Source organism: Dermacentor albipictus, chromosome 7, assembly GCF_038994185.2.
Source record: "Dermacentor albipictus isolate Rhodes 1998 colony chromosome 7, USDA_Dalb.pri_finalv2, whole genome shotgun sequence".
NCBI classification, from domain to species: domain Eukaryota; kingdom Metazoa; phylum Arthropoda; class Arachnida; order Ixodida; family Ixodidae; genus Dermacentor; species Dermacentor albipictus.
Window position 1 is genome coordinate 61,269,416 of NC_091827.1, and position 144,179 is coordinate 61,413,594.

At 47.5% G+C, this 144,179-nt stretch overlaps 3 protein-coding genes, 1 long non-coding RNA gene and 1 pseudogene across 8 annotated transcripts in view; 3 read left to right on the forward strand and 2 right to left on the reverse strand.

Moving 5' to 3' along the window:
* Positions 1 to 6,672: 6,672 nt before the first annotated feature.
* LOC135904727 (ipis-1-like) lies at positions 6,673 to 23,061 on the reverse strand. The gene is made up of 2 exons (XM_065435663.2): positions 22,905 to 23,061; positions 6,673 to 7,888 (listed from the first exon to the last, which is right to left on the reverse strand). The coding sequence occupies exon 2, from the start codon at positions 7,873 to 7,875 to the stop codon at positions 6,742 to 6,744; it is 1,134 nt and encodes a 377-aa protein (XP_065291735.2). The 5' UTR covers positions 7,876 to 7,888; positions 22,905 to 23,061; the 3' UTR covers positions 6,673 to 6,741.
* A 14,925-nt stretch (positions 23,062 to 37,986) lies between these two features.
* Positions 37,987 to 99,321, forward strand: LOC135904729 (uncharacterized). Of its 5 annotated transcripts, XM_070522301.1 has the most exons (11): positions 37,987 to 38,082; positions 39,129 to 39,186; positions 47,331 to 47,369; positions 51,810 to 51,824; positions 71,150 to 71,719; positions 73,613 to 73,829; positions 75,602 to 75,749; positions 81,145 to 81,393; positions 92,517 to 92,702; positions 98,932 to 99,042; positions 99,101 to 99,321. In XM_070522301.1, the coding sequence occupies exons 2-11, from the start codon at positions 39,183 to 39,185 to the stop codon at positions 99,254 to 99,256; spliced, it is 1,695 nt and encodes a 564-aa protein (XP_070378402.1). In that variant the 5' UTR covers positions 37,987 to 38,082; positions 39,129 to 39,182; the 3' UTR covers positions 99,257 to 99,321. The 5 variants fall into 5 exon arrangements, with proteins under 5 accessions (XP_070378402.1, XP_070378403.1, XP_070378404.1 ...); XM_070522299.1 differs by lacking the exons at positions 37,987 to 38,082; positions 39,129 to 39,186; positions 47,331 to 47,369; positions 51,810 to 51,824 and adding exons at positions 63,021 to 63,844; positions 64,522 to 64,613; XM_070522302.1 differs by lacking the exons at positions 37,987 to 38,082; positions 39,129 to 39,186; positions 47,331 to 47,369; ... (1 more) ...; positions 98,932 to 99,042; positions 99,101 to 99,321 and adding exons at positions 63,016 to 63,844; positions 64,522 to 64,613; positions 98,241 to 98,350.
* On the reverse strand, positions 77,460 to 79,592 carry LOC135904783 (uncharacterized; annotated as a pseudogene).
* Positions 99,322 to 118,402: 19,081 nt separating the features above from the next.
* LOC135904784 (uncharacterized) lies at positions 118,403 to 133,602 on the forward strand. The gene is made up of 5 exons (XR_011507168.1): positions 118,403 to 118,502; positions 119,496 to 119,553; positions 128,128 to 128,166; positions 132,656 to 132,679; positions 133,307 to 133,602. It is a non-coding gene; the product is annotated as an uncharacterized lncRNA (long non-coding RNA).
* A 6,032-nt stretch (positions 133,603 to 139,634) lies between these two features.
* The window catches only part of LOC135904728 (uncharacterized), a 44,824-nt gene continuing 40,279 nt past the window's right edge, over positions 139,635 to 144,179 (forward strand). The window contains exons 1-3 of the mRNA XM_065435664.2: positions 139,635 to 139,643; positions 140,327 to 140,415; positions 143,796 to 144,179. The exon at positions 143,796 to 144,179 is cut by the window's right edge and continues 585 nt beyond it. Coding sequence (XP_065291736.2) covers positions 140,385 to 140,415; positions 143,796 to 144,179 — 415 coding nt within the window. The 5' untranslated portion in view covers positions 139,635 to 139,643; positions 140,327 to 140,384. The remainder of the gene's footprint in view (positions 139,644 to 140,326; positions 140,416 to 143,795) is intronic.

Consider the following 144,179-nt stretch of genomic DNA (forward strand, 5'->3'; position numbering starts at 1 on the left):
GAAACCCAGGAACGGACGCCAAAGAGCTGCGCTCTAAAAGAACAATGCATTTATCAAAACCATTACAAGCATGGTGCGCGAAGACGATCGAGGCAGGAAAGGTACAAAAGTCATCAGTGCTTCAAAAAGGTGCGTCGGTCATCGTTTAAAATATGTAATCTTGGTTTTAAATATCATAAGATTTATATTGTTTGGGTGTTGTGCTTTCAGAAACTTAGTTTCAAGAATGTGATATGTTGGTTTTCGTCTCGTTTTATGTTTTTTTTGCAGGCTTGCGATCTCGGCAGATCGCACACGACATTCCGTGCGAGTTTTCGGCCATGGAGACTAGCCAGCTGACATCCGAACGCGATCCTCAGTTGCCGAACAAGCCTTGTGTCACTTCAGTGTCCACACCACCAAGGAGCCTCGGCAGCGCTCGTCTTGCATTTTTCTACCCCTGTCCGTGCTTCAGCGCGTTTTTCCTTCCATGAAAAAAGAACAAGAGCGGCCACATCCTGAACAACCATTCACGCAACATTATCGTCGACTGCTACAGGTAATGGCGCAAAAGGTAGCCTGAACGCAGCATGGAAGGTACGAGCAAGTTCGCACCGAGAAGCTCGGTGTCAGCGAGAGCACAGTGTTCAGGGCGAGGAGGGAGGTCAAAGGTTTGCGTTTATCTGGGGCCAGACTGTCGACGCCCTAGCGAAAACGCCCACGAAATGCAATGAAGAGAACACGCAGCACGAAGTATGACAGCTTCCCGTTGTGCACGGTGAGGTCATGTGTGCACCGTTTCTTTCTCCGCGATGAGATGCCGATGGTCAGGCGATAGCTATAGAGTTCTCGAAGCGTACGTATCTGCCATCACTGAAGCGGTTTACTGTCCCTCGCCTGCTTTCCGAGATCGGCTTCAAGCACTAGAAGAGGAGCCGCTACTCGCTGGTGACATCGTCGAATGGCGGAATTGCTATATTCGTGACGTGGAACGCTATCGAGCGGAAGACCGAGAGGTCTTTCTGGACGAGACAGGGGTGACGGTGGGACACACTTGGTCGATCTTTTGGACAGACACCGTGATGCAGAAGCGCGGACGCCTGTACGCTCGAGTAAACGGCCTGTGTACGGGTATGAAACAACGTTCTGGGAAAACCCAGCGCCTTATCGTGACGCACATTGACAGCAAGGATGGCTTCGTCAACAACTGCTTGGATGTATTCCGAGGCCTAAAAACAGGCGACCACCGCAAAGAAATGAACGGCAATCACTTCGAGGGATGGTTCGAAGACGTTCTGCAGAAGTTACCAGCTGGTAGTGTCACTGCTTTGGAGAAGGCACTTTACCTTACCCGGCGAGAAGAGAAACTGAGAACGGCGTCCTGGAAGAAGGAAAAGATACAGGAGTAGCTCAAAAGGAAGGACATCGCCTACAGGGAAAAGATGGTGAGGTAGCAGCTGCTTGAGTTGGTAGCATCTGTAAGGTCACGCTTTTTGAGCTACATCGTAGACAACGCAGTTGAAAGGGCCAGTTGCATTGTACTCAGGCTCCCGGTTGTACCACTGCGAATTTAATCCCATTGAGCTTGTGTGGGCAAAGGTAAAGAATGACATCGTTGCGGAGAACAGAGACTTCAAGTTGTCCATGGTCGAAGACATGTTGAGGGAAAAAAATCAAGCATCTAACGTCGCAAGAACATTCATCACGTGATGGACCTGTAAGCACAGTTCAGACTTGACACATATGGGAGTGACCACATGCAACCCACCGTAATCCAACTGGGTGAAGACGACACTGAAGAAAGCGGTTCCGACTACGAGCTGTCAAGCAGTGAGACACACGACGAAGCATAACGGTTTCTTATTAGCGAAAGAAGAGTGCTTATTAAGGCTACCAAAAGTTTGACGGTGGGTTCGTAGCAGACAACTCATCTCGTGACCTCTCAAATAAATAAGCAGTTCATTTGATGGCATATTCCTTAATGGAAGCTCAGTTTAGAAAAAGCAACGTCTTGCACACATCGCGCTCAATTTAGGTACTGGCACGGAAACATGCTTAAATGCTGGTAAATCGAATTCAAGCACAATTATTAACCTTGAATAAATATATGGGGCCCAACATGCTCATTCGGCCAGCCACGGTCCAGCTTGACAGGCCCTATGGCGAAACAGCAGCAGTCAACGCGAAATTGGCAGCCAATTAGCAGATTAGCAGATTAACTGCAAATTAGCAGCCTGCACGCCAAAGCACATTCATGTGGTTGCATTGTATTTGTTGGTCATCTGGCTCAGGTAAGTAATGCGAATAAGAGCACAATTATAAGACATCATTAGTTTAGCAAGCCTCAAAATGCTCAATCGGACAGCGATCGTCGAGATGACAGGCCCTGTGGGGAAGTAGCAGCAGCCGAGGCGAAATTGAACGCCAATGTTGACAGCGTGCTCGTCAAAACGGAAACAACACATCGAAACGAAAACAATTTTAGCAGTCGTGTTGGAGCCATCGTCAAACTTTTCATGTCGCTAAAGACCATTAAATGCCGCCAAGCGATTCAGCACGGTCATACAGCACGGTCATTGCTAATTTAATTAAGCGACATGAATAAGGGATAGCAACGCAAGCACAGTAACATGCTCCTGTTGCGCGTTTGCAGGTAGTTGTGCCGCCGCTATTGTTCTTTACAACCTCTTGAAATGAACAATGCCAATGTGAGGACGCCCCAAATAATCCGTTAGGGAGCCACCAACGAGCTCGACTGTTCCCTTCGTGAAATAGCAGTAGTCGGGAGCACGCTTGAGAGGCACCGTTAGCAGTCGGCACTTGAAAGCGTAATCATGTCGAAGCCATTGTTGGTGAAATATTAGTAGTCAACGCGAAATTGACAGCCACTGTGAGCAAATTGCATGCCAAGGCACAAAACAACAACATATAGAAGCGAGGAAAAAAATACAACTAGAAAAGAGACTAAGACAAGATAGACGGGAGAGGAACGTTTTGATGACACTGAAAAGGACAGCCCTGCTGTTCACAGGACTTGGTGCTTTAAGTGGAACGAGTTAATGAAATTGTGAAAAAGGACGCAGCTGAAAGAAGACTAACAAAAACGATAATATGAAATAAAAGGAGAGGAATAACAATAAACGCATACACGCAGGGAAGCAGGCATATATTCACTGACATGCACACAAACGCCAGTTTGAGAACTAATAAAAACTGAGATATAAAGAAACGGGGGAGGTAAAAAATATACAGAAACGCAAGCGAACACGCACTTACATTTCTAAACAGACACGGGTAGAGGTATTCGGAGTCGGTTCACAAGCCGCTGTGCCTGCTTTGTATGTCTTTTTTTCTTTCTTTTGCACCGTTGCCTTAGGAATTTTTAGTAGCAACATATCACTAGAATCGAAAAGCAGTGCGCAGCTGTACTGTAGGAAATCGTACCGAACGCTGGCAGCCCGTCTTATTACGTGAATATGCCACAGCAGGCATTCTACAGCTGGCGCGTGCAGCGAGCAAACGGTGCTAATTCACACAACGACGTGAATTTATGCCAAGTTCCCTTCCAAAGGCAACAGTCTGACGCTCCAATTTTATACGACTTGGTACCGGGGCTGCCATTAAGGAAACAAACACTGCGAGCGAAGATCTGACCGTTACTCATTCAATGACATCGGCGAAGGGAGCACTGGTAGGTTTGTTTCATTCCCGCACGCTTTTCACTCTTCTCCTGAGAATGGTCTTGCTCCATCGCTTCACCACGTGCGACGAAAAACACAGCGACGCAGTACACGAACACATCCTCCGCTCAGAGTAGGTACAATGCTTTGTCAAGCTTTTCTCGTCGTAACTTTCGCTTTGGATCAAAACAACACACCCTGGAACAAACACGCGGGATGTTTGTTTGCAGCGGTGTGTCGCCGCGAGATCCTGCAGGCGAAGCGCAGCGCAGCGTCACCGATGCCCGCTGCAGTCTTTCTTCGCCGGGTCACGGCTCAGAACAAACGACGCGGCACAAATGGTGGATCGTAAAGTCGCAGTAATATTTACGGCGCCGTAGACCACCACAAAAAGTTTGGGAAGTCACTCTGACGGGGGCAGACGCATGCAGCTGGCGCTACGCAGCCCAGGTCGAAGAGTGGGCGGCCATCTGCTCCGTCGGCTGGGTCACCGGCCGTCCTGCTCGTGACGTGATTAAAGCGCGCGCGCCCATTGGTGGAGGTTCGTGTGCACCCGCCTTTGAGGAGCAAATGCCATTTTTTTTTCTAAATTTGTACCCGACTATAGAGCGGATCAAATCGACGGCTTCAAAAGAGTAGCTGTTAAGATTATATTTACAACACCTGAGGAATGTAGCCTCATAGTAACTGAAAATGGGTGTGTCATCAAGGAGATTAATGTGGAAATCAGCTCCACAATTAACGCACTATTATCTGTGCGAGCGCATTTCAGGAATGCTTCGAAATGCTCATGAAAGATAATAGATTGTCTTCAGGAGAGCAATAAACAGCAATAGCTGGCTTGAAACAATTTTCATGGTAAAACGTTCGCAGTAAATAATTCTAGAGGATTTTCCGGGAATATTAGAGATTGTAGACATTTCAATGTAAAGAACTACACCAGCTCCGCACAGACTTGTGCAACTCAGAAGAAAGCTTCCCCCTGTAGATGCAGTGCACCGCACTTAATACACCATGTCTTTGTTATCATAACGATGTTGAACATAAAAGCGAATTCATGCGATATTAACGTGAGATCTGCAGATCGCACATTAATGTGAAATACAGAATTTAATTACTTCTAACAATGGCTCTTCAAGTCAGGTCAGATAAGCTCTTGTTAAATCATGGGTATTACAGTGAGCCAAAGGATGAAATGCTACTTACATTTCGCATTCCTGGTCTCCCTTGAGTAGCAGATTACTTCACAAGCTGAAAGCATTTCGTGTACGTAAAATAGACTCCATCAAAGGGAATCTGCACAGAAGGCGGTGAGCTTTGTGGGAATACTTAAGACGCGAGAAGCGCTGCGAGACTGCAGCTTGACTTTCGTGTTCCTGTCTTGTGTCTGTGCTGCAATCATTTCTATGATACACCTTCTCTCTGTTTTGTTTTTACATTTCATTCTGGCTTTTCATTCGATGGCACTAACGAAATGAGGAAAACAGCATGTTGCCACATGTACACCCGGTCACAAAATATAACGGACCGCGAAATCTGAGAAAAATATGAACGTCCCCGCAACCTCACAACGCAGCCTGGTATGGACGTTTCGGGCCTTGACTAGAATATGCTAACAACATTGTCTTATACAGTATTAGTGGCTACTGCTACATGCTGCTCGGGAATTTAACGTTTTCTGAGATCCCTTAGTCCGTAAACTTTTATGGCCGGGTGTACACCCCTGAGAAAAAGTATACGGACCAGGAATTGCGCAATAAAACCAATTTTCTCCTCTGTCTGCGAATGCAACTCGAAACAAAAGACTGCAATCGAAACTTGGCATTATTCATTTTCCAGTGTAATCGTCAGCTTCCGTTTATGCGTGGTAATTGCGAAGAAGGTCAGTTTTTTCGGTGACCCTGTGGTCCGCATACTTTTGCTCATGGGTGTACGTATAGATTCAAAGGTATACATTCGGCAGAGATCTGCCGGCTCGAAAACAATCACCCGGCGTTCCAGAGCCCGTCCGGCTTCTTTTTCAGGGGGAAATGCCGGGAGTCGTGGCCCGTGATTGTATGCGTTTTCGGTGGCCCGACGGTGACAGGTCCGCGGGGACGCTTGCGCAGTGCGCCGTGTGCACCCAGGGAGTGCGCAAGGTCTTCGCCAACCGGTCGGACCATCCAAAAATACACGTACGCACGACTATGCCACACAGCACCTAACCCTTGAAATGGGCTGCGTAACGTCGGCTTTCTTAAGATAAACTCTGGTTGTAATTTTCTTGGTCGTTCATTCGGATGAACGTACAATAAAGAGGTGTGACACCAGAGCACCTTCCATTATTTCTAGCAGATGGCCTGGTTTTCTAAATGATCTCATTTTGAGATCTTTCTGCGGAGCTTCTTGAAGGCGCAGTATCTGTTGATCCAACAGCTTCCGCGAGACGGACGTTGGCGCATCTTGTGTTATAGACGTGTTGATATCATCATTTACATGATAAAATAAGCCGTCGATAAAACTGGTGTAAAAAGTAATGTCAAGTATTTTTGGTTGTACCCGCAGTACTAAACGAACGCAAATTATGCACATTCTTAGGAAAAGCACAAAGGGCCAAAGGCGACAGAAGAGCGCAGGCCTTGCTCTAGTCCTGGGTTCTTGTGTCGGGCTTTCCTCATTGCGCTTTTTCTAGCCAGTAAATGGGCGCCAACTCGCCCAGTTCACCTTTGTAGTAATCACCATAGGCGGCATCTCAACGTCCTGCACGCAAGTTGCGAAATGCGCAAAATCGCCAGTTCGTGATGGTATCAAAGAAACTCTACGAATTTGTCGCCAGATGGTTTTAGGTTTCAGGTTGAGACAGCTTTTATTTACAAGTCTTCTCTAACCAATCACTACTATAGTTTTGTTCTCCGTTCCTGCTGATCTATTCGCTGCGCAGTTATGCTAAATTAACCAGCACGAACGGTACTCAAGGCCTCTAAAAGGCCTTGTGCACTGCACATTTTATGTGTTCTCCGTCGAGGAACAAGCATTTACTTACACGATAACTTTATTGTGTCTAGTTTATAGAGAATGCAACTGCAGCGCTCGTCGAGAGGTCTCAAAGCTTACGAACCGATCCCATAAACAAGATAACGTTCCCTTCGTTTTTCCTGATAAGAAACATAAACGGACGATCCACGACAACGCGTGTGACCGCGTTAGAACTGGGGCCACCGGATCCCGTGCCAGCCTCCGTAGCAGGCTCCGTGCCTTCTTCGTCCACTTGAATGAACGCCTTGTGGAAGACCTGCGAGACGGAAGCCGTGCCGCTCTCGAAGATGCCAGAAAGGTCCGCGCTGTCACTGAACAACTCTTTGGCTCCGAGCGCAGACAGCGTCTCCTTCAGTGAAGCAGAGTACTCGAGCTTGAACTTGGGAAGAGTGAGCCCCACTTTCCCTTTCATGGCGAGGCTTTCTAGAGCCGTGCGAAGGCGCGACTCCGAGAGCTGCCCTTCCAAGAAGGACAGCCCTTCCACTTCATCGGGGACGAGTATGACCATCGAAAATGTTCCGCCAATGTACGGTATTTCCACCAACGTCGCCTTCAACTCCTTGGATTGGCCTACCTTGAATGGTGCCTCACTCTTGAGCATCATTTCCACTTGCGCACTGCTTCCGGAGTTGAGATGAAAAGTTTGTTTTTTTGTGTCTTTCTTGTGGAAATGGTTTTCCCACATGCTCTTGAAGTAGATGGCGTTGGCTATAATGAATACCGTATCTTTTGTCACACTGCCGGGAGGAAGCAGCTCCTTGATCTTTGAGTACGTTATCTCCAATACCCATTCGTTGACCTCTTTTCGGACTGACTCAGGGTTTTCCTTGAAGTCAACTGACTTGATGCGACCCCTGAAGTACGCTTCCAGAAGCGCGTCGAATTCCATGCGGACTTTAAGCTTACGCTCACTGTACATCAGATTGGCCAATTGAAAACTGGCGTTAGAGTACCAGCTGTAGGGTAGCTCCCTCAACAGCTCCCGAAATTGCTCGTGTATTTTGTCGCTTTCGGTGACGTGAAGAACGGCCGACAGTTGCTTTGCGGTGTTACCGCGCGCACCGGCAAGTGCCATTGAAAGTGCACTGCCTACGCTGTACGTGGAGTAGACAATGTTGCCTTCCTTATTAAGAGAGTGTAGTTGCGTGTACAGGTCGATGGCGAGCTTCAGCAGGCAGACCCCGAGCGCCGATGTCGTCATTGCTCGACGAGATCTAGAAAAAGAAAAGAAAAATGCGTTATTGTTAGAGGAGCAGTGATGGGGACAAAATTTAAAAAAAATAAGGAATCTCCAGATACTGGTAATTTTTCTATTGCCTTAACAGTGCGAAGTAATGACGAGCTAGCAGTAAGTTTTCCTACCCGAAGCATGAGCTTAGTAACACGTACTAGAAACAGTTGTACAGCACAGACTGCATGGACCTGCTTCAACGTTTAAGAAGATCCTTTGAATATTCACGTTCAGCCGACTGCCTATGTCAAATCTAATAAGTGCCATTTTATTCGAGCTTATGCGGCTACACTACCTACAGCGTGGTAATATTAAAAAAATAAGCAAACACTGTCTATGGCTTCGTGCATCTGCTCTGTTTTGTGGTGTGTGTTTCATATTTGCCAATTTATTTCGTATGAAATTGTAAATCTCACTGGGCACATAGAGCTTGTTACAACTGGTGCTTAACTCGTTGTATTATTCCATCAGAATAAGTATATCAGGACAGACACAACGTGTATGTAGAAATCACTTTACGCGAAGCCTTTTCGAAATGTTTCAAATGCTGTTAAGAACGGCCGCTGAGGTGCAAGTTTTGCCAGCCATGTGCGAGAGCGGCGTCGACTTTTCCTGGAAAGCCACCGCAATCCTCTAGCCACACGGCGTCACTAAGTCTGCTATGTGCAGGGAACAATACGCCGCGTCCTCGACTCTCCGTGGCAGGAGCCAAGGTGAGTTCGACGAACCAATTTTGTGACGGAACACGCCACCGCCGACCCGGTCTGCTGTGAGCAAGGGAGTTCCCGAGGGAACGTAATTGGAGGCCCCGTCCCATGCACCGTTCCTGACGTGAGCCCCGAGTTCAGCGAAGACCGCCTGACCTCGGTTGGGGACGTTGAACCTGTGCGGAAGTGCGTGTTTGTACGCCCCCCCCCCCCGCAAGGAGTTGGCTCGCCTACGATGAGTGGTCGAACGGTTCTCTCACCTAGAGATCGAGGGAGGACCGAGTGTTTATAAACCGCTGTTGTACGGCTGCTCAGGCTACTTTCTCTCGCAGTCATGCTAGACTGATGAACTGCAACGTTCTTATGTAGGTACTGCAAACCTCCTCGTTGTCGATGAGAAGCAGTCCTTCCCTTCAACAACGCCCTCAGCGTGGATAAGTTGAACGACGGCGTGGGCCAGCTACCATCTAATTCATGCCCCACTCCAATCTCGACAACTGGTTACGAACGGTGGGATTGACCTCCCAATCCTCACAACTGGCTGACAGCGGTGGGATGGACCTTGCGACGTGGTACTGTGTCTGCGGCGAGTGCTTGGTTCTTATTTTGACTCTCTAGGCTTCATTTCGTGGTTGTTCTGTTTAGAACTGTAGGGAAGCTGGATTGTTGATCGTTAGCTAGGTTGTGTTTTCCTAGGTAGATTTCGCGAGCAGGACCAAGGCAGTGAAGCAGCAATTATGGAATTAAGGACACTGCTGAGAGACTAATTGTTGATTGTTGGTGAGGAACTGGGCCTAGATGTACGCAAACAAATGCTAAAAGCGGAAATATTTAAGCTGATTTCCCAACAGGCCAGTGAGGAATAAATTGAAATGGGGTTGCAACTTCTGAAAAAAAAAAGCGAGAAACGGGACAGAGAGAGAGAGGAGCGCAATAGGGATCGCGAGTTAAGAAAAATGCAACTTGAACTTAAAAGCAAACGTTTGGACTTGTCTCAAGGAAGTGAAGGGGCTCTGGGACGATCAAGTGAGGCAGAATCATACCGCATGGACAGGCTATTTAAGCCATTTGAGATCGGGACCGACATAGGCGTGTTCCTAAGCAATTTAGAAAGGACTTGCGAAAAGATGAACTTCGGAACGAGTACATGGCCGCAGCGGTTGCTGTCTATGTTGCCGTGTGAGGCGGCGGAAGTAATCGCCAGACTAAGTGCACAGAATGCATATGGTTATGCGAAAGTTACGGCTAGTCTCCTGAACAAATACCGCCTTTCAGCCGAAGCTTTTCGGCAAAGGTTTAGGAGCACAGACAAGAAAGATAGCGAGGGGTATCCGGAGTTTGCCTATAGCTTAAAGGCAAACCTAGTCGAGTGGTTGAAAAGCGCGGAAGCGTACGAGAGCAGAGACAGGGCCATGGAATACAAGTGTTTAGAGCAGGTTTAAAAAAGCATCCCACCCCCTGTGAAGCTGTGCGTGCAAGACAGAGGAAATGTAAACACTGTAGAAAGGGTGGCGGAATTAGCCGAAGAGTACGCCAGGCGTAGAAAGCTGAACGTCGAGGACGGTGATCGGGATGGTCCAAATGGACCGCGGAAACCATTTCCGTTCAAAAGGGGTTCGCAGACTTGACGATCGGAGCCTGTAGACATGGAGGAAATGCCCGCAGAAAAAAGCGAGGAGAAATCTATCGGCGAAACCATACAAAAAGAGCAGAAAAGAAAATTCGAATCTTTTAGACCGATCCGCTGCTATGAGTGCCACAAACTGGGACATATCACTGTGAACTGCGGAAACCGTAGCGTAGTTTTTTCCTACGTAGATGAAAAAGACGAGAATATGTAACTTTTAAGACCATATCTTCACGACCTGCAAGTTAATGGCAAACCGTGCAGGGTGCTAAGAGACAGTGCCGCCACGATGGACATTGTCCATCCGTCTTACGTGACGGTAGATGACTTCACTGGAGAAGTAGCATGGATCCAACAGGTTGTAGAAGAACACAGCGTGTGTCTGCCCATGGCCAAAGTGACAATCAGTGGACCATTCGGGGAGCTAGTGACCGAGGCTGCAGGTTCCCCATTTTTGTCACTACAGTACCCTTACATTTTTTCGAATCGTTCGAATCGGTTACTCCGTGAAAAAGGGCTTAAACTGGGAGAGGGCGTAGTACAGGCATTGACGCGAGGCCAAGCTCGTAAAATCGCGTCGCTTTCGGCTGAAAATGCACAAGCTGCTCCACCGGAAGCAGCAAAAGAGGTAACTTCAATACAGGAATCCGAGCTAGGCTCGAAGGATGAAAAAACTGTTCAGGAAAGCGTGCCAGCTGACCAGATGATTGAGAGCGTGCCAGGGCGTCAAAGTTCACCCCTGCAGGAAGAGCCCGCTGATGCACTCGCAAGCGAGACAGGGTCATTACTATCACCGGCCTCAAAGAACTTTGATCAGCTCTTACGTGTGCACAGAGAGTCACTGGCAGAGGAGCAAAAGAATGATGGCAGCCTAGGTAAAGTATACCACACAGCTAAAGAAGGCATTGGTAGGCGCAACGTCACGATACAAGAGAGAGGAGTGTTAGGCCGCTCATCTCTCGAACACGCAGAATGGACGGCGGAGGGCTGCATGATTGTTTTGTATATACTTTTGAAGTGCCGCGAGTTGCCCGCGCGTTTTGTGAATGGGGACGCGTCCACTCCCCAGCGCCTCAGGCGGCAATCGTTTCTGTGGTTGAGGGGTCGGACGGCCCGCGTGGTGTTGGGTGACGAGCCGAGGCGCGCGCCGCCGCGGGGGGCGCGGTGCAGAGGAAAACGGACTCGGAGAAAATGCTTTTACGCGGGCTTTGTTGACATTCCGCCGATGGTCATAATAGGGCCACGCGGACAAAGCTCGAGCGGACAAAGGTTGTATACGCGACGTTGTGGCGCCGGCTCTTGAGTCCCCTGCTAATTAGAGACGCAGCTGCCAGCAAGGTTGACCACGTCTGGCGCGTACGGAGCGGGGGGTTCACCCCCCTACGCATTCGGACGGCAGCCACGTGCATCTTGTTTTGAGCGCTGGGGAGAGCCCGCTTTGTGTCGTGTTACAGCATGCAGTGCGCGCCGTAGAGAGGGGCGCGGCGTCGTTTGAAGAGCACCCGAGTCCGGATGCCGCCAGCGGTAATTAGTTTTCTACCAGGAAAAACCTTGAGGGGGGCTACGGTACGCGGTGTTGGGACACCAGCGCCCGAGCCACCCTTGCTGGCTAGAAACGCCGCTGAGGTGCGAGATGGCCTCCATAAATCATGCAGGCCTGGCGTGTTTGACGAGGCCGTCACTGACCACGTGGAAATAGGAGGGGGAGAAGAAGATGTGGGAAGAGGGAAAACAGGGTGGTTTTCCAATAGATTCGCTTATGAGGGTAAGCCCATCCCTTTGGGTTGTGGCTTAAGAAACTGTCAACTCTCATTGGCAATTGCTTCCGTGGGATGGGCTAGCGACCCTACCGCCCTTTTTCTTTGTCTCTTTCCCCTATAACAACCGAGACGAGGTGCTTGTTCCTCAGTCTAGGCTGTAATCACTAAACCCGATAGAACAGTAAGACTCCGTACGATGCAACGCTAGTCTGGGCCGTAACCACTTAGTGGTAGAACAGTGAGACTCGGTTGGTCGTATGTAGTGACAGTTGTCCTAGGCTCTAACTTAAGAAAAAGTAGAAGAGTAAGGCGCTGTTTACCTATGTGTTTTGTATCAGTGTTCTTTTGCTAACTCTGTATTTGACTGTGTAAATATTTCCGTTACAATATATCTTCAAGTTTTGTTACCTCCAACCTGCCTCCTGCTTCATCAACGCCGATAAACACCTTGAAGAGACTTTGGTCGACTTCAAGGAGAAAAGAACAAAACAATCAGCAAAAACTTAACTGGCGCAGTCGACAGGATCGGCGAGCTCTACAACATCGAATCCTGGACCAGTGGTGAAGGGATCAAGTCATCCAACGAGCACCTCCTGCACCTTTGAGAAGATCCCACAGCAGCCAAGCCCGGCACCGTGGAGGAGATCCGAAAACGACAGTGCATTCAGCAAAGGGTGAGCAGGATTTCTTGCGTCTTTCTCAAGTTGGCATGGCAGTTGATGTGTAGAGTAAATGGTGAGGACACGCGGGGGCGCAGAGACAATGGAGTCTAATGGAGTTGAGGGTGTGACGGTGGCGGAAATGGATCGGAATCGGGAGTTATCAAATGACGATAGGCTAAATTCCGATAAGTCAAATGAAATGAGAGAACCCAGTCAGAGCCAGGAATTTTCGCAGCAGGCATCTCAGCCTTTGCAAATTCCGAATGATACAAGAACGCTTGAACTTGAAATTCAAAGGCTCAATGCTCAGACTACCTGTATACAACTTCAGATTGAGTACGAAAGGCTGTTGCAGGCAAGGACGAATGGCACGTCGTCCAGCGCTGAGTCGGAGCGGGGCGATCGGAGGCGAATGGCCTTCGACTCCGTCGAGCAATGCGCAAAAGTACTGAAAGGGTTCCGCCTGCCGTGTGACGCGGATGTACCCTTATGGTTTGAGGAGGTAGAGAGACTTTTTGCGACTTACGGGGTACCGTATGAGAGTCGCGTGCATTTAGTCATGCCAGCTCTAACTGAGCGCGTTCGCTACCTACTGCGTAACCTCAACCAGGAAGAGAGTACAGATTACGAGTCAGTTAAACAGGCAGTGTTGATGGAACTGAAGCTTTCTCCTGCAGAGTATCTGCAAAGGTTTGAGAGAGCAGTGAAGCGGAAGGAGGAAACGTGGTCACAGTTCGCGTCGCGAGTGAAAACGTATTTTTCCTACTACCTTCAAGTAAGAGGAGCCGACACTGTAGAAGTGATGGCAGAACTCATGGTCGCGGATCGTATAAAAGCGGGCCTTAGTATAGAGGGTCTTGAATACGTGAGGCTACGAGAAGGCGAGGAATGGCTTAAGCCACCTGAGATTGCCAAAGTACTGCAAACTTTGGAACAAGCGAAAGGCAAAGGGTATGCCTCAAAGCCATCAGCGGCAGAGATGGGGCAAAAGCCGACGCGAGTGGCGAAAAGCGCCCTAAAGTGCCACGTATGTCACAGCTCAGGCCATTTCGCTAAGGATTGCCCGATGTCTAGTGACAAGGAAAATCAGCCAAAGAAGGCTATCGAGCCAAGGCCGAGGGCACAAAGGGTGGTGATAGCCGACGAGACGGGAAGTGGGATACCTGATGGAGTCCTTACTGCAAAGGTAGAGGCCTTGAAACACAAAGGTGAAGGCATGACTAACCTACAGTTGATCCCGATCTCATGCGGAACCGTATCCACAGATGCGATTCTAGATACGGGGAGTGAAATAACTGTCATACGCGAGAGTCTCCTTCCGAAAAGTATAGTGGAGCCATCAGGCACAATAAGATTGGTGTCTGCATTTGGTAAAACTATTGAGGCAAAGCTAGCAACGTTGCCGGTAAAGTTAAATAGCCCGCAAATGGCAGCGGAACCTCAGAACGTGGACCTACTCTGCGCGTTGACTAATGAGCTCGTCGAGGGCACAGATTGTTTGTTGACCAAGGAAGATTGGGAACATTTGTTGAGGGCCAGCAGCTCTCTGGAATCCATTGTAGCACCGGCCGAGCCTGCTCAGATCATAGAGCGATCAAATGAGAAAGCCGAGGCAGTAGCCTGCAATGTTACTTTGGAGGAGGAAGGTGTTTCTGGAGAAGTTGAGCTAATTGATGAAGAGAGGGATGCGTCAATAAGCCAGAGAGAAGAGTTCCGCAGATTGCAGCTAGCTGACGCTACCTTAAAGAAAGGTTGGGAAGATGCTCGGAGTGGGAAATCCGGCATGTTCGTCTCTGATGGACTCTTATACCACTGGGACTCAATAGTAGGCACCCGAGTGAGACAACTAGTTGTTCCCAAAGACAAGCGCAGTGAGGTGATGCATTTGGCTCACGAGTCACTATGCGGAGGGCACCTAGGCCCGAAGAAAACTAAAACGCGCATTAGGTATAATTTTTTTTGGCCTGGCATGGAGAAGGAGGTATTAGAGCATTGTCGTTCATGCCATGATTGTCAAATTCGCTCTGACAGGCGTCGCACGGACAGAGTATCTATAACTCCTCCCACTAGGCCAAATCACCCTTTTCAAATTGTCAATGCAGACATCATTGGACCCTTAGACAGACCGCCAGCGAAAGGTCATAGGTACGCGCTATGCTTGGTGAACATGTGCACAGAGTGGCCAGAGGTTGTCCCACTGCGCTCTTTGACAGCTAAGGCGACTTGCGACGCGTTGATTGAAATTTTCAGTCGCACTGGCGTTCCGGAAATGATCTGTTCCGACCAGGGCACTAATTTCAAATCACAGCTCACACAGTCGATGCTCGAGAAATTAGGTTGCGCACCAAGATTCTCAACCCCAGAACACGAAGAGAAAATAGCTGCAATTAAGAATGTGGCGACACCACGCACTAAAAAGGAGCTACGCAGCCTGCTAGGACTGTGCGGCTACTATCGCGAGTGCGTCCGAGATGGTGCAGAGGTGGCGAGCCCGCTCATGCGGTTAACAAAGAAAGGGGTACCCAATGGCATACCCTGGTCAGAGGAAGCTCAGACGGCGTTTAAGACGCTGAAACAGTCCCTGTGCGAGGCCGTGGCGCTCAGCACTCCGGACCCATCTGAGTCCTACTGGCTTTTCGCAGACGCGTCAGCTACGGCGGCGGGCGCTTGTTTGGCGCAAATGACAGCCGAGGGAAAGGAGGGGCCTATTGCCTTTGCCAGCCACCGCTTCACGCCGACTCAGACGCGATGGTCGACAATTGAGAGGGAAGCGTTTGCTATTATATGGGCCTTAAAGAAGTTTGACTACTGGCTTTTTGGTGCCGAGATAAACGTTGTTTCCGACCACAATCCATTGTCGTACCTTACAACTTCGACTCCACACGGGGCAAAATTGACAAGATAGGCGCTGGATTTACAGCGATATCACGTGTCAGTGCGACATCGGAAGGGTGTCAGTAATGGTAACGCGGATGCTTTGTCCAGGCTTCACAACAGCTCATGGAAGCCAGCGTAATACTATAGTGCCATGCCAACTGGATGGGCGTGAATGTTCCTGCTCACTTGGCGCTGTATATTGCGGACTTTGTGAGTGCCGATTCAAGACCCAGAGACACTAGAGTGCTCTTACAGTTTGGAACTGCAATCGTGTGCTTGATAGTTTGATGACATGTATTGTGTATTTCTTTTTACTCTCTTCTTGCTTTGTTATATGAAAGTGTTTGTTGTTGTGATGTAATTAGGCTAGGGTGTGGTTAGAATGTTCATTACGTAATCGCGGCAGTGATTTATCGTATCACTGAGCGAAAATCAGCCCAGTATACTCTGTAGGGGGAACGTGTTAGGCCGCTCATCTCTCGAACACGCAGAATGGACGGCGGAGGGCTGCATGATTGTTTTGTATATACTTTTGAAGTGCCGCGAGTTGCCCGCGCGTTTTGTGAATGGGGACGCGTCCACTCCCCAGCGCCTCAGGCGGCAATCGTTTCTGTGGTTGAGGGGTCGGACGGCCCGCGTGGTGTTGGGTGACGAGCCGAGGCGCGCGCCGCCGCGGGGGGCGCGGTGCAGAGGAAAACGGACTCGGAGAAAATGCTTTTACGCGGGCTTTGTTGACATTCCGCCGATGGTCATAATAGGGCCACGCGGACAAAGCTCGAGCGGACAAAGGTTGTATACGCGACGTTGTGGCGCCGGCTCTTGAGTCCCCTGCTAATTAGAGACGCAGCTGCCAGCAAGGTTGACCACGTCTGGCGCGTACGGAGCGGGGGGTTCACCCCCCTACGCATTCGGACGGCAGCCACGTGCATCTTGTTTTGAGCGCTGGGGAGAGCCCGCTTTGTGTCGTGTTACAGCATGCAGTGCGCGCCGTAGAGAGGGGCGCGGCGTCGTTTGAAGAGCACCCGAGTCCGGATGCCGCCAGCGGTAATTAGTTTTCTACCAGGAAAAACCTTGAGGGGGGCTACGGTACGCGGTGTTGGGACACCAGCGCCCGAGCCACCCTTGCTGGCTAGAAACGCCGCTGAGGTGCGAGATGGCCTCCATAAATCATGCAGGCCTGGCGTGTTTGACGAGGCCGTCACTGACCACGTGGAAATAGGAGGGGGAGAAGAAGATGTGGGAAGAGGGAAAACAGGGTGGTTTTCCAATAGATTCGCTTATGAGGGTAAGCCCATGCCTTTGGGTTGTGGCTTAAGAAACTGTCAACTCTCATTGGCAATTGCTTCCGTGGGATGGGCTAGCGACCCTACCGCCCTTTTTCTTTGTCTCTTTCCCCTATAACAACCGAGACGAGGTGCTTGTTCCTCAGTCTAGGCTGTAATCACTAAACCCGATAGAACAGTAAGACTCCGTACGATGCAACGCTAGTCTGGGCCGTAACCACTTAGTGGTAGAACAGTGAGACTCGGTTGGTCGTATGTAGTGACAGTTGTCCTAGGCTCTAACTTAAGAAAAAGTAGAAGAGTAAGGCGCTGTTTACCTATGTGTTTTGTATCAGTGTTCTTTTGCTAACTCTGTATTTGACTGTGTAAATATTTCCGTTACAATATATCTTCAAGTTTTGTTACCTCCAACCTGCCTCCTGCTTCATCAACGCCGATAAACACCTTGAAGAGACTTTGGTCGACTTCAAGGAGAAAAGAACAAAACAATCAGCAAAAACTTAACTAGGAGGATTGTTGTATCGGCACTACAGAGATTGAAAGGTTAGGATCGTAGATCAATTATTCGTACCTACTAAGTACAGGGAGGACCTTTTAAGTCTCTGTCATGGAAATGGGTGGTCCGGCCACCTAGGCATAAACAAATCAAAGGAGAGATTGCTTATGGAATACTACTGGCCTGGCTGTTTCAAAGACGCAGAAAACTTTGTAAGATCATGCGACGCCTGCCAGTGCTCGGGTAAACCAGGAGAGACATGGAAAGCTCTACTAAAGCTAGTGTCCTTAATAACAGAACCATTAAGACGACTTGTATTAGACACGGTAGGGCTTCTACCAAAAATACAGGTACTTGTTTTCCATGCTGTGTCCGGCTAGAAAGTTTCCATAAGCAATCCCTCTGAAAGAGCTCAGCACAACCGAAGTAGTAGACGCGTTTTTGAGACTATTTGCACGAGTGGCGTGTCCAGCCGAAATTCAGGCGGATGAAGGGTCCGTATTCACCAGCGCACTGACTTCCACATTCTTGCAAAAGTGCGGCGTAAAGTTGATACACAGTTCCGTCTATCACACTCAGTCAAACAGTGTAGATAGGTGACATGCAGTGCTTAAGCGAGTTTTGCATGCGCTCTTTTACGAGCACAAGAAAGACTGGGAGAACTGTCTGCCGGCAACTTTGTTTGCTTTGCGAACGGTTCCACATGACGCTACAGAGTTCTCGCCAGAAGAACTAGTGTATGGGAGGACACTCCATTCTGCACTGAGAATGTTAGGAGAGATGTGGGAGGAAAGAGGAGAGAGTCCAACAGTGGTTGAATACGTGCTAAATCTGCTGGAACGGCTAAGCGCAACCCAAGAACTAGTCGAAAACAGCATGGGAGTAGCTCAAAAGAACGCCAAATTCCATTACGAGAAGAATGCGAGGCTTCGTACGTTTAACGCCGTAGACCACGTAATGATCCTCAAACCTTCAAGAAAGAACAAGCTTGAAGTTCACTGGGACGGGCCAGTTAATGCGCTGCACAAACTTTCAGATTTTAACTATGCTATGAAAATGCCCGGTCGCCGGAAGGAGGGGAGGATATATCACTGCAATTTGATGCAGCCATATGTAGAACGGAGCGTAGTCGTTAACTATACCATCAAAGAGCAGGATGGCACTAGTGCCATGTTTAAGGGGTATAGGGCGACCTCCAACTCTGAAATCAGCCTAGAAGAAGTAGTACAACATGCGGTAAGCACGCACGCTCTTAGACCCGAGTAGCTAAATAAGCTAAAAGGGGTGTTAGGGGAATATCTCGACAGATTCAGCGATCGGCCAGGTAAAACCGAACTAATAACGCATGAAATAGAGCTGACATCAACTGAACCCGTAAGATCCGTAAGAACCCGTAAGAACCCGCCTTACAGGGTGTCTTCAAGAGAGAGAGAGAAATTATGGAGGAAGAGGTATTGAGCCCGCTGAGAGTGACTACACGTCACCGCTAATACCGGTAGAAACCCATAACAAGGACCCTTGTCCGTGTGTTGACTAAAGGAAGTTAAATGCCAGCACTAGGGATCAGCTGTACCCGATACCCAACATTGAGGAATGAATTGAAACAGTTAGCGCTGCTAAATACATTTCAACTATAGTTGTCGTGCAGGTGTACTGGCAAGCTCCCCTTTAAGAAAGGGCCAACCACTATGCCGCATTCATCTCACCTGTAGGCGCTTTTCGCGCTCTCGCACTCAGCTTCGGGCTGAAGAACACACCGTTTAGCTTCTCTAAATTAATGGATATTGTCCTAAGAGGCTTACAGGAGTCCGCCTTGCCATATCTTGATGATGTAGCAATTTTTTCGGACAGCTGGGAACAACATGTATCGCACCTCAAACAGGTGTTCTCACGGTTGAGGGAAGCCGGCTTAACGATGAAAGCGGGAAAGTGTAGATTTGGTTGTTCGCAGGTTACCTATATGGGCCATGTTGCCAGCCAGGGCGCGAGACGGCCGGCCGAGCTGAAAATAGCTACGATTGGAGAATTTTCTCTGCCGTGAACGAAAATAGACCTTCGTTCATTTTTGGGACTTGAGGGGTTCTATCGACGGTACATTGCGAATTACTCGCAAATGGCAAGTCCATTAACGGACGCCCTCCGGAAGGGAGCACCGAGTAGCGTACACTGGAATAAGGAGAAGGATAAAGCTTTCCAAAGTTTGAAAACGCTATTCGTTTCTCGTGCTATCACGCGCCAGACTACACAAAGAAATTCATAATTCAATGCGACGCAAGTGACAGAGGTATGAGCGTGGCACTTAGGCAGGTCGGCGACGATAACGAGGAGCATCCTATCCTCTATGCCAGCCGTAAACTAGCTGTAAGAGAAGTAGCCTACAGCGCTTCAGAGAAGGAATGCGCTTGTTCAGTTTGGGCCGCGCAGAAGTTGTCGTGTTACTTTTACGGAGCGAAGCTCATCTGCGAGACGAACGACTGTCCTCTGACGCGGCTCAATCAAATGTCACACCAAAATGGCCGCTAGCTCCGGTGGAGCCTCACTCTCCAAGAGTACAACTTCTCCGTTAGTTATCAGAAGGGAAAGTTGCATAGCAATGCGGATGGTCTGAGCAGTCTAATTTGAATTCTGTGTTTAAGGGTCCCGCCCAAATTTTAGGGTTAATATTGGTGATCTTGTTAAGCCAAGAATATCCCCTCTCTTTTAGCAGGATTCCCTCCATGATTGCTGAATTTGTCATCACGATATTGCTTCAAAAATTGGCATAGCGAAATGCAGCATTTTTGTTTGTGCACTTATATTTTCTTTGAAGCCTAGCGGGCCTAAAGTGAGATCCAAGATACGTCATCTCGGCGCAAAGCCGTGTTTTGGGGTTTGTTTTGCAGTTGCCTGTCCTTGTTGGGTGTTTTGGGGCTGTGAACTAACGCCGTCAACCTTCTGGACCCATTGTCATCATTATCATCATCAGCAGCAGCCTATTTTTATGTCTAGTGCAAGACGAAGATCTACTCCCGCGATCACCAATTACCTCTAGTTTGCGCTAGCTCATTCCAAGTTGCGCCAGCAAGTTTCTCTATTTCATCACCCAAGCTAATTTTCTGCCATCCTCGATTGCGCTTGCCTTTCCTGGAAGCCCATTCCGGCACTCTGCTGGTCCACCGGTTTGGTGCTCTGAGCATTACATGGCGTGCCCGGATCCACTTTTTTATCCTAATGTCAAGTAGAATATTGTATGTGCTTGTCTGCTCTCGGATCGACACCGCTTTCTTCTTTTCAGACGAAGATGGCATTACCACGACGATATGAAAACAACCAGATATTTGAGGGAAAGTAAAAAATGAGTTATAGGGTTTTACGTGCCAAAACCACTTTCTGATTATGAGGCACGCCATAGCGGAGGACTCCAGAAATTTCGACCAACCGGAGTTCTTTAACGTGCACCTAAATCTAAGTACATGGGTGTTTTCGCATTTCGCCCCCGTCGAAATGCGGCCGCCGTGGCCATAGAGGGAAAGACAATGATGGTGTGACCAAGATGGCATGGTAGCCTCGGTAATGCAACGGATGAATGATAGCGTATGTGGGAGGACGATGGCATGACAACGGCCGCACAATCACAATTGAATGGTGAAAGCCACATGATTGCAATAAAATGACGAACAAGGAGTGACATCGATGGATCGACTAAGAAAGCATGACAACAGCGGCATGGCGGCAATGGGAAGACGATACTGACGTGATGGGGACAGTGAAACGCGAGCGTGACGAAGATGGCCTGACGACAACTCTACGACGACCACGGCATGAAGAGAGTCGGGTGTCTTAAGTTACAATGATGTCCATGGAGTGACCGCGACGGAATCCCGACGACGCTATGACATCGAATGCGTGACAACGACTTTATGACAATGATGCGCAGTAACGTCGAATGCATGACAACGGCATGAGGAGAATGGGATGACGACGCGTGTATGATGACAATGGCGTGACGAACATTGTATTACGAAGCCTGTATGACGACGATGGTGTGGCAATGACGGCATGACGAGAGTTGGATGATGAAGCTGGATTGACGATGTTGGCGCGACTACCAAGGCTTCACGGCGATGGTCCGACAATGGAGGTATAATATCGACTGTCTGGCGATGACGGCATGAGAAGGGAGAGATAATCCCGGTTGAATGACGACAGGGTGATTACTATACAATGACAAAGATTGACGTAGATGAAAAGACGATGGTGTTATGATGAAGATGGTTACTGAAGAGATGACTGCGATAAAACGACAGCGTGTCGTTGACGGTATGGCGACGTCTGTGTGACGACGATGGTGTGGAGTCGACGGTGTAAAGGCAGTCGCACATATAGTGGCTCAAGCTACGAGACAACTTGGTCGCTTGGACGGAGCAGAAGGGGAGACTACGATAGTATAACGAGAGTCAGACTACGATGCTGGTATGACAATTATCGAACTTCCATGACGGCATCACTATGGCAGTGTGACAGCGAGTGCATGACTACTGTATGAGAACTATGGTCTGACGATGACGGGGCTTAACAAGTGTGGGATCACAACGCTAGAATGGCGGCGATGCAATGCACACGAGGGCAACACAACCAACTCGGGTACAACTCGGGTGACTGTGTCGATGCAGAAGGCGTGACGAAGATGGCACGACAAGAGAAAAATGTCACGAAGCTGGAATGACGACAATCGAATGACCGCGATGACATCACGACAGGAACACATACCTAGTGGCCCAGGCATAGAGACAACTTGGGTCTCTGAGTTGGTGTGAGAGGATGGATGGATGGATGGATGGATGGATGGATGGATGGATGGATGGATGGATGGATGGATGGATGGATGGATGGATGGATGGATGGATGGATGGATGCATGGATGGACGGATCGATGGACGGACGGACGGACGGATGGATGGATGGATGGATGGATGGATGGATGGATGGATGGATGGATGGATGGATGGATGGATGGATGGATGGATGGATGGATGGATGGGATAAAAGCGGCTGAAGTAAGCAAATAATGCTATTTGCGTTAGAAAGACATGGTTGGTGTGAACTTACCTAAGTCTTTGTACAGCGCTATGTAGGGGGATGGAGCAGAGCCAAAATAGGGTCGTTAAATTTTAGCGTTGTGCGGCACGGAGAGGATGATACAACAACAGACCCGCTTCACACGCGTTTAAGGCTGGCTCGACTGCTGACCAATTGCGTAACAGAGCCATGAGACGGGAGGTGACATAAAAACGGACATTCATACATTTAGGAAAAGAAAACCACGGGACGGAGCACGAAAAAGCTCGCACACAAAGTGCACGCGATAGTTCATAGCTTCGCCGTTGGCAAACGATTAACTAAGTAGAATCTCCAACGCGACGTGCAAGGCAAAGCTCACCACGTGGAAACTTCCGGAGAGAAGAAATAAAAAAGTTCGCATGACAAATGAAAAATATACGCGGCAATAAACATGGCGAGCACTGCGCTAACAGAATATGCAAAAGAGAAAACGCGTTGGTGAGATAAACAAAACACTGAACACGACTGGTAAAAGAAAGGGTCTCACAAAGAGCAGGTTGGGGTGGAGGCTTCGCTGTGGCGTGCTCGTCGAGATCCCGATCTGAAGAAGCGTCAGACTTCTGGTGCTCCGCCGCTGAAGATCACGACGGACTTTCTCTGTGAGTCTGATCGCAGCCGCTATCCCGTACCTGGTCGCGCGCCGGCAACTCACGTTACGAACAGGTAAGGTGAGTTGAGAAACAATGGGAGAGCTTCCCTCCCAACCGTCGCGTGATCGGTGCCGTGGCTGGGGCCTCAATGGCGGCCATATCGAGAGGGACATAAGGGCACGCACTTTGTAACAACCAGAGAGAGATGTTTTATGACGAATTTTTTTAAAATGTTAGTTTCATACACGCCAAAAACCTTTTTCTTTCAATGACGCTCAGATACACTGGCGGCCACCACAGAGTCCTTCCCTGTTACATGGAAGAATAATGATCATGAAAAAATGTGTTCCCGTGGTACAACATGCCTAGGATGTGAGCATCCAGTTCCTCAAAATGGGCGTACGTGAACTGTCCCATTTGATTAACCATGTTCACTTTCACGAGTTTCACGCCATTGACGCAACACTTCACACGTCGATTGTCGCGCCTGTCGAAAGGAGAGTTCCATCTTGCCTTGACGCACACGGCGCTCAACAAAATGAGCAACGTCTCAGGAGTGACCGTATTGGGAGGAAGCAAGTCCTTCATCTTGAACTTACTTTGCTGCGAGACCCATGCGTTCGCTTCTTGGCGAACTGCCTCGGAGTTGTTCACGAAGTTCACAGACTTGACGGTGGCCCGGAAGGAACGTTCACGAAGTGACAGGTAGTTGCGATGAACTTTGTGCGTGCGTGTGCTATAGGCAGGATTGACCACGTGGATCATCGTGAACCTCATAGACCTGGGACTTCCACCGCGGGTGATAAGATTCCTCTACTCATTCCTTCAGAATCGCACACTTGCGATGAGAGTAGATGGAAGGCAAAAAAGATACTTCACATCGAACAGAGGAGTCCCACACGGTTCGGTTTTGGCTCCTCTTCTCTTCAACGTTGCTCTAATACCTCTAGCCTGGCAACTACATCGGATTCCAGACGCGAGGTTCTTAATCTATGCGGATGACGTCACTTTGTGGTCCGTGCATGAAGATATATCTATACAAACTGAAGAGCTTCAAGAAGCCCTTAATGTTCTGAACAACTACGCTCAGAAAGCAGGGTTGGACATTTCCGCCCAAAAATCAATCTATGTTGTGGTGGCCAACAAGAAAGGACGCACAAGAATCACGCAGCACACCTTTACATTTAGACTCGGCGCAGTGACAATCCCTGAGGCTTCTGAGGTCCGCATACTGGGTCTCGATATTCACCACTCCGGCAGTGGTGCACACTGGCTCCGTAAAACACGACAGAGTTCGACAAAAACAGTTCACCTTATTTGTCGCATTGCAGCAAAAGCACCTGGAGCTCGTACTGACGTAGCTCGACAGTTGGTGCGTGCAGTCATGCAGCCACGAATTTGATATCAGGCACAATTTCAACGGATGACTTTGGCACAGCTGGCGCAGTTGGAGATAATTAATCACGATGCTATGCGCCCAACCACAGCACTGCCCCGCATCACTCCGATACCAACCTTACAGGAACATGCTCAGCTCAACACAATTGCAGAGCTAGTTTTGCAACGTGAAAAAGCACGCGAAATAAAAAAGCAACTTCTTCCGGTTGTCACTGCGTTGCATGCTCGTTTTCACCGTGGCTCTCGGATGGACAATCAGCCCTACTCAATGCCTCCCTGGGAATTCACCAGCATCACAACTAATTAGCCAACGAAGTTACGACGCAGCGATACAACAGGTATTATTGACGAACACAATATCGTCGATGCATCATGCGCTAACACCTGCAAAGTCTATACGGATGCTGCCATTGTCCCAGATGGCGGAAGAGCATAATTCCTGAGTACTACGCATAATTTCATCAGCGGCCACCAGCGCTATTTATATACGGAAGCCAGCGCTCTAGTAATGGAACTTCAAGCCATCCATGACGCTGTGCAAGATGAGACATCTAAGCTGCCTGCCATCAAGAAACTAGATATCTTGACTGATTCTTCAGCGGCTATTCAGGAACTCAAGAAGGTTGATAAGGCGATGGAAATCTGCGAGACAATACACACTATGAATAGTAAGACAGCTACATGCGTCAAGGTACACTGGATTCAAAGCCATTCAGTGAACCCTTACAACATTGCTGCTGACCAGCAGGCACACTACCCTCCTAATCCTGATCTTCCGCCTATTCCCCTCCCACCTCAACCCCTTAACTCGCTCCGAGCCCGTAAAAATTTTCTCCGGCAGGACACACGCGCTCTTATCCCACCATGGGTCTGATCCCTCCCCCTTCTCTTACTAGGGTAGAGGAAGTTGTGCTTAGGAGGCTTCGGAGGCCGGGGTGGCCCTTACACCGGCTGTTGTCTCAAGGTGGAACTGGTCGCATTTACCCCTGGGTGCTACGTGTCCATAATGCTCCGTTCCTGTGATGGAAGCAGATACATACCACCTATTATGGACATACACTGGTTTAAAATCGGAACGCTCGCGTCTCCTACTGCAAGCCGGCACCCGCTACAGTGTGACAACCAGCTATGACCGCTGGATACATGACAACAGATTCCAGAAAACACTGCTTCAATTCATACACAACACAGGCCTCACAGCACACATATAATACACATATACGCACAAAGAATTATGCCTTAAGGGCAAGTCCTTATCGCAATAAAAAAAAAAGACCACGTGGATCGTAAAGTCTGGACTTCAAAACTCAGTTACGAACCTGTCAAAGTATTACATTTTGTGGCTACATTATTTCAAATCAATTTCTAAAGATATTTGGTCCTTTGTGCTGCCTTCAGTGGCTTTACCGGTCGTACAGAGTGCCATTCCCACAACGAAGGGTGAGAAAACAATATTGTCATTCTTTCTTATGCAATGTAGCATCGCGTAGGTGTTCAGTGAGAATGTTAGGAGGCACATGCCAAGCACCACTGACACCATCTCTTGACCGTATCTGAAAGGAGAGGTAAAGAGTGAGTCATTAAAGAAAATTACGTTTAATTGGTCGAAAAAGATGCAATAACCGTATGTAGTTACACCACCAGAATAGCATCAATGTCTCTTGCCTGGACTTCCCTTAATTCCCTGCTGCGATGGGCATTTCCGCGGTTGCCACGGCATACTTTGGGGTGAATAGCGGCTTCACTAATCAGTCGACAACTTTTATAGATTACCACTATGATTACCTATTCATTCATACAATGACGTTAGCTTTCCCCAACCAGGTACACTCAGTTGTTCACTTGGGCAAGCTACGTATCTCGCAACAGTCTCTACGCGTGACAGCGCTTCCACCGCTAAACATGTCACAACCGTTGATCCTAGGAAACCTCAAGAACAGCTTGAAAAATACTGATATTCCTGATGCTGCCCGTCGTTGAAAGCGCTTGCAAGAGGAAGGGGGGCGCGGAATGGCTTCCCTAATAGCTCCGTTGGATAACAATGAAACAGCGTTGTAAGAATTATTCAAGGACTGTTGGCATTTTGGGTTGTATGAAAAAGTAACTATTCCTGCTAAGTCACTGTAAAAGATGCCCCTGATAGCTTGTGCGAGAAATTCACTATGGCGTTGGGGGCCGCGGACTTCTGTTTATGGGTCATTGCTGGCTTACTAAGTCCCTTCTACCGGTAGAGCAATGCTTTTGGCATTTTAGAAATGTACTTTACCAGTACACCTCGAAAAGCTTTGATGCTTATTTCTTCTATTAAATATGCAGGAAGTCGGAACAGGGTGCCTCCTCTTTTTCATCATAGCCTTATGTCTTTCGAGCCCCGAGTAAGACAGCGGTGGTGTGATGTCACTAACGGGACATCATGCACACTCCAGAAGTCTTCTTATTTTTACACTTTCTTTGCATCAGCCTCTCAAGAAGGCAAGTCATTTGCGGAAGAACGCTGCCACTACTGCTTTCCACTTACGCCAGGCCGCAGCAACGATGATACGTTGGGCGACCGAAAGGCCCGACCAACGGAGCTCTGTAGTTTGAAACTCGTTCGGGCGTCCGAGATGACCGATTTTGTAAAGGCGGTGGCGAAAAACTCGAAGCTCTTCGGTTCTACTACGCCGGCTGTCGGTAATAGGGAGCGCCATCAACGTACGAACGGGCAGATATGAAGAGGTTCATTCAACAATGCGAATATGTGGCTCTAGATTATCGACTGATACCCACCCAAATGCTGTCGCCTCGCAACATCAGAGGTGATAACGTTAGGATTCTGTGAATGATTTTCCTCGCTTAAAATTATGACGAAAATATGTTTTTACCTAATTTGCGCGTACGTGCTTTTAGGGAACGCCGGAATCGTTCTATTTTCTACCAGCTCTGCTTCCCAGATAAACTTAAATAGTATCGCGAAGAGCCAAGACGTCTACAGCGTGTGTCAATTTCTTTGCTGTCTTGATCGGATTCACGATCAACACTCTGTTACAAGTCAGCTATGGATGCGTAATATAAATGTCTTCGCCGGTGGGATCGTTCCCCACCTGCGGCAAGTTGTTTTTTCATCCACTTTGAATTCCATTAGTTTAAAATTTACTTATTTCGATTAGTAAGTACAAGTAATGTACCCTGCGTTGTCCTTGGTGTCTTTGTTGGCTTCTTATGATATTGTGACGCTCTTACGTGCATAGTGGGTTCACACCTCAACAAACAGTATGCAGGGGCCACCGAAGGGTGGTGAACGAAGAAGACGACGGTTGGCTGGCTAGCTGAATATCGACAGGCGCTCAGCTGATCAAAGCCATCGCATCTAACTCTACCCGGCTTCAAAGTAACGCCTTTTGTGGGCGTAACAATATGATTAATGAAAAGTGGGCCCCTCCGTTAACCCTCTTTCTTCTCGTTCTCTCTCTCTCTCTCTCTCTCACACACACACACACACACACACACACACACACAAACACACACACACGCACGCACACACAAGGTTCACGGTTTTCTTAAAGTTGGCCACGGCGGCCGAATTTCGATGGGGGCGAAATGCGAAAACACCCATGTGCTTAGATTTCGGTGCACGTTAAAGGACCCCAGGTGGTCGAACTTTCCGGAGTCCTCCACTACGGCGTGCCTCATAATCAGAAAGTGGTTTTGGCACATAAAACCCCATAATTTTTTTACGTTTTCTTAAAGTTAGGCACTGGGAAGCAAGCGAAAACCACCTGTGTAAATATGTGGCCAGGGGGACACAAAGTGAGATGGTAATTATCGCTGTCAGCAGCCCAGTCAACTAACATTGAATAATTAATATTTATTGACTGCAGTAAGTGTGTGTGTTAATTCGTATTCAAAAGTTAGATGCAGTCGTGTTTCTACACAGTATTAGTTGGAAGACTTCTTCTAGCGTGTCTGTGCTCCGAGATATCCGACTCCAAATTTTGATTGTTGTTAGCATGATTACGCATGCAAGAGAGTTAAGATCGGTACAAAGCTCTTCCCTGACTGGACGCGGCTGTTGCGTGCGGCGTTTAGTCTGACAACGGGGCGGAGGCATTGGCAAAGATGATAACTGTCCCCCTTCCCCTCTCGGCTGGCGAATAAGATATCGAACAACCCGGAACCGCCGTTGTAACACGCGACCGCGCAGCCTCTAACAATGGCGGCAGCTGCCATGCCGAAACAATGGCGCGAGCGGAGAAGCCGGAGAGCAGTGCGAGTGCGTAATGGTGACTAGACGAGCGGGCACGGTCCGTGCCTGGGCTGCGTAAATAAAGTGAGTGTTGATTTACAAGTACTGGAAGTTTCATTGAAACGAAGAGCAACAACTGGACGGGTACACGGCGATGTCATATCGTGATTTCGCCAGCCGAGAGGGGAACGGGAACAGTTATCATCTTTGCCAATGCCTCCGCCCTGTTGTCGGACTAAACGCCGCACGCAACAGCCGCGTCACGTCAGGGAGGAACTTTGCGCCGATCCTTAATTACTCTCTTTTGTGCGCAATCATGCGAATGAGAATTAAGATTTGTAGTCGGATATCTCGGAGCACAGAAATGCTTGAAGAATTCTTCCATGTGAAGCTGTATAGAAACACGACTTTCTCTAACTTTTGAATACAAACATACCGACGCGTGCATTCTATGCAGAAGACAATGACGATGGGGGCATTAACGGACTCCGTCTAGTGGGTGGCTGAGATTGGGCGAGGACGAAGAAGACGTGTTCCCTTTGTTTTTGAACCGGTTGTCCTGTTGTTCTTGAAGAACGTGTCCCTGTCTTCTGCCCGCGTTGTACCGCGACGATACGCACTTACTCGAGTCAATAAAAATTTAATTATTCAAATTTACTTAATGGGGCTGCTGACAGCGATAATTGTAATCTCACGTTGTGTCCCCCTGGCCATATACCGAATTTGCACAGGTGGCTTTCGCGTCCCTGCCAGTGCCTAACTTTAAGAAAACCATAAAGCCTAATTTTTAACACCCTGTATATATATATATATATATATATATATATATATATATATATATATATATATATATATATATATATATATATATATATATATATATATATATATCGCAGATCGATCTATATATACATCGATCGAGCCGCTCGGAGCCTCTCGATCTGCCTATGACGGTGGGTTGCGTTTTTATACACCGATGTCAAGAGCGGATGCCGTGAGCAAGCTCCGCGTGCTTGCACGGCCGCTCACGTTGGTCGAATGCAATTAGGCGGGCTTTACAAACCGACGCCTTGTTCGCTAAATACGCTTTCCAACGCTCTGCACGGCCTGCCTCCTGCGTGACGTACTTCTCATTTTTCGCCTATGTAGGGCTTGGAGTAGCATTCACTCTAACGCCTGCTTCTCCATCATCAGAAGGGCCAGACGTCCCAAATGAGAAGTTTGTGGGTGCTATAGAGTACGTGTAAAAGGATTCGGCGGTATTGCTATTAAACGAAACTGGCTAGCAAATTTTAAACTGTCATGTAAATGCCACTATGTTGCTAAAAAATCGTTAATGGTTATCAGTGTAAGAAGGTGCCAAGTGAATGTGTCATTCTTCTGGGGTTAAACTATGTATACGTGCAAATTGTGCATAAATGTATGGTTTATTTATTTATTTATTTATTTATTTATTTGGGTTCATTTCAAGTTCTGTCAGGATCATTGAGTAATGGGGGCGATTGAATCAAACACAAGTTTAACAAAAGCAACGCAGTATCAAACAATACAATGTGGTTGCATGGTACAAATAAAAAACGTTAACATGACACAAGTACACAATAGTTACAAAGCGTTTATTGTTTGCAAAGCCGCGATAACATAACAATGTCAGATACACAAGGAGTGGAGACAGCCAGCTCAATGGGCAGACAATACGCGCACGGAAACAGCTGGTACGCTAAAAGAAATGGCGACAATACACCCCCACGCAATCACAAGGAAACTTAGTTACAGTATTTACGATGTATAAAGTTGACACACTTAGTTGCGGAACCATGCGTGATCGGTTACTGAAACGGTTTCGTTGGGAGGATCATTCCATAATGTTATTTCTCTGGGCAGTGTCGATGAGTTGAATGCTTGCGTGTGGCCATAGATGCGTTTGAAAGAGCCATGTTTGTTTAATCGATTGGACATGCGCATGGGAGATTCTAGGGGTAGAGGTGAAAGATAAGCGCAGTTTGTATACTTTTGTAGCAGACAAATGATAGCGACAGAACGACGGGTGTCTAAGGGTTCGAGAGTATTATCAGTTTTTATTGGAGTTATGCTGAGATGACGGCTGTATTTTTGAAAGATGAAACGAGCAGCACGGTTTTATATCTCTTCGATCATAGAAATTAGATATTTTTGATGAGGAGACCAGATTGATGATGCGAACTCTAGCTGAGGACGGAGATATGTTAGGTAGGCAAGTTTACGGACATTGGTCGGTCAGTTTCGTAAATTACGACGTCAGTAACCCAAAGTTCTGGAAGCCTTGGCGCAAATGGGGGTGATATGCAAGGCCCAGGAAAGATCATGTGTTAGATGCAGGCCTAGGTACTTATATGATGGAACTTGGGATAAAGGTATAGTATCCAAGACATATATAAAGTTAGAATTATTGCGTTTGCGATTGAAGGTTATGAGCCTGCATTCGAATAGGTTAAGGGACATAGATGCCAGGTTTTGAACCAATAGGAAATAATGTTAAGGTCATTTTGCCGAGCGACGTGGTCTTTGACATCCGTAGTTCTACGATATATGATACAATCATCTGCAAGTAAGCGCATGCATGATGATATGTTAAGCGGTAGGTCATTAATATAGATAAAAAATAAAAGGGGCCATGAACACTTCCCTGAGGAACACCGGTAGATACATGGCAACAGGCATAAACCAGTCACTTGTATGTGACTGGTTTATTTTCCTCGTCATAAGTGAAACGTGAATGCATCCTGTGTATAAGTAGTTAAAGGGTGCTTAACCTTTAAGTTAATTGACAAGCCACCGGCTGCTTAGGTTATCGGCTCAATTATCGTGTATCATTTTAATTTGTGTTACTCAATAAAAGCTGTCGGTCCGTCAAAAGAGACACTCGCAAACCTGCTGTGTATTTAGCCTCAATTTGTAGCACACGGAAAAAATCTTTGCACCCCGCTGGACAATTTAACGGAACAGCGAATGTTTGGGCCCTATTCCCAATTGACGTCAACCATGTTGCTCTAAAACCGCTATTTTCTGTGTGTGCGTGCATGCGTGTGCGCGCGCGTTTCTGCTCGTTTTGTTTTTTCTTAAGCATCGGAGCGGAATCGCAAAACAACGCGCACTCATCAGTTGTCTTACTCGGGCTTGTGCGGACAGAATAATTTCATATCTTCTGTTTTCCGCACCTTCTCCACACTTTCTCACTGCTCGTGTGCAGAGTAGTCAACTGCACAGTGAATCTGGCTAACCTTTGTGCCTCTGAGCTCTTATTTCTCTCTCTCTCTCTCTCTCTGTCTGTCCCAGAAATGGGCGTTCTCTGAAAGCTTTAAGCTTCGTGACACTGCATGACATAAAACCGGAATTTTTTGCCACCGTCTTACCTGTAAATATCATTTTGAGGTTTACTCGCACTTCTTGTTTCTGTTTTATCCAAATTTATTCTTCGCTTTCCTCGGCAGTGTTTCGATGCCGTTCCCCCTCCATATGCAGAACAGCTTGTCAGCGGTCATATGCACAGCGGCAAAAATATAGGCCGCCCAACGTCACCGGCATGCCGCACGTAGTTGATGAATCCGCGCAGCGCACTTCATTGCGTCCCCCTTCAGAGTTTCCAGACCGACGGTTCAACTGCAGTTTGAAAACAAAATTCAAGTACAAATATTCTACTGCAACGAATGCGTTCTCATTTCGTCAGGCATGGTGTACGACACACACGGTTTCACAAGCAGTGCATTATTCAAGCTCAAACATTTAGTCCCAATATTTCCAAGGATCTCACCGTTTAATAAGCAACACCACGGGAACGGAACTCTTGCGCGGTAACAGCAGTCACGGTATGCGCCATCTGCTGTTGCTGCCCCTGGTTGTTGCTGTTGTTGTTTTTATTTTGTTGTTGTTGTTGTCCTGAGTTGCCGTGGCACATACCTACAGTGGGGGATTGGCCAAGAATCGGGTTGTTTAATTAGGTGCATAAAATAATAATGATAACAAGGGGGTTAACAATTTCAGCGTGTGAGTTTAAAAGTAAACGTTTTGTGTTTGGAGAAAAAAGGACATAATAAGATGAAAACCGGGTATAAAATAATAATAATAATAACAATAATAATTAATAATACATAAGAAATAAAAGAAAGCTATGGTTGGAAGGGAGAACGATCAATCTAACACGGAAATCGTTTGGTTTCAATTAGGTAATATTGGATTGCCAAGCAAACATTCCTGCAGCTGAACCCAACAATGGTGGCTCCAAAAGATAGGATCACAGGCACTGATAAAGTTAGACCAATAGAGCGAAGCGGGATTTCGAGTAGTCGTTTTCTTATAATAGAAAAACGTCTGCAAGAGAATGAGCATAATGGTGAGGGGACCAGACCAGACCTGTGGAGGTTGAAGTTTAATGCAGGTATACGGCAGCACAGCTTCGTGACGGACACTTCAATTTTCCGTGTTCCGCAAAAATCTCTGTTCCAAGGGTGTAGGAGATGTCCGCAATCCACAGAGTTAGTAATTGCGGAGCCTGATACTGACTGTATAATGATACTCCTGCGAAATCTAGCAGCAGTAACGTAAGCAGTCTAAGGGCAGCAAGGGATATCGGGTCACTTATCGATGCCTTGGCTAGAGAGTCTGCAATTTCATTAATGATTAGTCCTTTATGGCCAGGCACCCAAATCAAACGCACGCTTCTCAAGTAACCAGGTACCAATGATTGAAATGTCGTCATCACGCGAGAATCACTGGAAGCAGTGAGGGATGAGCACAATGATAACGAATCAGTGACTGTCACGGCTGATGTAATTGATGGTCCTAATTTGCGTAATGCCAGCACCACGGCCATGAATACGGCTAAAAAGATTGGTATGAAATCTGGCAGTCGAAGAGAAAATGTCCAATCGAGAATCGGGGAAAATATTCTTACACCTGACTTTCCTTCACATTGTGAAGCATCTGTAAAAATTACAACGTTTGTGTGAAGGTTTTTCAGGTAATCTTGTAATATACCTTCTAGAATACGGTGTGGAAGTAATTTGGCATTATTAGGAAAGATGTCATCGAACTGAATATCCGTGGCAACAGCTCTGTCGGTAATAGGAGGTACATCGCATATGCGCACGCACAAAGAGTCAAGTAATTTTCGCACGAATATAATTTGCGGATTATGTAGTCGCGGCCAGATGACACCAAAAAACAATGCAGGTTGTGAAATAAAGATTATTTGGGGATGACGCAGTGGTGATTCATAAATACTTAAGAACGTCTGCACCGTCAAAAGCCGGAACCTGCACGAAAGTGGCGGAACACGGCATTCTAGATAAAGGATAGAATTTGCAACAAATTTAGGAAGACCTAAACACAGACGTAATGCTTCTCTTTCTAAGATGATTCGAGGACGGGACATGTAGGCGGGAGCTCCAGAGAAGAGTATGCAACCAAATTCTAATATAGGGAGAACCTACATACGATATATCATTAGGAGTGTATCTCTTCTCAATCATATTCGACGACTGCTCAGCCTACGCAATATGCCAATTGCACGGGTACCTTTCCCAGTCACATGATGTATGTGTGAGCGCCAGTTGAGAGAGGCGTTATAAATAATTCCGAGGTATTTAACAGACTCCACCTGTGGTATGTCTTGAAGGTTGTAGGACAATGAAATGTGCACTATGTCACGTATCGGAAAAACGAGAACAGCACATTTGCTGGCATTGAGTGTGAAGTGAATAGCATCTAACCACCTCTCCAGGTGATAAAGGTAAGCTTGCAGTCGTTGGTATAGCGCGTGGATGTCGTTTGCAGATGCAAAAAACGCAATATCTTCTGCATAAACATAACTAGTTATTTCTTGATGACAAGGTAGTGTGCTCATGAGAATATTAAAAAGCACCGGGGAAAGAACTGAGCCTTGCGGTACGCCTCTCGTTTGTTTGTGTTTAGAAGAAGAAACGCCGCTTTCGTAACAATAGAATTCTCTTTCTCCTAAGAATGACTGAATCCACGCTACTATATACCCAGGAACACCACAGGAAGTTAACCGATTGGTCAATACAGTGTGCTCCACAGTGTCGTATGCTTTAGCGATATCAAGCGTCACTAAGGCAGCGTATTGCTTATGACGTCGAGCGTGTTATATTCGGCTTTCTAAGTCGACGTGGGCATGCCAGAGGGAGCAGCCGACCCTGAAACCAATCTGATTGGGACCATGAATGGAATTACAATTAATAAATTTCATGATGCGACGGTGAAGAAGACTCTCAATGAATTTTACTACGCTTGATTTAAGCGCAATGGGCCGAATGTTCTTCAGTACATACCTTCCTTCTTGTTTCTTAAGCATCAATATTACTTTGGCGAGCTTCCAGTGCAATGGAATCCAAGCATATTTAATTGAATAATTGACCAGGTCTAAAAGAACATTAGGCAATTCCCGTAACAATATTTTTAACATTGCATTTGTGACGCCATCAGGGCCAGGGGCTGAATTCGGTAAACACAGTGCAGTCTCATTTAGTTCAGCTGAGGAAATTGGAGTAAAGCCATCCCAAGGATCTAATGTAGAATGAATAGCCGGAAGCCTGGCCGTAAATCGATTTTCTAAGCCTTCGGCAATCTCTTCTAGGGAGGCACTCAGTTCCTGCGGGGTCATAAGAATTGAATCTAATGTTAAGGGTATTGGTAGAACCTTCCTAGCAAGAAAGAATGCAAATAAAGCACGCGTATTTTTTGACTTATATAGATAATCGTAATGTCTAATATCGTATTCCTCTTTGGCTCGATGAACAGTACGCTTAAATACACAAGCATGAAACTGATAATTTTTCCAATTTGTGGGGCACTGATTATGCAGAAGCATTTTCCAAGCGGCCTTTCTTTTTCTATAGTCCCGCGTACACTCATTATTCCACCAACGACAAGCGGTGACTTTAGCCGAAGGGATGACAAATTCATATTGCTTCCGGGAATCCTCTAGAATTGAGCAAATGGTTGAAGTGATTTCCTTATCATTGGCATTGGCAAGTTTCGAAACGGCAGAACGCAAGAAAGTCTTAAACTTCGTGTGGTCCATAAATGTGCATGCCTGGTATTCTAAAGATGTTATTTGGCAATTGATTTCAAATGACACAGGAAGGTGATCACTGTTGGTTGCTGAGTCAACCGCTACCCACGACAAAACCTTGATGCCAGCGCTACAACGTGTCAAATCTAACACTGAATGGAAGGGTCCTCTAGCAAATGTTACTTGTCCTGTGTTCTGACATGAAAGGTGACTATCAATAGTCCACTCCCAAAGTCGCTTACCACACAAATCTGCTTTTAGCCCCCACGACACGTGATGAGAATTAAAACCCCCTAACAACAAAATTCGTTTTTTACAGGCAGCCCCAGCCCTATTAAGTTGACGTGTACTTCGCACAACGCTGGGGAAATAAGCATTTATAATTGAAAACGGATGGTATCCTGGGAGACATGAATCTATGGCCAAAATTTCACAGTCGCAGTTCATGATTTGAAAAGAAATTTTTGCCTTGTGGCAAATTTTACTATAAACAAGTATCATTAGTCCTCCACCTCGCGAGTCTCTATCTAATCGGAAGGACCGAAAGCCTTTTAAATGAAGATTTTTCTCTGGTGAAAGCCACGTTTCTTGAAGAAGTAAGATATCTGGATTGAATTGAATAGATAGGCAAGATAAATCTGTTGAAGCTGAAAATATAGAACGACAGTTCCACTGCAGCACCTTCAACTGTCCAATGGTGTTGAATGCACAGCAGCGGCAACTGCCGCCTTTAGAATACTTTCTGTGAGCACAGGACTCTTGTTTGATTTTGGTTTCATAGTTTTTGAAATTAGGGACCCCATACGTTTTGGAGCTCGAGTGTCAAGTTCCATGTCTGTGACACTGACAGTGTCTGAACAAGAGGGCTCACCCTCGCGTGTTTGGACTAGCGAAGTAGTGTCTGTGGAATGTTCTGCAACTGTGGAAGGCGTCTCTACCTCGTTGCTAGGCATTCGAGGTGTGGCGTTAGATACTGGACACTGCATTGGTGTCTTAGTGGGCTGCATTATTTGCATCATGTGACTGGAAATGATTTGCGCTGAGCACTCAGGGAGACTGGAAATCAATTTATCCATAGCTTTAGCCATTGCTTTTTCCACAGCAGAGTCAATTGCTTCTGAGAGGTTAAGATCCATGCTTGGAGTGTTGCGCGCTGTAACACCAGAGTATCCGAATTGCAAAAACTGTGAAACCAAAATAATAAAAAAAGAGTCAACCAACTCCTGTGCTTACAGAAAGTATTCTGAAGGTGGCAGTTGCCGCTGCTGTGCATTCACCACCATTGGACAGTTGAAAGTACTGCAGTGGAACTGTCGTTCTATATTTTCAGCTTCAACAGATTTATCTTGCCTATATATTCAATTCAATCCAGATATCTTCCTTTTTCAACAAACGTGGCTTTCGCCAGGGAAAAATTTTCATTTAAAAGGCTTTCGGTCCTTCCGATTAGATAGAGACTCGCGAGGTGGAGGACTAATGATACTTGTTTCCAGTAAAATTTGTCACAAGCCACTAGTTGCTGCCCGTCGATTGTGTGACTCGCACCCACTAGGAGAAAGGGGGCGTGAAATGGGTGGATTATGCGAAGTTGCATATAAAAAGATTTTTATAACTGCTCTAAGCTAAGGGCAGTTGAAAGGCGAACTTATAGTGTCCAATTGAAATCAACAATCACCAAGTGAAAAGCACACAAAAGAAGAAAGGAAAATATAGACAATTTAACCAGGCATATATTCGTTTGACCTCATGCGTTATTGGACAGCGGAGAAAACAACCACGTGGCTAAATCCCGGGGTAAGGGGCCCAAAACAAAGAAAGACAGGTTCTCTTAAGAACAGGCTGTGCCTTCGAAGACTTTCCCCCTCTGTTTTCTTCCGAAGGTGCCCTTCCTCTTGAACCTCTCTATTACTAGTGCATGCAAAATAAAAGCAATTGTTGGCATTCCCCCAGCGCTTGTCCAGGCTTCCTTCTATTCCGTGTCTTTAGCACTGTTTTCTACGTGCATGCATACCCCCCCCACCCCCCCCCCCAAAAAAAACAATCAAATAAATGAAAGCTGCCCTTCAAGCCTTAAATCTTCGAAGAGTTCGTTCAAGTATTTTTTTCTTGCAGCACGAAAGCGGTGAAAAGATAGGGGAAGAGGTGATTTGCGCCTTCCTTAAATTTATTCCCTTAGCACATATATAAAATCTATCCGAATATTGGCCAAGACCCCTGAGTGGATACGTGCCAATGAATTTAAGGTGATCATCATCATTATCAATCAGAAGAGCAGACGGAAGCGCTCATAAGCCGGCCGATGAAAACGAAGCCTACCCAAGCGCGTGCTCTCAATCGAACCGCTGGTCGCAGTCAGGTCGGTCACGCAACCCGGAGATTTCAGGTGAGGCGCCGTCTTTAGCCTAGGGCAGGGTACCGATGCTGCGTGAGTGGTCGTGTCTTGTCCACAGCGTCGTGCTGCCCCTGTGGCAGAGGAAAAGATGATGCAGAGAATAGCGTGAAGAAAACATGGTCTAATGAAAGAGATGGAAACGTCCGCTAACTTCAACAGATACAATTCAGAAATGTACTATTTTGTCAAAGAACGAAGTCACCTTTGCTACTATTACAGCTGAAGCCGCGAAAATTTTGTGGCTATGTGCTCTGTGTGCGAGCATCCCTTCTTTATTTTTGTCTCAAGAAAGCGTTGTCGTTTTTGAATGAATGTGTGTTAGAGTCGAGCATATAGCATTACGGTGTGTGTGTGTGTGTGCGTGTGTGCATGTACGTGTGCGTGTGTGTGTGTGCGTGTGTGCGTGTACGTGTGCGTGTGTGTGTGTGCGCATGTGCGTGTGTGTGTGTGTGTGTGTGTGTGTGTGTGTGTGTGTGTGTGTGTGTGTGTGTGTGTGTGTGTGTGTGTGTGTGTGTGTGTGTGTGTTGAAGTTAGCTTCCCGGCTCCGTGTAATATTCGCACTAACCCTTGCATCCTGTTATCGACAAGACCGAATATCTCCCATTCTCGGGCAAATGTAGCACGCGTGACGCCTGCAATAAGAGAAACAAGTGAAGACCCTTCGGTATGAAGCTCTGTCAGTGCACTTACGTACGAACGTTTATGTCCTCCAACTCCTTTTTAACCAATATTTAACAAATAACTACTACACCGTTTATGCAGTTTTGACTCGTGTTGCCAATCATACTCATAGGGAACGCCTATCAAGCCAATCCGAATTAAGCGAATCTCAGTCCCTGTCATCTGTATGTACAACGGATGGGAAATTAAGTTCAAAGTTATTCTCGCAGTGGCGACAAATTTAAACTCTTAGGCGCCTATCGTTACTCGCCAACAGTGTGTTCCTTTTGATCCGAATAAACTCTGCTGTAGGAGCAGACGTTCCTGCTCTTCCGGTGTTTGTCTTCTGACGCAACACATCACTTTTTGTGTTGCAGGTTGATCAAGCAGCCAGACATCTAGTATAGGGAAACTTCGAGCGCACATTCAACATGGGTAAGTTGGTTTTCAGCGTTACACGCACACACGCACGCACGCACGCACGCACGACCACACACACACACACACACACACACACACACACACACACAAACACACACACACACAAACGCACACACACACACGCACACACAAACACACACACAAACACACACACACATACACACACAAACACAAACGCGCACACACACACACACACACACACACACACACATACACACACACACGCACGTGCATGCGGGCACGCACACACACGTTTCCGGTTGGCATATAATACTGTTCTTTTTTAATTTGTACCAATAAAAATGTATTGCGACATATATTACCCAATTAGACCTGTCTAGGTAAATTTGCCGACAAGGTGGAAATTACGTGCAGGAGGGGTCACAATTTTCAGGTAGCTAACTAAATATATTAATTTACTTCTAACTTATTGACTGCCTTGCGAAACTGAAGGTGAGGAGCATAGAGCCGCGAGGTCTGCTTAGTGCAGAAATACTAAAGCTAACGGCACTTCTGAGATATCCAGTCTCCCAACTGTGATAAAACATGGATTGGTGTTAGAGCTAAGACTATCCTGAACTGTTTAGCGCACCCTTCTCGTAAAGAGTTAACTGAGAGACGAATGTACTTCGCAGCATGCTTTAAAGTCCAGTACCTCAAAGGTAGTTTTGTTTTACGATTTGTCCTAAGCAAACGCGACTTCACTACAGGCCGACCTAATTTTGCAATAGGCCTTAAAGCGAATTATTACAACGTTAATAGGTAAATGCCTTTTATTTAGCTACTTCGCGATTCGCAACGCAACCAGTGTTCTTCTCTTCAAAAAATTGCCTTGAACAGACCGAATTGCACTATCTCTCGCAGGCAGTAAAAAAAAGGGAGTGTTGGAACTAAGTTGCTGTTTTCTCTGATTCGTACAATTAAGTCTGACGTAGACCTGTGCGCTTCTGTCGTGACTTGCATATCGTGCAACGCCGCTTGTTACGTCGATGGCAGCTGCGCGGGTGCTTTTATCGCGTCGCGCCAACAGTTCCAACAGGGCAGATTGCGTCACTCAAGTTTTCGTTGCTTCGGGCCTGCGCCATGGTCTGCATTCGCAGCGACATCCGCGTTTGGCCACCTTTTGTTTATGGCCGCCTCGATATTAGTGTTTTCCTTTTACCGCAAAAGGCGGCTTGTGGCTGGGTCTTCCGCTACCAGAATTGCTTCATGAGCCGACATGGAAGCCAGCCAGGTTCGGGCGAAACGCGTAGCAATTTCTGACTCGTTTTGGCCCCTTTACGAAAATGTGCGCGGATGTTGGTTATCTTGGTCGTTCTTTTCTTTTTAGATTGGTAGTGAATATCTAGGCACGCGCCATGTCATTGGCTTGAATTGGCTCGGCTTCAGGTAGCTCTTCTCACTTTGTGGTAGTTCACGTCCCGAGACGATTCGAACATTTGTGATGTATAGAGCCATACGAATGTTCCAAATACGCCCCGGCGTGTCTTTTCTGAAGCCGAGAGACGCTGTCACTGTGTTATGCACGCCGACGGCAGCGGTCGCCTCGTACGGTGAGCATTTGCCTCGCATTCGGGAGGGACTGGGCTCGAATCCTAGTGCCGCTGGAAACCCACCGGTGTGTATTATGGGTACAGGTGGTCCCCATCCTGGTGCTTGGCTACTTGTTGGTCTTATCATTTGGAAATGGGGATCAATTAGATCAATAGATGTGGCCTCTCTGGGAGTCCTTGCCTAACCACTTACGGCCTTGTTGTTCGTTATCCACCGTTGCTGCGGGGTAAAATAGGTGCAAGAGCGCTCCATGCCGGATACTCGCTCATTAAAGGACCTGAACGTTTGGAAAGGGGTTTTTCTCTCCCCAACTTTAGCGCGTAGCCTCTTAGTAGGTGATTTTGGATGCCAAATCGGAATCTGTAGCGGCCAGGAATACTTTGTGTGAAGGGAGCAAATGGCTCAAAGATGGCTACCCATTTGGCTTGAAGCAGGCAGGCTGGACATCGCTATGTCGGGCCGTGACGTAGTTTCCGTTTCATTCCGATGGCGGAAGTTTACGGCGGACCTAGTCCTAAAGTGGCTCCTGTGCTAAAGAATACGCTAGAGACAAGCGAGGCTGATTTTCGCCCGATGTCCAGAATTTACTTGTTTGTTTGGCAGGTTCCGTCGGTGCCCCAAGAATGGTATAGCTGCTTGCTGTACAAAATGTGCACGCTGAATGCTTAGAGAAATTGGTACAGTCTCACAACCTCTAGAGCAAAGTTTACTGAAGCAAGGTTTGGGTAAGGGTTAGCTGGTATTCCATTCTTTCAAAAATCACTTACAGTGCATACATAGACAAGGGACCAAAAGAGCGACTTGTCTTCGTCGTTCAGTTGGTCCATTGCCTATGTATGCACTGTAAGTGATCTTTGAAGCAAAGTTTAGTCTATGTATGCACTGTAAGTGATGTTTCAAGCAATGTTTATTCGGGTGCTCTTCGCTAAATGCATGGGAACGGAGAAATCGTTTTTCTCTGCTACCGTCACACCGAATACAGTAAGTTTTGCCACACTGAAAGGAAAGAGGTAATATTAGGAAGTGTAAGTTCATTGCCACAGTAATTCTTGCTCTGTATATCGCTGTTTCGTCCGTGTACAGTTCACCAAATCAGATGTAAGGAAGCGCCTTTTGTCCGGGACAGTTTGGTTTATTGTATGAGCAAATCATATGAATAAATAAAAATGAAATCTTATGGGCGCTGCAGGCGAATTTTCGCCGCCGCCGTCGTCGTTATGTTCCGTATAGAGCCCAAGGACGATAACATCGTCGCCGCGTGCCGTATGCTGCATGGGCGACTGAAATCGCGTGACGGTGAGCTGACGATCGCGGCTATATCTTACGCGTGCAACGGAGGAAAGCAGGGAGGAAGCGCGCCGTCTTCCGTCGCCCGAAGGCTCCGGGGAAAGGGGAGTGACGGGAGGGGGGGGGGGGGGTCATTCTACCCCGGCGGCTGCTGCATATGGCGCGACCCCGCACGCCATATCTTGACAGCAATCTTCTATGCGCGGAGAGAGTCTAGGTTCGCCAAAGGCACCGACGGTCATAGCTGCGTGCGTGCTGTGTTCTTGCCACTCAGATTGTGTTGAGGCGATAGGCAGCACTTCGCTCGCTGCTTCTACCGTGCTTCCTCACGCAACCATTTTGATAGCGTGTCGCCGCGGTCATCGAGTGTGGTGTGTTCATGTTTGTCTGTGCGCGGGTTATATCATGCTTGTTTATTTAGTAAGCGAATGTTTACAAGTTTATACGGCCGATAAAGCTACTGTCCTTAGTTAGTATAGTTGTCTACTAATTTGCTATCGCAATGCATGGTTCGTGTTTTAGGCAAAACTGCTAGTTTTTTTATCTGAGCCGTCTAAGTAATATTAAATATTTTTAACAACTGTAAAATTTTGAGAAACACGACTATCAAGTATGGAACACTGTAAAGCTGCAATGAAAAACGATGTAACAAATTTGTAAATTGCACCTAATGGACCTAAGCCGAGAAAATTGATGGTTAACACAGTGCTTTGAAGTAATAAACAAATTTGTTAGTAAGACTTTTGCAAAACCCTTCAGAACTTTGCAGCAAATTGACGTAAACATTAACGCTATATACAAAATTTGTCCGCTTTACGTGATATAGCGGATTCATTTAACGGAAATGCGCTTTCTGCTTTCGATGCTGAGGTACGCACTTGTATATTTGAGGCTTACATTATTTTAACTTAGCAATAATTCTTAATTTCCTGTAAAACCAAAGTTCTAAATAAAGCTTCCTCTTCCTAAGGTCAACAGAAAGCTTTCCCTCTCAAATGTAACACATTTGATTCAAATTGGTCAAGGTAATGTCTCACAATATCACTGCTGCGCTTTGAATGTATTTGAATAGGTGACGTTGGAATTGGTCTCGAGCTAAAGTATTCCCTTAAGCACTTTTCGTTTCCACTGCAAGAGTACGAGTAAAGCCTGAACGACCCCTGTCTGTAGAAGAACATCGTGTTTTTTGTAGCGACCAAAGTGACAAGTAATTTAACATAGCCACGACTTGTGCAGGACACTTTCTTGCACTATAGTTGGTACAGTCTTGGCCAAAAAACCTGACGCTACTGTGAACGGCCGGGGAGCGTTTTTAGAATTACTAGTAGGTACAGCGGATTGGGGCGCTTTTCACGACGCTTGACGTTTCTGCGCAGGCGCGAGTAAGAGCGGGTGCAAGAGAGAAAATCTGGGGGCCTTTGCTTCTTGAATATGTGAGTCTGCCTAGGCACAACGGAGGAGGTTTCTTAATGCGTGTTGTGTGCGTTATCGCATTAGCTTGCGCTGGAACGGATGCGAAATTTGTGATCAGTGACGGCAAAACTGCCATACAAAATTTTAGCAAGGTAAGGATATCGCCCTTAGCGGCCAGAATCCTAGGCCGGAGAAAGTTAGATAGAAAAATTCAAATAATTTGGACTCCGTCACACGAAGCCGTCCCAGGCAACGAGGAGACCCACGAGCTGGCTCGAGATCTCTGCCGTCGAGCCGCTACGGGGCCCCTCGATGACCGAGGGAGTGGAGAGCGCATGCTAAAATATGGGGAGATAACGCAGCATTATAGATCGGCTCGTAGACTGGTATTCCCGCCAGACCCAAAATTATACCACAGACAAGCAGTCGCATGGAGACGACTACAAACTTATGCGTATCCGCACCCGGTTACGGTGAACCACATGTTCCCCGAGGCCCCACATGTTCCCCGAGGAGCGATAGATGTAATCTTTCTGCGGCGAGAGCGACCCTCGACCACATAATATGGCAATGTACGTACTCTTCCGGGGGGAAGGCACAAAATAGATAGTAGAGACACCTGGGAGACCCTGCTGTGCAGCTCGGACTCTAAGCTTCAGCTCCAGCTCGTCCAACTGGCTGAAGAGGCTGCCGGGACCCGAGACCTCCCAGCCTGCATTTGAGGCGGCGGCACTCGCCCCCTGACCGGCGTGACGGGGGGTGGATAGATCACCTTATCCGTTGGACAATAAAGTCTATTCTATTTATCTATCAATCCCCTAGGCATGCCGGCATGACGGATGGCGTCGAGTTTGTTTACGCTCCGCCGCTGGCGGCCCGCGCGGAGAGGCAGTGGGCACGGACGCCCCATTCGGTGATCGCTGGGTCTGAAGGGGCAAGGTTCTGACTGGTGCTGTACAAGTCGCGGGTCGGTTTTTTAATCGCGAAGATAGATCGAATTTTTTACAGGCACTGCTCCAGGAGGTCACATGTAACCGTCAAACGGAGACCTCAGGAGAGCACCTGAGGTTATATTAAAGTAGGCGGCACAGGATCTCCGGGGCACTCAAGCGGTAGCGGGGGGATTGAAGCTGGAAGCAGGGTGGCCCGTGTGTTGGGGCCGTGGAGGCCGAAGCGTGCCAGGGGCTGTACACATAAAAAATTGGCAGTCCACGATGGCGGCTAGCCGATCTGGTACTCGCCTGGCACGCCTCGGCCTTTGAGAGTCCCAGCCCATAGACCGATCCGGGTTCTAGTTTTGATGCGCCCGTTGCCGCTTTGGTGCCCTGGTGGCGCCGCCAGTAATGCGAAATAATGACAAGCTGTCCTAGGGACAAACGCATACAACACGCGCTAAGAAACTCCCCTGTTGTGCCTAGGCAGAGTCGTATATTCAAGCAGTAAAAGTCCCCACATTTCCTTTCTCTCATCCGCTCTTACTCGCACATGCGCGCAAACGTCTGTTGTCTACAAGTGACACGCCCAGCTGTACCTACTACCAATCGGAAATACGCCTATAAAAATTGTCGTAATCATCGAAATTACATATTACAATTTTATCTTACACATTCAAAGGCGAGAGTCCTCGCATTACTGTTTTAGATAAACATTTTGGATGTGTTTCGGAATGCGATGAAAACAAAAGACAAAATATAAACTGACATTTCTCATGCGCTGTCTAGCGTTGTTCCAGGTTTTACTGTGATACGCAGGCAATTCAATCACCTTTCGTTTAGAAAAGACCACAAGCAGTTTTTACGACTACAACGGCTCTGTTCGGAAATGGCCTGTAACCAGAGTTACGATATTTCAAATACGTTGACCGCACTTCTCCACTAAGGAACGACCACATGAGTGCATTTCGTGTTGATGTTCTTTAATTAAACCCACAGTGGAGATTATGAAAACTTTGCGGGACTAGAAGACGTTTGCCCTGCCCTCAGAAGGGGGACGGACCCGCGTCAAGCCTTTTCAGGGCTTTTTGTCTTTGCCCCTAAGCATCTCAGCGTGTTTGATTAAACTGATTTGATTTGATTTGTGTAGCCGATTGAGTTAGACTGATTCCCTCGGTATTTTGGAAAGCGCCCACTAGCTCACCATTTTTGATGTCTTCGCGCACACTTCCTTATCATCGTTAGGGCCCACTTTCATGCACACATGAGGCCAGTGTAAGTTCATCCCGTTTGCATTGGGCATCGCGCTTTTGAATCGCGTAAAGTATACCATGGGCGACGAGATTATAGGATTTTCGCGTGGTGAAGGTGTCATAACGGCGGTGCTGTCTCTGTCACGGGTTCACTGGAAGAAGTATTTTGAATATAGATTACCGAGGTATTGTTCGTCTCTACGAGAAAGGGCTACACAGGCATTTTAAAAAAATGGGTTATACGCAGCGTCCTTTCAACCTGATACTTTGGCTAATTTACAGTCAAACACATGGGCAAGATATGATTGTTCGGGGCAACCACAGACCAGACTCGATGCCTTGAAGGCATGCCCCCCCCCCCCCCCTGCGATTTCGTCGAGAGATGCAGGTGACACCCTGAAGCTTATGATTTCTTGATTAGTTTGCTACTTATGACATTCCAGATTACAAATACGAGGTGCCGTTGTGGCACATTATTTAATGTATCATTCAGCTGGCTGAAGTCAGACCTCAGCTGCGATCCTCGCAAAGTGCGCGTGTTCGAGAATGCGCAGGACTATTCATAGCGTTGGTCCTTTAATTTGGTCCCGCAAAACATTAACCGGTGATGACGTTACTCGAAATGGCAAAATTCGAGTACCGACATTCGAGTATCGAATACTCGAAATTGCCACCATCGCGTACGCGCCGCGCTCGCCGCGCTAGTTTTTCACGAGCGCTGTTATCAAAGGGTACTTGCGAGACATGCTTTCCTCGCCCTTTTTATCCTCGGCGCAAGCGAGCAGCGGAGCGCGTCTACAGTGGCAACGCCGCGATAGCGGAGCGAAGCTGCTCCCCTGCCATTCACAGCGGGATCAAGTTTTTTCACCACGACGGTACATCTTTAAAGTACAGCCGTAGAAAACGGCTGCTCGTATGTTACTTATACCATATATGCAGTGTTAACCGACTGTGTGCTCGACTGCGTTCGAGGAAGAATTGTTGCTCCACTTTACTAACGTTATACAAAAGGCATGAAGCCAAGGTGGGGAGTACAATTGCGGTTATGAAGCTTAGAAGAACGTTTATTGGGGACTCAAACGGGACTCTAACGTGAAAAATGATTTCTTCTGCACCAGTAAATTATCTTTCTACAACACCAAAAACACCACTCTTACAATAATATGACGTTTGGTAAGCAAGAAAAAGCGCAAGAATGAAATGCGGGTGGCGGCGCCTACTTGTGTTCCCGCACCTCGTGGCTGTGACGTCCTGGATTTTCATGGCGTCTTCTAGCGCCTACTAATTATATATAGCGGTACAGATGGACTACATCATGTTGTAAAGAAACCAAATATTAAACATGGAAAGTTTCGGGAGCCTTTACTCAGCCAACGCGGCCCAAATTCGAAAACATACTTTAGAATCCCTGACGTCACGCTGACGTCTCAGCGCTGGGGTATCGGTGCGAAATTGAAATACTGATACTTGGACCTCCATTTTCTCATCTAATAATCAAACTATCTTTTCTTAAATGACTGCCTGCAGGGTTCTCAAACAATGCTGTATTAGTCTAAACTGATTTATTGTTACGCTTTAGTGTCCCTTTAGCGTTTCTGCTCGTAAGAAGAGAGTAAGGCTAGGTTATGGGTGCGTAATGTGCACATGTGAGGTAAACGCAAAGGAGGCACAAATAATCCATGCTCGTTTCTCCTCGCAGAGTCGGAAATGTCCGTGATGTCCGAGATGGACCAAAGCGGTAAGTATCGTAGCCTTCTGACTGTATGACAAATTATGTATCTCTATCTCTCTCTATTGGAACGTGAGCTCCAGCCGATAACTTAATCGACAACTTACATCTTGCCAAGTGGCACGCACACATATAGGCATCTTAAGGGACGGGTTAATTGTGCACAATACGGGCAGCCTTCTGCACGCCTTCCGCACGCGTGCGGGACTTGCAGAAAATTGCCCGTGTCGTAAATAGACGTATAAATTTAGGTTTACACTGCTCAGGTGGACCCAGGCTAAACCGAAATTTCGGCGCTTGTGAGTCACATGTGCAGTTCTCTGCACGTCCGCACACATGGGATAGGTGTTTGGAGGTCCGCGCGGATTGAGCGTAAGTCAGCTCTAAATCTAGCGCTCTGTGCCTTCTTGGTTGGTCTGTAGCTACAAGTCCCCTCTCGCCAGTTCGCTTTGCTATCGCTCTGTCTCCTTTGACGTGGCGCCGCCAAATTCAGTGCTCAACAGCAGGCGATATCCGGCCAAGGGTAGGCAAGTCTAATGCTTTAGGCGCCAACTGAAAGAAAATTTTACTCGGCATAAATTGGTTTGATGAGTATTGTATATTACTGAAGCAATCTTAACAAAGTGGTCCGGCGAGGAATCGGAGGACTTGTGCGTGCACAGAACCTTTACACAACGTTTTCATGCATGCATTATATATCAACGAAACTGGGCACAAGGACGACATAAAGATGTCAATAGGAAGTATTTGGTTGACAACTAGGGCGTGACGGAGCGAGACTAGAAAGAAAAACTAGGGACGATTTTCAGGAGGCGGTATATCGCTCGGTGTGATTTCTTATTTCTAAAGTGAAAAAAAAAACCCCTACTGTACAATTCCCTATCCTCAGCAACTACTGCGAGGCTGCTGAGCCAACCTTCAAACCTCTGCGAGATTATGCACAGAGTACCGATTGCGACCTCGATGCAATATACCGGCCTCGCCTACGTTGCGATATTTCAGCTCTGATCAACTCGAAGACTTATGCAGCATGGATGTATAATCAAGCAACATGTCTTTATCACGCCTTTCCTCGACATAATGCGTGATGGCGGGGATTGTGGCGTGTGGCCGTGACAACAGGAAATGTTTGACCAGCCAGCTTGGAGTGATGGTCATTGTGTAGTAACAAGAAGAGGAAAATTAATGATGGCAATTACGGAAGAAGACCGAGTGCCTCGAACAAGGAAGCGGCGTAAGTAGAGCGTGAATGGGCGAGAGCGAGCGGGAGGCTCGTACGGCAGCTCGCTGACTGTCGGTCGAGGCTCGGGCACTGGCGAACGGGTGTCCTGCTACCGTGCGGACCTGGTCTGAGATGTCGCTCTTGACTGTGCTCTCCAGTGCACCAGCCGGCTGCTGTCGCCGCACCCTGGTGCAGTGCTTCGTGCGTGGAACCGAGACGTTCCAGGAGTAGGTGGCTCGTCTTTCGCCTTTACAGCAGTGGCCTAGTGCTCTGCCGGCCTGCCCCGGTTTCCACGTCGCGACCAGGTGCGACTTGCTGGTGGCGGCGTAGGACGTGGCCGTCGGAAGCAACTTCCCAGCTGCGCTGAAGATTCGGAATACGCATCGACACAGGGATAGCGACGACTATCATGGGCGCCCCCAGCAACGACGCACATTATTCAGACGGACAGACTCTAGCCTGCGTGCACGTAAAGCGTTCTGCACCCTGTCGACGTGTTCCTTGTATATAGTTTGTGTTGCATGTAAAAGGCTGCTGCGCTCCGTCTGCCGTGTAATTATGAAAGGTATCCTGGACGGAAAGGAAACAAGCCCGTTTCCTTCACAAAATGAAATGTATTGAAGAAGTGTTATGTCGGTCCGCAGGGTAATCTCCCATTTCTTTAGTCGGCGGGACAATTTGCATCTTTAATCTGTATACTCCCTTACGGCGGGACAATTGGCATCTGATACGAGCAATGTAGTATTTATGGCGGTTAGCCCAAGCGCAATGCAGTGTTGCCTTGTCATCTGTAGTACTTGTTGATGGTAAATAGCGTGAGTCTTGATGCAGCATAGGCCCATTTAAGTCGCACGCAACGAATCACCCCCCCCCCCCCCCCCGTAATATGTTCTTCAAATGTGCAGCAAAATATTGAATTGCAGAATTAACTAGTTGTATACAACTAGGAATATTGCACATTCTCTCTCAATTTGCCTCGTTTTACTAAACATACAATACTGTGCCATAGCTGGAGCCGAACTCCCAAAGCCTTTCGTTCGTAAGTGCTCTCTGCCATTGGCCAGCAAGCGATCGGTGATAATATCTCCAGCATCAGGACTGGCTGAAGCTTTCTGTTACGGACAATTCTAGCGGAAGACGTTTTTGTGAATGCGAGCTAACATGTGTAAGTACCGCCGCTCGTCTCGCATATCGGCCTTCCACGAGGCAACCAATGGGCGCGCGTGCGAAGCACACTAGTGACGCCGCCTGGTTTCAGATGCGCGAAGTAGTCCCAGCACTGTGACATTTCTGCCTGCCTTCCGATGTTTTAAGCATGGTCAAAGGCGCCCTTAACCAGCGACTAGTGCATGCTGTCGATTTCCTCATCGCAAGCCTTGCTTCTGTTTTACACGAACTGTTTACACCGTTCTGCGACTATGGGTGGTATGAGTGCTAGGTCGCGATGTATCTAACCTACTCTTTTTCTTTTTTTTGCTTGCGGGTACCCTACACGCTAACCAGATATTCAGCCGGTCACACCATTGTGTTTGGATCTCACTATGGAAACGTCACGAAATAATTAAACTCTCCTCCATGTTATTCTAATAAACAAACTATGTCGCCTTACTGTTCATAATCTGGTTCCTCGAACCTATTCTTTAGTCGTCTTCCACCTTTGTTCACATGTTCATTCGCATCTTCCTATTTTTCGCCCCCTATTATTGTGCATTGTGTACAGATTATTTTGACATTTCAAATAATGTGGTTGACGAGAGTTTCTGGCTGCAGTTAATCCTTTCTTGGGGGAGAAGGGGAGTGACACGTCTGTGGTAACGGATCCATGTCGGTGCCGTATCCACCGGTGGCATCTGCCAAACGTTTACATGTGCTTAGCTGGTGCAGTAAATGGCTAATGGCTCCAAATAATAGCGAGAGCATGACGCACCTTATGTGCCTACATGTGCTGTGCCATATCTCAGGGTTCCTCAGAGTTTGAACAACATTCTGTCCTAGAGTTTAACTTACGTCACGAGTAACAAAAGCCGTGCACTCTAGCTAAGATATGATTTCACCTAAGCGCGCTTTTAAAGAGTAGCTTCGGTAACAGGAGATCCACCCTGCACATCGCGCAATAGTGATAACCTCGAATCAGTTCAAAACAGCTCAATAATTGATAACGTCGAATGTTTATATGCACGTTACTTAATAACCATTGAGAAAATTAAACCCTCTACATGCGATAACCTGGACGCAGGTCAGCACTCAACGTATTTGATAACATAGAAGCAGTTCAGCCCTCTCCAATTACTCATAACCTGAAAACAGTTCAAAATGCGCTTTGATTGATAACCTGGAAACTTGTCAAGACACAAATTTATTTATTATCTAGAAGCCCTTAAGTACGAACATTGATAATGCGAACACCTCGCTTGCGTTCATATGTCTCTAGCCAGTGAGTTCCGTTCCGTGCGATTGCTGATAGGAACGGCTTATTATATGACACAGTAGGAAGGCGTGCGTCGCTAGCCATTTTATCGTTGTCGATTAGGTGCCTTTTTTCATTTATCTGTGGAGCTTGCGTGTTTAACTACATTGCGACACTCATTCTCTAAGACGTTGTTTGTATTGCTAGATAATACCTGACCATTTCACTCGGACAAACAGTGGTAGATGTCTCGGGCTAAAGCCAACGCTTCAAAAACGGGCTTCACTTGTCTTCGCCGGGATAGCAACTGCTCGACTTCTCTCACCGTGTACTTGCCCTCCTCCACAAATTGGGTTAGGTAGAGTGAACCGGAGTGTACATAAATACTGCCAAGGAAAGAAGTTGCCCTTGTCGCGGAACGTCGGATCCCACCCGAGGCATTCCTTGTTCTACCAATGTTGAACGTTCCAAGTCTTGTTCAAACAAACATACGGCGCAAGCTAAACGCAGACAGAGTACACATAGAGTACGGGTGCCGTAGGTGTTCTGCGTCCACACCGAGCTTGAGCCGCATATTTTCCTAAATATTATACTACCAACTAGCTGAACACCAAGATTATACTGCCAGTCTTCAACTTGTCTTGTTTCAACCAGTTTGTGCTGCTTTCATTTCACCTCGCCATGAGGATACTTCTAGGGTTAATGGCAATAATGATAAATTCCGAGGGACGCACGCAAAATGCTGTAGCTTCATGTCACGGACTGTGTATTACGCGAACCGTTTCTGTACGCGTAAATATCAGGTATCTTTCCTTTTCAGGCATGGAGTCAGAGGGTAAGTACATTCCATCCCCTACCTTATTTTTCTTTCTTTTTTTTACTCTCGTCCGTCTTCCTAGATGTCTGAGCGACGGAAGATCGCTTGCCGTTAGTATTAGTTTTTTTTAAATAATAAGAGAAGCAGAAGTTGATGGCGCGTTGTCGCTGTCACTTTTCGAGCGTCTTCTGACTTATTTCGTTTTTGGAATTTCTGAGCGTGCGAGTGGTTTTCATGGTGCCAGGAAACAGCACCGCTTTCATGCTTATTAGAAATCGCGACCCGTTTGGTCGAGATGGATACGTTTGGGGAGCCCCAGACATGGCTTCATACATTGTGTTGAACTGGAAGACTGTTGTCGATTTCTTGTTCGGACGTTTCGGTTCGGTTCAGGTTCAGCTGCCTAACAAATGAAAAAAAAAAACGTATCCAGTTCACTTGACGTCGGCTGCATGATGAAGGCCTCTTTTAGCGATAAATAGTTACCGCCATCTTGCTCCAGCCGATTCTATCCACTACATGCAAACTGCTTAATTTTATCAACCCACTCAATTCTCTATTATTCACGCCTGCATTTCCGTCACTCCCTTCCTCTTACCCTATCAGATGATCGTTCATCTGTCACATGCGCGTTACACAGCCCTTGCAAGCCAATTTCATTCTTTTAATTAAGCACGACCATAATGCGGTCTCGTAATCGCAAATGTAATGCGTCAGTTTGCTAATCCATTCTTCCTGGTGTCTTAAAGTTTCGCTGTTGCAGTATTAAAGTTTCTTTCTTATCCTCCACGTTTCTGCGTCAATGGTAGAATTCGCACTTTCATACGTAATTTGTAAGCAGTCATTCAATGACTTGAGAACGCCTGCCGAATGTGCTCCATGCATTCACGTCGTGATTAGCTGCGTCTATAGTTACACTCTAGAAAATTAATACCGGCGCCATTTAAGAATTATCTTGTACCCAAGCAATATTCGATATGTGTACTGCGTGCACTCTCCTTTAACCCTGGGCGCCTCGTATTTCCAGATCACGAACGGCATGCGTGTTATCAGCGTCACATAACATAATCGACACGAAAGTACACTCTAAGAAAAGTTTACACCCTTTGAGTCGTATCTTGCCACACAACAATAAACGTCATCTGCCTCGTCCGCATTTCCTTTCTTTCACGCTGCGAGCCCGGTACTTCCCAGTAACGAATGGCTTGCGCGTTATCGGCATGACATAGCATTCCTGACAGGAAAGTAGCCGGCTTGGCGTTTTCAAGAAAGGAAACGCAAGAGAGGGTGATGACGATTATAGTTGTGTGGCAGATATACACCCCAAAGGGCGTAAACGTTTTTCAGAGTGTAGGGAGCGCAGAGTTATCAAGAAAAAATAAAGTGCAAGCGAAACAGATAACGACTGTCCTGCGGCGCAAAATAAGCCCGAAAGGCTGTAAGCGTTTTTCAAATTGACGCTTTAATCTCGTGAGGGGCTGTCAGACAATCACGAGCTCTTGTTCTCTAGACTGGCTATCGTTCATTACCTCAGTTTTTTTTTATTTTTATTCTCAAACATATTCTTATTACATACTATTTCAAGTCCGAGGCTAACATTCATTGCATGAGATGTGACAGATTGCTCCATGTCTTCTGGAAACAATTAGTTGCCCATAAGTTGCCCATTGGTCATTACCTCTAATCATCCACAATCGAGAATTCAGAATACTTCTGACTGACCTAAAATAGCCAATTCTCGCCGACAGTAAGCAGCAATAATTCTTTTTCAAATATGATCCGCTGATTGACCCTACGCTAGCATGCGGGCAACCTCTTTCACGAAGAAAGAATATCGTGAGCGCACAAATTAAGGCCAGAGATGCTATTTCTAGAATAGACGACGTCATGTGCAACACGCGTGCGACAAATTAATCTTTGCGTGTCTAGCAAAACTTCATTATGTAACCCATAACGAAGTTTTGGTTTGGAGTCTAAACAGAAGTTGGTATAGGCTCTCAGTCATTTCAAGCTCATTGAGAGCAGACTCCTGCAGCCAGGAGCAAACTAGCCGATGGCTGTGTAGCGGACGGGATCATGGCAGTTGAGTAAAGCGGTCGAGGAACGTTCCAGAGGTCATTGCCGATACCAGAGAACCCCATAATGATGCGCCCCAGCCAGACCACTGTGTCTCTTTTTTTTGTGTCAACGTTCTGTTCTACTAACGAACGGGAAGTACGCGGTATTTGAGGTGTCAGGAAAAACGAAAGCTCACAGGACGTTTACGAGCGTGTAAAGCGAATGTTTGATCGTTAGGTTACGATAGGTTAGGCTAGCCTAACCTCCGGCCTCGGAGTTTTCGCTCCCGATCTCGAGCTCACCGAATCCCTCGAGGGTCTGAAGTTTGCGCTTCCTCACTGACATTTCACTGTAACTGAGGTTTTACAGCGTTCTTGATTGAACTACTACGCTCTTCTAAGATTGCGCGAATGCTCGCCGGCTGTCTGCGCATGCACTGGTGCAGCACGACGCGCAGCAGTGCGCCACGAGAGGCACTGCCAACGCCGCGACGTTAAGCACCACATGCTTAGCCAGCTTGCGAAGGTCAAGGCCAGGCGATACTGCAGGTGCAATCGGTAGGTTTCGCCTCCCGTGATGCTTAGCGATGCACGGAGGAGAGCGCCGTCTGATGACTTCAGAGGGAACTGAGCTTTGCGCCACCGAGCACTCCTCTCTCTCTCTCATTGGGGGAATCGCCTTTGAACAGTTGTCTCCCCTCTCACCTTTCTCCCTGCGAACCATGCCGGCGGCGCGAAACTGAGCAACAAGAAAACGCTTTAAAAGCAATAAGAAACTAAAACCAATAGGGAGCTGAAGATTAGGGCATGCAAGAAGAGGCATTTGTCCCGCTCTCGAAGGGTAGCCTCTTGGCTTAGCGAAACTCAAGCCGGTTGAGGTTCTTGACTATACCACAAAGACATCTAAGGGATGTTTGTGGGATACCATCCTCCGCGGGGGCGTCTGCGTCAGCAGGCGTTTGGTGTGCTGCGACACCACGTACCCAAGCACACGAGGGTTGGACCGTCCCGCGTATAGCCGTGCACGAGCCGCGTCCGGGGTAAGGGGGATCCTGGGGGTTGAGCCGATGCCGGTTGTTCGGACCTTTAAGGCCCCCCGGAGGAGGCAACACGCCTCTTTGGCGTCTGCTGCACGTAGACGGCACCCCCGGACTGACCCACCCGGGGGAAATCGGCAGTCGCCTTTTCCTGTCTCTCTCTACCCTCATCTTCGTCTTTCTCTTCTACATTTAATCTTTCCTGTCCTCTGATCTTTTCCATTCACTTCAACTTTTCCTGGCGGCAAGGGTTAACCTGGTGTGGCTGTCCTACCTTGGGTTTACCATATTGGGTTATAGTAATGACATACTGCTGGCGCTGTGCAGACTTGTTTACATGTTCTGCCACGTCCCCTTGTTGGGCTCCGTGGTGGGTGGCAGACGCCGTTGCCGAACAAATCACTCTTGCTATGGCATCCTCGAACCCGTTTTCACGCGATCGTGCCTCGAAAAGGGTACGCACAGGCGCAACCTCTCTATTAATTCCAAAAAGCAAAGAAACTTTCCCGAAATTCCACGTCCTTCACTGCGAACAATTATCTACAAAAGCTAGAAGAATTTCACCATTTCTTGTGGCCAAGTGCCTAAAATAGGCCATTCGAGCTGGCTATAAGGTAACAAAGATGGCAAGTGGGGATTTTCTCCTCGAGCTAAAAGACAAGGAACAGTACAACAAACATCCCTGTTTCTGTGAGCGCACATCGAACCATGAATACAGTAAAAGGTGTAGTATCAGATGAATACCTAGTGACATTGAATGAAGAACTCCTGGATGGATGGAAGGACGAAGGCGTAATCCATGTGCAGCGCATGACAGTTAGACGAAATGACAATGAAATCCCAACAAAGCATTTAATACTCACTTTCAGCTCAACTGCTCTACCCGAAACACTTGAAACCGGCTATGTAAAACTTCTTGTTCGACCCTACAATCCGAACCCGCGACGTTGCTTCAAATGTCAGAGATTTGGTCACACATCCCAGAGCTGCCGAGGACAACTTATGTGTGCAAAGTGCGCCGCAACCGGTCACTCTGCTAACGACTGCAATAATGAGGTACATTGTGCGAACTGCGACGGCAGTCACCCTGCATACTCCAGAGCTTGTCCAGCCTGGAAGAAAGAAAAGGAAATAATTACTGTTAAATTTACGGGGAACATAACATTCCGCGAAGCACTACAAAGGGTTTCCTCAGTATTTTCACTAAAAACAACTTTCGCTGAAGTGGTGCAACGGGGGGCGGCGCCACAACAGCCTCTGGTGGCAGCCCGGACCACGCCTAGCGTGCCGAGGCTAGCGCCACCCGCCCCTACGGTGGGAGCAGCCAGCGTTTCCCTGCCATCTCTCAAACTGTCCACACGATTGGCCTCTTCAAGTTCCGGCAGCAGCCAGGGCACCGCAGAGGCCACAAGGGTCTTGTCGACCTCTGCCCCGGTGGGGACGAAGACTTCATCGCTTGAGATGAAGTCTACGCGACGCACACATCGCTCTCTGGAGCGGGTGTCCATTGCCTCGCAAGAGGCTATGGACACCGGTCCAAGCCAAACGGCGCAAGTAGCGTCGAAGGAGCGGCGAGGTTCTCTTGACCGCTCCAAAAAAGACAAATCACCAATTACAGGGCCTAACAAAGGCTCTGTAAAGTAATGTTACTTTTCAGACACAAAGCAGAATTTCTTTTTAAACATAGGTGACGTCATACAGTGGAACGTTAGAGGACTATTAAGAAACCTAGATGACGTCCAAGAAATCCTCTGTAACTTTGAACCTAAAGTGATGTGTGTTCAAGAAACGCACCTAACTTCCAAGCACACTAACTTCCTCCGGCAATACATGACTTTCAGGAAAGACCGCGAGGATGCTGTCGCATCATCTGGCGGTTTAGCCCTCACTGCTGATAGAAGTGTTGCGTGTCAGCATCTGGAGCTCCAAACGGCCCTTGAGGCCGTGGCCATTCGAGCCGTACTTTTAGATAAACTCATTACCATCTGCTCTTTGTACGTACCACCACATTATCAGCTTCACAGTCGCGATTTAGAATCATTAATAGATGAGCTCCCAGAGCATTATACGATTCTCGGTGATTTTAATGCACACAGTAGTTTGTGGGGTGATTCACGCTGTGATGCGCGAGGTCGCGTCATTGAACAGGTGCTTTTTTCCTCTGGAACGTGTCTCTTGAACACGAAGGAGCCCACATATTTTAACCTGTCCAACAAGTCATACTCTGCCATTGGTCTTAGCATTTTATCGCTGACGCTTTTACCCTATTTTAAATGGAATGTGCTTAACAACCCGTATGGGAGTGACCACTTCCCAATAATCCTAACTGCGCCGAAACAAGATCAACTTCCCCCGCAGGTCCCTCGGTGGAAGGTTGACTCCGCCAATTGGGAACAGCACCGAACCCTTACACACATGACCTGGTCTGAGATGTCCGGTATAACCATAGATGACGCTGTTGCATATTTTACAGCTTTTATACTTGATGCCGCATGTAAATGTATTACTCAAACGAGCGACATGGGTTCCAGATGGCGTGTTCCCTGGTGGAACGATGCATGTATGCAAGCACGGAAGAGCCAGAACAAAGCGTGGGTGATGCGTCACGATTCTCCAACAGCAGAAAACCTGGAAAACTTTAAACATGTCAAATCCCAGGCGAGGATAACGCGCTGACAAGCAAGACGAGAGAGTTGGGTGAAGTATATATCAAGCATCAACTCGTACACAGATGAGAGAAAAGTATGGAATAAAGTGAAAAAAGTGAATGGGCAACAAACATATTCTCTGCCTTTAGTAAATAGCCATGGAGAAAGCCTGGAAGATCAAGCCAACTTTCTTGGTACATACTTTGAACGCATATCCAGCTCCTCACACTACTCCGAAACATTCCTAAATTACAAAACTCGAATAGAGAAGCAAAAGTTAGAAAGAAAATGTACAAAAAAATGCGGCGTACAACGAACCATTCTTTATAGCAGAACTGCAGGCAGCTCTAAACTGTTTTAGTACATCCGCCCCAGGCTCAGAGATGAGATGTTAAATCATGTTATATGAGATGTTATATGAGATGTTAAAACAACTACCTTCCGAAACACAGAAAACCCGCCTTTCCCTTTAAAATGTTATATGGTTTTCCGGCGAGATCCCCTCTGCCTGGAAGGAAGCTATAATAATTCCAATTCTGAAGCACGGAAAGGATCCTTCCTCTGTAACAAGTTACAGACCTATAGCGCTAACAAGTTGTCTCTGCAAAGTATTCGAAAAAATGATTAACTGTCGCCTACTACACTTCCTCGAGTCAAACAAATTGCTCGAACTATACCAGTGCGTGTTTCGGGAGGGTCGATCCACCAGTGACCATCTCATACGTATCGACGTACGTATCCGTGAAGCTTTTGTCCATAAGCAGTTTTTCTTATCAGTATTTCTTGATATGGAGAAAGCCTATGATACTACGTGGCGGTTCGGGATATTGAGACCTCTCACACTTAGGTGTACGTGGTAATATGTTCAATGTTATCGAAAGTTATCTGTCTAATCGCACATTCCGCGTTCGAGTGGCCATTGTTTTGTCACGGAAATTTGTGCAGGAAACTGGAGTGCCGCTGGGTGGAGTGCTTAGCTGCACGCTCTTTATTGTAAAAATGAATTCTCTTCGTCTACACATACCACATAACATCTTCTATTCAACATATGTTAACGACGTGCAGATATGATTTCAATCAAGTTATCTTGCAATCTGTGAGCGACAGGTCCAGCTAGGTCTTAACAAGGTCTCTAAATGGGCTGATGAGAACGGGTTCAGACTGAAGCCACAAAAAAGCGCTTGTGTGATTTTCTCGAGAAAAAGAGGCCTGCACCCTGATCCTGAAATTGTGTTGCATGGTGAGCGTCTGCCTGTGAACAGGGAACATAAATTTTTAGGCATAATTTTAGACGCGAAATTAATCTTTGTACCGCACATAAAGTATCTCAAAAACAAATGTATGAAAACAATAAATATCTTAAAGGTGCTCTCACGCACAACCTGGGGCCGTAATAGTAAATGTCGCCAGAACTTGTATAAAAGCCTAACACGCACACGACTAGACTATGGAGCCATAGTCTACCAGTCGGCTACTCCAACTGCTCTAAAGATGCTAAACCCTGTCCACCACTTACGACTTCGCCTGTCTACAGGGGCCTTTAGAACAGGCCCAGTGGAAAGTCTGTACGCTGAATCGGATGAATGGTCACTTCAACTGCAGAGAACATATTCGTCTTTCATGTATTTTCTTAGAGTGAACGGAAACAGTCAGCGCCCCGCGTATTACACCACAAACGATTTGTCCAGTTGTCAACTTTTTCGCAACCGGCCCACAGTGGCGTAGCCTTTCTCACTGCGTGTCAGAGACATAGCTGAAGAAACAAGGGTTCCCCTGCTTGAATACCACCTTATGTCCCCTGCTATACAGCCCCCACCGTGGCAGTGGCAACCAATAGAGTGTGAGACATCCTTCGTAGCTGTTACAAAGCGCGCGCCTCTCGCGCATATACGAATGTACTTCTTGGAATTACAGCACAAATACTCCTGTCCTGAATTCTTTACAGAAGCATCAAAGTGTAATTCTGGCGTATCTTACGCAGCAGTCGGTCCATCCTTTTCTGATACCGGTGTTCAGCACACGAGCACAAGTATCTTCACAGCAGAGGCCTACGCGATATTGGCTGCCGTTAAACACATTAAAGAATTGAAGATCACAAAGGCAGTTACATATACAGACTCTTTGAGCGTCGTAAACGCATTGAAAACTGCCAAGAAATATCAAAATCCTATAATTGTATATCTGTATTCAGCATCATGCACCACCTATGCGTCCAAGCAGCATATCGTAGTATGCTGGGTGCCGGGGCACCGCGAGATTGAAGGAAACGTGTTGGCTGACCAGCTAGCCGCATCCGTCCACGCGAACGCTGCAGACACTTCCACGACTGTCCCGGTAATGGACCTTAAACCCTCCCTAAGGAAAACGCTCAGGGCTTACTGGCAGCGGTTGTGGGATAAAGAAACACAAAATAAACTGCATGTTATCAAGCCATATCTTGGCAACTGGCCGCCGGTATCAAAGAACCGCCGCACGGAAGTAACACTTAGCAGACTTAGAATAGGACACACGTACAGTACACACGCAAACCTCTTGTGAGGTGGTGATAAGATCTTGCCACGTGTGATAAATGTGGTGAGCCACTTACCATGCTTCACATCCTGATGCAATGCAGGGCATTAGACGCAAATAGGAAAAAGCATTTTTCATTACCACACCGGCAACAAATTCCACTTCATCCTTTAAATGATTATAGGTATGGAACCTCTCTTTAAACATCAATCACTGTTGCAATTTTTAAAAGCTGTACGTAGTTTTCATATTATAGCCCCAGGAAATCCGTAACACAGTCTCTTAACAGAGGTTTCTGCTGCGGTAGCTGCATTAAAAGAAAGCACCTGCCTCCCAGCCTTTGGGCTCAAATGCCTTAAGGAGACGTATGTGCTACTTCCATATTCCTGCATTTTAGCCCCATGATCACTTGTCATTCGTGCTATACCCAGAGACCACTCCACGTATCACTGCCATAATTTTATACCTATATATCTTTTTATGCTTCTACGATAGCGATTAATTTTAGGCCACTTTACAGCCATGTTACACCCCATCATCGTAACTCACCAATCAGCGCTTAACACATCATTATCAGTTATGGCGCTGTTTGGCCACACCTGGCCCTTGCGCCACTAAACAACACACATCCATCCAGAGATACCATTGTTTGGACGTTGGGGACATCCGCTAGATATGCCATAGTGATCCTCAAACCATCCAAAGTAAAACACCGAAAGATGGCCTAGCTCGGCCATCCGATGTACCACTGATACCACTCGGGTTTCAGTGGTACATCAGTCTAACATCTCGTCCCTGGCACAGGACGTTGTCTGGGGCTGTATTCATAAAGCTTATCGCCTGTAAGTGCTGTTTGTCATTGGCCATCCAGCTTCGCAAATGGTATGTAGAGTATAAGTATTGGCCGGAATTGTATCTTAAGAAAATTTTAGCGTAAGAGGCTTTTTGAATACGGGCCCTAGATATCATTGGCCAATAAAAAGATTTGTTGTGCTAAACCGTGGTTTTCCAAGACCGTAAGGTGTTAAGCAGAGTCATTCTGAAAATTTCAGTGATCTGTAACAATTAAGTGCGTACCAGATGCCAAGTAACAGATGAAAAACTAACGAAGTTGCCCTTGCTTCCTTCACAGTTACAAGTAAGTAAAGTTTAGTATAAGAACAGCTACCTGAGGTGTCGCTCCAATTGCGAACGTCAATAAGATGTCAGAAAATGTCGATGAGGTGGCATTACTTCAGTCTATGCGTAACGCCAGCAGTGAATACTACGTTTGCAGCGGACATTCAGAGTACTAGCCTGTAGATGTTTAAAGTTCGTAATATTTTAAGAAGAGCCGTCATGAAATTTTCAGTGGTCTATAACAACTGCATACAAGATGACAGAGAACTAAAGCAAAACTAACGAAGGTGCCCTTACTTCTTTCGCAGTTTCAGATAAGTAGAGTTTAGTAAAAAAAGAAGCACCTACCTGAAGTGTCGCTTCGACTGCGAACGTGAACAAGATGTCAGAAAATGTCCATGAGGTGGCATTATTTCAGTCTATGCATAACGTCAGCAATGAATACTACGTTTGGAGCCGACATCAGCAGTGCTACCCGGTAGATGTTTAAAGTTCGTAATGTGTTAAGCAGAGCCATCGTGAAATACAAGATGAGAAGCAACTAAAGCAAAACTAACGAAACTGCCCTTGCTTCCTTCACAGCTCAAAGTAAGTATAGAGTTTAGAAAAAAAAACTGCTTCCTGAGGTGTCGCTGTGACTGCGAACGTCTATAAAATGTTAGCAAATGTCCGTGCAGTGACATTACTTCGAGCCCATTTTAACGCCAGAAGTTAATGCTACGTCTGCCGGGGCCATTAACAGTACACGTGGCGGGCATCGAACGCTACGCATCGCATCTATGTCACACATATGTTACGCAATGCCCATCACGCAACATCTGTCGCGTGCAGAATTCCCAAGCAGTATGGCCAGATACAGAGTCATCTGTTAGGGCATACTTTCCATCTGGTAGGGCGGTTCCCTTCTTCATTACGTTTCGGCCAGTGTAGATGGCATGTTCAAAAAAAAATAAAGTTTTCAAAGACACTGCAATGGGAACATGCAAAGAATGGTGCGTATAGGAGTTGGAGAACATATAAGATTTGGGTTATAATTGAAACATATGACAAACACACATTTCTCTCCCAGTTTCTGGGAGCCTGATGATTCGTGGGTAGGCCGAAGAAAACGTCCGGTTGCATATCCCAGGGACGTGCCTTGCAGGATAGATTTAGCTTTAAGGTAAATTTGGATAGAGCACGCGTGATGCAGGTATGGTGGATGCCCAGCGGTAGATCTCTATCACAAATTGGAACTATGTGTAGGAGGTCCGGCGGATTGCCTTTCTTGGCTTCGGACGTGCGCATCTTGATCGGTCATCGTTGGACATAGCGTGTGATCTATGTGAAAACGCGAGCCGCTTACGTCCCCTAACTGCAGTGGGTCGCCGCTGTAATGCGCTTGTATTTGGCACGTCCCTGCGAAAAAAACAAAAACAAGAAAGCACCCTGCGGCTGACAGTGGGGCGATCAAGCTGCAAGAAGATAAGGAATGTATTCATTGGAATAAATGACTGGACTCGGGCAAACGCACCGGGAGAAAATGTGACCAGAACCGCTGGTAAAGGCCGATCCACGCGACGGACCAAGTCTGCGGGCCGCTCGGTCACGTGATGCGACGTCACGGCCCGGCGCGGTCCGGTCCGGCGCAGAGCATATCCACACGGCGGACCGCATAGCAGGCAGCAGAGCAGACCAACCAGCTACACTCTCGGCCAGAGTGTTATCAATGTTATCATTCCGGCTCGAGCCCCACAAAGCCGGGAACTGCTCAATGAGGTATACAAAATGAAAAAACCTCCTCGTCACTCAAAGAGGACACGGTGTTTAAAAAATATGTCTGCTGCACGCACGTGTAGGCGGAATGGCGGACATGAAACTACTGGCTTGACTGGCTTTTGCTGAGCCGGAAACTAGATTGGATTTGGCTGACGACACTCTGTTGCCGGACAACATTCGTTGCCTAAGCCAAAATCGCTGCGGTTTGCATGCGGTCCGCCGCCAAAACGGAAGCGGGAGATGCCTCGGCGATTTGTTGGACCGCGAGGGCCGCGGTCTTGCGCGGGCCAACGGCGGTACGCAGGAACTGGTGACGCCCTATCACGTGATGCGCGGACCGCGGTCCAAAAGAGCAATTTGGTCCGTCGTGTGGATCAGCCTTAAACAGCGTGGACGCGTGCGCACGGATCAAAACTTAGGGCGAAACAAGCACTCCAGGACGAGCTCACCAAGAGCATGGTCACGTGTTGGGAAGACGTTTCGAGGTCAGGGAATTCGAAGGCTGGCTGCTCGGCGAAATGCTCCCCATCAGCTTATTTCCTTCTTCGATCTAGCAAACGTTTCCTTAAGTGCACACATGTGTAATAGAAAGGCACAAAAGTAAGAAGTAACGCTAAGTAGAAGGATGCATTTCACATTAGGAAAAGCTATGATATTCCTTCGTCCATCCCTGCTTTTTGTCTCTTTGGAGTGCGAGAAAGACTATGGAAGATACTTTAGATTGAGTGAATGTGCACAGAGTTCTGTATTCTGGGTCTTTTCTGACTAAAAGAATGAAATTGTTAATTCAGCTCTTGTCTTGCGGCCTTGCATCTCATGTGCCCCGCAAGCAAAATGGATCTCAAGCAATAACTGGGCCACCTTGTGGTTGCGCGCGTTCTGGCTACCTTTGCAGCACCAGATTCCGAGTAAGTTCGATCGCTTGAAGAAGCTGCTTCACCTCACGGATAATGCGTTGATGCGCATATATTCGGGGGCAACAAGGAAAAATCATGCGAGGAAAATATTAGGGAAGTGATTTTCACGTCCACAACCTTCAGAATAGGAGCATTGTAAAACGATAGATAGATGGATAAACAGCGTTAACGTGCCAGGAGCGGAATTATGGGTGGCTAGAGTCTGCGTAGCAGAAGACGCCGTATTAATTTCCTTGTATGCGATGCTCTGCTATGCGCGTGAATTTACATTCCGCGCTCCTAGGAAATGCGGCTGTCACTGTCGTATGCCATTATTCAATTGAGCCATTGCAGTGGATAATATGAACAAATGGAGGAATAATTTACGAATTGTAAGCACTAACATCACTACTTTGCAACTCGCACAAGAAATGAAATGTTTATATTGAAGATATCACATTCATATGCATCTTTTGTAGCGATTGCTCGGTCGTTTCTTCTTTTTAACACCAAGTGATTGGTGAAGCAGGCTTACGTAAGTGACATAACTTAAAATGAAAATGGGTCGTTGACCAAAATATAGAATTACGAATCACAGGAAAAGGGGGAAGTTGATGGAATTTCGTGAGGTTGCCATTGAAAAGCCAATGAAGCATTCAAAAGAAACGCGCTTTTTTATTGCTGTGCAGTGACTCGTCAACAATGACAGTGGTTATCATATTCTTGATGTGCCTCGGCCTGGCAGGAATCGCCTTGTTCCTCATGGTTGGAAGTTTTGGTGGTGAGCTGCTACCACGTCCTGAGCAGATAGTTGACTTGAAGAGGCTCGTTTCTGGCACGATGGCGCCACGGAAGGAAGGAAGGAAGGAAGGAAGGAAGGAAGGAAGGAAGGAAGGAAGGAAGGAAGGAAGGAAGGAAGGAAGGAAGGAAGGAAGGAAGGAAGGAAGGAAGGAAGGAAGGAAGCTTAATGTTCCAGAAAGAAAAGTAGGCAAGCGTGGTGGGCCGCTTAGTCCAAGGCTTCCCTGGAGCGTGCGGCTCTCTGGGCTTGGCTCCAGGAGAGCCACTTGGTTCTCCTCTTCCTCATCTGCAAGCCACTCCTTCGCTGCCTATTTAACATGAGTGGATGTGCAGTTATGTATGGGCTAGTAATATGAGAAGGCCTTGAGCAAACGATACCGGATGAATGTAGACACGGCGAAGAAGTAGACGCTCCGCGCTTGTCTTCAGTATATATGTTTGTGTCTTCATTTGCTCTCTGTAGCGCCATCGCACCAGTAATGAACCTATACAGCATCGGTGTCGTTTCACGTAACGTTCCAACCTGAAACGGAAACGTTTTGAAAATATTTCTCCTCATTCAAAAGGACTGACAACCAATTTTTTTATGGTACTCGTTATTTGTAAGTGCAGTAGAAAGCTTACTGGTAAGATTATCGAATCATGCAGTGGTAACGTGGAAAACTCCCTGGAACGTTGCTTATCAGACATTTTTCGATGTGCAGTCAGGATGAAGTCGTTCACTGGAAGCGTGGTGGCACAAGCGCAATAGCAATTATAAGCCGCCATTGGCGGGTGGCAGACGACAAGCGCGGTCGCAGCTGGGAGAAAGTATTGTCCTGTTTATCAAGGTGGTGTTTCTGCGAATCATGTTTTTCGAAGCGTTACATTACTTCTATAATGAGAACTACGCCTGTTCACATGGTTTCCTCTCCAACAGCTTTCGTCTTACCACTCAAGACTTCTTTTTCTTTTAGCCAAGCCAAGTTAATTCTCTGAAGTGAAGCGATGCTCTTACGCATGATGCGCAGTTCAGAGCATGTTGTCGTACTCACGCGTGGACTTTTTCATTTCCGAAGCCCCGTAATCTCTCGAACACCTTAGCGAACTGGAACAAAGGATTTATGTGGTATGCAAACTCGGAATTTCATGCGCGTACAACGGCCATCACGCGCACACCCATGCATTAAGAGACAAGAGCATCGCTCGTTAGTGCGAGCTTTTTTTTTCACTTCGTATTGCGCATAGAATAAAGCGCAAAAAGCCCAATTATGTAAAACCTGCAATTTTAAGCAGTAAGTATATATGCGGCACTTAATAACAGCCGACTTCAAGTGCAGTAATCTCTCAGATAGTGCACGCGAAGTTATACCAAGGCTTCAACGCCAGTTCGCGTCAGTTGCTGGTTGTTTTAGATTGGATTGGATTGGAGCGAACTTTATTTATGCCTGCAGTTGGGCGATCACGCGCCCCGACGAGGGCCTACGTCATCCTCGAAGTCACCGTTACTCGGCGTGGGTCCCCGCTCGCCGTTGCCGGCTCGCTGCGTCCGTGCCTTTCGAGCGCTTCGAGGACCTGCTGGACGGCCCAGAGCTGATCGTCTCGGTCGTAGCTCTTCGCGGCTGCCTCAAGCCGCGGTGGGAGCGTTCTTGATTTTGCTTCCTCTGGATATTCAACGCAGTCCCACAGGATTTGCGTATAGTCTGCGGTCTCTATCCGGCAGACTCTGCACATATCTGTCGGATGTCTCGGGGTACAAACGATTCATCAGTCTCGGGCTCGGTAGCGATCCGGTCTGGAGCTGTCTCAGTACTACCGCCTCTGCTCGACTCAGTCTCGGGTGCGGGGGTGGGAGAGTCCTACGAGCCAGGAAGTAGCCCTTCGTGATTTCATTGTAATCCGTCATGCGGTCCTTGGTTCCGAACCACGTCGAACGGTCTGTCACCGGGGCGCGGTTGGTTAGCGCTCGCGCCTCTGCGTGTGCCGTATCATTATGGTTCTCGTTGCGTTCCGACGCGTCGCCCGCGTGCGCCGGGAACCACTTGAGTCGTACTTTCCGTTCCTCTAGTTTGACCGCTCATAGTGCGCGTTCAGCCTCCCTGCAGATTTGGCCTTTGACGAAGTTTCGCACCGCCTGTTTTGAGTCACTCAGCACCGTGTGGCAGTCTGCGTCGGCGATGGTCAGGGCGATGGCTACCTCCTCCGCTTGTTCCGCTCCGGCGCTTCTCACGCTCGCTGCCGTCCACGTGGCGCCGGTTGACGCCTCTATGACGACCGCTACGAAGGCGTTCCGTTGGTATTCGGCCGCGTCCACGTACCGCGCGTGTTCGTCGTTGGCATGCTGGTCGATGAGAGCCTTGGCCCTCGCCGCGCTTCTTCCCTTGTTGAACTCGGGATTCATGTTCTTCGGTATGGGGTCGATTTCGGTCTGGCGTCGAACCTCTTCGGGGACGGGGAGCTTCATCTCTACGTCGTTCGAGCGTCGAATTCCCATATCGTCCAGTATCTTCCTCTCGGCTTTGGTCATGGACAGCCGCTCCAGTTGAGAGGTCCGTTGCGCTTCGGCTATTTCTTCGAGCGTATTGTGTATCGCGGGCTGTAACAAGCAGGTCGTGCTCGTGGACTCGAACAGGCCCAGCGCCGTCTTGTACGCTCTTCTGATGAGCACGTTGATTTTGTTTCGTTCGTGTTGCAGCCATCTGTGGTAGGCAGCAACGTACGTGACGTGGCTGATGACGAAGGATTGGAGGAGCCTAATTAGGCTCTCCTCTCTCATGCCAGCCTTCCAGGAAGTGACTCGTTTCAGGAGTCGAATCGCGTTGGCTGCTTTTGCCTTGAGACGGGTGATGGTTTCGCCGTTTCTTCCGTGCTTTTCGATTACCATGCCTAGGATCCTAATTTTGCCGACCTCGGCGATCACGTTGCCGGATTTGGTAACAATTTTGAATTTTTCGTTTTCGCGTTGTCTGGTCTTGCCTCTGCTGTGTATGGTAGGTGGGAGCATGAGAAGCTCCGATTTGCTCAGCGAACATCTCAGTCCGGTGCCTTCCAGTTGGTCTTCTATTGCGTCGACGGCGGCTTGCAGCGCAACCTCGATGTGGGCGTCGCTGCCACCGGTCGCCCATAGCGTGATATCATCCGCGTAGATGGTGTGCCTGACGCCTTCGATGTGCCCGAGCTTTTCGGCCACTCCGATCATTACCAGGTTGAACAGCATCGGCGAAATGACCGATCCCAGCAATGTGCCGGTGCTCCCTAGCTTCTTCTCTTGCGTCTGTAGGTCGCCTGCTCGATCTTCCTTGCCAATTTCAAAATATGAATTCCTACCTAAATCTCGAACACCACGTTCATTTGTACCACTGTACATGATAGTGACTGAGCTTCTGTCAACGGCTCACAACACATTCTATCCAGTTGTCAGTCAGTTTAAATGGAGCGGCGTTTCTCATAACATTGCAAACTACAGGAAAGGGCGTTTCATATCTGGGAATTTTCTTTTTTTCTTTACATCTGAAATACACGCGGCAATAAGTTCGCGGAGGTGTGTTCGACAGGACGCTTTTATGTGAAGCAGTGTTTCACATACCTGTAACTTTTATGTGGACAAATCTACTCACCCCTTTACCTAGAACCGTGTTTAAGTAAATATAAGACAATCGTACTTGTGGTACCAGGTAGAAGTGCGTGACCCAGTTTTCCGGAATATAGGTACAGGCCCGTGGAATGCTGTCCCCGACATGAGTGGCTGTTTCACTGGAAGAGAGTTGCAGTCATTTATTGTCGTGTCTACGTAAAAAGTAAATCGAACTTCGATTGTGTGGAACTCCGTTCGATAAATTTGCGAATTTTTTTTGGGGACGTCGTTTCGCTTAGGTAAGCGGAAAATATTTGCAAGGACTTTGTCGTTGCAACCTAAGTGGCACGACATTAGAGGATCACTAAACGAAAAAATTGTTGGGCGGTGTGGATAAATTACCGTTACACAATACAAAAAACAGGCCAGAAAATACGCACGAACTAAAGGCGACTGACGCCGCTCGCTTGAAATTCCCGCACCCATACGGTTTGGAATACTAGACAGAACTATACCGCTACTGTATATAGGAGCTGCAAGCGGGGCGGTTCAGTCAGCACCGGAATATTGGGTAGCGCACGGACTTGACTGAACTTCGTCCTGTCGGCTTTGAACGCCTTTGCAAACCGGTCGTTTTCAATGAAGTACCGTGTAGCAAGTAATTCGACGAACATCATGAAAGTTTCCCCGACGGTGGGATTCGAACGTACCACTTCCAGCACGCACACCCGATATTCAAACCATCATGCCACGCAAGTATCCTACAACACGCGGCGTAGAATGCCCTTACGGATTCCTCAGGGGCTTGACGGAAGGTTGAGACGCTTGGTGCATTTCGATTTGGGCCAGCTCGACAGCCTGAACCACGCTGCAATTAGTACCGATGGTCACTTACAGCGTATGCATAGACGAGGGACAAAAAAGGACGACGAAGAGGAGCGCTGAATTCTAACTGGTTTTTACTTTGACAAACAAACATATATATATTATTACGATATTATCGGTACATACCCGAGAGACGAGCCGCCGCGAGAACGACGACGAACTGGGTCTGTGCCCTTGGCGCGGGTGAATGTCGGCCTGGTGCTCTGGCTCCAGTCCAGTGTAAATAGCTTGTAAATAGCCTCTTCCGTCTGTGTCTTTCTACATGTAACAAAATATATATATACTGAGACACCAAGACAAAAGCGCCCCTACAAAGCATCAACACGATATTAGTATGCATTCAAAATTCATGACCTAAGAAGAACGAGAGCGCATGTACGACCTCAAAAAAACCAGTTCTTTGTTAATGCAATTGATGGCTTGCCAAGTGAGTCACCATCGGTAATCGCTGCTGCTTCAATGATAAGTATGGTGCATTCATTAGAATGCCTAGCTGAGGTAATGGTTTCTTCAAAAAGCGGGATACAGCCGCATTGTGCGCAATGAAGACCTGGAAACCCTTTCCGCGCTTTGCGCCCTTTATTGCTGTGTTCTTGTAACCTAACGTTGAGACATCTACCTGTATGCCCTACATAAGAGCGACCACATTTCGGAGGTGTCTTATACACAGCACCTTTCGAATAAGCTGTATACTTTTTTCTATGATAATTACAGCCAATTCTACGTCGCTTAGCAACAGGATTGGTTCTGACGCAAAGCTGGCCAAGTTGTTTAGGACCAGAGAATACAAGATAACTCTGAAATGCGGTCGGTCTTATGTAGGGCAGACAGGTAGAGGTCTTAACGTTGGGTCACAAGAACACAGCAATAAAGTGCGCAAAGGGCGGAAAGGGTTTCTAGGTGTTCATTGCGCACAATGCGGCGGCATCCCGATTTTTGAAGCAACCACTATCTTAGCTAGGCATTCTAATGAATGCGCAATACTTATCATTGAAGCAGCAACGATTACCCATGGTCACTCAGGTGGCAAGCCATCAATTGCATTAACAGACAAAGAACTTGTTTTTCTGAGGTCGCACATGCGCTCTCGTTCTTCTTAGGTCATGGATTTTGAATGCATACTCATGTCGGGTTGATGCTTTGTAGGGGGCGCATTTGTCTTGGTGTCTCAGTATATATATATATATATATATATATATATATATATATATATATATATATATATATATATATATATATATATATATATGTTTCTTTTTCAAAATAAAAATGAGTTGGAAGTGAGCGCTTGTCTTCGTCGCGCTTTTTTGTCCCTCGTCTACGTATGCGCTGTAAGTGACGATTGATACCATGAAGTACCAACAAGCCCGTATCCAAACCTTGCTGCAATTAGTAGCGATTGTGCGTGCTCGCAGGGTCCCCTGTAGTTAGAAAAATACTGAAAGCGCAATGAGCATGAGCCTCAAGAGCGTCTGAATCCACAAGCCCAAAGATCAGAAAAATCCATGTGCCACCCATCATTCCCATGGTGGCTCAACGAATGCAGTCCCGGCGTTACTTTAAGTAATTATTCTGGAAAACTCTATGCCTGCCCCAGCAAGTTGTGACGTCGCATATATTGATTGGCAGCGCCTGCTCCCGTCCAGTGACGTTAGGGATGGGGGAGTGGCGGCACAGAGTACTTTGTTTTATGGAAGAGACAAGGACTGAGTCCAGGAAGTTTCAACAACGAGAACAAGAACGCGAATGGTCCCAAATACAAAAAGATACTTTAAAATTCGTGACGTCACACTGATATACAAGTCATATGGCGTTTCTGCGCGAAACATCAGGATTTGAATTTTAACCGACATTCTCTTTTCTAATAGTCGAACACCCCTTCCCCTCGCCTCTTTTACTTCGAAATGAACTAAAATAAAATTCTTCAAGAATACTTCATCAAAGCAAACTTATTTGTTTCTCTTTAGTATCCCGTTATTGAGGGCGTAGCAACTACCCCAAATTCTAGTATTTCTGAGAATGTCGACGGCCTTTGCTTGAACGCGGAGCTTGAAGGGTTCAAGGAGTGGCGCAATATGCAGGCGATGACGAACCCGACGCCGACGGCGGAGGTGTTGTCGTGGTGCAAGTCGGAGGCGGAGGTGGAGGCGGAGGTGGTAGCAGTCCTCCTGCGGTGACCCAACCGATCGTGGTCACTGCTTCCGCGAGAAACTCCTCGTCGACGCCTCGCCTTCAGCCTAAGCCAGCTGGTTCTCGGGTTCCACCAGCTGGTCCACCCGTTCCGCCACCTGTTCCGCCACGTGTTTCGCCACGTGTTTCGCCACCTGTTAAGCCACCTGTTAAGCCACCTGTTAAGCCACCTGTTACTCGCGCTCCGCCAGCTGTTCCTCAGCATCCGCCATCGTCCCGAGCTCCACCTGCCCCACCAGCTGGTCCACCTGTTCCGCGACCAGTTCCGCGACCTGTTCCGCCACCTGTTCCACCGCCTGTTACGCCACGTGTTTCACCACGTGTTTCGCCACGTGTTTCGCCACGTGTTTCGCCACGTGTTTCGCCACCTGTTACGCCACCTGTTTCTCGGCATCCACCGTCGTCCCGAAGCCCACCTCCTCGACCTACAACTACAGCGGCCACAACTACGACTGTCCCACGTGAGTGATACCAAGCGCTCTTGTAGCTGAGATGGCAGCAGTGCGCAATCGAAGCAATACCATACCACCTAATAGGACGATGTCTCAATATTTATCGTTTCATTTGTATTTCTTTGGCACTGGGCACCTCGTAGCTTAGTTCAAGAAAGAAAGAAATTAACAACGATCTTTGTTTGCGCCATGGAATCTGACAGACAGCGACTGTTGTCCACACCATCAGGATTTAAAACGGCACGACATGCCGCAGTCACAACCTGCAGCTTATATCAAGTTGGTCCCACATGCTGAGTCAAAGGGGCTCCGAAGATCTAACTCTCGTGTCTCACTAAGCCAGACAAATATACGACTTGACTAACGTGACAAACCGTCCTAGTTTTTATTTAACAGTTGACATCGATATCGAGTGTTTTTTTATGGTTTTTGCATCGAAACACAACACCTCTAAACAAACTGGACGGTGAAAAGGGGACAAATATGGGCTCCTCTCGTCTCTTTTCTGTATTTTAGCGCTGTTTCATTATTTTCCGCATGAACCTGCCCGTTTCAGCGTGCTAGCGCATTTCAGCGTTCTACTGCAGTTCATTTTTACACCCGACAATTTTTTTTCAAGCAAAGCTTGCATTGCCTCGCACGAGTCGGCGTTGGTGTTTCCGTACGAAAAAAAAAAGTCAAGCAACGCGAAAATGAAAACTGCTTGTCGGGCTGCGGATTCGCAAGGCCGACCTCTATGTTGCTAGACTACCACGCTAACCAATTCGACCACACCCGGTTCACCATTCGCACTTCTTAAAACAGGGATTTATGCAGATGAAGAAGTAGGCGCACCGCAATGCGCGACCCAGTCACAGGAGTCCCCTCCGTCCGGAGAAGGGAAAGGGTGTGATTGCATGTTTGCTCGCCTCGCGCCCGCCGTTTCCCGCTAATTCAGGCCCGGCGGCTAATTGGCTTGTTCTGCCGAAGAGCAGGCTGCGTTGAAGGAACGGCACCGGCAGCGGACCGCGCGTCGTGCGTTCGGCCGAAGAACAGGCGGCGTTTGATGAACGCCGCTTTGAACTCTCTCGAGAAAGGGCTCGTCGTCCACGTGCCGACATCACCGTGAGGAAGCGCGAAGCGGAGGCGTTAAGGAAGAGCCGCGGATCTGGAGCTTCACTTGCACCCCTCTTCACAGTAGTGAAAAGGCGGACAATTTTCATCACTGCGGGAATTGCATCACTACAGAAGAATGACCAGCCCAGGCGGATATAATTTACAAAAAAGGGACAAAAGTAATGAAATAATAAATTGCATTCATTAGATTATTAGTTACAAACATTAGGGTAAATTTCTGTACTCCAAAGTTGCAGGCAATAATCGTAAAAGTCCAGTTCCGTATTTGTACATTTCAAGAAGACTGCGCAAACGGGAACGATTGGCATCAAATAATCCGTTCCGTTTACCAGACTGCGCTCGCAGAATGGCGAAACGCGGCTCGTTGGGACATAGAGTTTCCTACAATAATTACTCGAGGGAATCCTGGCACTACGATCGTTCTATCACCTATATATGATGTGTTGTAGCGACATTTTTGTATTGGAGGACACGAATGTTTCTCAAGTAGTCGGCTTCACATTTCAATTTCCCAGACAAGCAATGCGTTCACCACACAACTAAATATAATAACTAACGTAAACTTTCATGACGCATATATAATCTTTAGAAATTAGACTTTTGTATTACATGCCCGCGAGTTTCCCTAATTAGTCCATTATGCGTTTAGGCTTCTGGTGCCGAGTAACATCTGCCTCTTCGAGTGTCACCTGGACCAGGGAATTTTTTTTTAAACGAGTATGGAGTAAAAGAAAACTACCCGCGGTATGTAGGGTGACCTAACATGGAGAAATGCGAACCGCGCAGCGGTCCGGGAGCTGATCTGCACCGTGGGCGGCACTGCGGCCGAATTCAAGATGTATCCGGCGGATGGGCTCTGCCATTACATCTACTACACACACGTGTTCATCCACTCCAACAAAAGTGAAGTCCGGTCGACGCGCTTCATCACCAGCTTCAAGGTGTTCCAGGAGCGCATGCCAAGGTACCGGAAGACTCAAGGGGGGCTCTCCTTCGACGTCAGGTCAGTGCTTGGAGTAAAGGAAGATCCGTGATTATCGATACCTCCCCCCATGCTCCATATCGAGTAATACCGTGTGCACGTTGCGGATCCAATATGAAAACATCCACGTGTTTTCATTTTATATATGGCATGCCCCCATTTGATTAGATGTACCAGCACGCTCGATATGAGTTGCAACACTGCATACACCCGTCAATTATTGCAACAACAAAAATGACAACTCGCATATTTTTTTCATGTAAAGAAGGTGCTAGGAGCAATCTGAAGTGTGTTCAGCAATGTTCTTTTGTTTAGGTATTGACAGCATTGTCATAGGGCCACTGTATGGAAGCTTATGGCAGCGCTTGCACACGCACGCACGCACACACACAATCACACACACACACACACACACGCACGCGCACACGCACACGCACGCGCACACGCACGCGCACACGCACGCGCACACGCACGCGCACACGCACGCGCACACGCACGCACACACGCACACACACACACACACACACACACACACACACACACACACACACACACACACACACACACACACACACACACACACACACACACACACACACACACGAAAAAAAGCGCGCTAGTACATACAGAGACTCCTACAAAGACCCGGGCGTCCTCGTATGTCAAGTGGCGCATGTTTCATGTGATTAGACGAACATATGGCTATCCATATCAAGACCCCATACTCCCGTATGTCACATGGGACATGCCGGCGGTAGACCTCTGAGATCAGCCGGATACCGTGTTGTCTTCAAAAACGAAACACACACAGCGCAGTGGAACAGCACAGAACACAGATTTAATGGATCACTCAGCGTGCGAAGCACTTGCGCGAGTTAGCAGCTCCCGCGGAGCAAAATGGAACGAGATGAGCAGCCGTCTGCTAAGCGCGATCAAAAAGGAACTTCAAACATTTGATAATCTTATAGTATATCATGTGTCCCATGCGACACGGCTCCACCCCCAGCGCGTAGAGCTAGGGGAAGGCACTCCGTGACGGTGAAAACAAGGTAAATTAAGTATACCTGGTAGCGAAGCTTTCGTAGGGGCCCCGCACGTTCAGAACAGGGTGGTTCACCACTGGTTCGTGGGGCTTAGCGCCATCGGTGTGACGAGGGAGACTTACGGTAGAACAAACAAATAATGTGGCGCCATATCCGGTAAAAAAAGGAAGTGACGTCATTTTTGTTGCCAAGAGCGCCAAGTTTACTATCGTGGTCTGCCTAGGGTGGTATCTTCAAGTACCCTGCTATTCGACAAGACAGCCGTTTCGGGTTTTTAGCGCGGGAAGCGACGTCCAGGGAGTCGCCGCCATTCAAGGACCACCGTTTCTTTGCGGGCCGAAGGAAATTTTGGGTGTTGCGTGCTGGACGCAACATCAGAAGCCGAGCCCGTCGGCCAGCGCAGCCGCACGAAAGCATCTCAGTGAACCAAGAATCGCGTCGCGATAGGGACTCGCTACATCTGACAGAACACGTTGCCCGCCATGAAACGCACCTTGCGAGCGCAACGCCACCAGAACTCTGACAAAGGTTGCCAATTTGCGAAGTGACGTCATGTACCGGTAATCAGGGTGTACAGTAGCAGCTAGGGAGCGCGCTTATCTAAAAACACACGTGTGTGCATATATATATATATATATATAGGTCCAGTGAATTAGGCGCGAACACAAGTGCCAGAGCGCTGTTCACGAATTTGAGCCATGCCTCAATAAATCGATTCTATCATCATCACTTGCGTTCGCGTTCTTGCAGGGCGTCGAACCGTTCCATTCAGGACACGGCGCTCGGTTCGCTGAAGTCGCTGCAGGCGAAGAACATCGTGCACTACGGCTCTCTCAATGTCATCGACAGAGTCGCCACCCTTGGAAAACTCGTAGCGCGAGCTATAGCTCTGGTCAAGGTACCGTGTGCTTTACGTAAAAGGCCGCAGGCGAATAGCGATAGGATGAATGAGAAGAAAAAATATGAACAAATTTGATTTCGCGAAATGGTGCAGACAGAAATTCTGAGAATTTTCTGCGAATTCGTAAGCATTCCCTGGCTCGGCTGCTTCTTCGCTTTTGCTTACTTATTTAGCTGGCTTTTGGATGTGCACCTATTGCTACAAGTGATCTACTGTTACAAAATTATAAAGAGAAGATGTGTTAACCAATTGTTCATTTAATTTGGAGATCAACTGAGCTGGTACGCCGTCACAAACGTTTTTAAATAGCACATCAGTTTTTCTTTTGTTATTTTCCTTTTTACAGCGAAGCTGTCTATGGTTAGGATCTGGTGGATCGCCTCCGCTCGTTGACCAGTAATTGTTCATACGTGTGCCTATCCCGAATGCAGTGCAATGCCGGGCCTCTCCACAGCGGAAGTGAATGGGGCGTTAAGCACTTCCCTTACGAGGGCCGATCTCGAAGGTAGGGCAATGCCGGGCCGACTCGCAGCGGAGGAGAAGCAGGCGTTAAGTACACCCCATACGTAGGCCGATCCCGCATGTAGTGGAATGCAGGGCCAACCCGCGGCGGAGTTCAAGCAAGCGTTAAGCACTCCCCATACGTGGACCGAACCTAAAGGTAGTGCAATGCCGGGCCGACCCGTGGTGGAGGTGAAGCAAGCGTGAAGCATTCACCATACGTGGACCGATCCCCAAGGTAGTGGAATGCTGGGCCCATCCGTGGCAGAGGTGAAGCCTGCGTTAAGCACTCACGATGACAATGACAATGATGTTTATTTGCATCAGTACATGACGCGAGGGGCATGCAGAAAAAGCTGCCATCTGGACAGCTTTACGAAGCCGCAGGCCCTCACATGGGCGTTTGCGCGGCGTTAGCAAACACAAAGCAGTACATCATTGTTTGCAAATGTCCTTTACACAAACTGAAGCATCGCGAACCATGCGAAGCAAATAAAGAAAATATGTGCTCTAACAGGGCATACTAAATGACATCTCTAACCTGTTGGCAAGATATTCTCGCCTAGCTTATTTTATATCTTTATCTAGGCGATTATGGCACACTTTAGGATGCCGGAATAATTCGATATCTTTAGTTGAAATAAATTTGCTATAGAGAACATTTGTATGCGCGATTCATCTGAGAAGCTCAGAGGTAATCCATGGTTTCCGAATTTTTTTGCTTGGCTTAACCCACACTGAGGGAAAGCTAGATTCATATATCGATTTGACAATGTGAAGAAAGTTTTCATAGGCCCCATTTGCTTCGTTGGATTTATATACATCTTCCAAACAGGCATTTTCTATTTGTTCCCGAAATATCGACAAATTGTGCGGGGTTACTTTTTTGCATCTGGTGCATTGGCTGCATCACCTGTTCCCTTACGTGCTCTTTGGCGCAAATAAATATAGGCAAGTGGCCGCTGAGGCCATAGGTAAATAAACCCCGCCTTAACATTTTCAGGGATGACATTTGTGAAAAAATATCAATTAAAGATGATGAATTTTCAGTAACTCTAGTGGGCAAGTCTATTACATTCGCTAAACCATTCATTTTCAGTAAGATATCTAGTTGTAAAGTTTTGGGAATCGTTTTTCATCATAATAATATTGATGTCCGCGCCGTAAATAAATCAAGCCGATTTTTATTAAGAACTCAAAGATTTCTCCTAGTTTATCAAAAAAAGTTGCTAACGCTACCATTGGGAGGGCGATAACGCACTATAATAATGGTGTACTGCATTTTTATTGCTAGAATTTCATAGTCGGTTGTTGTTGCGGAAAGTTTGGGCAGTAAGTCACACTCGAATACTTCCTTTACCAGGCTGCATACTCCGCCTCCGCGAGAGTATGGCCGATTTAAGTAGAAGGTAATATAATTTGGGATACGGGAAATATCCGCATCGCTCATTGACCATGTTTCTGTTAACAGTATCGTATCGAATGATTGCCCTACTTATTCAAAAAACAAGCAGAGGTCGTTTTTCTTATTGGAAACTGAGCGGACGTTTAGTTGAAAGCTGTTAAAGGATTGCTGACATTTTTTTACCTAAATGCTGACTGAATACGTGTGGCGATATGCAAGCCTCCCCACTTGCACAAACCATCGTTATCAAGAACTGTTTTTAAGCAAGTTTATCAAGATCCCTCTCGGTAGAAACAGCTACTGCGCGTTCACCGTCAGCTCTTCGGAAAAAAAACGCGGCCGTCACTCTGCCACACATATTTGTAGTTTGCTCGTTTCGCTCATATCTTTGTCTGAAAGAGCAAATCGCGGGTCCATTTCTGTCACATTTTCAAGGAGGAATGCATTGTCTTTCGATTCACGCAACTTCTTTCTCCTTTTCCACCAGCGGTTCCTATCGGCTTGTTTCGCGAAGCGACAGATTATACCCGGTATGTTTTCTTCCTTTGATGGCAGCCGGTGAACTTAAACAACGTCATTTTCTGAGAGCTGTGGAAGTTCCAGCTGCACGCCTACTTCGTTTAACTTTTCGAGCAGGTTTTCTTTTTCAGAGTGTTGAATCGCATGAAATTCCAGGTTTAAGCGGCGGCTCCTCCATTCAAGTTGGTCAAATTCAGCGTGAAGCTGATTGACGTCGCTCTCGTTTCCTTCAGGTCTTTCGGTTCTGTGTTTTAGATCCTTGATCTCATTTTCATTTTGCTCCGTTCGTTCTTGCAGTTCATCGTACTGTTCACTCAGAAATTGTAAAGTGTCTTCAATGCCTTCAACTACCTATCGGAGTGGAATCAGCTGGTCAAGCTTTCCGTTAACTGTCATTAACAACTGCCGCACGTCTTGCGCGTCAGAATCATCACTCGATTTGTTAGGTTGTACACGCAATTTCTGCCGTCTACAGGACGTGCAGTGCCAAGGCAGGCGGTGCGCATCTCCCTTTGACCTAATTGTCGTGTCCGAGATTCCTGAGCATTTCCTGGTGTGAAATTTAGAAGTACAGTCACTACATTCAATGATAGAGCCTGAAACAGTAAGTGTTAGCTCACAAGTGGCGCATATCACATTGCAGGACATGGTCACAATTTGGCAGCAGCAGCATCAGAAACAAGGCAAAAGTAGTAAGTATAGAAATACTAACGTGCTAAAAGGCAGGTTGTTACTTGGGCGATGCTTCTTCGATGCTGCCGCTGCCACCACTGTGAAAGCAGGCCTCGATTTCCACTACTTTATAGCTTGCTCCGTCGATGGTGGCGCTTGAAGACCGCGGCGTGATCCGGAGAAAGACGGCTTGCAGCAGGGACGCTCGCAGAGCTACGCCCACCAAGGTTGAAGCAAGTACAGTAACGACGTCACAGGACAGCCGGCGTTATCTGCGAAAAGGCAGGTTGTTACTCGGACGATGCTTCTTCGATGCTGCCGCTTCCGTTAATGTGAAAGCAGGCCTCGATTTCCACTACTTTATAGCTTGCTCTGTCGATGGTAACGCTTGAGGAAGACCCCGGCGTGATCCGGACAAAGATGGCTTGCAGCAGGGACGCTCGCAGAGCTACGCCCACCAAGGTTGAAGCAAGCACGGTAGCGACGTCACAGGACAGCCGGCGTTATCTGCGAAAAAGCAGGTTGTTACTTGGACGATGCTTCTTCGATGCTGCCGCTGCCGCCAATGTGAAAGCAGGCCTCGATTTCCACTACTTTATAGCTTGCTCTGTCGATGGTGGCGCTTGAAGAAGACCGCGGCGTGATCCGGACAAAGAGGGCTTGCAACAGGGACGCTCGCAGAGCTACGCCCACCGAGGTTGAAGCAAGTACAGTCGCGACATGACAGGACAGCCGGCGTTATCTGCGAAAAGGCAGGTTGTTACTTGGATGATGCTTCTTCGATGCTGCCGCTGCCGCCAATGTCAGTATGCCGCCAATACGTGGGCCGATCCCGCAGGTAGTGCAATCCCGCGCCAAAACACGGCGAAGGTGAAGCCGGCGTTAAGCACTCCCCATAAGTGGGCCGACCCCAAAGGTAGTGCAATGCTGGGCCGACCCGAGGCTGAGTTGAAGCAGGTGCTAAGCACTCCCCATACGTGGGCCGATCACAAAGGTAGTGCAATGCCGGGACGAGCCGCGGTGGAGGTAAAGCAAGCGTTAAGCATTCACCATACGCGAACCGATCCCGAAGGTACTGCAATGCTGGGTCCACCGGTGGCGGAGGAGAAGCAGGCGTTAAGCACTCACGATACGAGGGTCGATCCCGCAGGAAGTGCAATGCCGGGCCTACCTGCGGCGGAGGTGAAGCAGGCGTTAAGCACTCATCATACGTTAGCAGATCCCGCACGTAGTGCAATGACGGGCCGACCTGCAGCGGAGGTGAAGCAATCGTTCAATACTCCTCGTACGTGGGCCTTTCCCAAAAGTTGTGAAATGTCGGGCCTGACCCATGGCGGAGAAGAATTAGGCGTTAAGTTCTCCCCATACGTTGGCATATCCCGAAGGTAGTGCAATGCCGGGCCGACCCGTGGCGGAGCTGAAGCAGGCGTTAATTACTCCCGATACGTGGGCCGATCCCAAGGGTAGTGCAATGCTGGCCCACCCGTGGCAGAGGTGAAGCAGGCGTTAACCACTCACCATACGTGGACCGATACCGTAGGCTTTACGTTCTCTCCACACGTGGTATGATCCCGAAGATAGTGCAATACTGGGGCCGACCCGCGGAGGAGGCGCAGTTCGCCATTAAGGGGCCCACAAACACAGCTTCGCTGATCATCCTTCCTCACAGAGTGAAAAGGCACTGCGTTTAGCGTGACAGCGTTAAGGACCCTTGCTGCGAAAAATCCGACGTCGGCGGCGGACGTCGATAGTCTAGAAATCATTCCGGACCTCAACTACCGAGTCCCTACACGTGGCGTGGATGCTTATCGAACTAATTCAGCTCCTCAAATTCTGTGTCGAGTAAAGTCAAACACAAACCTCTTTTCCCAGCGGCGCGGCCCGCTCGGTTCCTCTTAACACCACCATCGCGCTTGGCTTGGCTTGGCTCCGCGCATCCGCGAGAAAGCGGCGGTTGCCGGGAAGCGTGAAAAGCAGTCGGGGATCTGGGAAATTTATGGCGTTCCACTTTTGTAGGCGAAACTTAAGCTTCCTCAAAATGTTGTTCCTAATGCTACCAATCACCTACTATTGAATTATTATAAAGATTACATCTCTAAATTTGAAAAATTAAGCATTCATTCTGCAGATACCAGGCGTCAAGGGACGAACAGGTTTTGCTGAAGCACTCCCTAGTGAATGCTTCCGCATTAGAAATATTTTACTAGGAATTTTAGTTCTCTTTAATTCATTTGTCCCCCTTAACCGGGCAGGTATCTGCCGAATGTTTAGCATTGAAATGGCGTTTCGCTACAGGGTCTCAAGCGGCTCCAACAGGGCGACGCAAGCAAGAGAACCATAATCGCCATCGGCGGGATCGGTTACAGCAGCGCACCCGCCTGGAAAAAGTACACGGATTCGATCAAAGAAGCCGCGAATGCGGGCTCCGGGATCGACACCGTGATCGCCATTTCCTCGGTTAGCGGCTCGCTCGAGGAGGTGTCCAAGTGCAAGGCCCTGCCCCCGGCCTACATCACGGCCTCCAACAAGAACTATCCCTCTCTGGTATACGAGCGATATTCTTGTGCTAATTGCGTCCGCAGATGTCGATTCGTGTATTCGGACTATAACGTCGTCATGACGCTCCTCTTCAGGCCAGGTTGCCAAACCACACTCGAACCCATCACCTTACCGGGGCCGAAAATTCGGTCCTCGGAACTAAAACCTACTTGATCCGCATTCTTAGAACGTGCCTGAACCGAACCGAACCTGAACCGAAGAAGGATAAAAGACACAACAACGGTTTCCGCGTACGTAGAACTGTTCAAGCATATTCAACTACCCAGAGTCGACAAATACCCATTAGGCTAAACTATTCAGGTTTCCGTGGACAGTCGACGTGCCATATTAGCAGCCGGCTCACAACATGGTTTGTGTGCCTAAGTCAGAGACACGTTTCAAAGCGTCGGGAACCTCGGCCGAGCTTCGCCACATTTATTGCGCGCCGTGTGGCCCGAACGATGTCTCAGTTATGGTTGGAACATAGCGGTTAATTCGTTAACTCGGTCACTTCAAAGACCAGCCGCACATATTTTTGGAGGCAGAACCATGAAACCCTTCAGTCGCGGGCTGACATCACAAGAAAAAGTGCAGCCTAAAGGCACGCGGTAAGCCAATCAGAGGGCCGCTACCTTGTAATTTTTGCATCCATTACCACAGTGCACGCTGCAGCCTGCATGTGCTGGAAAGTGAAGTCGAAAGCTGTGTATGATATGCCAGCTCTGGTATCGCACTTAATAATCCCAATTTGTGCAGAATGTCCAGCATAAGCTGGTTTTTGCCTTCTGCTAGTCTGTCTTCCGTGATATGTGTTAAAAGTAGAGCCTCGTGTGCGGATACTCTCAATGCGAGCGTTCCGCTGTACCAGAATTATTTCTTTGTGGTAATTAAACATGTTTGGGATGCCGCTTTTCTCTAGGTATTCGCCCACGACATTGGATTCAGCACATGAGGCGCGGGCCTCATGGCTCATGCCTAAAAGTGCCTAATTTTGCGTACGATTTTGTTCAGATATGTACCGCTGCAACAAATAGGGAAGAACGCGATAGTACGTTCTAGGGACTCTCAGTTTTAGGAAATTACAGAATTTTTACTGGTCTTCCTTTTGATTTCTTATCTGATAGCACCAAAACTCCAGCAAAAATACAATATTACCCAACGCCAAACAACGGCCCGCGACCCTAACAGACCTGTAAGCTGTGCACCACGTTGGGCTCCAGACACATTGTTCTTTCGTCTTTGTCTTACGCAATGATGTTCCTTTGCGGTGTTTCGAGAACAAAGGCGAAGCTCAGAGTAGAGTTCTGCTCATTTGCCCTTGTGACAAGTACTATCGTCAGTATTGCCACCCCGTTATAGTGCTGGTAATTGGCTATAGGCTAAATTTCTCTTCGAAAACTTTCGCCGTTGTGAGCGAATTCGAGCAAGTCATACATCAAGAACGAAGCTATATAAAAAAATTCTGGCTCTCCTAGAAAACCCTATTCATCTGGTATGTCATTGCCCGATATCTACGCAAAACTTTGCAAACCCGTCACTATATCCGGTGCATTAACTTCTGTATATCTGATTATTCTGAAAACGTCCGAGTCACAGTACTTGTATGCTGTTTGCTACATCAGACTCTTCTTGCTGCAAGCGCTGTTGACTCTGCCGACGCCGGTTTCCACCTGCCCGTATATAGCAACGCCCTGGTCATTCGGTGACTTCGGGGTTCCAGCGCAGGCTGCGTTGCAAGCCGATATTGTGGCTGATATTCGAAATCGCGAGATTTCGATATCATAGCTGGTCGATATTTCGCTGATGTGTTCGATACGACGCCGGTACAAGTCACCGCTGCCGCACGAAAACCGCTGTGGAGCTCTCCTTCGCAGCTTCAGGTGGTTAACCGCTTTGCTGTGAGACACTGACAAATGGTGCGGCGACCCACTCCAGCGTCTCTTATGAATCGCGTACGCTTCACAAGTTTCACGCACGTGCTGGTCACAACACCTCCTTACAAGGCGCTCTTCACCAAGAATACGCGTGAGTCCAAATCACACATCCCAAAAACGGCGCTCTCGCAGTAAAGGAAGCCGATCTGGAAGGGTATGGGTGGGTGCCCTCCAAGTGCTGGGAGAGATTGCAGTAGCCGCAAACACGTAATGGCCGCCATGTTTTGGACATCACTTATTAACGAGCAATCGCACATGGTGTAATGCATATTCAAATTACTACCTGCTGTCACTTTTGTTAAACTGGCACGTTCGCACTGTTGGTCATACAGCGAGTGAGGACACTACAGGTGAAGATCATGGCCCTCGAAAGACAAGTAGAAGTACGAGCAAACCTCTGAGTTCGCTAAATAATTCAACACAAGGGATTTTTACGCCAGTTTCGGTATCATTACCCTAGAAGGGTATGTGTGTCACCACATTATCACGCAGAAGGTTGTCACCTGGGAGCAGTAGCTCGCGACCATCTGGCACTCACTCCTGCTCGCTCCATTGTCTGCTACATGTTGAATGTCACAGACGACCGAGAGCCAGAGTGAGTTCGAAATGTGATAAGGCCTGACTACCACGTGCTCGCCTTTTGCGTGATGATGATGTGGAACTTAACAATCTCCTGGCGTAAATAAACTGTGGTGCTAAATTATTTAGAACTTTCAGAGGTTCGCGTCTACTTCTTTTTGGCGCCGAGCTCCAGGACTTTGGTTTAGGACGAAAAATGAAACGTCGAAAATTTTCAATCTGTAGCGCTGTAATTGCAGACTGCGCGAAGACACCAATACGTGCTCTATAAATCGTGGCGGCCGTGATGCGTACCTAGCACCGCAAATACTTCCAGCGCATTTAGCTGAAAAAGAAAAGATTTGGCTTTGATTATCTGACGAAACCATCACTGGGGTGTGCAGTCGGGCATGAATTTGAAATTTGGCCTTTCATTATGACACGTGTAAGGTCGTTCACCGTTCTTTGCTCAAAAGAGCACGCAGAAGAAATATTGTGGCCACTGCGCGCACGAAAATTGTGAGGCATGCACGATTCATACGGGATGGGTGCTTGCGTGGGCGCACCATTTGTTGGTGTGTCACAGCAAAGCGGTTAACTAGAGGGTTCCACGAAGATTTTCACGAAGCCGCAGTGAATGATTGCATGGTCGTTATCGAATGTTAGCCATGCCTGTGAAACACGTCGTTGGGCTAGTTGGTGCATTGTATTTAAGAAAAACTACAGCCAATAAAATACGCACACAGGAAATATGCAAGAAGACAGGCAAGAGGCTGGTCAGCCACCATCGCAGCCTGTGTCGGAGCCCCGAAGCAAGCACACACTGCCGTCTGTATAGCATGCAAGGACATCTGTGTGAGTGTTTAGAGGTACTGTGCTCGGATAAATATTTGCGCAGCGAAGTAAACGCGCCTAATATGGTGATGTGTTCGCAAGGTCTTCCGTAGATTTCGAGTGGTGCCAAACTAAACCAACTTTACTTTCCAGGGTTGTGAAAACTTGTTTGTACACCTTCAATATCTTCTTTGTATGACTTGCATTTGGACACTTCTGCGAAGGTTTCTTGAGAGAGTAATTGTAAGTACATAGAGTTTTAGTTTCTACAAGGTGGTACTATTCACCACTGTAGACTAGTCCGCTTTTGGGTTGCATTTTTGGTTGTTTTCATGTGTTTACAAGCTTTAGTTTTCTGTTCCTTTCAGTGGGTTTGCATGGATTAAATTTCTTATTTTTTAGCCACGTTTAGCTGCTGATTTGGGGCACACTGGCGGAGCAACTCAGCGTCTTGGTTTTATACGTTCAAGCATGTACCTGTGTCCGCTGCGGCTTCGAAATAGCATCAGCTGATAGCGCATCTGTTGAGCTTGTACATTGTGGTCTGTCGTTCGCGCTAAGTGCCATTCGGAGAAAGCACCGACTAGCCTACTTCCAAACTATCGTGAGTTTTGATGATGTAACCAGTGCAAGAGGGGACACAGAACTCAAGAAAGGCGATAAGGACAAGGTTGCAGCGTCGTGAAATATCAACAAGCCCGCTCTCACACCCCGTGAAGTTTCAAAAGGCTTCCATGTGACGGGTACGCAAACGAATAATACTACTTCATGCGTGTGGTATTTGATTGTTTGAACGTGGTGCGTGGGCGCTATTGCTCGAGAAAACAGAAAGAAGAACGAGCTGGGCTGGCGCTGTGAATCTAACCGGTCAGCGCCGCAACAGCTGTTGTAAATATAACCTGTAAATAGTTTCTCGTCATACTGACTCGTCCTCCACGTAAGATTGTGGCGGAGCTCAGTCCCCGCAACGGAGCCTCGAAACAACCGCACCATCACCGAATCAGCTATGGATTCCGATGGAACCACCCCGTCGCCACTTACACCTGCGGCGCAACCACAACGTACGTTACGGTTCCTAGTCTCCGTGATGCTGAAACATTCTGCGCCCAAAATGACGTTGACGTCGACGAATGGCTCAGCATATGTGAGCGTGTTAACCAAATCCACCACTGGGACTCTACCATATACTGGCCAATGTGATCGTTTTTCTGGACGAGACACCGCGTGTCTGGTTTCGCACCCATGAGATCGACCTCTCCAGATGGGACATATTCAAACAACGGCTTCGCGACCTATTTGGCGACCCGTCAGGTCGCCAACAGGATGCGCGAAGAGAGCTTGCCGCCCGTGTCCAGTCGTCGACCGAGTCGTAGGTCTCCTACATACAGGAAGTTCTCGCATTTTGCCGGAAAGTTGACGAGCACATGACCGAGGATGACAGCGTGAGCCACATCCAAATAGGCATCGCGGACGACGTGTTGAATTCGCTCGTCTATAAGGACGTTCCTACCGTCGACGCCATCGTCAAAGAATGCCGCCGCTTCGAGGTAGCCGAAAGCCACCGTGGCGTCCCACAGTTTTCGCGGCTCCCAAACACCCCTGCCATGTCCTCTTGCTCCGTTTTTACCGCCACACGACCATTTCAAGAGAACGTCACATGTATCGTTCGCCGTGAGATTGAAGTGACGAGTCCGGCCCACCTTCATCCACGACCCCCTGTCGGTACCTCTTATGAAGCCGCTTATTGTCTATTGGATTGTCTATTTCCATTCAATCTTCCTGAATGGCGAACCCCAGACGACGAACGACCTGCTTCCGCTACCACCGCTTTGGTCATGTATCCCGCCGCTGCCGCACCACCTGGATGCCGCCATACTGGAGCTCATTCCCTGCTTCTCGCTCATACACCGACGCTCACCGTTATTCAACTCGCCGTCTGTAGCCTACTTCCGATGCCACTTACAGCCGCCCCTCCGTGTGATCGCTGTCACCTGAGCGCCGTCGCTCCGCGTCACCCCAGACTCTCCGCTTCTCCTCGCCAAACCGACGGACGGAAAACTAGGCCATGCAGCTCTTGGAGGTTGTGCTGCATCCCGTTCGTCCTGTCCAAAGCCACTGTTGACGCTTCTCACCAACACGAACCTAATTGAAATAGACGTATATTTTGTTCCGTTGACAGTATTAATTGATAGTGGAGTCAAAGCGTCCATAATGATCGCTAACCTATGTCGTCGCCTCAAAAAAGATATTACGCCTGCCATCACTCGAGCCGTACGTGTCGCCAATGGCGCCACTGTTGCCGTCAGGATTATGTGCACTTCTCGAATAGTAATTGCTGGCCGCCAAGTTCCAGTCCTGTTCACCGTGCTGACCAGTTGCCCTCATGACCTAATCTTCGGGCTCGACTTTCTGACGACGCATTCTGCCCTCATCGACTGTTCCACCGGTACGCTGTGCCTAGAGCTTCCTCTTCTTTCAGACGTTCGTCCCGAACAACCGAACACCCTCAGCACTACAGCGTTTGTTCGCTTACCTCGAGAAGCCCTAACCTTCACCGAATTGGCCTCAACGGCAACTGTGCCTGACGGTGACTATGTCGTCGCACTTGGTCGTGATGTCCTCCTGGCGCTCCATCTTTGTGCCACTCTCCATCGTAAGCCTGGCCGCTAATGGGATGTGTCTCCCGTTATCAATTTTGGCTTGACGAAGCAAGTGTTACCTGGAAGCATAGTGGTGGCCACGCTCCGGTCAATGACTGACGACCACGTTACTGCTTTTGCAGGCCAACACATCTCCAGATCATCCTGGTTACCCGCAGGATACCTTGAACCTCGACGGCCGATTACGTACCATGGTCGCTGCGGACCTCGCAGCTGACCAAGCAGCCGCCCAATATCACCTTTTGTTTACCCACCACGAAATATTTGACACTGACAATCGACCACTTGGTCAGCCGTTCCTTGTTAAGCATCGGACCAACACTGGTGATGCTGTTCCCATTCGCGGCCGATCGTATCGCATGTTCATGGCAGAGAGGCAAGTTATTCAGCAGGAAGTAAACAAGATGCTCGCCAGAGGCATTGTTAAGCCCTCGTCGAGTCCTTGGGCGTCGACGGTCGTGCTCGTGAAAATGAAAGATGGAATGTGGCGTTTCTGCTTTGATTACAGCCACCTAAATGGAATTTCTAAAAAGGACGTTTACCCTTTACCACGAATCGACGACTCTCTTGATTGTCTTCACGGTGCCAAAGACTTGTCGTCCATCGACGTTCGGTCTGGTTATTGGCAGATTTCCGTCGATGAGCAAGACCAAGAAAAGTCCGCTTTCGCCACTCCAGATGGACTCTACCAATTCAAGGTTATCCCTTTCGGTTTATGCAATGCCTCAACCACGTTCGGACGGATGATCGACTCTCTGCTTCAAAGTTTCAAATGGTCAACTTGCCTTTGTTACCTCGGTGACGTCCTTGTGTTCTCTGCTACATTTGACACGCACCTTGAGCGCGTCGCAGCTATCCTTGACGTCTTCCACAAGACTTGGCGCAAATTAAACTCATCGAAGTGCCACTTCGGACGCCGACAGCTTACAGTGCTAGGCCATTTTGTCGATGCTTCTAGAGTACAAACCGATCCGGAGAAGGTTCGAGCAGTAACGGCTCTTCCTGTACGTCAGCCTGTCAAAGTCATCCAGAGTTTTGTGGGGCTCTGTTCAAATTTCCGACAGTTCGTGAAATATTTCGCAGCAATCGCTTCACCTCTCACTGAATTTCTGAAGACGTGCCTTTTGCGTGTCGATCCCCTCTGATTGCCGCATTTTCGCGCCTTATCACGAGTCACACCAGTCCACCCGGCTTGGCCCACATTGACCCGTCCGTAGCTACAGACGTCCGAACCGATGCCAGGGGTGATGGGATCGGCGCCATATTATCGCAACGCCAACACGGACACGACCGCGTCATAGCCTACGCTAGCCGCCTCCTGACAACTGTAGAGCGGAACTATTCGATTACCGAGCGCGAAGGTCTTGCTCACATCTGTGCTGTTTCAAAGTTCCGCCCCTGTTCATATGGTAAGCCTTTCTCAGTAATCACAGACCATCGTGAGCTCTGCTGGCTTTCGTCGCTCAAGGATCCTACTAGCCAGCTCGGTCGTAGGCCCTCCGACTACAAGAATATCCTTACAGAGTCACTTACAAGTCGGGACGGAAACACCAGGACGCAGATTGCCTCTACGTTACCCAGTCGAAGACGAGACCTCTACGTGTAATGCTGACACGGACGCCTGTGTTCTCTCTGTTTTTCCACTGCTCCATGTGGCCGACGAGCAGCGCTGTGACCCGTCCTTTTGTATCATCACCGACCGCATCGAATCGTCACTTGCCGACAGTTCCCTTCGCTTATTCACACTTCAGGATGGCGTACTCTACCGCCCCAACGTTCACACCGACGGCCCTGTATTGCTCCTTGTTATCCCTAAACGCCTTCGCTCGGCTGTTGTCCACGAACTTCAGGACCTCCCCATTGCCGGTGACCTAGGTGTGTCACGTACCTACGACCGGATCCGCCAACACTTTTTTTTGGCCGGACCTTGCTTGCACCGTTCGAAGATACGTAGCTGCGTGTGAGAAATGCCACCGACGTAAGACACAATCGACGCTCCCTGCTGGGTACCTTCAACCGCTCGGCATTCTCGCGGAACCATTCTTTCGGATTGGTTTGGACTTACTTGGCCCTTTTCCTCTTTTTACCTCTGGGAACAGGTGGATCGCTGTGGCCACGGATTACGCCACGCGCTACGCCATCACCTGAGCGCTTCCTACAAGCTGCGCCACAGATGTCGCCAATTTTCTTCTACGCGACGTGATTTTATTACATGGAACTCCGCGACAACTTCTCACAGACCGCGGCCGAACATTCCTACCGAAAGTTACCGCGGACTACCTGCTGTCCGGTGCCACCATATACAAGCTATCCACGTCACACCATCCGCAAACAAATGGCCTCACGGAGCGTCTCAATCACACTCCCACAGACATGCTCGCGAAATATGTCTCGTCAGACCACACTGACGGGGACCTCGCTCTACCGTTTGTCACAGTTACTTATAATTCCTCGCGCCAGGACACAGCCGGTTATTCCCTATTTTTGCTTCTGTTGGGCCGAGAACCAGCACTGCCCCTCGACACAACCCTCCCAGTTCACGCGGCACCGACCAGTGAATATGCGCTTGACGCCATTGCCCGCTGTGCCCACGCAACGGAAATTCCCCGGGACCGCCTTCTGAAATCCCAAGGTAGTAATAGGCGTTTGTACGACTGGTGACGCGTAGACGTGCACTTCCCGCCTGGTTCTTTGGTGCTTCTATAGTCTCCATCGCGTCAGGTCGGCCTGTAAGAAAAACTGCTGTCTCGTTACACTGGCCCATACCGAGTGCTTTGTGCCGTGACTCCCATCACCTATGAGATCGCCCCTGACGCCCCATCTGCTTCCCGGTCCAGTGATATCGTGCACGTTACACGGCTGAAGCAGTGTCACCCTCCCAGTGATGACATTTAGACGCTCCGGGCCGTCGCTTCTGCCACCGGGGAATTATACTGTATGCGTGTATTATTTGATTGTTCGAACGAGGCGCGTGGCCACCATCGCTTGAGAAAAGAGGAGGAAGAACGAACTGGGCTCGCGCTGTAAAAATAACCGGTCAGTGCTGCAACCACTCTTGTAAATATAAGCTCTAAATAGTTGCTCGTCTTACTGAATCGTCCTTCGCGCAACAATACAAATTCACATACATCTGGCACATCATGATAGAGTGAACGACAAATTGTGCTGCATATATGCACATGTCTTTTTTTTTGTCGAGCTACAAAAGAGTGGCACACAAAACAAGACGCTTACGAAGATACCCATCGTTCCTGGCTCATTTCTTTACTTACTGGTGACATCCGACAAAAATACTTCGCGAAACACACACAGATATCGCGACACAAGAAGAAAACAACATTTGTTTCTGTTGAGAAGTCTTCAGTGACTTGGCTTACTTTGTCAGCCAAATTCAACGGGGCCTGTCAAAGGCAGTCCTAGCTGGGCTAGTTGGTTGCTTCGGTAACTAACACTTGTAAGTGCACTCTTTGCACTTACAGGAAACGTACCTGAGTTCCCGGGAATGTAGGCGCGTAGGCCAACCGTACAGGTCACAATAAGAACCCACCATTCGGCATTGCCATTTGGACTAGTGGCGTAGGCAATAAATAGCACAACGTAAATGCACCCCATGCCCACCAAAAAAAGAAAGGTTTCTGTGTTAGTTTGCAGTCTTCCCACCCCCATCAACCTTTCTCGCCCTTCCCGTGTCCGGTCAAATCAGTGTGCCCCTCCCCCCCTCGAAAGATAGTTCTAGCTACACCACGGCCATACACAGCAGTGGCTTGTCAGCTTGTTGATGTCAAACGGGATTCCGCCTTGATTAGAGAGTTCTAGAATTGGGGATCCAAGCGGCTTGGGGTTCCTGAAATTTGTGGGCCCTAAGTGCGCATGCGCAAAACCTAAAACAGTTTTGCGTTCTTGCGCTCGCGTTGACCAGGACCCAAAAATAAAAAAAATAGTGTGGGTCCCTAAGCCGTCTTGGGTCGCCCTTGCGGCTTTGCTTGGATTAAAAAAGCATACTTAATTCGTAGAACTAATACTACAGCGGTTAGGTTTATTACATATTACTGTTCGCACTTTTCGCTCAACAATACATTCTGCTCGTTTTCACTTCTAAGGAAACCTTTTCTTCTTTCTTGCTTTTAGGCAGCTTTTTATTTTTCCCACTGCGTAGTCCCCAGCGCAGTCTGCGTTTCACCTCATTTTCAAACTGCTGCTCCTCTAAACCCAAGAGCAGTCCACCCAACGTGGCTTGGGAACCCAGACTATTAGGTCCGAAATTCTGAAGCTCTCTATTATCTAATGCATAAGATATGACGCCATGCGGATCTGAAACAAAAAAATGGAGGACGCTTAAGCTTCGCCTTCAAAACTGGAACGCGATAGCATTCTAAGATTCCTGACTACTTCGCCGGCTTCCCGGCAACTGCTGCTTATGTAACCTTAATGTATGCCGGGAAACTCTGGCGGCGAGCGCTATGCACGAAGACGAACTTTCTGGTAGAAGAGCCGACTCTTCCGTGAGCCACTATGCGACGTAGGCGAGCGCCATATGGATGTGTTGCAAGGAACCAGGCGCGCTGCTTTATGGTCTTTGAGATTTGCGGGCGCCAATCTGGGATGGCATGGCCATTCTATGAATAGCAGAAACGCTGGAAAATGGGTTCGTGGTTTTTCTTAGTTTTCGCATAATGGTATTTTGTTTTCTGGTATATTCAGATTAAAATCCTACGCTATATCACGTCCTTAGGTTGCCTGTAAGGTGTATTTTACGATTTTTCTACGTATTTTACCTTCGAAATTGAATTAGTTGCGTAACTTCCTTGCTCCACATGGAGCGCCTGCGTTGTTGGGTATGCGTGGTTCGAATTCATTTTTCCTGAAACGATGTCCGACGCTGGACGCCTGCCGCGGGACACCGACTTCGGATATTTTGCGATACGGTGCCCTTAACGCTATCGCGTTATTATTTCTTCATAGTTCTTTATCAGGCATCCTAAGAATACCTTTTCCCAAGAATATATGAAGACGTGAAAGTGAGACAGTTTTGCCGCCACGGCATGTAAAACCTGCTTCCTTTTTTGGAGTTTTACAGCGATCATCACAATCTCAGTACGTGCATTCTGAAGACGGAAATGTCAAACCGACGCTTCACTCGCAGGAGCGGCACATGGAGCTGGTAAATGAGGCGAGTGACAGCATCTACGGCAACAAGGACGTCGTGGTGGGTCTCTCGCTTGAGATGGGTGCCTTGATGTACACCTTTGGGGCCGCCCAGCACAGCGCCCTCACTGGCGCGCCTCTGTACAAGAAATGCAGGGCAGCGAGCCTTGTGCCGCTGGACATGGTACGAAATCGCGAGTTTTATAACGCTGTAGAGCTTTGCTGCAACGCTGTCTCCCGACGGGAACAGCATCCCCGTTTTTTTTAAATCATGCTATCGTTTCCTACCCAATTCGATTGAGCGGCTGTTGGCGCTAGTGTCTACGAGAGCTGAAAGTGAGGTTGTTCGGCCAACACCAAAGTCGGGACGATCGGTTGTCTTTATCGAAATGAGCCCTACTCAAATGTCCACAGAGAGGCAGACATGTGGAGACTTTTTGCTGGGGAATGTTGAGTCCGTTGCTGCTCAAATTGTGTGCTTGCCTACCACCATGGAAGACGGCGCAGTGGCCGATACAGAGTCCCTAATGGCGAAGCGGCAGTTTTGTGTCCGTCAGTGATTGGCGGCCGGGCCACTCGCGCGGACGCAACAACGTTTGATGCTTGCCACTCTGGATTCGGCGCTATCGCCATTTTTCCAGCGTCACTATACCGCCAGTGGCAGGGTCGTTGACGACGGCCCAGCCAAGAGCACGAAGTTCAGGAAACCTTGCTTATGGATAATGTAGAAGAAAATGGATTCTAATAAACAAAGTACTGTTATACGTTAATCTGTAGCCGCTAAGACGGCATCTTCCTCCCCGTACCTCGTCCCTCTCTAGTGCGTAGCTCAACTTAGCAAGAACCCTCCAGGTCAGACGTGGTGGTGAAGCAAATGATGAAAGGACATGCACTGCCGAAGCCAAATGGGGAAAATAATATAGAAACATGGAGAGCACTTAAGCTTCACCTTTAAGAGTGGAACATGATAGCGTTCAAAGATTCCTCACTGCTTCGCACGCCTCCCGGCAATTGCAGCTTCTGTAACCGTAACGTTTACAGGGAAACGCTGGCCACGAACGCTACGCAAGGAGGCGAGCTTTCTGGAAGAAACGCTGCCTCTTGCGTGGGCCAATCCCAGAGATTCCGACAGGCACGCAAGAAAAAAATCATTTTGACGTTTCTGTTATTGGTCTGCAGTAATAATATTTGTGGCTGAGAATATTTAAGATAAAAGGCATGTGCTGTGGGTTTTTTCTTTCGCGACATTTGTTTGTGGGCTGCCATTGGAATCTGAACCTGGCAACGTTTAACGTTAGAACGTTATCTAGTGAAGCGAGTCTAGCAGTGTTACTGGAGGAATTAGAGGGTAGTAAATGGGATATAATAGGACTCAGTGAGGTTAGGAGGACAAAAGAAGCATATACAGTGCTTAAAAGCGGGCATGTACTGTGCTACCGGGGCTTAGCGGTGAGACGAGAACTAGGAGTCGGATTCCTGATTAATAAGGAAATAGCTGGTAACATGCAGGAATTATATAGCATTAACGAGAGGGTGGCAGGTCTTGTTGTGAAACTTAATAAGTGGTACAAATTGAAGGTGGTACAAGTCTATGCCCCTACATGCAGTCATGATCACCAGGAAGTCGAAAGCTTTTATGAAGACGTGGAATCGGCGATGGGTAAAGTCAAAAGAAAATACACTATATTGATGGGCGATTTCAATGCCAGGGTAGGCAAGAAGCAGGCTGGAGACAAGTCAGTGGGGGAATATGGCATAGGCTCTAGGAATAGCAGAGGAGAGTTATTAGTAGGGTTTGCAGAACACAATAATATGCGGATAATGAATACCTTTTTCCGCAAGCGGGTTAGTCGAAAGTGGACGTGGAGGAGCCCGAATGGTGAGACTAGAAATGAAATCGACTTCATACTCTGCGCGAACCCTGGCATCATACAAGATGTAGACGTGCTCGGCAAGGTACGCTGCAGTGACCATAGGATGGTAAGAACTCGGATTAGCCTAGACTTGAAGAGGGAACGGAAGAAACTGGCGCACAAGAAGCCAATCAATGAGTTAGCGGTAAGAGGGAAACTAGAGGAATTCCGGATCAAGCTACAGAACAGGTATTCGGCTTTAACTCAGGAAGAGGACCTTAGTGTTGAAGCAATGAACGACAATCTCATGGGCATCATTAAGGAGTGCGCACTAGAAGTAGGTGGTAACGCCGTTAGACAGGAAACCAGTAAGCTATCGCAGGAGACGAAAGATCTGATCAAGAAACGCCAATGTATGAAAGGCTCTAACCCTACAGCTAGAATAGAACTGGCAGAACTTTCTAAGTTAATCAACAAGCGTAAGACAGCGGACATCAGGAACTATAATATGGATATAATTGAACAGGCTCTCAGGAACGGAGGAAGCCTAAAAACAGTGAAGAAACTAGGAATAGGCAAGGATCACATGTGTGCGTTAAGAGACAAAGCCGGCAATATCGTTACTAATATGGATGAGATAGTTCAAGTGGCTGAGGAGTTCTATAAAGACTTATACAGTACCAGTGGCACCCACGACGATATTGGAAGAGAGAATAGCCCAGAGGAATTCGAAATGCCACAGGTAACGCCAGAAGAAGTAAAGAAATTAAGCCTTAGGAGCTATGCAAAGGGGGCAGGCAGCTGGGGAAGACCAGGTAACAGCAGATTTCTTGAAGGATGGTGGTGAGATTGTTCTAGAGAAACTGGCCACCCTGTATACGCAATGCCTCATAACCTCGAGCGTACCGGAATCTCGGAAGAACGCTAACATAATCCTAATCCATAAGAAAGGGGACGCCAAAGATTTGAAAAATTATAGACCGATCAGCTTACTGTCCGTTGCTTACAAAGTATTTACTAAGGTAATCGCAAATAGAATCAGGAACACCTTAGACTGCTGTCAACCAAAGGACCAGGCAGGATTCCGTAAAGGCTACTCAACAATAGACCATATTCACACTATCAATCAAGTGATAGAGAAACGTGCAGAATATATCCAACCCTTATATATATCTTTCATTGATTACGAGAAAGCGTTTGATTCAGTCGAAGCCTCAGCAGTCATGGAGGCATTACGGAATCAGAGTGTAGATGAGCCATATTTAAAAATACTGGAAGATATCTATAGCGGCTCCACAGCCACCGTAGTCCTCCACAGAGAAAGCAACAAAATCCCAATAAAGAAAGGCGTCAGACAAGGAGATACGATCTCTCCAATGCTATTCACAGCATGTTTACAGGAGGTATTCAAAGGCCTGGAGTGGGAAGAATTGGGGATAAAAGTTGATGGAGAATACCTTAGCAACTTGCGATTCGCTGATGATATTGCCTTGCTTAGTAACTCAGGAGACCAATTGCAATGCATGCTCACTGACCTGGAGAGGCAAAGCAGAAGGGTGGGTCTGAAAATTAATCTGCAGAAAACTAAAGTAATGTTTAACAGTCTCGGAAGAGAACAGCAGTTTACGATAGGTAGCGAAGCACTGGAAGTCGTAAGGGAATACATCTACTTAGGGCAGGTAGTGACCACGGATCCGGATCATGAGACTGAAATAACCAGAAGAATAAGAGTGGGCTGGGGTGCGTTTGGCAGGCATTCTCAAATCATGAACAGCAGGTTGCCACTATCCCTCAAAAGGAAAGTGTATAGCAGCTGTGTGTTACCAGTACACACATATGGGGCAGAAACATGGAGGCTTACGAAAAGGGTTCTGTTGATATTGAGGACGACGCAACGAGCTATGGAAAGAAGAATGATGGGTGTAACGTTAAGGGATAAGAAAAGAGCAGATTGGGTGAGGCAACTAACGCGAGTAAAGGACATCTTAGTTGAAACCAAGAAAAAGAAATGGGCATGGACCGGACATGTAATGAGGAGGGAAGATAACCGATGGTCACTAAGGGTTACGGGCTGGATTCCAAGGGAAGGGAAGCGTAGCAGAGGGCGGCAGAAAGTTAGGTGGGCGGATGACATTAAGACGTTTGCAGGAACAGCATGGCCACAATTAGTACGTGACCGGGGTAGTTGGAGAAGTATGGGAGAGGCCTTTGCCCTGCGGTGGGAGTAACCAGGCTGATGATGATGATGATGATGATGATGATGATGACTGTGACTAACTAAGGAGAAAATGCTGAAGCCATACAAACAGGTTAGGATCAAGATTAAGTTTACCAAGTTTAATAGAAGCAAATATTGACATACTTTGTCGAAGGCATTGGCGAAGTAAAAAAGAAAAGCACGATGACACGATTACCGGCGGGGATTGGGGCACACCTTGCTGGGTGGCGTCATCAGGCATTGTCGGAGCGGCGGTAGGCAGCGTCCAGCTTGAGAGCTCCAGGTTAGTTTAGGAGTGTACCCCAAGCCTCCGCAACTTTGATAAGGCGATTTTTTAGGGAATTTTAGTGCGTCCGGTGTTCCAGTAAGCCAGGGCGCTTTGGCGGTTGAGTGGCGGCGTAAACGTGAGCGGCCAGATTGGTGGCGCCAGCTGGTGGTGCAAAGCTCAACCACACAAAGTTGCTGTATTCTCCTTAGCTGCTGGCTTAAATTTTCGACAGCGGCGTAATCGAGTTCACAATTACGCCGCTGCCGAAAATTTACACCAGCACCGAAGCAGGATATAGTGAGTTTCTGTAGGTTTAGCTCTGTGTTCGTCTCGTTGAGCTCTACGCCGCCAGGCAGCTGCACTGCCCTGGCCGCTCACGTTTACACCCCCGCAAATGTGACAATGCGGCCAAACCGGACATTTATCGCAAAGGCTAAATGCTCTATTGACGCCAAGCGACAGGCGAAAAACCACTGCCCTCACAAGGGAACAATGGTCTCGGCGCCGACAGCTCACGCTCTGCTGTCGCGCCATACATCGATGATAGCGCCCCACTGCTGCTTGCTCGCTGTCCTTCTGCTTCAGTACACTTGCAACAAAATTCTGCAGAATTCAGCGATGACGACTGTGCAGCTATCCAAATAAGCTAAAACGCATCTCGTATGAGGCGTGCCGGTCTCCTCTCTCGCGCTACGCTTTGGACACGCTGCGCCTTCTGGCGACGCTGTCGCGAAGTCCTCGAGTAACCAATGGCACATGCACTGTAACCCCATTTGACGTCAAAGAGCTTCACTGAAGAGAAACGCAAACTCACGCGAACGGCCCACATCTTAACCTTGCACAACCTTCGGGATCGGCATATATTTTTAGACTGTACTATCTTCAGGTTCTGCCCAAATCTTTGTTGGATAACTAACATAGAGAATTTTAGCGCTGCCGGTATTCCGGTAAACGCAAGCGGTCTGGTCGTATTAGCGGATGGGCAAGGTGCGAACGTGAACGGCCCCATGATGCAGTCAGCGGTGGGGCTGAGCCCGTGCAGGTAAGCACTGCTAAGATATCAGTAACCAATGGAATTTACTTTCGTGCTGGTGTAAATTTCCTGCAACAACACGATCACGCCACTGCTGAAAATTTACGCCAGCAGTGTAGATTAGAATCGGTTACTGCAGTATTAGATCAATGTTTGTCTAGTTAGTAAGTTTGTTCGTAGTCCTTTTTTACACAGGGCAGGCGTTTTAGGTGCTAAAGAAAATAAAGTTTTTTGCTGCCTTTCACAGTTCACTGTTTTCTTTTTGTTCGTGCACTGTAGAGTTTCATCACAATTTTGCATAACTGTCTGTGAGCACTGCCCCCCCCCCCCTTTCGTTCACTGTTCCGCAGACAATGCCTCGCCAAGACGAGCCAAGCTGAGCACTGTGCCACCAGGTGGCTGTAGCGCCTCCACTCAACCGGTAATACGACCAGTCCGCTTGCAGTCTGCAATACCGGAAACGCTAAAATAAACTATCTAATGTTATTCACAATAAAAAGCATTAACTCACAGGTGCTCTTTGAATTTTCCAACTGCATCGGTGCCACAGAAGACTCCTTGTGATTTCTTCTTGACCAAACCGCGGGCCAGTAATCGTACGAAATGGGTAATCGGCTCTATGACCTGCGCAATGAAACCTCGGTGCCAAATTTGATTGCGGACGAGTCAGCGGTTTAGCCGGAGGAGGGTTGCATACCAGGCCCTCTTATTTACGCATTGACGGGTTGGCTCGAACCGCAATATTGGCATCTCGTATAATTGCCTACTTCTCCTCTTCTATGTGCGCAAAACAGCCGTTGCAAAGAGGACGATGGCGTTTCGTTCAAACCGCTTTCCCTTGATGTGCGCTCAATATTTACTCAACATTGACTCTCTTTTTTTTCTCGGCGCCGTAGAAGACATACACGATGACGTACTAACAAACGTAAAGCGGCACAGTAACCCACAGCCATCGCCTTTGTTGGTGGGCTTTGTACGACGTACGAACAGATAGAGCAAGAATGGCTGCATAACAAATGAAGCGCTTCATTTTTCCTGTAGGGTTGCGTGAGTGGCCAAATGGCACACGTCAACGACACCAACATTGCGCTCGGCAAGAAAACACAAAAGGTGGTCCTGCTCTTCGACAACGACGTTACTGTGGCAGAAAAGGTCAGTCTCTAATGTCGGCGCGCGTGCTCGGCGCGTGACGGGTGTGCTGGCTGCGCAGATGAAGTACGTTCTGGAGAAGAAGCCACGGAAGCGCTTTGCCTGGCTCTATTTCAACGTGTACATGGCCGACTTCCTGGACAGGTGCAAGATGCGCCAGCCTTTCGCGCCAATACTTGTACTGCGCCATAATTTCAGCATCGGCGACAAGCCGTAGTACGGCAATAAATGTGGCTGCGAGCGCGCTTCGCCTATGCGACTCGCGCACGTGACCGAACTGTATCTGAGCGAAGCTAAGTAGTAGGCGCTCCACGAGCTTCCTCGTGTTTTAGCGTCTGAAGGCAACGGCGCACTGGAGTCTCAGCATAGACCTCTATTTTTTTTTCATGGGCGCCACCATATTGCGTAGGCAGTGGCGCCATCTATGGGCAGTTGGCATGCTGGCTCGGGCAAACGCTCCGTGTTGTATGTTACTTATACGTTTGGAGGCAGCTTTTGGTGGTTGTTTCCCGGCTCGTACCATCTCCTTAGTGTGACGTGACGTCTTCTACGTCGAAAACAGTTCTGTAAAACGTACTGACAGATGTACAGACGTACTGACAGGATTTAAGTCGGCATGACCGAAATTTCTGCGCCCTTGAGATGGCCGGAGTACTCAGTCCGATGGGAACGCGCGCGTTTGATTCCACAATCAGCCTCGTAGATCAATGGTGCATTTTTGAATTCTTTTTTCGCTAATGTGCCCTTGCTTCAGCTTTGTCACTGTAGTTTTAAGCTGTGGTTTAGTAGCAATGTGTAGTTACAAAACATGTGACGATCTCAACAGCGTGGCTACCATTCTGCTACGAAATAACTGCGCTCTTTAATTTCACAACTGATGAAATTTTTATCTGTAACACATTGTGCAACTACTTGGTTGGTTGGAAGAGGTTTCCGGCCATGGACAAAATATTTTAGTAAGCTATAACAGCGCACTGTACTGCCTCAATCACACTTGTCGAGTGGTCGAGTGGCTGGCTGCGCACTGAACACGCATTCGAAGCAGTGATAGCTGCCTGGCCCTATGGATATGTTCGTTCTATATAGCGCTTAGTCCAAGCATGCGAGAAAACCCGATGCAGCCAAAACAGTTCACAACATACTCACACGATGCACGTCGCATGTTTGCGCAGCCAGGACAAATATCCGCATGCTCTAGTTAGCGCTGCACCGAAAGGCTACGGAGTTGTTGTTTGACGACTTTGTATGAACTGACATCCCGTTAATTCTACGGAGAACAAGCAGAAACATTCCCCAAATGGTTTGGCAGCACGCGACGCCAACCCAACCAAGCAACGCCGCGCCGGATCGCACAAACCAAATACAAGGAAAAGTTCTCCGCGCGTCCTTTCCTCCTCGCCCGATGTCTTTAGTTTGGCTTTTGTCTTTCGTATAAACGCGACCATGTCCCGGGCTTAACGTTATATTAGGTTGTTCTGTGATCGAATAACGAGAGTGATATTGAGATTATGGCAGATGTTGAAGCTGTCGTCTTTTGTAGTTGCGAATGAATGAGGCGAATGATTGAGGCTTCATGGTGTTTACTGGTACTGCTAACTGACCAGGTAGCTACATTAAAGTGGAAAAACACTGAAAATAGAAGTATACAAACCCGTATCTGAAAAACGCGTGTATCTGGGGGAGGGGGGAGGGGTGAGTAGGTTTAACATGTCAATGCACCGGCAATTATATCTTTAGACAAGGCACCCATCACAGTGAAGCATTATGTGTGCTACCACTTGCATAACAATGAGGTAGTACGCACGGTTAACGGTCTTGTAGGCGCAGACATTGTGTTTAAAGTGGGGAGCAACCGGGACGATGCATTGAAAAAGCTCAAGCGCGACGATGTTTCACTCGAGCACGAGAAACTGAACCCACCCTTTATCACAAACAAAGGTTGAAGCAAGTGGAGATGGGTGCCGAAAGTTGTCAGGTATAACTCCAATGGTTGTTCAAGAACACGGTGGTTCGCAAGTAAATGCGGATGTCATAAAGGATATAGACCTGTGCGCTACTTTGAAAAGGAATGCCATTCTGAGATAAATCACTGGAGAACAGGAATGCAGCTAAATAGTGGCTACCGCTCGACAGGACTTATAAACAATGGAATATGTTATAACGCGAAGGGATGCGTTTTGCTTTCTGATGCCCTGAATACTTGATCATTCAACTTTGTAGCAACACTTTGTAATTTTGCCACCCCGCAGGTGCAAACCAGGAAAGCAGGGAAGCATATTTTTAGGTAACTGCCTACGGTTACCGGACGAGACGGCAATTAGATAAGCTAAAGAGATAAAAAAAGCAGTAGAGCTTAGGGCCACATAGAAATTATTAGGCAAAAGGAGAATGTAGGATTCGTAAAATAAGGTGACAAAAAAATTTGGAGGACGCTTAAGCTTCGCCTTTAAGAGTGGAGCGCGACAGTATACAAAGATAAAGCCCCTTAAACTTCATAAAGTAGCGACACTCTCCTCCTCCGCCTTCACTCCTCCTCGTTTCTCCTCTCTTTCACGCCCCCTCCTCAACCATGGCTCCGCCTGCACTTCTCGAGCGTAGCAACGGCGCCAACATGCGCTCCTCGCCACTCCGCAGACGCTTCTCGAGCAAAAATGGCGCTGATACATCGCACGAGGGCCCACGTGACCCTATTAGGCCAATAGCGACGCCACGTTGGCCTTGGCCACAGCGCGGGAGGAGGAGGCGGCAGTCTTCAAAATGTGGCAATACCTTATGAAGGTTAACGGGTTTTATTAAGAGATCCCTGACTGCTTCTCACGCTTCCCGGCTACTGTGCCGTATGTAACCGTAATGTCTTCCGGTAAACGCTGGCTGCGAACGCCATGCACGAAGGCGGGCTTTGTGTTGGAAACGCGGCCCCTTGCGTGGGTCGCGATGCGGTGGCGAGCGCCAGCTGGAGGTATTGCAAGGAACCGGGCGCGCCGCTGCGTGGCCGCCGAGACACCCACGCACCGGGGTGCGCAAATGGCGGACGCCGCGGCCGGTCTGTGATTTGTAGGGCCGCTGGAAAACGGGTTACTTTGAGCTTTCACGTAGGAGAATTATGTTTTCTCGCATAGCGAAATTACAAGCCGAGAGCTATCATGTCTGTAGGTTGTGTGTATGTCGTACTTTACGATTTTCCCACGTATTTTAGCTTGAGAAATTCAATTAGTTCAGTAAATTCCTTGCGTCACATGGATGGCCTTGGTGTGGGGGATAGAAAAAACTATTTTTTTTCAGGCAGCGGGGTCCGACACCAGGCGCCGAGGTCAGATTTTCGCGCATCGGTGAAGTCGAGTTTCTTCGCCGCTGGTCTACGCGGTACATAACCGTCTCCCTAGGCAAAGTCTCTCTACAGCCAGAATAATGCTCAATTCGGTTGCCCGAGTTCAGGCTGTGTCAGTATGTGCCCCGAGTACCTTTCATAAACTCGAGGCCGACAATTATGCTTTTACGTGGATGTGGTAATGAGTTTTGTTGTTGTTGTTGTTGTGTGTGGCAAAGCCAGTGTCAAGAAGACACCATTTATTATTTCAATTGTTAATCTTTTTTGTTTACATCAAGTATGATGTATTACATGTGATGTACCTCATACTGTACTTTTCGTTCCTACCACTGTTGTAAGTGTGCCTACGGGTGAATAAATTTCCTTTTCAATAAGTACAGAGCAGCCAGTTCTTTACACGTACATGTAAGTGATGAGCGCTTGAGATAAGGGGCCGTTCAATACAAAAAGGTTAACGGCGATATTATACATACACTATTGCCATGATATGTTAGAAATGTTCAAATGTCGAACTTTCGCGTTCCACTGCTGGTAATTTCTTCATTATTTTTAGTGCTCCATCAAGTGTAATGCGGTTCGGTATGAATTTCGCATTTCTTGTATTTGTGAAGATAGTCGTTGATCTCTGTGTAGATGTGGGTGCATGTTGGGCTCCTGCGTAGTTCGCAAGGGGCGTGTTTCAGACATAATTGATAGTGTTGTTCATTAAAAAGAACAACTGGATCGTTACAAATAAGCAGTTTGTACGCATGCTCAGAATTCTTCACTGTGTTCGAATGATACTGGTTTATCCCGGAAATTGTGGCTCCCTGAGCGAACGGGCAACCCGTAATTTGTCGGGCCTTATATCTATTATAACCGCTTGGATAACACTTATCGCACTGCTACTCCGAATCTGTTTGATCGTCCGCAAATGATTGTGTAAAATGTTCGAAAACCATTCGAAATATATTTGCATTGATTGAAAGTGAACATTCGATTCGAAGACCGAGTCAAGTTAGACAATATTGGGTTGGTTGTTCGAAAGTTTCGGAAATTCGCGAGCTCCTACAGCGTTGGTCACACCGCTATTTGCCTTGTGGAGGGGTTCAGGGGCACGGCTCCTTGGAAACGGCACCGCTGCGTGGAAAGCGCGATTCTACAGAAGAATGGAGCTGGCAAGATTCAGTGTCTTTGGGTCACGCTTTGTACACCACGTAGACCTAGTGTTAATGTGATTAGCATTCTTTCAGAACTTCAACCTGCTTGCGGCACGCTTGTCTGTCTGTGGGTCCCGTCTAACATCTTCCACGCCAATTTGGGTTCGTCGTCTAATGGGTCGAATTTGTGTGGCCTAGTATGTGATACTCGATATGCAACACGAACCTCTTTGACGCCGACTTTAGTCACTAGGTATGTGCCACTGTACTTGCGCTACTCTTCAGTGGCGAAAATACAATTTCTCCACTGCAGGAGAGAAACAAGCCGGCGTCATATACTTATAGTCCGACAATGTTGTGTAAATATACATTTTGACGTAATAGTTCTGCCGAAACCCGGAAGGTGGCGAGAAGTACTTAATAAAGAGAAAATCAGACATCCACCCATTCGTAGCAATTGCTACAAAGAAAACCCATATGGTTTCTTCGAAAGAAAAGCCTCGCAGTTAAAGAAAAATTCGTCCTCGTCTTCTCTCCACCTTGCGCGTTTCCGCAGAACTATTACGTCAAGCTCTTGCCTTTGCTTCGATTTGTTGACAAATTCGACTATGCCCTACCATCTACTAGCCGCCTGCGTAGCCCAGATGGTAGAGCGGCTTCCGCGGAAAAGTGGTTGTCCCGGGTTCGAGTCGCGCACCGGGACGAATTTTTCTTCAACTGCGAGGCTTTTCTTTCGAGGAACCCGTATGAGTTTCCTTTGTAGCAATTGCAACGAACGGGTGGGTGTGTGATTTTCCCGTTATTAAAATATGCATTCTGGCATGCACCACGCGCGCACTTCGCGGCGGCGTCGCTGGATGGCGCCACGTGTACAGAGGGAAACCGCAGTGTACGTCTCGCATGTGATGAGTTTCGGCGTCACATGTTGCTTCAATGCTTCCATATTGCTTCAGTGCTAGTGGCAACAATGTTGGCAGTCATCCTGAGACGGTTTTTGCAGGAAGTGTATTGTCGTTCTAGCTAGTGAGTTTTGGCACCGGTACGCACCGGTGCAACGAAGTGCCCGCGAGGAGTGTAGGACGTATGTTTGCGGTACGTGCGTTCGACCACGTGACGGTGGATTATTTTTTTAGGCACCTGTAAGTTTTCTCAAGGTCAATTCGCGGCTTATACTGACCGACAGTGATTCGTAAACAGTGCAAAATATGCGAGTGGGTTACCCACTTTGCGTCATCAGGTTGAGGAGCCCGCAAACGCTGCAGACGGAGCAATGCATGCCAATGAATAAAGCGAACTGTGTGCTAATTGCTATTTGTATGCATGAAACAGCCGTGCTCTGTTTGCGCAATTAAGACCACGGTAGGTTTTTGGCGGCAGTGGTAAGCTTGAGAAGCAATAACGATCTCTTATATTCTGTGTCCGAAGGAGTCGTAGAACGATCGCTACTGACGGAAAGCAAGTGCGTACAAAATTTATGCTGTCATTTCTATGTAAATTGTGCAGTACAGTTTGTGATACCTCTTGGAGCGCTTCCCGCCTGCCCCGCCGTGTAATGTCGCATCGGTTTGCTTCCCGCTCGGTGCATTTTGGTTGCTGCTGCTTGTTATTTCCCTTTTCCTCTTTTTCATTTTTTCTTTTCATGGCTTAGAGGGCTGGCTGATTTCAGTGTTTCTACACTACCTCCCGTGTCACTCTTTTCTGCTTTTCTTTTCCATTTCCAATCTCTGCGATTTCTCAGTGATCAACTACTGTGCCCTTGTTACGCCCTCACCATATTAAGGCAGGCGGGCGCTGTGCGTTTCCAACAGGCAGTGAGTGGCCTTACTGCCTCTGCAACATCTTTCACTTCAAATTAAGATGGCGTTAATACTAAAGATATTTAATAATAATAATAATAATAATAATAATAATAATAATAATAATAATAATAATAATAATAATAATAATAATAATAATAATAATAATAATAATAATAATAATAATAATAATAATAATAATAGAAGTTATAGTACCCGATTAAAATCTTTCGGGCCCAATTTGTGCGCATCAGTTTTTCTAAAGAGCAAAAAAGTACGATTCTAAATCTTATGTTCCCAACTGACCAGATCATAGAGACGCAAGAACTTTATGCGCTTTTCTCTTGCATGCGTCAAATTCGTGCTCACAATTCGGTGGCAAACCAACTGGTGTTCAAAGCTGACTTTCCGCGCAGCCAGCGAGAGTGTCGTCGAGAATCTCGCTCCTCCCCCCCCCCCCCCGGCAGACGTCATCAGTGCGACCACATAGCTCGAAAAATATACGCCGCCCTCTCATAGGCCGCCGAGCACGTGTAGCACGGGCCCATATTATTCTATAGCAAGAAAAGCCAAACTTTCTCTCTTGGGGTCTCCTGCGAGAACGGCTGCGCCAACAACAGCTCATCTCGAGCAGCTGCGCAAAGAACGAAAGAAAACAAATTGAGAAGGGGAGGCAGGCATTTCTTAAAGTTACGCGGCAATCGACAGACTCTCAAGCGATTCCTCTTGCTTTGTGCCCGTTTAGTGCGCCGACAGGAAGCTCTCAGAGTGGCAACTGCCATTTTTGGCAAGGTGGATGTTTGTGCGAGTCGGTGCACCAGTTCATACATCTTTTGAATGAACGTCAGTAGGGAACAGGAAAGGGAGAAGACGTGTGCCTTCTCGCTGCAGCGGGAGGTGGTGATATGCTTTGGTGACTACGTAACATTGCGTTCGTATTAGTATCTTGTTTTTCACGCTGAATATATTGGTTGACTTGTTCCTTTGTGCGTAAGTCACATGCTCGGTAATCTCGCCTTAGCCGCTATATTTCTCCACCCTTGATTTTTTTTGCTCTTAGTTGCATCTGTAAATCTAAATAAATAAGTTGTTTATTTCTCTTTGTTTTTTTGCGTCTCTTCTCACATCTTTGTACGAATCCTGCGCGACTGTATATTAAAACTTGTTTGGAAAGAACAGCCCTTGTGTCGTGCATCTTTCTGTATCGCGATGGCATTCGTCATGACGAATAAACCTGCGAGTATTGTGATGCTGGAGGACTTCATAATCATCAGCCAAGCCAAGCCCAGCACCGCATAATGATTACTCAGTGACAAAGTATACGTATTGGGAAATAAATTATTATTTCGCGGGTATTGAATGCTGGTCACTTTCGCGTGGTTTCCCGCCACGGTCGTTCAGACATCTCGAACAGAGAGCGCCCGTGCATGGCGACTCATGTACGCATATATAGAAACGGTTTTATGTGCATTCTTGTAGCTCGACATATCGTCCTTATTGTTTTTGTATCAATTTTGAGAAATCTATTTACAGGTATAAGCGATCTGTATGTACCTTTGTGTGATTTCTTCAACAGTAGTTGAGCAAACGCTTGAAATTATCGGGTCACGTATGAAACATTTCACTAGGTATGTACACATGCATTACACATCGCGTGTCCTGCTAGAACTAGTGATGCGCGAGTTCATCGGCCATGCAAATTTGAACTACTGAGCGGCGCGTGAATTAGGCGCTTAATTTTTTAATGTTAATTATGTTATTCAACATTTTATTAAGGTCAGTGTGCATCAAAAATTCACCGGAGTCGCCCTTGAACTGTCGGCGATGCTCGCTTCAGTTGAAAACGTCCATTCCTCGAATGCGTAAAGAACACGTGGCCATATGCCTGGTTGTGGCCGCATTTCGAAAAACAAGGTAAGACGCTGCTTGGCAGTCTACAGAACAAACCGCATACTTAAGACATGTCAAGTATTGTTTTTTAAATGTCACATAATGGAAAAAGACTATTGTCCCTGCTGCTTGCCTTCTTCGGGCGTTAACTTCTCGAACAGATGCTGTTTTCTGACTTGAAAGATACTCAGGTGGAAGAGTTCCCTTTTTTAGGCTTCTATTCCTCTCACAAATTCTTCAGTGAAGTGCCGGTGCTGTAACGCATAAAGCGTTCAAGTTAGCGCACAGTCTCTATGAATATAAGGAATATATTTGCTGCTACTACCACTTAGTATTTCACGTCATCTTTTTATTACGTATGTGTATACCAATGTTCATGATCATCTAAACAGTTGCTACCTGAAGAAGTTGAAGAAGAGGACGAAGATAAAGAAGAAGAAGAAGGAGGAGAAGAAACTTTATTGATGAAAATTAGACCAAATGATTACAACGGCTGCCATTCTTACTGACTCCCTTTCTGTATGCCTTACCGCTACTAATGAGTCACCCATGCTAAAACTCTTCCACTTACTAGTTCCTGCCCATGTGCAATGCATTCATTTGATTTGGGTGCCTGGTCGTAAAGGTTTGTTTTTTAATGAAACTGCCGATTCACTGGCACATGCATCACTATCCGGCCCTGTTCTTCCTATTCTACTAGTGACAGCACAGATCACGGCGGCAAGATTTCGGATGAGATCAATTAGATAAGCCTTATCAAACCCACATTTGACAGCTTCTCCAGAGTATAAACACCTGGCATTTCCCTGGCATAGCGAATCTTGTTACACAAAGATGCTTGAGGTCTGCCTCACCAAATTACGCTGCCGCATTCCCTCCCTAAATTTCTATTTGAACAGGTCGGGTTTGGTTCCCTCTTCCCTTTGTTCTTTTTGTAATGAGGAAGGGACGATACACCACTTTCTTCTATTTTGTCGCCGCGTTGCTGCGTTAAGAAAAAGATTGTTGGAGATACCTTTTCGAAGAATTGGCCTGGACTTGACAGAACCTGTAATTCTTTCATTCTGGGCGTGCACTTTGGGATTCAGCCACAGCGATGCATGCTTCGCTGTCCAAACATTTCTTACAGAATGTAAACGAATGCCCTGCTAAATTCTTTTTTTTATTACTTTAAATTAATTATTACTCATTCAACAGCACCTTCCTGATTTTATTTTAGCCGGTAATTCGACCCTATTAAATGCTATTTCCATAGACATTAGGAAATTTATGCTCTATATTATTTTGGAATAATCCACCCATTTCTTGGCCAATCCCCCATCGTGGGTAGGAGCCACACGTGCCAGAGGCTACAACAACAACAACAACAACAACAACAACAACATGGTCCGGCAGTTTACCTTGTGGTGGTCTCAGGTGGCGGCTCGAAGTCCTTGGACTCGGACTGCATCTTCGGCTGGCCGGGCGGCCCAGAGCCGGTCTGCCAATTCTGAACTTTTGAGAGCCGCCTCCCAGTGGCGGCGACGCCAATGGAGAAGGTCCCCGGTGGCTCCCGCAGCCGGGGCGGCGTCGGGAAGAAGCGAGCTCGAGGCTTCCCGTACTGTGGCAACGGCCGCGATTACGGACTCGTCGTCGCGAACTGAGTTGGTTTCATTACCGTGGTTGCCGGCACAATCCCAGAGCATGCGTCGCAGCATTGCCTTCGGTCCGCAAGCTTTACAGTTGGATATAAACTCAGGAAGCAGTGATGTACGAAGGCGGGGCTGGGGTAGGTGTGTGTCTGGAGGAAGCGTAAAATTACAGCCTCATTACCGTTTAAATTATCGTGTGCTGGCGGGAATGTGCGTCTTTCGAGTCTGTAGTGTTTGGTGAGGTCTCTGAACGTGGTCAGGCGATCGCCCCATGCCCATTGTGATTCTTGTCGCTGCATTTCTGTTTTAGGGTCCCGATCCGGCAGATCCGATGCCCCGCTCTCGGGGGCGGAGGCGGCGGCCATGTAATCTGCGGCGGCTCGGCGTGTGAAACCTCTAACCGTGGCGTGGGCCGCCTCGTTGCCCGCGAGTGGGACATCGTTGTGCGCCAGGGTGCAGAGGAGGAAGACCGTAGAATTTTGGCGCTGTGAGGGCGATAGCGAGTCGCCGTCGTCAAAAATTTGGAGTATGCAGGCGGCTTCCCGCGAGACGCGACCGCGTGCGAAGCCGGGGATTGCAGCTTGCGAGTCGCTTATCACGATCGCAGCGATCGGCACCGCGGACAGTGCTAGGGCTATCGCGGCTTCTTCGGCTGCCCCCGTGTGTCCCGTGGTCACCGTGGCGCTCGCGAGACACTTACCCGTGCGGTCTACAACAGCGACCGCGTGCGCGCTTCTCTCTCCTCCATATCACTCAGCGTCTACATACACCGCCTCGTTGCTGTTGCCAAACTTCTTCTGGAGGTCTCTTGCTCGTTTGTTGCGTCTCCCAACGTGGTGCGTTGGGTGCATGCTTTTGGGAAGTGGGGGGATGATCAGACGTTCGCGGACCCAGGCAGGAACCGCCATCTTTTCTCCATGCTGGTACGTGATGCCGAGTGACTCGATGGTGCATCGACCTGTCTTTGAATTAGATAATCGTTCGTATTGCGCAACATCGTGCGCCTCGATTAACTCGTCAAGTGAGTTGGGAAGTCCGAGCTCTAGAAACTTGTTGGTGCTCGCATTGGGTGTAAACGCCGACCGCCCTCTTGAAAGCCTTTCGTATCATGCATTCGACCTTGTTTCTTTCGGGCCCTATCCACTTCAGGTAGGAGGAAACATACGTTATGCGGCTTATCGCGTACGCCTACACGAGACGGATCGCTCAATCCTCATGCATACCATTGCGTCTATTCGTCATGCGATGCTTCATTCGGATCGTGTCAACTACCGAACGATGAAGTCTTCGCAGCGTCTCTCCGTTATGTCCATTTGCCTGCAGGTGCAACCCCACGATTCTAATTGTGTCTACGTGCGGTACAGGAGTACCATGTGCCAATATAATGCGTATTTTGGATTATTCCCGTTCCTCGTCGCACTGGGTTTTACGACCTCTCCTTGTGGGTTTATAGACTAAGAGTTCATTCTTGAAAGCCGAGCACTGCAGGCCCGTTTCCCGTAAGTAATTCTGCACCGCGTCTACTCATCACTGTAGCGTTCGCTCGACGTGACCGTCACATCCGCACTCGCGTATACAATGTGATGCAATCCTTCTACTTCTGTTATTTCCTCGGGTAGACGGAGTAGAACTAAATTAAAGAGTAATGGTTATAGGATGGATGCTCGCGGCGTGCCGGACGACCCGTCTCAAATTCCGGCGATTTTTCGTCGCCAACGACGATGCATGCGCTCCTGCACGCGAGGAAATGACTAATGTAATGATACGTTCTTTGGCCTTGTCCTAATGTTCTAATTGTTTTTATGATCGCTTCGTGTTTAACGTTGTTGAAAGCCTTTTTACTATCTAGGCCGAGAATTGCGTTAGTGGAGCTGGTAGTGTCCTCTACGATCAGGAGTTTAAGCTGAAGCAATACGTCCTGTGCGCAGAGGTTGCGGCGGAATCCTAGCATTCTGTGCTGGAACGCGTCACGGTCTTCGAAAAGGTCGGTCACGCGGGTGCGAATTGCATGTTCCATGACTCTGCCGGCGCAATACGTAAGCGAAATCGGTCTTAGATTATCGAGCGTAACTTGTTTGCCGGGTTTTGGAATCATGATAACGCGGGCCCATTTCCACGTTTCGGGAAGGGAGCCCCCTCGCCAGCACTCGTTGACGTAGGTCGCGAGGTGGGAGATTGACTCGTCGTCTAGGTTACCGAGAGTCTTGTCGGTTACCCGGTGCGGGCCGGGCGCCGATCGGGTGTTTAGTTCAAACCGGACTATCCGAATTTCGGCTTCGCTAAACTCCGCATGGAGTTTCCAGCCGTCGTATTCGGCGTGTTGGATGGTTTCGGCCCTCTTAATGTAATGGTCACGTATTGCGTCGAGGAAGTTATCGCCTTTATAATCTCTTACTGGTCTACGAGTCTTGTGACCTTCAGCGGCCCGAGTCTCCTGCGGATCTAATAGGTGTCGAAAGAGGCGCCAAGCCCTCACCCCAGTCAGCTGCCTCTCGAGACCGTTGCACGTGCCTTCCCATTGTGCCCTGGATACCTGGAGTGCGTGTTCTTTGATGTCTCTGTGTAATTGTGCTATGCGCTTGCGCAACACCTTATTATGTCTTTGACATCTCCATCTCTATAGGAGTGCTCGCTTTGCTTACCACATACCTAGGAGCCTGCTGTCAATTATTTCAAGGTTCGCCTCGGACGGAACGTCGCTCGTTGCCGCGTCTATGTCCCTTCTGAGCACCTCGGTCCACTCATCTATGTCCGTAATCGGCTCGTCGCCTCATCCGCTTCTTCTGCGTCGTTTCTTGCGGAACGTGTCCAACTTCACAAGTTTGAGTTTACGGCCTTTGCTGTCAGGGTTAGTCCCACGACCGCTCGGGCCCGTGTCTATTGTCATCTCGATCAGAATTTGTTCACTCCTTAAATCTTCCTGCGTATTTTCTCAGTTCGCTGTAGTTACTTTCGAAACGAACGGGAGGTCTGGTAGCGTGTCGACACTCACGCTGTTCCCTCTGCGTGTAAAATCGGCGGGATTCGCGATCAGTTCAAACCTTTGGTCTTGCGAGTCTCCCCAAAGGTGTTTGCCCTTGGGTGTTTCTCGGGCGTAGCCCCAGGCTCCGTGTGGTGCGCTAAAGACGCCCGCAACCACTAGAGGCTGGCCGCCAGAAGCCGTGCGCGTGCCCAGGAGAAGGTCCCCGAATCGGTGCTGCAGCGTGGGTTTACCCTACATGGTAAGGACGAAGAATCCTCGGCCGCGCTTAGGAATTAATTCTACGAACATGTGGCCTATCTTCACGCAGGCAAGTTCGCGCGGCGCTAGAGTGACGTTACGTCGAAAGAGGACGGGAGCGACAGGCGACGGGCGTGGCGGGGGCGACGGCCGGCGTGTCACCACAGCCCCCGGCCCCGGGCAACCCGCCACGCGGGGTGTAGCCCGATTCGTTCTTTGACTGTTGTCCGTCGTGGTCGCGTCTATGGCTTTGTGGTATTAACAGGTGGTGTTAACGCTATAGCGTTAAGGGCCCAGCGTCGCATAAAAATGCGGCGTCGGCGTCTTGCGTCGAACCCGAACCACGCAGGCCCTCCTCGTGGCGCAGAGGCGTTACTGAACTAATTGTATTCCACAAAGTAAACCGCGTCAGAAAAATTGTATACACGACAACAAAATTTGGCAATCAAAGGACTTCCTTTAAAATAAAACGAAAACATCGTCGAAGTATCGACATTTGTTTGTCGAAAGCATGACATTTTTTGAGTGAAATATACTTTGATGTTATTCATCATGTGCCTAATAAAGACAAAGATCAGCCATATGCTGTAGTTTAGGGCATGTCTCGTTCTATTCGAGAACGCATAATTAAAGGATTCAAGAAGGCAAAGCTAAGCCCTCACGATATTGGATAAGATGGCCCAGCGGATCCATACATTAACGAGCCTCTCTGCCCTGAATTAACTATTCTATTATGGAAAGCTATGACCAGGAAAAAGGCAAACAACTGGAAATTTGTCTGGGCTGCAAACGGAAGAATTCTTGCCCGAAAGGCTGCGAATGCACGGGCTGTCAATCTTTTTTCATCGATGCACTCATTCTCAGGGCCATCCTCATATTTCTCAAAAAGTTAAGTATCCAGTACTACGTGAGTGTCTTTGCTCTTTAGCTATAGACTCGAAGAAAAATGCAAATCAGCAAATTGACAGTTTCAGCAAAGCATTGTGTGATGCGCTAGCGCGATCGTCAAGCACCTTAGAAAAAAGATATTATAGCACAACTATCTGTCCTTGGATGACGAAAGGACTGCACAAATTAATAAAAGAAAAACGGTTTTGGCGCACTAAAGTAAAGTCACATAGGGGTAACAAATAATATGAACAAAATTTTTCTGTGGCTCGAAATATAGTAACTAGCGCTATACGTATTCGTAAAAAAGAGTATTACACTAATTCAATAGTCGTAATTCTGGTAATTCAAAGGATACATGGCGCATTACCAACTCTGTAATTAAGCCATCGGATAGATAATATACAATGCCAGACTTGAAAATCTGAGGAATATCTATGGAACCCTTAGTGTCGTAGTTTAACTCGTACTTCTGTATGATTGGTCAAGCAATATCTAATAATGTGCCTCTTATTTCGTCTGTTACCTAACTGGAAAGTACGACAAACTCATTTGGTTTTGTGGACATTACAGCGGAGGAGATGAAGTCCGTAGTTAACGGCATGCCATTCAAATATTCTACTGGTCACGATGGAAAATCCAGAGTGTCCTTAAACCACCGTATTGATATACTGTGCAAGCCATTAGAAAAAAATTCAATCTCTCTTTCTATATTGCTACCTATCCAGACTTATTAAAGATCGCTAAGATTATTCCAATTTACAAAAATGGGGACCATTATTTGTTAGAAAACTACCGTCCTATATCTGTCTTAAGTTGCTTAAACATCGGCTTTGAAAAACTTATCGCCCAACGAATTACTTCATTTCTTAAACGTGAACCAGTTTGTCTTATTGCCTGCATGGTTTTCGAGCTAAAAGATCGACAAACACAGCAGCATTACCTTGTCCGACGGCATAAGTTTTCACTTGAACACTAAACGTGTCCCAGGGGTATTTCTAGATGTGCGAAAGCGTATGACACTGTAGATCATGAAATACTGCTAAATAAGTTAGAATGCTATGGTTCTCAAGGTCTAACTCTTCAATTTTTCCTCAGCTATCTCAATACCACAAAAAGACTAGTTGCCATTGCAGATACCAAATCCGATGTTTCTGGCACTGCTACAGGGGTCCCACAAGGCTCAGTACTGGGGCCAATATTTTTTCTTTATTTGTAAATGATATTCCTGATGCCTTAGAAAACTTCTCTGCTATGATGTATGCAGACGACACTGTATTACTTTGTGCGCTAGACTCCTTGGACAAAACATTTCAAGCGGCTAATAATGAACTTCGAAGTGTTAACCAGTGGTTCGCGTCAAATAAACTAAGTCTGAATACCAAGAAAACTAAATATATTCTCTTTACTTAATCATGGAAAGCACCTCTAAGAGAATGTTGTTCCATTTTTTCAAACCGTAGTATACTTGATGGGTTGAGTTCAATTCAATAGTTGGGTATCACACTAGATGAACATCTTCATTGGAAGCCTCACATTCCATTGCTTCGTACAAAGTTGAGCAAGGCTTGTCTTATGCTGTACAAATGCCGTTATTACTTCTAGACTGTCACTCTGAGAGCAATTTACTTTAGCCTATTCCATAGCCATTTATCCTACTGTATTGCATCTTGGGGCAACACGTACGTTTCATACGTAGTACCTATTGTACTTGAGAAAAGGGTCTTACGATTTATGACTTTTATGGATTACAATGCTAAATCAATGCCGCTGCTTCAAAGTTTAAATGTACTGCCTTTTAAATTACTACTGAATTTTAACACTACATTGCATACTCATACTAGCAGAACCACTAACTACGGTTTGAGTTTACCAATTTTTTTGACATTACAGAAGCAATACACGCAGCGCACTTCAGGGAAATTTTCTCTTGCCAAAACTGTGTAATGTATATGGAAGGTGAAGGTTAAACAGCACTCGAGCACTCCTACGGAACGGCTTACCATCGGAAGTAAAACAAGCAAAATTTTTTTACAATATTAGTGAAATCCCATTATCACTCACTACTATTATCTGCATAGCATTTTCATCTCGCTGGTGTAGATATCTGTTTTTCTTTTTCACTTGCAGTGTAAAGATACTACATACAAATTCCTTTCTGCAAGTATCTCGTAGCTGTTACACGCACCCTGCCTTGTGTTTATAGATGAATAAATATGTATATACGCTTTAATTTCACTTTGTCGTATTGCCGTTATGAATGTGAATAATAACTAGCATGGATCCCAACTAGCCTCGAGCTAGGGATTCAGATATTCTTTGCAATATTTCCTGTGTACTTTTCCTATTTCGAATAAACTTCAACAACTTCAACTTCAGCAACAACTAAAATTGAATAATTAACTTTTTATTGACTGCGGTAAGTTTATGTTAATTTGTATTGAAAAGTTAGTGGCAGTCGTGTTTTGTGAAATGAAAGTCGCTACCAAATTTTAAACTGTCATGTAAAATTACAGTATGTTGCTAAACAATCGGCAATAGTTATCACTGTAAGAAATTGCCAAGTGAATGTGTCATTTTTATGAGGTTAAACTATGTATACGTGCAAATTATGCATATATTTATGGCTTACTTCTATGTGAATGATTCATTTTCTTTTTCATAAGTGAAACGTGAATGCATCCTGTGTATAGGTAGTAAAATGGTGCTTAACCTTTTATTTATTAAACACACCACTGGCCGTTCAGGTTATCGGTTCAGTTATCGTGTAGTAGTTAAATATCTATTACTCAAGGAAAGTTGTCGGCCTGTCGAAAGAGACGATCGCAAACCTGCTTTGTAATTAGCCTCATTTTGTTGCGCAAGAAAAAGAGCTGTGCAGCATGCTAGATAAACTTGGCAACCGTCCCCTAACGGAACAGTGAATTTTTGGACACTATTCACAATTTACGTCAAGCCTGTTACTCTAAAACCACTATTTTGTGTGAGTGCGTGCGTGCGCGCGTGTGTGTGTGTGTGTGTGTGTGTGTGTGTGTGTGTGTGTGTGTGTGTGTGTGTGTGTGTGTGTGTGTGTGCGCGTGCGTGCACGTGTTTGTTTTCTTTCATTTTCTTAAGCATCGGAGCGGAATTAGACAACAAAGCACACTCATCAGTTGCTTTACTCGGGCTTGTGCGGACAGAATAATTTCATATCTTCTATTTTCCTCAAATTCTCTACACTTTCTCAGTGCTCATTTGCAGAGTAGCCGAGTGCACAGTGAATCTGGTTAACCTCTGTGCATGTGAACATTTTCTCTTTGTCTCTCTTTCTATGTCTCAGACAGGGGCGTTCTCGGAAAGCTTTAAGCTTCGTGACACTGCATGACATAAAACCGGTATTTTTTGCCGCCGTCTTACCTGTAAATATAATTTTAACGTTTACTCGCACATCTTGTTTCTCTTTTATCCACATTTATTCTTCGCTTTCCTCAGCAATATTTCCATGCCGTTCTCCCTCCCTATGCAGAGCAGCTTGTCAGCGGTCATATGCGCAGCGGCAAAAATATAGGCCGCTCACAGTCACTCGCATGCCGCGCATATTTGGTAAATCCGTGCAACGCACTTCATTGCGTCCCCCTTCAGAGTGTCCAGACTGACGGTTCCACTGCAGTTTGAAAGCGAAATTCAAGTACAAATATTCTTATGCAGCGAATGTGTTCTCATTTTGTCAGGCATCGTGTACGACACATACGGTTTCACAAGCAGTGCATATTTCAAGCTCAAATAATTAGTCCCAATATTTCCAAGGATCTAATCGTTTAATAAGCAACACCAAGGAAACAGAAGAGAGAGAGAGAATAAACATTTTCATTGGGTGAATCCAGCTTTGGGGAGGCGTGCTCATTCCAGAATGCCTTGGGCTCGGGCCGCGTCCTGGGCCCTCGCGATCAGCCGTTACTGATCCTCGAGGTCGGAGCTCGCCAAGGCTGTCTCCCAGAGCTCGTTAGTGGGGTAAGGGATCGGAGGATTTAATGGCGCCGCTCTGCGACCCCCTACTATGTGCCTCAGGGACTCGGGCTCTGCGTAGAAGCGGCATCGCGGAGAGAATTGTTTAGGGGCTATGAGGTGATTTCTGGTTGGTGGGGGAATATATTAACCTGTAGAGCTCGGAGGAATCGCTCCTGCTCTCTAGGTAGTGACTTGTGTGGGAGTGAATATGTTTTGCTGGTTAGATAGCGTTGTGTGATGTCTTGGCATGATATTAAAGGGTGCATGCGCTCGGGTTCCGATTCCTCGGCGTCGGCTCGGTGGGTCAGATCTCGAGCCACGTGGTTGGCGACCTCGTTGCGAGGAATGCCCTGACGAGCTGGCGCCCAGATGATCATGACTGATCTCGTTGGCGGCTTTTGATTGATGATCTGGAGTGTAGTGGTATGAATTCTGCCGCTAGCAAAGTTGCTGCACGCCTGTTAGGAGCCAGTCACTAAGTCTTCAACCTCTGTTTGGGAGAGCGCGAGGGCTATGGCCGCTCCCTCGGCTTGGAGGGGATAGTTTCCTGTGAGCAAAATGCTGCTGCGATGTTCTTTGTTGACGACTACGGTGGCTGCTGTGGATGCGCGTCAGGGGTAAGAACCCGCTTCCGTGTAGGCTGTAGAGGTTAAAGTCCCGTATCGCTTGTGTATGGCCAGGGCTCGGGAACGGAACTCTTGCGCGGTAAACAGCAGTCACGGTATGCGCCATCCGCTGTTGCTGCCACTGGTTGCTGCCCGTCCATTGTGTGACTCGCACCCACTAGGAGAAAGGGGCCGTGAAATGGGTGAATTATTCGAAGTTGTATGCAAAAATGGATTTTTAGAACTGCTCTAAGGTAAGGGCAGTTGAAAGGCGAACCTGCGTGTTCAATTGAAATTGACAGTCACCAAGTGAAAAGTTCACAAAAGAAGAAAGGAAAACATACAAAATTTAACCGGGCATATATTCGTTTGACCTCGTGCGTTATTGGACAGCGGAGAAAACGACCACGTGGCTAAATCCCAGGGTAACGGGCCCAAAACAAAGAAAGACAGGTTTTCTTAAGTACAGGCTGTGCCTTCGAAGACTTGCCCCCTCTGTTTTCATCCCAAAGGGCCTTTCCTTTTCAACCTATATATGTTTAGTGCATGCAAAATAAAGGCAATCGTTGGCAGTCCCGCAGCCCTCGTCCTGTCTTTCTCCTATTCCGTGTCTTTAGCACTGTTTTCTACCATGCATGTATACCCCCATCCCCCAAAATAAAAGCTCTCATTCAAACCTTAAATATTCGAAGAATTTGTTCAAGCATTTTTTTTTGCAGCACTAACGCGGTCAAAAGAGAGGGGAAGAGCTTAAACTGCGCCTTCCTTAAATTTATTCCCTTAGCACATATATAAAATATATGCGACTCTTGGCCAAGACCCCTGAGTAGATATGTGCCAATGAATTTAAGGTCATCATAATCATTATCAATTAGAAGAGCAGACGGAAGCGCTCATAAGCTGGCCGATGAAAACGAAGCCTACCAAGCGCGTGCTCTCAATCGAACCGTTGAACGCTGCCAGATCCCGGAGATTTCAGGTGAGGTGCCGTCTTTAACCTAGGCTAGGGTACCGATGCTGCGTGAGTGGTCGCATCTTGTCAATTGCGTCGTGTTGTCCCTGTGGCAGAGGAAAAGAGGCTGCAAAGGATAGGGTGAAAAAAACATGATCTAATGAAAGAGATGGGAACGTACGCTAGCTTCAACAGATGCTATTCAGAAATGTACTATTTTGTCAAAGAACGAAGTCACCTTTACTATTATAACAGCTGAAGCCGCAAAAATTGTGTGGCTATGTGCTCTGTGTGCGAGCATCCCTTCTTTATTTTTGTCTCAAGAAAGCGTTGTCGTTTTTGAATGAATGTGCGTTAGAGTCGAGCATATAGCATTATGGTGTGTGTGTGTGTGTGCGTGTGTGTGTGTGTGTTTGTGTGTGTGTGTGTGTGAGCGTGTGAGTGTGTGAGCGTGTGAGTGTGTGTGTGTGTGTGTGTGTGTGTGTGTGTGTGTGCGTTTGTGTGTGTTGAAGTTAGCTTCCTGGCTCCGTGTAATATTCGCACTAACCATTGCATTGTCTTATCAACAAGACCGAATATCTCCCATTCTCGGGCAAGTGTAGCACGTGTGACGCCTGACATAAGAGAAACAAGTAAGACCCCTCGGTATGAAGCTCTGCCAGTGCGCTTACGTACGAACATTTATGTCCTCGTACTGCTTTTCTAACCAATATTTAACAAATAACTACTAGACCGTTTATGCAGTTTTGACTCGTGTTGCCAATCATACTCATAGGGAACGCCGATCTAGCCAATCCGAATTAAGCGAATCTCTGTCCCTGTCATCTGTATGTACAACGGACGGGAAATGAAGTTCAAAGTTATTCTCGCAGTGGCGACACTTTTGAACTCTTAGACGCCTATCGTTACTCCCCAATCGTGTGTTCATTTTGATCCGAATAAACTCTGCTGCAGGAGCAGACGTTCCTGCACTTCCCGGTGTTTGTCTTCTGACGCAACACTTCACTTCTTATGTTGCAGGTTGATCACGCAGCCAGACCTCTAGCATAGGGAAACCTCGAGCGCACATTCAACATGAGTAAGTTGGTTTTCAGCGTTACACGCACACACGCACGCAAAGGCAGGCACACAGACACACACAAACACACACACACACACACACGCACACACACACACACACACGCACGCACGCACACGCACGCACGCACGCACGCACGCACGCACGCACACACACACACACACACACACACACGTTTCTGGTTGGCATATAATACTGTTTTTTTTATGTATATCAATAAAAACGTATTGTAGCGTACATTGCCCTATTCGCCCTGTCTAGGTAAATTTCCTGACAATGTGGAAGTTACTTGCACGAGGGTTCACAATTGTCAGGTTGCTATTTAAAGATATTTATTTATTGATTTTTAACTTATTCACTGCCTCACGAAATGGAAACTTAGGAGCATAGTGCCGCGATGTCTGCTCAGCGCAGAAATGCTAAAGCTAAGGGAACTTCTCAGATATCCCTTCTCCCAACTGTGATAAAGCATGGATTGGTGTTAGAGCTAAGACAATCCTGAACTGTTTAGGGTGCCCTTCTCATAAAAAGTTAACTAAGAGACCAATTTACTTCGCAGCTTGCTTTAAAGTCCAGTACCTCAAAGGTATTCAGAGACAGGAGGTATTCAGAGACCTGGAGTGGGAAGAATGGGTGTAAAAGCTGATGGAGAATACCTTAGCAACTTGCGATTCGCTGATGATATTGCCTTGCTTAGTAACTCTGGAGACCAATTCCAATGCATGCTCAGTGACCTGGAGAGGCAAAGCAGAAGGGTGGGTCTGAAAATAAATCTGCAGAAAACTAAAGTAATGTTTAACAGTCTCGGAAGAGAACAGCAGTTTACGATAGATAGCGAGGCACTGGAAGTGGTAAGGGAATACATCTACTTAGGGCAGGTAGTGACCACGGATCCGGATCGTGAGACTGAAATAACCAGAAGAATAAGAATGGGCTGGGGTGCGTTTGGCAGGCATTCTCAAATCATGAACAGCAGGTTGCCACTATCCCTCAAAAGGAAAGTGTATAATAGCTGTGTGTTACCAGTACTCACATATGGGGCAGAAACCTGGCGGCTTACGAAAAGGGTTCTGCTGAAATTGAGGACGACGCAACGAGCTATGGAAAGAAGAATGATCGGTGTAACGTTAAGGGATAAGAAAAGAGCAGATTGGGTGAGGCAACGAACGCGGGTAAATGACATCTTAGTTGAAATAAAGAAAAAGAAATGGACATGGGCCGAACATGTAATGAGGAGGGGAGATAACCGATGGTCATTAAGGGTTACGGACTGGATTCCAAGGGAAGGGAAGCGTAGCAGGGGGCGGCAGAAAGTTAGGTGGGCGGATGACATTAAGATGTTTGCAGGGACAACATGGCCACAATTAGTACATGACCGAGGTAGTTGGAGAAGTATGGGAGAGGCCTTTGCCCTGCAGTGGGCGTAACTAGGCTGATGATGATGACCTCAAAGGTAGTTTTCTTTTACGATTTGCCCTAAGCAAACGCGACTTCACTACAGGGCGACTTAATTTTGCAATAGGCCTTACAGCGAATTATTACAACGTTAATTGGTGAATGCCTTTTATTTAGCTACTTCGCGATTCGCAACGCAACCAGTGTCCGTCTCTTCAAGAAACTTCCTTCAGCAGACCGAATGGAAATATATCTCACAGGCAGTAAAAAAAAAAAAGAACTGTTGAAACTAAGTTGCTGTTTTCTCTGATTCGCACAATTAAGTCTGACGTAGACCTGTGCGCTTCTGTCGCGACTTGTATATCGTGCAACGCCGCTTGTTACGTCGATGGCAGCTGCGCGGGTGCTTTTATCGCATCGCGCCAACAGTTCGAACAGTGCAGATTGCGTCACTCAAGTTTTCGCGGCTTCGGGCCTGCGCCGTGGTCTGTATTAGCAGCGGCATCCACGTTTGGCCACCTTTTATTTATGGCCGCCTCAATATTTAGTTTTTTTCTTTTGCCGCAAGAGGCAGCTTGTGGCTGGGTCTGCCGCTACCAAAATTATGTCATGAGCCGACATGGAAGCCGGCCAGGTTCAGGCGCAACGCGCCGCAATTTGACTCGTTTTTGCCCCCTTTAGGAAAGTGTGCGCGGACGTTGATTATCTCGTTCGTTTTTTTTTGAGATTGGTAGTCACTATCTAGACACGTGCCTTGTCAATGGCTTGAATTGGTTCGGCTTCAGGTAGCTCTTCTCTCTTTGTGGCAGTTCACGCCCCGAAACGATTCCAACATTTGTGAGGTACACAGTCATACAAACGTTCCAAAAACGCCTCGGTGTGTCTTTTCTGAAGCAGAGAGACGCTGTCACTGAGTTATGCACGCCAACTGCAGCGGTCGCCTCGTAGGTGGAGCATTTGCCTCGCATTCAGGAGGGACTGGGCTCGAATCCCGGTGCCGCTGGAAACCCACTGTTTTGTATTATGGGTAAAGATGGTCCCCTTCCTGGTGCATGGCTACTTGTTGGGGTTATAATCTGGAAAAGGGGATCAAATAAAAAAATTAGATGTGGCCTATCTGGAAGCCCTTGTCTAACCACTGACGGCCTTGTTGTTCGTTATCTACCGTTGCTGCGGGGTAGAATAGGTGCAGGAGCACTCCGTGCCGGATACTCGCTCATTAAAGGACCTGAATGTTTGGAAAGGGGTGTTTCCTCCCGACATTAGTGCGTCGCCTCTTAGTAGGTGATTTTGGATGCCAAATGGTAAGCTGTAACGGCCCGGAATACTTCGTGCAAAGGGAGCTAATGGCTCAAATATGGCTACCCATTTGGCTTGAAGCAGGCACGCTGGACATCGCTGTGTCGGGCCGTGACACAGTTTCCGTTCCATTCCGATGGCGGAAGTTTACGGCAGACCTAGCCCTAAACTGGCTCCTGTGCTAAAGAATACGCTAGTGACATGCAAGGCTGATTTTCGCCCGATGTCCAGAATTTACTTGTTTGTTTGGCAGGTTCCGTTGGTGCGCCAAGAATGGTATAGCTGCTGTACAAAATGTGCACGCCGAATGCTTGGACAAATTGGTACAGTTTGATAACCTCTAGAGCAATGTTTACTGAAGCAAGGTTTGGGTACGGGCTAATCGGTATTCCATTGTTTCACACGTCACTTACAGCGCATACATAGACAAGGGACCAAAAGAACGACAAAGACAAGTCGTTCTTTTGGTTCCCTGTCTATGTATACGCTGTAAGTGATGTTTAAAGCAAAGTTTAGTTCGGGTGTTCTACCCTAAATACATGGGAGCAGAGAAGTCGTTTTTCTCAGCTACCGCTGCACCGAATACAGTAAGTTTTGCTACACTGAAAGGAAAAAAGGTGTTATTAGGAAGCGTAATTTCGTTGCCACAGCAATTCTTGCGCTGTATAGCGCTATTTCCTCCGTGTACCATTCGCCAAGTAAGGTGTAAAAAAGCGCCTTTTGTGCGGTGCCCTTTGGTTTATTGTATAAGCAAACTAAATGAATAAATAAAAGAAATGAAATCATATGGGCGCTGCAGGCGAATGTTCGCTGCCGCCGTCGTTGTTGTGTTCCGTATAGAGTCCAAGGACTATAACATCGTCGCCGCGTGCTGTATGCTGTATGGGCGAGTGAAATCGTGTGACGGTGAGCTGACGATCGCGGCCTAATCTCACGCGTGCAACGGAGGAAAGCGGGGAGGAAGCGCGCCGTCTTCCGTCGCCCGAAAGCTCCGGGGAAAGGGGAGTGACAGGAGGGGAGGGGTCATTCTACTTCAGCGGCTGCTGCATATGGCGCCATCCTGCGTGCCATATCTTGACAGCATTAGGAGGTGGACTGTCTAGGATGCGTGGACTAGGATGCGTGGACTGTCTAGGTTCGCCAAAGTCGCCGATGGTCTTAACTGCGCGCGTGCTGTGTTCTTGCCGCTCAGATTGTGTTGAAGCGAATGGCAGCACTTCGCTCGCTGCTTCTGCCACGCTTCCTCACGCAGCCGTTTACCAGCGTGTGGGCGCGGTTATATAGTGTGGTGTGTTCATGTTTGCCTGTGCGCGGGTTACATCATGCTTGTTAATTTAGTAAGCGAATTTTTGCAAGTTTATACGGCCGATAAAGCTAGGTCCTTACTTAGTATAGTTGTCTACTAATTTGCTATCGCAATGCATGCTTCGCGTTTTGGGCGAAACTGTGAGTTCTTCATCTTGGCCGTCTAATTATTATTAAATATTGTTAACAACTGTAAAATTTCGAGAAACAAGTATGTCAAGTATGGCTCACCGTATACCTGCAATGAAGAAAGACATCGCAAATCTGTAAACTACACCTGAAGCCGAAAAAATTGATGTATCACACAGTGCTTTGAAATAACAAACAAATTTCTTAGTAAGACTTTTGCGAAACCCTTCCGAACTTTCAAAAAATTGACGTAATCAGTAAGGTTATATACATAATTTGTCCGCTTTACGTGACCTAGCGGATTCATTTAACGGATATGCGATGTCTGCTTTCGATGCTGAGGTACGCACTTGTAAATTTCAGGCGTCCATTGTTGCAACTTACCAATAATTTTTTATTTCTTGTAAAATCTAGGTTCTAAATAAAAGTTCCTCTTCCTAATATCAACAGAAAACTTGCCCTCTCAAATTTAGCATATTTGATTCAAATCGGTCAAGGTATTGTCTCATAAAATCACCTGTGCGCTTTCAATGTATTTGAATAGGTGACGTTGGAAGTTGTCTCGAGCTATAGTATTCCCTTAAGCGCTTTTCATTTCCACTGCAAGAATACGAGTAAAGCCTGAATTACCCCTGTCTGTAACGAATGTCGTGTTTTTTGCAGCGACCAAAGTGAAAAGTAACTTAACATAGCCACTACTTGTGCAGGACACCTTCTTGCACTATAGTTGGTACAGTCTTGGCCAAAAAATTTGAAGCCGCTTTGAAGAGCCGGGGAGCGTTTTTACAATTGCTAGAAGGTACAGTGGGGCGGGGTGCTTTTCATGGCACTCAACGTTTCTGCTCAGGCGCGAGTAAGAGCGGATGCAAGAGAGCAAATCTGGGGTCCTTTGCTCCTTGAATATGTGAATCTTCCTAGGCACAACGGAAGAAGTTTCTTAACTCGTGTTATGTGCATTTGTCCCCTAGGCATGCCGGCATTGCGGATTGCCGTCCAGTTTGTTTACGCTCTGCCGCTGGGTGCCCGCGTGGTGAGGAACTGGACACGGGCGCTCCATTTGATGATCGCTGTGACTAAAAGGGGTAGGGTTCTGGCGGGTGTTGTATAAGTAGCGGGTCGCTTTTTTAGTCGTGACGATCGATTGCATTTTTTACAGTCACTGCTCCCGCAGGTCACATGTAACCGTCAAACGGAGGCCTCAGGATGGCACCTGAGGTTATAATAAAGCAGGTGGCGCAGGATCTCCGGGGCACGCAAGCGGTAACGGGGGGATCAAACCTGGAAGCAGGGCGGCCCGTGGCTTGGGGCCGCAGAGGCCGATGCGTGCCAGGGGAGTGAGCCCCAGCCCACGGACCAATCCGGGTCATAGCTTTGGTGACCCCGTTGCCGCTTTGGTGTCATGGAGGTGCCACGAATAATGCGAAATAATGACATGTTGTTTTAATAAGTAAAAAGACACGATTGAATAAATATAATTGCGTGGACTCCCCACAGCTACCACTCCCACTCCACTCCCCGCGACTTCTGCCGGTGCGCCTAGGGACAAGCGCATACAACACGCCCTAAGAAACTCCTCTGTAGTGCCTAGGCAGTGCAAAAGTCCCCACATTTCCTCTCTCGCACCCGCTCTTACACGCGCATGCACGCAAGCGTCCGTCGTCTGCGCAAGTGCCACGCCCCGCTGTACCTACTACCAATTGGAAATACGCGGCCGGGGAGCGGCTGTGCTCCGCTATCGCGGTTCTGGCGCCACCGGCGCGCGCCGCTGCTCGCTTGTGCCGAGGATAAAGAGGGCGAGGGAAGCGTGTCTCTCAAGCATCCTTCAATAACAGCACTCGTGAAATACGACGCTTCGCCATGCTCCCTCTCGGGTCGCAGAATCAAGCGTATTTCCTTTCTATAGATCACTATCACATGCAGCGTTCGTGAAAAATGAATGCGCCGTCGTTCGTTCTCACAGCAGCGAGGTCGTCTTGCGGCCTCCGTGGGACGGCACTTCGTGCGAGTAAATGCGCCAGCCTGGGCCAAACTGCCCGGCTTCCATGCAGCACATCATACAATAAAAATTGTTATAATCATCGAAATTACCTATTGCAATATTATCCTACACACTCAAGGGCGAGAGCCTTCGCCTTATGCTTTTAGATAAACATTTTGGATGTATTTCTGATTGCGATGAAAGCAAAAAAGAAACTTACATTTCTCACGGGCTTTCTAGCGTTGTTCCAGGTTTTATTGTAATACGCGGGCAATTGAATCATCGTTCGTTTAGAAAAGACCACAAGCGGTAATTACGACTACAAAGGCTCTTTTCGGAAAGGGCCTGTAACCAGCGTTACAATATTTCAAATACGTTGACCGCACTTCTCCACTATGGAACGACCACACGAAAGTGGTCGGCATTGCTGTTCTTTAATTAAACCCACAGTGGAGATTATGAAAATTATGCGGGACTAGAAGACGTTTGTCCTGCCCTGGGAAGGGGGCGCGGACCCGCGTCAAGCCTTTTCAGGGCTTTTTGTCTTTGCCCCTAAGCATCTCAGGATGTTTGAGTAAACTTATTTGATTTGATTTGTGTAGTCGATTGAGTTAGACCGATTCCCTCGGTATTTTGGAAAGTGTCCACTACCTCACCTTTTTTGATGCCTTCGTGCACACTTCCCCATCGTTGTTAGGACCCAATTCCATGCACACACGAGGGCAGTGTAAGTTCATCCCGTTTGCATTGGGCATCGCGCTTTTAAATCGCGCAAAGTAGACCATAGGCCACGAGATTATAGGATTCTCGCGTAGTGAAGGGGTCATACCGGCGGTGCTATCTCTGTACCGGGTTCATTGGAAGAAGTATTTTGGATATAGATTACTGAGGCATTGTTCGTCTCTACAAGAAAGGGCTACATAGGCAGCTTAAGAAAATGGGTTATACGTAGCGTCCTTTCATACATAGACCTTGGGTAGTTTACAGTCAAACACTTGGGCAAGCTGCAATTGTTCGAAGCAACCACAGACCAAGCCGCACTCGATGCCTTGAAGGCATGCTCCCCCCTGTGATTTCGTCGAGAGATGCAGGTTGGAGCCTGAAGCTTATGATTTCTTGATTAGTTTGCTACTTGTGACATTCATGATTACAAATACGAGATGCCGCTGTGGCACATTATTTGATATATCATTCAGCCAGCTGAAGACAGACCTTATTTGCTATCCTAGCAAATTGCGCGTGTTCAAGCTTGCGCAGGATTATTCATAGCGTTCTTCGTTTAATTTGGCCTCGGAACATATTAACCGGTGACGACGATACTCGGAATTGCAAAATTTGAGCGTATCGCGTTTGACAGCGGTCGCTAGAGACCCCCGCCCGCTCAACCAGCATACGCTGCAAACGGCATGCTAGCCGGTCTGGTGGGTTCCGCTTCACCACCATCGTGTTCGCGCGCCGCACTAGTCTTTCACGAGCGCTGTTATTAAAGGATGCTAGAGAGACATGCTTCCCTCGCCCTCTTTATCGTCGGCGCAAGCGAGCAGCGGAGCGCGTCTACGGTGCCATCGCCGCGATAGCGGAGCGCAGCTGCTCCCCGGCCGTTCACAGCGGGATCAAGTTTTTTGGCCAAGACGGTACATCTTTAAAGTACAGCCGTAGAAAACGGCTGCTCGTATGTGGCTTATATCATATATGCAGTGTTGACCTACTGTGTGCTCGGCTGCGTTCGAGGAAAAATAATTGTTGCTGCACTTTGAAACGTTATACAAATGGCATGAAGCCAAGGTGGGGACTAGAATTGCGGTTATGAAGCTTAGAAGAACGTTTATTGGGGACCTGAAAGGGACACTAAAGTGGAAAATGATTTCTTCTGCATCAGTACATTACCTTTCTACAACACCAAAAACACAAATTTTACAACGATAATATATTTGGTAAGCCAGAAAAAGCGCAAGAATGAAATACGGGTGGCGACGCCTACTTGAGTTCCCGCACCTCGTGGCTGCGACGTCTCGGATTGTGACGGCGTCTTGTAGCGCCTCCCAACTATATATAGCGGCACAGAATGACTACATTCTGTTCTAAAAGAACCAAATATTAAACATGGCAAGTTTCGGGAGCCTTTAATCAGCCAACGCGGCCCAAATGTGAAAACAGTCTTTGGTATCTCTGACGGCACGCTGACGTACCAGCGCTGCGGTATCGGCGCGAAATTCAAATACCCATACTTGGACCTTCATTTTCTCATCTACTAATCAAACTAATTTTTTGAAATGAACACCTGCAGGGTACGCAAACAATGCTTCATTAGTCTAAACTGATTTATTGTTTAGCTTTAGTGCCCCTTTAACGTTTCTGCTTACAAAGAGAGAGTAAGGAAATGCAGGCTAGGTTATGGGTACGTAATGTGCACATGTGCGGTAAACGCAAAGGAGGCACAAATAATCCATGCTCGTTTCTCCTCGCAGCGTCGGAAATGTCCATGATGTCCACGACGGAACCAGAGAGTAAGTATCGCAGCTTTCAGACTGAATGACAAATCATGTATCTCTCTCTCTATCATAACGTGAGCTCCTGCCGCTAACTTAATCGAGAGCTCACAGCTTGCCAAGCGCCACACACACAAGCAGGCGTCTTAAGGGACGGCTTATGCACAATACACGCAGCCTTCCGCACGGCTTCCGCACGTGTGCGGGACTTGCTGAAAATTGCACGTGTCGTAAACAGACGTATGAATTTAGGTTTACACTGCTCAGGGGGACCCAGGCTTAACCGATATTTCGGCGCTTGTGAGTCACATGTGCAGTTTTCTGCACGTCCGCACACGTGGGATAGGGGTTCGGAGGGCCGCGCGGATTGCGCATAAGTCGGCTCTAAATCTAGCGCTCTGTGCCTTCTCGGTTGGTCTGTAGCTACAAGTCCCCTCTCTCCAGTTCACTTTGGTTTCGCTCTCTCTCTCTCTCTTTTGGCGTGGCGCCGGCAACTTCAGTGCGCAGCAGCAGGCGATATTCGGCAAAGGGTAGGCAAGTCTAATGCTTTAAGTGCCAACTAAAACAAACTTTTACTCGGCATAAATTGCTTTGATGAGCATTGTATATTACTGAAGCAGTCTTAACAAAGTTGTCCGGCGAGGAATCGGAGGACTTGTGCGTGCACAGAAACTTTAAACCACGCTTTCATCCATGCATTACATATCAACGAAACTGGGCACAAGGACGACATAAAGATGTCAATAGGAAGTATTTGGTTGTCAACTGAGGCACGACGAAACGAGGCTAGAAAGGAAAACTCAGGGATAATTTTCAGGAAACTGTATATCGCTCGGTGTGATTTCTTATTTCTACTGTGAAAAAAAAAACACCTACTGTACAATTCACTATCCTCAGCAACTACTGCGAGGCTATTGAGCCGACCTTCAAACCTGTGCGAGATTATGCACAGAGTACTGATTGCGACCTCGATTCAATATACCGACCTCGCCTACGTTGCGGTATCTCAGCGCTGATCAACTCGAAGACTTATGCAGCATGGATGTATAATCAAGCAACATGTCTTTATTACTCCTCTCCTCGACATCATGCGCGACGACGGGGATTGTGGCATGTGACTGTGACAAGACGAAATGTTTGACCAGCCAGCTTGTAGTGATGGTGATTGTGTGGCAACAACAAGAGGAGAATTAATCATGGCGGTTACGGAAGAAGACCGCGTGCCACCAACAAGGAAGCGGCGTGCGTAGGGCGTTAGTGGGTGAGGGCAAGCGGGAAGCTCGTACGGCAGCTCGCTGACCGTCGGTCGAGACTCGGGCACTGGCGACCGGGTGTCCTGCTACCGTGCGGACCTGGGCTGAGATCTCGCTCGTGGCTGTGCTCTCCAGTGCACCAGCCGGCTGTTGTCGCAGCGCCCTGGTGCAGTGCTTCGTGCGCGGAACCGAGACGTTCCAGGAGTAGGTGGTTCGTCTATCGCCTTTACAGCAGTGGCCTGGTGGTCTGCCGGCCTGCCCCTGTTTCCTCGTCGCGACCAGGTGCGACGTGGTGGTCGCGGCGTAGGACGTGGCCGTCGCAAGCAATTTCCCAGTTGCGCTGAATATTCGGAATACGCATCGACACAGCGACAACGACAACCGTCATGGGCGCCCGCAGCAATGACGCACATTATTCAGACGGACAGACTCCTTCATAACTCTTACTCCAGCCTGCGTGCACGTGAAGCATACATGCACCTTGTCAACGTGTTCCCTGTATAGTCTGTGTTGCATGTAAAGGGCTGCTGCGCTCTGCCTGCCATGTCATTATTAAAGGCATCCTGGACCCAAAGGAAACAGCCAGTTTCCTTCACAAAATGAAATGTATTGAAGAGGTATTTTGTGCACGAAATGTTTGAAATATGCGTACGAAATTTGCGAAAGGAGATGCCCTAACGGTCCGCAGGGTAATCTTGCATTTCTGTAGTCGCACGTAGACATAATAGCTTACGGCGCGACAATTTGCATCTGATACGAGCAAAGTACCATTTCTTGCTGTTAGCCAAAGCGCAATGCAGTATTAGCTTCTCATTTGTACTACTAGCTGACGTTAAATGGCGCCAGTCTTGATGCAGCATAGGCCTATGTAAAACGCATGCAACGAATCACCCCCCCCCACACCTAATATGGTTTTCAAATGTGTAGCAAAATATAGAACAGTAGAATTATCTAGTTGTATACAACCAGGAATAATGCACATTCTCTTTTCATTCTCATTGTTATATTGAACATCAGATACTGTGCCTTAGCTGGGGCCGAACTTCCAAAGCCTTTGGTTCGTTAGCGCTCTTTTCCATTGGCCAGAAAGCGATCGCTATTAATTCTTCAGCATCAGGATTCTCTGATGCTTTCTCTTACAAACCAATCTAGCGTAAGCCGTTTTAATGGATACGAGCAAACATGTGTTAGTACCGCCGTTCATCTCGCATAACGGCCTTCCACAAAGCAACCAATGGGCGCGCGTTCAAAGCAGACTAGCGACGCCACCTGGTTTCAGATGCGCGACGTAACCCCAGCACACTACATTTTTCCCTGCCTCCGATGTTTTCAGCATGGTCAGAGGCACCCTTCACCAGCGACTAGTGCATGCTGTCAATTTCCTCGCCGCAAGCCTTGCTTCTGTTTCACACGAACTGTTTACACCGTTCTGCAAGTATGGGTGGTGTGAGTGTTAGGTCGCGAGGTATGTAACCTAGAATATTTTTTTGTTGCTTGCGGGTACCCTGTGCGCTAACCAGATATTCAACCTGTCACAGCATTGTGTTTGGATCTCACTACCAAAACGTCACGAAATCGTTAAACTTTCCTCCATGTCATTCTAATAAACAAACTATGTCGCCTTATTGTTCATAATCTGGTTCTTCGAACCAATTCTTTAGTCGTCTTCCACCTTTGTTCACATGTTCATTGAATACTTCCTCTTTTTCGCCCCCTAACATTGTGCATTGTGTACAGATTATTTTGACATTTCAAATAGTGTGATTGACGAGGGTCTTTGGCTGCTGTTGATTCTCTCTAGGGGGAGAAGGGGAGCCACACGTCTGTGCTAACGGATCCATATCGGTGCCGTATTCACCAGTAGCATCTGCCAAACGTTTACATGTGCTTAGCTGGTGCAGTAAATGGCTAATGGCTCCAAATAATAGCGAGAACATGACGCACCTTATATGCCTACATTTACTGAGCCATATCTCAGGGTTCCTCATAGTTTGAATAACACTCTTTCCTAGAGCTTAAGTTACATCACGAGTAACAAAAGCCGTGCACTCTTAACTAAGATATGATTTCACCTAAGCGCGCTTTTAAAGAGTAGCTTCGGCAACATGAGATCCACCCTGCACATCGCGCAATAGTGATAACCTCGAAACAGCTCAAAACAGCTCAATAATTGATAACATAGAATGTTTATATGCACGTTACTTAATAACCGTTGAGAAAAACCCGTTACACGCGATAACGTGGACGCATTTCAGCACTCACCGTATTTGATAACATAGAAGCAGTTCAGCACTCTCAATTACTCATAACCTGAAAACAGTTCAAAATGCACATTGATTGATAACCTGGAAACTTGTCAAAGCACACATTTATTTATAATCAAGAAGCCCTTCAGTACGAACATTGATGTCAACACCACGCTTACGTTGATAGGTCTCTAACCAGACAGTTCCATTCAGGGCGACTGCTGATAGGAACGGCCTAATATATGACACAGTAGGAAGACGTAGTTGCCCTGCATATTCTGCGTCGCTAGCCATCTTATCGTTGTCGATTAAGTGCTTTTTTTCCGTTTATCTGCGGTGCTCGCGTGTTTTACTACATTGTTACACTCATTCTCTTAGTCGTTGTTTGCATTGCTCGATAATACCTTACCATTTTCCTCGGACCAACAGTGGTAGATGTCTCGGGCTAAATCCAACGCTTCGAGAATGGGCTGCACTTGTCTTCGTCGGGATAGCAACTGCTCGACTTCTCTCACAGTGTACCTGCCCTCCTCCACAAATGCGGTGGGGTAGAGTGAACCGGAGTGTACATAAACAGTGCCAGGGAAAGAAGTTGCCCTTCTCTCGGAACGTTGGATCCCACCCGAGGCAGTCCTTGTTCTACCAATGTTGAACATTCCAAGCCTGATTAAAACAAACATATGGCGCAAGGTAAACGTAGACAGAGTACACATAGAGTACGGGTGTCGTAGGTGTTCTGCGTCCGCGCCTAGCTTGCGCCGCGTATTTTCTTAAATATTATACTACCAACTAGCTGAACACCAAGATTATACTGCCAGTCTTCAACTTGTCTTGCTTCAACAAGTTTGTCCTTCATTTATTTCACCTTGACATGAGAATACTTAGGGTTAATGATAATAATTATAAATTCCGAGGGACGCACGCAGAATGCTGTAGCTTCACGTCACGGACTGTGCATTACGCAACCCGTTTCTGTACGCGTGAATATCAGGTATCTTTCCTTTTCAGCCTTTTCAGTCATGCAGTCAGGGAGTAAGTACATACCCATCCCATACCTTCTTTTTATTTCTTTTTTTCTTACTCTCGTCAGTCTTCCTAGATGTCGGAGCGACGGAAGATCGCTTGCCGTTAGCATTAGTTATTTAAATAAGACATGCACAAATTGATGGCGCGTTGTCTCTATCGTTTATCGAGCGTTTTCTGAGTTATTTCATCTTTGGAATTTCTGAGCGTGCAAGTTATTTTCATGGCGGCAGGAAACATAGCACCGCTTTCATGCTATTTGCAATTCGCGACCCTTTTGGTGGGGATCGATACGGTTGGGAAACCGCAGGCATGGTTTTATTCATTGTGTTGAACTGGAAAACTATTATGGATTTCTTGTTCGGACATTTCGGTTCTGTTCAGGTTCAGCTGCCTAACGAAAAAAAAAATGTATCCAGATCATTTGACGTCGGCTTCACGATGAATTTCTCTCTTAGCGATAACTAGATGCTGTCAACTTGCTCCAGCCGATTCGATCCATTACATGCCAACTGCTTATAGCAATAATCATAAATTCCGAGGGGTGCACGTAGAATGCTCTAGCTTCACGTCACGGACTGTGTATTACGCAACCCGTTTCTGTACGCGTGAATATCAGGTATCTTTACTTTTCAGCCATGGGGTCAGAGTGTAAGTACATACCCATCCCGTACCTTGTTTTTTTTTTCTTGACAGTCTTCCTAGATGTCTGCGCGACGGAAGATCGCTTGCCGTTAGTATTAGTTTTTTTTTAAAATAATAAGACAAACAGAAGTTGATGGCGCTGTCAGGATTGGGGGCTCAATCCCTATCGCCCGTGGTCCTTTGCCCAGATTGGAGTACGGCATGAATTCGAAGGTAGCTGGCCCATGCCGTCGTCCAACTTATTTACGCTGAGGACGTTGATGAACTGAAGAACTGCTTTTCATCGAGAACGAGGAATATGGGTTTATTTACAGAAATTAAATCAGTCTAACATGACTGCTTGAGAAAAAGAGTGTCAGTCCAACATGACTGCACGAGAGAAGTGTATCAGTCTAACATGACTGCTCAAGAGAAGTGAGTCCAGCATTCGCACAACAACGGTTTTTATACACTCGGTCTGCCGACCATACGAGGCGGCGACTGTTCGTTTACTCATCGCCAACCTGCCGCCCCTCCGCAGAACAGTTTACGTACACAAAGGCACACACATTCCGATGCCCGACGATGGCGTTGGAGGGGTGCCGTTCCGGGAGTATCGGTGCCAATCGTGGGTAGCTCGTTGTCTTGCGTCTGGCCGAGGCATGGGAAGCACCAAAATACGGCTTTCCCGCGGCAGCTTGTTCATGCGTATCAGATCAGGTCCGCGCTGGAGAACTCCGGAACCATTGTTCGCACACCGAACTCGTTCCGTCACAATGTCGATGGGGCTGGTGGAAGGAGGCGGTTTTCAGCACAAAGGCCGCTTCTTCGAACGCCTCCTAGCTGCAGCGACGGTGAGCGGGGGATGCGCGTCTTGTCCCCCAGTCGTAACTGGGTGGCAATCTTGCCTTGCAGCTCGCCATTCTTAACAGCGCGTTATCTCTGTCACTTTTCGAACGTTTTCTGAGTTATTTCATCCTTGGAATTTCTCAGCGTGCAAATGATTTTCATGGCGGCACCGCTTTCGTGCTATTTGCAATTGCAACTAGTTGCCGCCATCTTGCTCCAGCCGATTCTATCCATTACTTGCAAATTGCTTAATTTTATCAACCCGCTCAATTCTCTACCATTCAAGCCTGCATTTTCGTCACTCCCTTCCTGTTTTCCTATCAGATGATCGTTCATCTGCCACATACGGATTACACGGCCCTTGCAAGCCAATTTCGTTCTCTTAATTAAAGACAAACATAATGCGGTTTCGTAATCGCAAACGTAATGCGTCAGTTTGCTAATCCATTCTCCCTGGTGTTTTAAAGTTTGGCTGTTGCAATATCATAAAGTTTCTTTCTTGCCCTCCACGTTTCTGCGTCAGTGGTAGAATTCGCACTTTTCATCCGTAATTTCTAGGCAGTCATTCAATGACTTGAGATCGCCTGCCGAATGCGCTCCAATGCATTCACCTCGTGATTAGCTGCGTCTACACTTACACTCTAGAAAATTAATACCGGCACCATTTAACAATTATCTTGTACCCAAGCAATATTCGATATCTGTATTGCGTGCATTCTCCTTCTTTAACCCTGCGCGCCTCGTATTTCCAGATCACGAACGGCATGCTTGTTGTCAGCGTCACATAGCATAATCGACACGAAAGTAGACTCTAAGAAAAGTTTACACCCTTTGAGTCGTATCTTGCCACACAACAATAAACGTCATCTGCCTCGTCCGCATTTCCTTTCTTTCACGCTGCGAGCCCGGTACTTCCCAGTAACGAACGGCTTGCGCGTTATCAGCATGACATAGCATTCCTGACAGGGAAGTAGCCGGTGCGGCGTTTTCAAGAAAGGAAACGCAAGAGACGGTAATGACGATTATAGTTGTGCGGCGGATATACACCCCAAAGGGCGTAAACGTTTTTCAGAGTGTAGGGAGCACAGAGTTATTAAGAAAAAATAAAGTGCAAGCAAAACAGATTACGACTGTCCTGCGGCGCAAAATAAGCCTGAAAGGCAGTAAGCATTTTTCAAATTGACGCTTCAATCTCATGAGGGGCTGACAAACAATCGCGAACTCTTGTTGTCTAGACTGGCTATCGTCCATTACCTCAGGTTTCTTTATTTTTATTCTCTAACGTAGTCTTATTATTTACTAGTTCAAGTCCTAGGCTAACATTCATTGCATAGGATGTGACACATTGCTTCATGTCTTCTGGAAACAATTAGTTGCCGATGCGTTGCCCATTGGTCATTACCTCTAATCATCCACAATCAAGACTTCAGAATACCTATGACTGACCTAAAATTGCTAATTGTCGCCCACAGGAACCAGCAACAATTCTTTTTCAAATATGATGCGGCGATTGACCCTGCGCTAGCATCCGGGCAACCTCTTCAACGAAGAAAGAATATCGTGAGCGCACAAATTAAGGCCAGAGGTTCAACTTGTACAGTACACGACGTCAAGGGCAACATGCGTGCGTCAAATTATTCTGTGCGTGTCTAACGAAACTTCGGTATGGAACCTATACCGAAGTTTTGGTTTGGAGCCTAAAAAAAACTAGGTTTAGGATCTCATGTCATTTCAAGCTCATTGAGAGCAGACCCCTACAGCCACCAGCAAACTAGCCCATGACTGTTTAGCGGACGGGATGATGGCAGTTGAGAAAAGCGGCCGAGGAACGTTCCGGGGGTCATTGCGAATACTACAGAACCCCATGATGATTTTTGTCAACGTGCTGTTCGACTAACGAACCGGAAGTACGCGGTATCCAGGGTGTCAGGAAAAAAGAATGCTCACACGACGTTTACGAGCGTGTAAAGCGAATGTTTGATCGTTAGGTTAGGTTATACTAGGCTAACCTAACCTCTGGCCCCGGAGTTTTCGCTCCCGATCTCGAGCTCACCGAATCCCTCGAGGGTCTGAAGTTTGCGCTTCCTCACTGACATTTCACTGTAACGGAGGTTTTATAGCGTTCTTGATTGAACTACTACGCTCTTCTAAGATTGCTCGAATGCTCAGCGGCTGTCTGCGCATGCGCGGGTGCAGCCAGACCCGCAGCAGTGCGCCACGAGAGGCACTGCCAACGCCGCGACGTGAAGCACCACATGCTTAGCCAACTTGCGAAGGTCAAGGCCAGGCGTTACCGCGACGGAACAGACCTCGGCGATACTGAAGGTGCAATCGGTAGGCTTCACCTCCCGTAATGCATAGCGATGCACGGAGGAGAGCGCCATCTGATGACTTCCGAGGGAACTGAGCTTTGCGCCATGTCACTAACCACTCTTCTCTCATTGGAGGAATCGCCTTTGGCCAGCTGTCTCGCCTCTCACCTCTCCCCCTGCGAACCATGCCGGAGGCGCGAAACTTAGCAACATGAAAACGCTTTAAAAGCAATAAGAAACTAAAGCCAATAGGGAGCTATAGATTAGGCCATGAAAGAAGAGGCTTGTGCTCCGCTTTCGAAGGCAAACCTCATGGCTTAGCAGAACTCGAGCAGGCTGGGGTTCTTGACTATACCACAAGGGTATCTAAGGGATGTTTGAGGGATACCATTGTTTGGACGTTGGGGGACATCCTCTGGATATGTCGTAGGGATCCTCAAAATCGCCAAAGTAATACAGCAAACGATAGCCTAGCTCGGCCATCTGATGTACCACTGATACCGCTCGGGTTTCAGCGGTACATCAGTCCATCTCGTTTCTGGCACAGGACATTATCTGGCGCTTGTATTCATAAAGCCTATCACCTGTAATTGCTTTTGGTCATTGGCCGCGAACCTTCGCAGATGGTTCGTAGGGTATAAGTATTGGCCGGAATTTTATCTTAAGGAAATTTTAGGGTAAGAGGCTTTTGTGCATACGGGCCCTGAATATCATTGCTCAGTTACAAACGTTTGTTCTGCTAACCTGCGGTTTTCCAAGATCTTAAGGTGTTACGCAGAGCCCTCCTGAAAATTTCGATGATCTGTAACAAGTGTGTACCAGATGCCAAGCACCAAACGAAAAACTAACGAAGCTGCCCTTGCTTCCTTCACAGTTACAAGTAAGTAAAGTTTAGTATAAAAACAGCTACCTGAGGTATCGTTCCAACTGCGAACGTCAATAAAAAGTCAGAAAATGTCCATGACGTAGCATTACTTCAGTCTATGCCTAATGCCAGCAGTGAATACTACGTTTGCAGCGCACATTCACAGTGCTACCCTGTAGATGCTTAAAGTTCGTAATGTGTTAAGCAGAGTGATCGTGCGATGTTCAATGGTCTTTAACAACTGCATACAAGATGACAAGCAACTAAAGCAAAACTAACGATACTGCCCCTGCTTCCTTCACAACTCAAAGTAAGTAGAGTTTAGAAGAAAAAAAAACAGCTTCCTGAGGTGTCGCTCCAAATGCGAACATTAATAAAATATCAGAAAATGGTCATGACGTGACATTCCTTCAGTTTATGCGTAACGCCATCAGTGAATACTGCGTTTGCACCCGGACATTCGCAGTGCTACGCCATAGATGTTTAAAGTTCGTAATGTGTTAAGCAAAGCCATCGTGAAATTTTCAGTCGTATATAACAACTGAATACAAGATGACAGGCAACTAAAGCAAAACTAATGAAGATGCCCTTGCTTCTTTCACAGCTCAAGGTAAGTAGGGGTTAGAGAAAAAAAAAGCTACTTCCTGAGGTGTCGCTGTGACTGCGAACGTCAATAAAATATCAGCAAATGTCCATGCAGTGACATTACTTCGAGTCCATACGTAACGCTGGAAGTGAATGCTACCTGGGGCATTCGCAGCGCATGTGGCGGACATCGAACGCTACGCATCGCATCTATGTCGCACATATGTTGCGCAATGCCCATCACGCAATGTCTGCCGCATGAAGAATGGCCAAGCAGTATGACTAGATACAGAGTCATCTGTTAGAGCATACTTTCCATTTCGTAGGTTGGTTACCTTCTTTATTACGTTCCGCCTAGTGCAGGTAGCATATTCAAACAAATAAAGTGTTCAAAGTCACTGCTATTGGAACTTGCGAAGTACGATGAGTATAGGAGCTGGAGACCATATTAGCTTTGCGTTATATTTGAAACATATCACAAAACGCATGTTTCTCTCCCAGTTTCTGGGAGCCGGATGATTCGTGGGTAATCCGAAGAAAAAGTCCGGTTGCATATCCAGGGACGTGCCTTGCAGGATAGATTTAACTTCAAGGTAAATTTCGATAGAGCACGCGTGATGCTGGTACAGTGGACGCCCAGCGGTAAATCTCTGTCACAAATTGGAACTATGTGTTGGAGGTCCGGCGGATTGCCTTACTTGGCTTCGGACGTGCCCGTCTTAATCGGTCATCGTTGGACATTGCATGCGATCTGCGTGAATACGCGAGCCGCTTGCATCCCCTAACTGCAGTGGGTCACCGCTGTAATTCGCTTGTACCTGGCAGGTCTCTGCGAAAAAAACAAAAAGAAAAAAGCATCCTTAGCTGCCCGTGCTGCTCGCAAGCGCAAAAAGACAATAAATGTATGCGTTGCAAAGATGGCTGGATTTGTGCAAACCCACCGGGAGGAAATGGGCACAGAACCGCTTGCAAACAGCGTCGACGAGTGCGCACGGATCAAAACTTAGCGCGAACCAAGCACGCTAGGACGAGTTCACCGAGGGTATGGTCACGTGTTGGGAAGACTTTTCGAGGACAAGGAATTCGAAGGCTGGCTGCGCGGCGATATGCTCCCCATCAGCTTATTTCCTTCTTCCATCTAGCAAACCTTTCCTTAACTGGACGCATGGGTAACATAATAATAATAATATTTGAGGTTTTACGTGCCAAAACCACTTTCTGATTATGAGGCACGCCGTAGTGGAGGCCTCCGGAAATTTTGACCACCTGGGGTTCTTTAACGTGCACCTAAATCTAAGCACACGGGTGTTTTCGCATTTCGCCCCCATCGAAATGCGGCCGCCGTGGCCGGGATTCGATCCCGCGACCTCGTGCTCAGCAGCCCAACACCATAGCCACTGAGCAACCACGGCAACAGAAAGGCACAAAAGTAAGAAGGAACGCCAACTGGAAGGATGCATTTCACATTAGGAAAAGCTATGATAATCCTTCGTCCATCCCTGCAATAAGTCCTTTTGGAGTGCGGGAAAGATTATAGAAGATACTTTAGATTGAGTTAATGCGCACACAGTTCTGTATTCTGGTTCCTTTCTGAATAAAAAAAATGCAGTTCTCAATTCAGCGCTTGTCTTGCGGCCTTGCACCTCGTGTTCCCCGCAAGCAAAATGGATCTCAAGCAATAACTGGGCCACTTTGCGGTTGCGCGCGTTCTGGCTTCCTTTGCAGAACCAGACTCCACGTAAGTTTGATCGTTTGAAGAAGCTGCTTCACCTCATGGATAATGCGTTAACGCGCGTACATTCGGGGGCAACAAGCAAAAATCATGCGAGGAAAATATTAGGGAAGCGGTTTTTACGACCAGAACCTTCAGAATAAAAGCGTTGTGAAATGATAGATTCATGGATCAGCAGTGTTAACGCGCCAGGAGGGGCATTATAGGTGGCTAGAGGCTACGTAGCAGAAGACGGCGTATTAATTTTCTTGCATTCTTGCGTACCAAGCTCTGCTATGCGTTCGAATTTACATTCCGCGCTCCTAAGAAAGCGGCCGTCACCGTCTTATGCCATTATTTAATTGCATTGCAAGCCATTGTAGTGGATAATATGGCCAAAAGGAGGAATTACGCATTTTAAGCACCAACATTACAGCTTCGCTACTCGCACGAGAAATGAAACGCTTATGTTGAAGATGTCACATTTATATGCATCTTTTGTAGCGATTGCTCAGTACTTTTTTTTTAACACCGCATGATTTGTGAAGCAAGCTTACGTATGTGACATAACTCAAAACGAAAATGGGTTGTTGACCAAAAAAAGAATCACGAATCGTAGGAAAAAGGTGAAAGTTGAAGGAATTTCGGGAGGTTGCCATTCAAACGCAATGACGCATTCAAAAGAAAGACGCTTCTTTATTGTTGTGCAGTGACTCTACGACCTTGATAGCTGCTGTCCTATTCTTGCTGTGCCTTGGCCTGGCAGCAATGGCCTTCTTCGTCATGGCCGGAACCATTGGTGGGGAGCTGCTACCGCGTCCTCAGTTAGCAGATAGTTTACTTGAATAGGCTGGTTTCTGGTGCGATGGCGCCACGGAAGGAAGGAAGGAAAGGGAAAGAAGGAACAAAGAAAGGAAGGAAGGAAGGAACGAAGGAACAAAGAAAGGAAGGAAGGAAGGAACGAAGGAAGGCAGAAAAGAAGGAAGGAAGGAAAGAAGGAAGGAAGGAAGGAAGGAAGGAAGGAAGGAAGGAAGGAAGGAAGGAAGGAAGGAAGGAAGGAAGGAAGGAAGGAAGGAAGGAAGGAACGAAGGAAGGAAGGAACGAAGGAAGGAAGGAAACATTATTTGCCAAAAAATAAAAGTAGGCAAGCGCGGTTGGGCCCTTAGTCCGCCTCCACTGGCGCGTGCAGCTCGCTGGGCTTGGTCCAGGAGAGACACTTGGCTCTCCTTTCCCTCGTCCGCAAGCCACGCCTCCCACTGCCTATTTAACATGAGTGGATGTGCAGTTATGCATGGGCTAGTAATGTGTGATGGCCTTGAGCAAACGAAGACGGATAAAAGTAGATACGGTGAAGAAGTAGACGTGCCGCACTTGTCTTCACTACATATTTTTGTGTCTTCGTTTACTCTCTGTAGCGCCATCGCACCAGAAATGAACCTATGCAGTATTGGTGTCGTTCTTAACGTTCCAACCTGAAACGCAAACGTCTTGAAAATATTTATCCTCTTTTAATGGGGCTTGCAACCAATTTTGTTTATGGTTACCGGTCAGAGTATTGAATCATGCAGTGGTAACCTGGTAAACGCCCTGGAAGATTGCTTAGGAGACATTTTTCGATCTGCAGTCGGGATGTAGTCGTTCACTGGAAGCGTGGTGTAACCAGTGATAGGTGAACGCAATAGCAGTTATACGCCGCGATCGGTGGGTGGCATACGACAACAGCGGTCGCAGCTGGGAGAAACTATTGTTTTGTTTATCGAGGCGATTTTTCTGCGATTCATGTTTTCTGAAGCCTCACAGTTTTTCTACAATTAGTACGGCGCATACTCCCGTGGTTGCCTCTCCAACAGCTCTAGTCATTAATCAGTCAGAGCGTTTTTTTTTCTTTTTAGCCAAGCCAAGTTAATTCTCTCAAGTGAAGCGATGCTCTTACGCACGATACGCAGTTAAGCGCATGTTGCCGTACTCACGCGTGGGCTTTTTCATTTCCGAAGCCCCGTAGTCTCTCGAATACCTTAGCGAGCTGGAACAAAGGATTTATCTTGCATGCGAGCTCGCAATTTCATGCGCGTACGACAGCAATCATGTGCACCGCCATGCATCGAGAGACACGAGCATCGCTCCTTAGCGGAAGCTTTCTTTTTTCACATCGTAATACGCATAGAATAAAGCGCAAAAAGCCCAATTATATAACAACTGCAATTTTAAGCAGTAACTATATGCGGAGCTTAATAACGGCCGACTTCAAGTACAGTAATCTCATATATAGAGTACACGCGAAGTTATACCAAGGCGTCAACGGCAATTCGCGTAAGTTGCTGGTTTTTTGAAAGCTTCCTCGCCAATTTCAAAACATGAATTCGTACCTAAATCTCGAACACAACGGTCATTTCTACCACTGTACATGATAGTGATTGAATTTCCGTCAACGCACACAACACGTTCTGTCCAGTTGTCAGTCGCTTTAAATGGAGCGGCGTTCCTCCTAACGTTGCAAAAAACGGGAAAAGGTGGTTCGTATTAGGGAATTTTTATTTTTGTTTTTACTTCTGGAATACACGCGAATATAAGTACGCGGAGATGTGTTCGAAACGGACGCTTTTATGTGAAGCAGTGTTTCACATACCTATAACTTTTATGTGGACAAACCTACTCACTCCTTTACCTAGAACCGTGTTTAAGTAAATGTAAGACGATCGTACTTGTGCTACCAGGTAGAAGTGCGTGGCCCAGTTTTCCGGAATATAGGTACAGGCGCGTGGAATGCTGGCCCCGACATGAGTGGCTGTTTTAATGGAAGACAGTTGCCCACATTTATTGTCGTGTCTATCTAAAAAGTAAATCGAAATTCAATTGTGTGCAACTCCCTTCGATATATAGTTGTGAATTTTTGGGGACGTCATTTGTTTAGGTAAGCGGAAAATATTTGCAAGGACTTACTCGTTGCAACAAAAGTGGCTCGAGATTGAAGGAACACTAAACAAAAAATTCCTTGAGCGGTGTGAATAAATTACTGCTGCACAATACAAAATAAAACAGGCCAGAAAATACGCACGACCTAGAGGCGACTGACGCCGCTCGCTTGAAATTCCCGCACCCATAATGTTTGGAATACTAGACAGAACTATACCGCTACTGTCTTTGGGAGCTGCAAGCGCGGCGGTTCAGTCAGCACCGGAATATCGGGTAGCGCACGGACTTACTGAACTTCTTCCTTTCGGCTTTGAACGCAGTTGCAAACAGGTCGTTTTCAACGAAGTACCGTGTAGCAAGTAATTAGACGAATATTGTCAGAATTTGGCCGACGGCGGGATTCGAACGCAATACTTCGATCACACAAGCCCTATATTCAAACCATCACGCCATGCGAGCATCCGTCAACAGGCGGCGTAGAATGCCCTTACGGGTTCCTCAAGGGCAAGACGGAGGGTTTGGGACGCTTGGCTCATTTCGATTTGGGCCAGCTCGACAGCCTGAAATGCGCTGAAATTAGTAGCGATTGTGCGCGATCGCAGGGTCCCCTGCAGTTGGAAAAATACTGAAGGCGCAATGAGCAGAGCCTCAAGCGCGTCTGAATCCACAAGCACAAAGATGTGACAAATCCATGTGCCACCCACCATTCCCATGGTGGCTCAAGGAATGCAGCGCCGGCGTTACTTTCCGTAATTATTCTGGGAAACTCTACGCCTGCCTCAGCAAGGTGTGACGTCGCACATTTTGTTTGACAGCGGCTGCTCCCGCCCAGTGACGTTAGGGAGGGGAGGGGGGGGGGGCACAGAGTACTCTGTTTTAAGGAAGAGACAAGGACTGAGCCTGGGAAGTTTCAAGAACCAGAGCAAGAACGCGAATGGTCCCAAATACGATAAAATACTTTCAAATTCGCGACGTCATACTGATATACAAGTCCTATGGCGTTTCTGCGCGAAACCTCGGGATTCGACCTTTGGCCTACATTCTATTTTCTAATAGTCCCCTTCCCCTCGCCTCCTTCACTTCGAAATGAACTAAAATAAAGTTCTTCAAGACTAATTCATCAAAGCAAACTTATTTATTGTTTCTCTTTAATGTCCCGTTATTGAGGGCGTAGCAACTGCCCCAAATTTTAGTACTTCTGAGAAAGTTGATGGCCTGCGCTTGTACGCAGAGCTTCAAGGTTTCAAGGAATGGCGCGATGTGCAGGCGGTGACGCACCTGAGGAAGTGCCTCCTGACTTTGGAGCCGGAGGCGGAGGCGGAGGCGGTGGTGGAGGTGGAGGCGGAGATGGAGGTGGTGGTAGTCCTCCTCCGGTGACCCTACCGATTGTGGTCACTGCTTCCGCGAGAAACTCCTCGTCGACGCCTCGCCTTCAGCCTAAGCCAGCTGGTTCTCAAGTTCCACCAGCTGGTCCACCTGTTCCGCCGGCGGTTCCGCCGGCTGTTCCGCCACCTGTTCCGCCACGTGTTTCGCCACCTGTTACTCGCGCTCCGCCAGCTGTTCCTCAGGATCCGCCGTCGTCCCCACCTCCACGTGCTCCACCAGCTGGTCCACCTGTTCCGCGACCTGTTCCGCGACCTGTTCCGCCAC

Bases quoted from the DNA above. Each gene is read 5' to 3' on its own strand.
- LOC135904727 (XM_065435663.2), bottom strand. From the start codon at position 7,875: ATGACGACATCGGCGCTCGGGGTCTGCCTGCTGAAGCTCGCCATCGAC.
- LOC135904729 (XM_070522299.1), top strand. From the start codon at position 64,535: ATGACAGTGGTTATCATATTCTTGATGTGCCTCGGCCTGGCAGGAATC. The intron at 71,720-73,612 runs GTGAGTGATACC...CGAACCGCGCAG, and splicing joins CACAACTACGACTGTCCCAC to CGGTCCGGGAGCTGATCTGC. The intron at 75,750-81,144 runs GTACCGTGTGCT...GTTTCGCTACAG, and splicing joins GAGCTATAGCTCTGGTCAAG to GGTCTCAAGCGGCTCCAACA.